Genomic DNA, 121,896 nt, shown 5'->3' with positions numbered 1-121,896 from the left:
TATATAAAATATATTATGATTAATGATTATATATAATAATTATATTTTAAATTTTTTTTGTCAATAAAAAATAATTTAATTAATAAGTCTTCATCTTTTAAAGTGTATAAATAAAGAAATATTATTTAAAATGTGAATTTTTTATTTAATTAAAATTTAATTTAATTGTAAATTAAAAAAATAATTTTTTATAATAAAAAATTATAATATATAATATTAATTATTATAATATTATTTATTAAAATAATATTTATATTTTATTTAAAATATAAAATAAAATAATTAAAAAATTAAATAAACAGTTACACGCTATTTATAATAACATTTAATTTTTTATTTAATTTTTTTTAATTATTTTATTATAATAATATTTTATATTTTAATTTTTTATTAATTAAAATTTAATTTAAAATAAAAAATAATTTTTTATAATAAAAATATTATAATATTTAATATTAATTATTATAATATTATTCATTCAAATAATATTTATATTTTATTTAAAATATAAAATATTAAAAAAATATAAATATTATCTAATTTTTTTTATTTTTAAAATTTAAATATTATTATAAATAATATTTAAAATTTAAAATACTATTATAATTAGCATATGATATTTATTTCTCTCTGCCACATCATAATCCACCATATTTTAATAATTAAATTAAAACTTGCCCTATATTTATTTTTATTGCACTCCTTTGATAAAAAAAAAAAAAGAAAAAAAAACCCTGTATTTTCGCAGCACCCGGTCGCCTAAAAGGCCAAAAAACAGAAGACTCTCTCTTTCTCCATTTCCTCGCACGCGAGGGGAGACTTATTTTCCACACACTAGTGGAACCAAAACCATCGTCATTTGCTGTCAACATTCTTTGGCTGTTGCTTCAAATTATTCCTTTTCTTTTACTTTTCAATTTTCTTTGCATATGAAGTTCTCACTTTACCTCCAGCAACTTTAATTTGTGCCTCTCTGGGTATTTGTATAGCCTTAGTTCGAAGCTTATTTGCTTGTTTAAAAGCCGCTTTTAGCTAGCTATATATCTACCTCTCTGCACTTACCTGTATCTGAAGCCAAATCTTGTTGAGAAAAGAAAGGGAAAAGAAGTAGGTAAACTTCTCAAGGTTATCTTTGTTTTTGAGAAGCAGCTGCTTAATTTTTTTTTTCAGCTATAGTGCTTTAAATGTTCGAGATTAACCGGCCGGCTGTTTGGTTTCTTTTTGTAATAAACTGGGTTTCTGACACTTGAGCAACTGGGTAAGATTATACTGATTATTCTCTTACTATTTTTTTTTGTCGAAATTCTCTTACTACTTCAACGTGCATCTTTTCTTTGCATAGTGACATAACAAGGCTTGACTTTTATGATATATTTATGTATGTATAAAATAGCATCATTTGTTGTCCGTGACTCCTTATACGTTATGTCATTAGTACTTGTGGCTATTCTATGTCCAGGACTAAGTCTTGGGCTTGGCTCTTACTCTGAATTTTCGTGCATAATTAACATTCTCAAATCAACTTGGCATCTTCAGAAACAGACGGTAGCTCAAGTAAGTTACTTCTTGATTTTTCTGGAAGTCTTTATTTTGTGGAAGAGTTACGTGATAAAAACACTGGAATTGGGTTGCTGTGTGGATGATGGTATGGTATAGGAATTAGTTATTGTTTTGTGGAAGAGTTACATGATAAAAACACTGGAATTAATTTTTGTGAAATGAGAAACAAATTGGGTTGCTGTGTGGATGATGGCATAGGGATTAGCTTATCTTGTTTCTTGAACGTTTTGTGGTGCTGGGATCTGTGATGGAGACACAGTCTGAGGTTTTTAATTATTTGTGGATTCTCACTGATCATGAGCTGCTAAATAGTTATAACTAAATTTCCTCACTTGTATGTTTCTTTAAAGGGGAACTCAAAGTATGTATGAATGTGTAGATTGAGGACTAGCAGGATGGGAAATGAGGGTGCTCATCACTCGGAACGTCCTTATTACTGTACTATTAAGGTAAAGTTATACAGCACATACACTGATATGAAAGTAATATATTTAGACTGGGCCATATGTAATTGATGAAGGATCTCAATCGATGTTGTAGATTTATTTGATTTTATGTCTTTTTATTGAATCATATTTAGTTTTTGTAACTGTAATTATATGTAGTCGTGCAACTCATAATTAAAAGGCCTCCCATGAAAAAAAAAATTATATCAAGATTTTTTTTAATGAAATTTTTCTTAAAGCTTTTAATAAAATATGATACTCCACAAAATACTGCATCCTTGAGAAGGCAATATTGAAATTTCTCTCCTTGCTAACCTAAAGGAAATCATTCATATACCTGACTCTAAGTAGTACTAGTTTATCGCTAAACTATTAAACTTCGATTGAGTTGGACAAAACTTGCTGTAAATCTTGTTGAATTTGCCTAGTTCCTTCACTATGCGATACTCTATTTTGTTGCCCCTAGTTCATCCTTAATTGTGACTGTATTTAGCAAATGCAGGTTCATACTTTGATGTGCTCGGAACTGAAGAACTTCATTGATAGAATATCACAGATATATTTGGCTATTGAATCTGCCAGACCACGATGCAGTACAGGGCTACAGACATTATGCTATTTGCATGCTGCTATGGATAAAGCAAGACTACTCATCCAGCACTGTTCCGAAAGTAGTAAACTCTACTTGGTACTTGAAACCATTTTTATATTTGATTCACTGGAGCTTAAAAAAAAAAAAAGAAGAAGAAGAAAGATGCAGAAGAAACTATTTTTGTCTATACGATTGCATGTAAATTATCAATTTACACTTACATTATTTTCCAGTACTAATATCCCATTTTAATATGTCTAGGCATTTCAATCAGATAGGATACTCTGGAGATGCGAAAACGTAAGAAAGGCTCTGGATTTATACTTAGGCCAAATTCAAAATATGGTTCCAACATTGCTGGCTGCCAAGGTTTGTTATTTTCATGCCCTTAAAGTATTTGTTGCTTTGTTATGTCAATTAATATATGCTGCTACAGATCCCAAGTGCTTGAGAATTGGGTTTTGCACCTTCTCTGTCCAATATAGTCATATTTCTGTTACTTTGTAGCTTGTGAGATCATTTCTTAGGAAACATCCAGTTTTAAACTATGCTTAGTTGTTTTTATTTTATGATCTCAAATAAATTAAAACATTCCAACTGTTGAGTCAATGTTTGCTCGTGCTGAGTCTCTTCTGAATGGAAAGCACTCATGTTGTTGTCCAAGTTTTCCAAAATCACTTTGGTAGTTCCTTAAATTTCATTTACATTCTTTTCCAGGTTTAGCTACTTGGTGAAAGCCTAATTAAACAATTGCTCAAGAAGGTCAAATTTTGAGCAAAATGTGTTGCATTTTCTTTTCAAATGATTCAAAATCTGTTTAATCCTATACATATGTGAAAGGACTCATTTAATTGATATCACAGCATGGTAGACTTGGTTCAAGTTGAAAATGACGTGGAGTTATCACAATTCCTTTCCTATCTGCTTGCCTATCTTAATTTGAAAACCTGAATCTTTTCTAGGCCTTCCTCACTCTGTTACATACTTAGACACTTCTCTTTTAAGTTCTTCCTAAGAATTCAGAAGAGAAATTCCATCTGCAGATATCTGGAATTGTGGAAGATCTTAGGGGTGCGAAGTTTCAGCTAGAATCTTCTGAAGTTGAGGCTGGAAAGGTTGTAAAAGATTTGCTTAGGCAGGACATGCCTGCATCAGATTCTATAAACAATGCAGAACTAGAGGCCCTTGAATTTGCAGCTGTGAGACTGAAAATTACATCCCCTTTGGCTGTTTTGATAGAAAAAAGATCCATCAAGAAACTACAAGAGAAAGTTCGTGATACGGACCCAAAAAAGAAAATCTTGGAGTTTTTCTTGTATCTTTTGAGGAAATATGGAAGACATATTGGGCAATGCCAAACCAATGGTGGCTTTCGTCAGCATGAGGAATGCAAGACTCGAACTACTGACAAACCTGCTCCACCAGACCCGCCACTCGAATTTAAGTGTCCAATCTCTATGAGACTAATGTATGACCCAGTAATCATTGATTCTGGGAAAACGTATGAACGAGTTTGGATTGAGAAATGGTTTGGTGAGGGGAATGATACATGTCCAGTAACAAATATAAAACTGGACAATTTATACCTGACTGCAAATGTTGTAATGAAGGGCCTCATTTCAAAGTGGTGTTCAGATCATGGGATCAATATTTCTGAACCATGTGCACAAACAATTCCAGCTTCAGTTTCCTCAAAGAAGCTTTTATCCCTTACATCCATTGCTAGCATTGGCAGTTCTGTGAATGATTTGCGCCTTCAAGTTAGCAATGTCTCACTTAGATCTACAGATACAAATTGTGGAGCAGATTTAGTAGATGATGATAACAATGCTAATTTCAGTGTTGGACTCCCTCAAATGAATGCAGGTGCTTGTGTAAGTCAGTCATCTATAAGTGCCCATAGCATAATTAGGATGGCATCGCTCTCCAAACTGGACTCACTTCCATGGGAATACCGGTGCAAGGCAGTGCAAGATATTAAAGAACAACTGAACAAAAATGAGCAGGAATGTGATTGGCTATTTAACAATAGTTATATGAAGCTACTGATTAAATTTTTGAAGGATGCGTATGACTCTTCTGATGAAAAAGCCCAGGATGATTTGGCAGAGGTGCTTTTGGCAATTTTAAGTAAAAGCAGGTAATGCATTACTGGAGGCTTGAATATTGTTTTCATCATAGTTATGTGTTTGCTTGATTATGCGACAGTAAATGTTTCTTACTGTTTCATGCAGATTTGGATTGCCTCCCTTTGACGAAGATGCAATGTACATGTTAGCATCATTTCTTGATTCTAAAATCACCAGCAAGGCTCTTGCTATCATGGAAGTGCTATCATGCCAACCATCGTATAATTCTGGAATTCTTGCATCTGGAGTTCTACCTTCCATCCTAAAAGTCCTTGATGTGCAAAGTAGGGAGTTCCATGAGGTTGCCATGAAGATACTCTGTAATTTGTCCTGCAAGAGTGACATAGCATACCACATTGTGTATTTGGATTGCATCCCAAAGTTGGTTCCTTTTCTATATGATCAGAGTCTTGCAGGATATTGCCTTAATATTATGAAGTCCTTGTGTGATATTGAGGAAGGTAAGAATGCAGTTGCTGAAACTAATTCTTGCGTTGCTTCAATTGTCACTCTTCTGGAAACTGGTAGCAAGCATGAGCAAGAAACTGCAATGGAAGTTCTACTGTCTCTATGCTATGAGCACATTGAACATTGTCAACAGATCATGGGAGAAGGTACTGTAAAATCTTTGATCAATATGTCTGTTAATGGGAATCCAAGAGTAAAGGTTATTGCCTCAGAATTGCTCCAGATTTTGGGGCATACAACAGAAGGTGATGTCTCAAATTGTTCTACATTTAGTGCTGGCTTGAGCATGGGCATCTCCAGTGACTCTGGCAGTGGTAATCATATTAAAGTGAAAAAATCACCTTCCAAGGGATTTGGATATCTGGGAAGAAAAATTGCGAGACTTTTTCACCACAGTCGTTAGTGAGAAATTGTCTACTGAGAGTTCATGTGGTGGGATTTTTTTTTTTTTAACAAAATAGCATAGAATGTAACCAAGAAGTAGCTGTCAAACACTTACATGAATATTGGATGAGCGATTACTTTCTGTTTGATGTAGAAAATTACCATGTTTCTGCATTTCTAGTGAGAAGCAATTTTGCTAATTTGATAATGTTTGGCTTTTTTTGAATTACCTATGACTCTACCTTTTGGATAAAGTTTTTTTTTTTTTTTTTTTCAATTTCAGATTCTTGAACTCTTGACTGAGCTTTGTCTCTAGTACCTTCTGGATAGTGCTTCTGATAGTGTTTTTTTTTTTTTTTTTTGTGTCTACTTGAGGCATGAATTTCAAGCAGTTAGTTAATTGTCAAAACTGTTAACCATGTATCTTCAATGGAAGATTGTTGTACATTTACCCATTTTATATTAACAGAGACTTCTCTACCATTCCGTGTTGGATGGCCCTTCCCTTCGTCTCTTCTACACATGATGATTCATACGCACATGCGCACTCACAAGCTTTAACACAGGCTTCATAATTTCCTTTATTGATCTTATGTTTTTCTGACAAGACTTACAAGCATAGGCTTGCATGAGCGTACCACGCACTTACGCTCATAATTTTGTACGCGGAACATTTGAGAAAACATGGTTCTAAGGTTTTTACAGAAACCAAGCTTCTCTCTTGCTTTTTTTTTTAAAAAAAATTTAATAGTATTCTCCTCTGATAAACTCATTTAGCCGCTTCAATTCTTTGTCCTGCTGCTCCACTACTGCTCGTACGACATCTACAATGGAAACCATGCCGACTATCTTTCCATCTATAACAGGAACATGCCGAATGTGATTGTCTGTGAAATGAAAAACCATCAATTCAACTTTGCCGCTAAACTATCAAATGCAATAAAAAAAAAGGAACATATTCCATGCAATTGCACATTGCGAACGAGAATAATTAACAAGTAGAGTACCTGTCATAAGTTGCATTGCCTGAAGAATATTTGTATCAGATGTCACTGTTATTAACTTCTTCTGTTAAGAATGAAAAATTAAAACATCTTTAAATAGGAGGACAATTGCTGTATGTCCCCAAGAGGACAAAAGTAGTTTGAGAAATAACCTCATCAGTCATGATTTCCCCAACTCTTGTGTACTTGGAGGATCTCCCTTGTGCAATTATTTTCCTCAGATAGTCTGCTTGGTCATCCATGTCACCATGAACACAATTAGCATTGATTTATATACTTATATTATGCTCTCTAATCCCAAAAATTCTATGTTTGTAATTCTTTTTGTTTTCTGTTTTTTATTTGGCAGTCTGTATGAAGCCATTGCGCATCAGATTGAGGATTAATAATTTCACTGTGGAATACAACCAATGTAACATAGATTTATGGAAATAAGTTTACCTCTTTCTGTGATGATTCCTGCAATATGTTGTTCTTCAGGCTTTAGCACTACTAGTGACCCAATATTATTTTTTGCCATCTGCAATTTTTTATGTCAGCATTTTTTTTGTACTACACATATAAATTGAATTTAATAGCAAAATTGCTTCAATTTTATTTTTGAAACATTGTAGAAAACCTACATTGTTGACAGCATCATAGACAGTGTCATTGGTGCGGCACCACAGCCAAGAACCAGTTTTTTCCTCTCCCTTTGTCATCAGCACATCTGCCACTGTTAAATTCTCCAATCCCTTCTCTGGCATGGGAGGAGATGAGATGACACATTCAAAACGGGAAAAAATATTTTGTCTTTCTACTATGTCTTTCCAATGAAAATGCTTTGGAATTCCAACTGTGAGAATTTCTTGGCAAGATCTTACCCCTCGGATGAGTCCCTGCATTCTGTCCTGTTTACAGAAAATTATAATGAATCACAACAATGATCAAACTGAATGTTTTATCCAACCTTTTATTCCAGATTGTTCAATTCTTTTCCATTCAGTTTATTTAAAAACATGGGATTATGAAGGAGACGATTAATTTGCTGTTAGTGCAAGAATGTGATTGCCAGGAAATGCTATTGCCTAAAGGTACAAAGGTAAGGAATAAAATTTGTATACATTAATCGAGTGGAGAATGAACATACCTTAGAGGAAGATTAGAGTGCTTGAAATAACTAGGAGCTCTTGTGAAGATGAAGATATGAATTTAGCTTGCTAAATCGCATTTTTGAAGGAGAAGACACAAGAATATCTCGTCTGGCAACTCTTTGCTTTTTGTGATTGTGTTCATTTGGAGTTCTTTTCTTGGATCGCTAGACAAAGGAAAGGGAATATCTGTTAGATTTTTTTCTTCTCATGCACTTTGCTTCTCTTTGGGACATATTTGGAGTACAAGAAAACTAGCAAGAGGGAGACTATGGGCCATTAATTGTTTTTACCCCTTATAATTGCCTTAGCATTCAAACTGTAGCAAAAGCCGGGGCAATCTGATTTCTATTTGGTTTCTTCTTTTTTCCTCAGTAATTGCCTTGGCTCAAAGAATGGTGTTTCTATGGCTCATCTCTCTCTTCGATATTAATTTTTGAGTTGTTCTTGAGCGCCTGTTATGTGGTATAGAACAAGACAGAAATTGAAAAAGCTGAAAATGACAAAAAAAAAAAAAAAAAAGATGCCAGACCTCACAGAAAAGGAAAATCTGTCTAAAGAATCCTATTTTTCTCCCAAGTAAAGGCTAGTCCGTTAGAGAGGCAAACAAGTAAAAGTGATGGTGAATTTGAAGAAAGCAATAATAAAGTTCCGAAAGCTTCCCAAGGTATCAAATGGGAACTTATTAATACCATATCTCCCAATGAGAATTAAGCAACAACTAAACCACCCACATCCCATCTCTTAATTATACTTTGATTTATCTTTTCCCTCGTCATCCATGGCAGCAGACCAGAGGCCATTTGCTCGCTTTCGACTTCCTTGGCTAACAGCACCCATTGCTCGCCCTGCTGCTGAACCCCAACCCACTCGTCCTCCAGTTGAAATAATTCAAGCCCCTACCCAGCCAACCACCACCGTACCTGCTCAGCGTCCACCATTTCGACCTGCAGGGATAGCCCCAGTACAGTCTCCTCCACCCCAGACTCAGACACCGCAAAGAACCGAACCTCAGCATGCAGCCATTGAATCTCAACTGCCAGCTTCACCATCTCGTGCAAGAACTCAAGTGCGGGCTGCATCTGTGCCTCCATCACCATCTCGTACCACCTCGCAGCCAGTATCACCATCTCGTGCAATAACTGAAGCTCGTGCTCCCTCTCTAACCCGATCACCATCTCGTACAGCTCCACAGCCAAGAGCTGCATCTGTGCCACCATCTCCAACTCGAACCTCTTCTCAGTCCCAACCAACTGTACAAACAGTTCCACAACCATTTCTTTTGGACTCTCGACTTGCAAGCCAAACATCCTCACAACCATCCTCTCAATCTACAACGGCTACTCAAATTCAACAGATAGTTTCTCAAGAGACCTCGCAGCCTCCAGTCATCTCTGCTAAACCTCCACCATCTGCCTCTCAACAACAAGAACCAAAGCCTACAGTGTCTTTGCCACTGTCACAAGCAACTCAACGGAAAATAGAATCTAAGCCTCTTCCAGAACCGATGGAGAATGCAAGGGAAACTGAAAAAGGCAAAGAAGTTGTGGAAAAGCTTAAAAGAGAGGGAAAGACAAATGGTCCAGCTAAAGAGGAAACATTGAAGAGCGCAATCTCGGAACTTCTTACTGCATCTGAGACAGGAGCACAAGCTAAAGAGCTACTGAGTGCAGCATTTCATCCTGAAAAGAAGCAACAAGAGAATGAAGATAAGAAGATAACAAGCATCAGCCCCAGTGGTGAACATATCAAAACTGTAAGCTCAACTCAAACAAAGGCCAGGAATAAATTTACTGAATCTCATCAAAAGCCTAGCATGGCCAGTGGAGAACAAGTTTCATTTCACAAAGAAATTAGGGATGACATTTTCAAGTTCGTTCATAAGCTGGGAGTAGGACAGCTAAGGTATCCCATGGATGATAAGCCAGTTAGCATTGTGACAATAGCTGGTGAAAACAGAGGAGCATCTATGCATGTGGGTTCAGAACCAGCAAGGAAGGATGGTTCTTTACACATTCACCGGGGTTATAAACTCAACCCAGATGAAGGTGCTGGAGCTACAACCGATGGAGAAGGAAGCACGTATGAAAGGTCAACAAATCCAACAAGAGAAGATCGAGCAAGAATGGCATTTGTCAACAGTAATACACAGGGTATCAATGACTCCATGTTATTTGAAAGTTCAGTGAATGAGAGAAATCCTGGTGTTCAGCTGGTTCTGTCTCATAACCTAACAGAACCCACCGAGCCAAGTTCTAAACCAGAGGCTATGTAGACACATAAGGCTGAACTTAATGTCACCCCTGGTCAGAAGCTTACTTATGAGCCTACAATAATACGACGATGCCTAAGAGGGCTTTTCTTGGAACCAAGTGACTCAGACCCTGATAATCCTGAAATACCTCGGAAACATGGTTGCCGCTACAATTATGAAGAGAAGAGCAAAGACAAAGATAGAGGTATTCTTTGAGCTAGCGAATAAAAATCTCATAGCATCCATCCACCTGCAGAAACACGGTTCTTGTGTGCATGTTAATAACAACGAACTGAAAATTTGATCATAAGGATGTAATGTACATCCAGAAAGTAATGCTTTAACGTCTTCTTTTTTTTTTTTTTTGGCAGGGAGGGTTACAATGATGCTTTTACATAATGCCTCAGCACGTTATGATAATTAGTTTTGTGCGCTGTACATCACAACTTGACTTCAAGGTTTAGTAGTACATAGAATTATAATGTACATCTAAGATATAAGTAAAATTCTCTCAAATGAAGAAATTACTCAAAGGCGGGCCGGGAGGGCCCCGGTGGGGGTGGTGTGTGGGAGGGAGGGTTAACTTTGTGCATGTGACATGCATGCACTACCTGAAAAGATGACGAAGGCAACTTCTAAAATGCTTCCTTCAAAGAAAATATATACAACAAAATTTCAGCGAAGACTAATGGCAATTTAACCCAAGATGGTAAATTAGTATGGTCATTCACAAGCTGGTTTAGTGTCAAAGCTACTCAAGCAGATTGCAAAGGCTTGGAATGCAGACAGTGGGTAGCGATAGTCCATGGTGAAGATGTCCTTCCCAATCTTCCCAAATTGTAGAATTACTTTTTCCTGTTCTTCTGCTGGCACATTTTGGCCAGGCTCTACAGCTGCCACCAGCTGGAAATTTTTCACAGAGGCCACTGTGACACGTCCTTTGAAATTTAGACACCAGCACTGAAGCTGCTCATGCCATCTTGGGGATTTATTTTTCAAAATCAAGGGATCTTTTCTGCTGCAAATAGATTCGTTTGATTCAGCAAGGCTAGTTGCGCTGAATTCAATGAGTGACTCCTTTGATTTTGAAATGGACGACGATGATGGAGTAGATTGCTCGCCGTTAGAACTTATGAATTCTGTTGGAGTAGGGGCAGTTCCCCCTACTTCAATTGAAGAGAAGGGAATTGAATGCATGGTGCACTGCATTCTCCTTGGGCCTCTGGTTCGGAGGACATTGAGCTCATAAGAAATGGTGGCCACATTGTAGTTTCTAGCACGTACCAGTGGAGAAACCTGAACTGAATGGATTTTTCTGCCTGCCTTACAGTTGGATTGCATCATCGGGTGTGGAGGCTGACTATCATAAACGGTGAATTTGGTTCCCAGGAAATTAGACCTGTTCAGAGTTTCACACGCAGTTGCATGTAAGAAGAATGCAGCTATATAGATATAGGAATGCCAAATAGTTAAAACATACTTCAGTTTTCCAGCATAGTTATTGCTTGTTTGACAGAAATCACTTCCAACGAAAGATATTCGAAAATCAGTACTTGCTGCCCATCTAAACTTCTTTGCTGCTAATAACAATTTAGTTGTATCACCAGAGAGAGCTGCAATTTAATAACATCATATTAGCATCTGAAGTATAGTTTGTTGGAGTCCAAAAGAGAGAGAGAAATTCGGAATAAACATATGGAAGTCCAAAATCAGATTAATGGAGTTCCAATAATTGCTATAGGCACTAATTTAGAATTTCATTTAAAATCCTTGTAAAAGTTGAAAGGCTTTTTCCTAGTTTGAGTTTTCAATTGGTTGAAGTACTAGAATTGAAGGGATTAACACTGTAAATAATATGAATATTATAGTAAAACCTAATTAGGTTTAACCAATATGTGGAGAAAGAACAATAACAAAAAATTTAGAGTCCAAGAGAAAAATACTCTTATCCATCGTTAAGGAGGCTATTGTCCGCGTAGTGAAAACATATTTCGCGGTGTATTGTGATGTTAAAATAGTAGATAATTTAGTTGTCTAGAGTAGCAGTAGATGATTTAATTATGTCTACATGAGAATGAAAGGAATAGATTATTCTATTTACTATGATGTATGATTGAGTGGGATATCTCTTAGGTATAACAGTAGATGATTTAATTATGTCTACATGAGAATGAAAGGAATAGATTAGTCTATTTACCATGATGTATGATTGAGTGGGATATTTGAAATAGTAGATAGTGATAAAACTTCGAGCTTATTTATGTATTAGTAATATTTGATTGACAATGAAAGATGGCACATGCATAGATATAGTTTTAGTGAAAGGATGAACCATATAAATAATGTGTTTTCTTTATTTAATTTGTATTTTTGGGGTTACACGTTTCTGCTCCACAAGGTGGGTTTTTGCGCTAACAGGATATGATTAAGAAAAATGTTAAATTCATATGTAGTGCTATAAACAAACTAATGCTATTTCAAATACCACGCATAAGTCAAGCTGCCACTAAAGTCAGCTTTGCAGAGTAGTTCACAGATTAGAAGTGGCAATAAAAAAGAAACATTAAAAGTTCCATCTTGAACAAATTCATAATGATTTAACCGACTTAAAAATAGTCAGTGAGAAAAACGAGTAAGACATATTTACCAGGACTCAAACCAAGATACAAGAGATACGTCGAAGTTGCCCTATCGCGGCGAATAAAGCATTGAATGGGAGCATCTCTTGGCCCAGGCTGAAACAGAACGAGAAGAAAAGACGTATATATATTAGCAGCTAAGCAAAGCAAGGGGAATGCCATCCAGATATTACTTTAAAGGACAAGCTAAAAAGAAAAACCTGCTTTAGCGAGATGGGGAAAGTAAGACAGCCACATTGCTCAGGGGTCTTAACAATGTCTTTTGTGATCTCCCTCCACGACTTGCAGACGGAGGCACAAGCAACAACATCCCTCCGCGCAGGCCACGAGGTCTCACTGGCCTCAACACGCTTAATTATGTCATGGAGCAATTCAGGGGGCAAGTCTGCCCATGGGCTCTGATCAATCACTTCACACGGCAACTCAGACCCACCTTCCGGAGCAATGTGCGCTCGCACACGGCGACGCATTCCCATTGCATGTAATTTTCCAATGGATATGGTACTAATATCATCTCGTATCTCCCTAAGCTCGCGTACAAAGCTCTTCAACGACATCTCAATCAACTAATAATGATTTGACTGCAGAGAAAAGAGAAAAAATGAACTAACTAGATTATAACTTGCACTGAAATTCACAATGTTCAAGCAATTTTTTCTGAATGTTTCAAATACCAAGTATAGAAACTGTTACAGTGTACAGTATATAGAAGAAATTTTTTTCCTTCCAATTTTTCGCTCTTCTCCTCTTTTTTTCCCCCAAAATAGCTTAGAGATTTGAATGACCCGGGGACTTGTATGAAAATTCTAATACTCTTGTTTTCCTTAATTTCCACCCAAAAAAACAACGCGGCCCTACGAAATCGAAGCCCTTTTTATGTCGATTATACAGAAATCAGATAAAATTCAGGGCATAAAAAATGTTACTGCGTAAAGTTTCAGAGGGCAACAATCGTTCATCATCAAACTAACTAACGGCTCTTGTTTTTTGAACATGAATATAAAATGAATCGCCTGCGAGCCTGTGGGCCACAAAGCCCATGAAAATCGCCGTCCTACCAGAGCCCATATGAACAACCGGCCACAGATAAGCTAACTGCTTAGACATATATCCCTTATCCGAAACCTGACGTCTAAATAAAGATATGACAGCTCGTTGCCTATGCTATACTGAATGATGAATCGCCTCTATGTACAGAATCAATGGATCGAAACAAAAAATCAATGATCTTAAACTGACTTCACATGCATGAGAACGCAAAATAAAAACATTATAATGAGGAGGAGGAGGAGGAGAAGAAGAGGAGTGGAGAAATACGGGATACCTGGAAAAAGGGCTCGAAAGTTAGAAAATCTCCAGATCCAGTAATAGGCGAGCAGCAATATGTGCGAGCAGATTAAAAGAAGCTAAAAAAGTAGAGGCAGATTCATGCATGCATCAGTTGCGAGACAAACTCTTTGGAAACGGCGAAATTCTCCGGAGAAGTTCGAAGAAATCGGGGGTCGGGAAGTGGAATTTCAGGTTCAAGGGGCACCACTGTCTCGGGAGCTACAAAAAGCTCTCCGTATGCGAGTAAGCGAGAGAGAGAGAGAAAGAGATGAAATAGAAGACGGTGATAATATCCTTACGTATTAGGTGCACCGCGACAGTGGAAGAGGAGGTGGTGGTGGGTGGGTGGTGAGGGACCTTTCTCCTTCTCACTCACCTTCTTCGCCTACGCCACCAGTTTCGGATTTCCCCTCCTCTGCGCACTGCCGTAGCCATACAATGCCTTTTCTAGGATCCCAAATTCTAATCTTTCCCTCTTATTAACTGCCTTTGCTTTTTTGTCCGTTAATTTTGTGGGGTGCTCTTGTGTGCTTCTTGCTCGGATGGAAATTTTCACATTGTTCACAACACGTGTAGACATCTCATTCGATGTTGAACAATAATCTTCCTTGAATGGAATTTTCACGAATGAGATGAACTGGCAAAACAAATAATTAACATTTAACACCACCACTCATACGAGAGATTTTAGAAATTCAAACAATTTTACCCTCAATTAATTATAATTAATTATTAAATAACATTAATTAATTAATATTATAGTCCATATATAATATTCTCTGATTTAAAACTATTCCTCGTGATTCCGTAAACACTTGTGAGCTTAATAATATTAAAAGTTAAAGAATATTATCGTCTTCTTGAATTTGCCATCTTCATCTTTAGCATCTCACCGTAAAATTTTTCTTGGAATCGCTAGGATTGTCTTATACCATTGAGAGGATCCTATGATATAATTACCTTCCCTGTTGTCTAATCTAATCTCAGTCTTTAATTTGAAAGTCAAATTAACATTGTTCCTTTCACTTTTGCCTAAATCAATCTTTAATTAAAGGCGCATGCTTGATAGATTCTGCTTTCTCAGTTCTGCAATAATATTTGCGTAGGAAAAAGGCACCACATTTTGCATAACTCTGCATACTCGATCCAATTAAATTAATATCAATTAATTTTTATTTAATGGTATTAAAATAATTTTTAAATTTGAATTAAAAAAATATCTAATATGAATCCTAATACGTTGGACCCATATGTTTGTTATTAGAGGCGAGCATTTGGCAGGTGTAGTTAGATAAGCGTTACATCGGCAACCTTATCTAAAAAATCAGGCACCTTCGCAATCTACACATGGCAAGTACAGAAAATTAATGTTAATTAGACCATATAAATAAATCATGTTTTAAATGGAAATAAAAACTGAAACTTTTCCTTTGCGGAAAGGCAAAAAAATCATTCTCACCTAAACCACTAAACTCTTATCCCCAAATGCTGGGCCACGAAGGCCAGCTATTCAATAGCAGGAACATCTGCTACAAGACCACCAACCAGCCAAATGTTTCAAGACATTATTTAGCCCATTCGAGATATTATAAAATAGTGTAAAGAAAAGTAAATATTATTGCTTGAATTATACTTTCTTTTAAAAAAAAATTACGTTTAATTGAGTATGTTGAATTATATATTTATTGTATATTGAGTTGCCCAGTGGATGAGTTGCATAATTTAAAATATATAATAAATTAATACGTGGCATATATTTAAAAATTTTACTGAAATTTCAGATTTGCTTTTGAAGTTGTACGGATGGGAGTTTTATCATTGTTATAAAACTCGGATCTAACACGATAGATTGATTTGTTAAATCAATTGTTTAGTGATTTAATTGTTTTAACAATTTTTTCATGGGTAGAGATAGAAAAAGGAGAGAGAAAGAGTAAGGACATAAAATGTACTTGAATAATAAGAAATAAGAAAAGAAAATGAAATAAAGAGAAATAAAATGGAGAGATGATGAGAGGTAGGGGTGTATATGAAATTGTTTAAATCGATGAAATCTCACTAATTTGATTTAATTTTTATGGTCTTCATATGAGTTATATTGATTACGGATTAGAAATTATATAAATTGATATATTTTAATTTGATTTCACTTTTAAAAATTATTAAATCGATGCAACCTAAATCGATTCTCGGTAAAAACAGTGAAAAAAGGAGATTATAAACACTGATGTTATAAATAAATATTTTATGTAGTATATAAAAAAATTTATAAAAATTTATTATCAATAAATCTAATTTTAATTGTTTGCGTTAAATTATAGTTTTTCAAATAATAAATGACAATAATTTTAATTATTTAATTTAATATATATACAATAAAAATTGAGTTATGAAAATATTAAAAAGTGTTATATAGATTTAAAATTTTTTTAAAAATAGCACAATTCAAATTATTAAATTGAATTCAACTCAAGTCTAACAAATTTTATTATAAAATTGAAAATATATATTTTGAAATTTATTTTATTGATTTCAACTCTAACACTTTTCATACCGATCAAGTTGATTGATTTGAGTAAATACATTCAATCAATACCCCTAATGATAGGAGAGGGAGCACACAGAAAATAGAAAAACAAAAATTATCTAATAAAGGTACATTTTAATTAATGAAAATTTAATGTAGCGTTCCCACATCATTAATTGATTAAAAATAGATTTAGTTAAAATGATTTTTACTCGCATAAAATTAAAATTGAAAGGATTTTTAAATAAATAAAAAAAAATAAAATCGAGGGAGAGTCATCTTACACTGGAAGAATGTAATTTAAATTCATTATTATTTTCGACAAAAATATTAGATTTAAACAATTAACGAAAAAAAGACAGTAATTTTCACATAAGAATATTGAATTAATTAGGGTTTGTTTAGTATTATTATTAAAAAATTATTTTTTAAATATATTAATTAAAAAATATTAAAAAATAATTAAAAATTAAATTTAATTAATTTTAATTATAAAATTATTAAAATAATAAAATAAATTTTTTAAATTATTTTTTTAATTATATTTAAAATAATATTTTTATTAAAAAAATAATTTTAAACACTAAAATTCAATGTCAAACCTTAATCAGTAGAGCATGTGAGACGCGGAGCCCACAAATTGTAAACAGCAGCGTCCTTGTCAGAGAGGTTTCAGCAAGAGTCACGCACACGTGCAACCCACTCTACTTTAATCATTTCTCTTTATCAAGACTTGAAAAAGCCCAGTATTCTAACACTCAGCGCATGGCACCAAGTGGGATGACGATCACTCTCTACAGCTAAAGTACTAAATTTTGGATCCAAATTAAAGATTTATTTATATTTAATTTTCTTTTAAATTTTTTTTACTATAGTATTTTTAATAAAAATTTTATTATAGCGTAAATTTAATGTGTTATATTAAAAGATTTAAATTAAAAATGATAATGTCTGATGTATAGTTTTAAGTTAAATAAAGTATCAATTAAAATATAATATCTTTTTATAATTAATATAAGGTAAAACAATTACATATAATATACATCTATTTTAATTAAAAATATATTAAAAAATATACTCTTATTACTTTTTTCTATGAATAAAATCAGATAAAAAAAAAATTTATTCTTTCACTCTTCTCTTTCTCTCTGGTACTTTTTGAAGTATTTCATCTCTACTGTAAAATTACCATTGCTCTAACCTGAGTATCAAATGATTCTTGTTGAAATCTCTCAATAAACCTTTGACCTATTTGTCATTTGTTTTGCAACTCTTTTACATTGAAACGAAGAAAATAGAATCATACTATGACTTCATCAATAATTTAATAAAAAAAAAAAATTGTGTAGAGGGTCCTACTTTTGAATTTTGATAGCTTGATCTGATCGAGAGGTGAATTATTGTTATTATCATGAATGATCACGATGGCTGGAGCCTGGACTCTTTGCAAGGCTTTCGAAACTGTGCCACCTAAACCAGAGGGTCCACACCCACCAACTGGTGCACCTAGAGAAGAGACATTGGGTGGAGTATTATCCAAACTTCCAAGGACATGGGATTCATTTTATTTATTTAATTGTACAGGAAAATTAATTAAGGTGCTAGATTTGCTTTCAAGGGAAGGAAGAAGAAAACCCAGCTGTTCAGAGATTTGAGAATGTGATTTATAATCGATTGGTGGTGTCACGCATCCTCCAAAATGATATATATTCTGCAGGAATCTCTGTTTGTGAAATTATTCCACACACACCAAACCTTTTTTTAAGTTATTTCCTGTAATGCAATAATATACCCAAGTGGGTTCTATATATATGTACGTCTGTAACCATGATTAAAGTTAGGGAGCTTCCATGGACATTGTCGTGAGAGGGAGGGAATATTTTCGTTAAAATAAAGTAATTAGTTGCTTATATATGTTATATATTAAATAAAACAGAATAATACTTCCAAATCTTTACAATAATCCCAAAAAGATGCAACAACAGAATTTGTGCAGGGCCCTTCCAAAGGCCCCATATTCTCAATAAAATACATGTACAGGGAACTGAAACTGAAACCTACTGGGATATAAATCACGCAAGGTTGCATCAAGCTGTTCCATAGTTGGAAGCTTTAGACTTTAGTAAATGGGTATAAGTTTAAAGTGGAAAAGGACAGGAGGAGCTGCCGCCACGGAATCAATGGGATTAGCAGATTCCTTCATGTATAAGATTGTGCATCCATTCTATGAAAGCTTTCCTCTCAATTTGATTGATTGATGAATTTGATACCGCCATTGCCAGGCGCCAGCTATAATTGACTCGCGTCAAGCTCCATTCCCTTGTCCCTACCCACCAAATAATACTTCATTTTTACATCAGCTTATCAGTGTGCGTATACGTAGACGTACATCAGTATTCGACTCTATATACTTAAAATTATATTTTTTTATTTCTAAACCAGATTTAATGTTAACTCTATATATTTATATTCTTTTATAATAAACTGAATATAAATAAATTTTTTAAATTAATTTTTTAATAAATAAATTGAAAAAATGAAAACTTAAATTTAAATTGCCAAGCAATATGAGACATTATATCCCATCATTCAACACAAATCCCTCATTTATGAATTCCAAGTAAGCCCAATTTCAATTATTATCAGCTTCGAGAGCTCAATTCCTTGCCCAAACGAATAAATGAATGATTCATCCCTGATTGTCCCTTAGTTGAGCCAAGCCTCTTCACTGTTCGAATCAGCCCAGCTCATTATATAAAGTCATTTCAAAAATTATTATTATCATAATTCAATGAGAAGATGAATCGTAAATGCCTCGATAATGGATCTGATATTTAAAAAAAAAAAATTGGATAATGGACAAGACACGAGCCACGCTCTCCTAGACTGGGCACATATGTAGCATGAATAGAACAGGCTTGACCCAATCCAATTATAAAAGTGTGGCCCATGGACGATTCCCAGATAACTATCCAAATGCGAATATTAAACAGACAAGATATCAATATATTTTTTTAGTATTTATATAAATAAAATAAAAATAAATTTCATAGCTGGATGCACCAACCTTAACGATAGCATTAAAAAATGATTGACATTAGATGTTACCACCACATTGGAGACCCATCACGTAGACTTTGCATATTAAATATCTTCCCAAATGGGACCATTCTCGTGAATCTGTGGGCTGCTAGCATATTCAGGAAAAAAAGTTGGTGGAGTTTATCGCAATCATGGACCCCATTTTTAGCGCAGGAGCCTGTTACAAATGGAAAAATAATTGATCCCTCTCTGTCTGTATTGAGGATAAGAGCAAAAAAAAGGATAAGGCCAGCCAACATCATCAATAAGATAAAAACATCACACTACGATCTCCCCATTTACAGCAAGTCATAATTTTGTGTTTGCCAATTGAGAGAGGTTTTAAGCATATGCTTCATGGGGTCTTTAATGGCTGGTTGGGACTCTCCTGTCCTGGATCATAAATCAGGTAAATTACTAATCAATTATCAAGCTTTTTTCATTTTAATTATCTTATAGGTTGGTGGTTTCTAATTGCGTCGTTGACAGTGAAATACAAGAGAAATTGGTCATTTACGAAAGAAGAGATTGACGCTTACTGGAAATTAAAGAAGAAAACAGAGGAGGAACATCTCAAAGCAATTTCTACTCCTTCAGAAAGCATTAATCAGGTTTAATTTCTTTTTTTTAACATTTTTCACAAGTTTGAAATTTGTTTAGTTAGTATATATTATGAAATATTGGATGTGTATGTGATAGGATGGTACATATGATGACTATGGAGTAAAGCTTCAGAGATCAAGCTCCTTGCCTGAGGCCAAGAGAAAGGAGAGCCTCATGGGCATGGAAACTGATAAAAGCTTGGAGGAAGTCATAAAGAAAAATGGCTGGTAAGCTAATACCAACACATGTATTGGAAACTCAAGCAGAACTTTCCAGCCACTAACATAATGTTAATGTTGTGCAGGTGGAAAAGGAGCAACTGGGCATTTCTGAACGAACCTCCTGTGCTGGAACGCTCTTCCAACACCTACGCTGCGCAGTTCCACATTGCCAATCTTGCCGACTCGAAACACAATAATACTGGAATTAGTGCTTAATATTAGCTTTGCTTTCTACCCTATCTGTACATGTGTTTGATCTAAGTTATCACTATAAGAACATGTATAGATTATAGTAATTAAGATCTGTAAATATGAGTATGTGTGAGGGTTGGGATTTTCATGTGCAGAGTTTGGCTATGCTCTAGCACCGGTGAATGTGACTGTCCGTAGAATTGCAGAAATTATATTAGTACTGTGATTGTGAACTTTATCTAATCTGCAGATTGAGAAGATTTTCTTTTCCTTTTAAATAAAAAATTATAAAAAATCTTACTTTACCTCTTTCTAAATATATTATCAACAAAAATGATTGTGGAGTTCATTTTTGTTTGGTGCAACACTCTTATTGTAAGTAAATTAGGTATCTTTTTCATTTTGGGATGATGGATTGTGTAAGACTGGGCCATGTAAATCTTTCGATCCAAATAATTATTTGTGCTTCAATAAATTTAACGGTAGATTAAAGCAATTCTGATTTTTCATGAAATGTAATTATATATTGTAATTTTTTAATTATACACCTTCATTATTATTATTATTATTATTATTTCTGATATTTTTAATTAAATTATATTTCAAAGCCATTAATATTCAGTTGAGCTATTCAATCAATCCATTCTCTTCCCCTCCCCGCAGTCTGCGAGGAATGTTTGTGGGCTTGCGGGCTTTGTAACGCAGTGGCCATGCGCACTGGAATTTTGTTTATTTGGTCCTTCTTTGACAGCGGCTATTCCTCGAGTTGTGTTGTTTATCATGCTGCTATTGCGGGGGCAAGAAGATCTTCAGTATAAGAATTTTTTTTTTTAATATGCATGGAATTTAATTGAATTTTATAAAAATAAATTTAAATTTATAAAATAATATTTATACAAAGTTTGGATTAAATTCAAATATTATTAAGCACTATTAATTGAATTTGTTTGTATTAAAAAAATAAATAAATATAAAATATATTTTATAATAATATTTATAATTTTTGAATATTATATTAAGATTATTGAAATTTTAAAATGTAAATTATGAATATATATAATTAAATAGATTCAAATAATGATGATCAAATTTAAAATGAATATAAAAAAATTTAAAATATTTTCAATTTAATTCAAAAAAAATTTAAATATTAAAATTATTAATTAATTTTTGCAAAAACCTTACCATTAATATATTTATTTAACAAGCAAATTATAATTAAAACGTAATTATGCTTGCTTTAGCTTTAATCTGCAATCACAGCCATTTTATATTCTAATAATAATAATAATAATAATTCACGCCTGGTGTCTGACGCCTTATTCCTAAAGGGGATTTCACTTTTCATTTATTCGGTAGAGAGGGGTAAAGAAAAAGAAAAGAAAAACAAGTGGACAACACAACCACCACATAGACTTGGCTCAACCTCAACCCCCACTACACCAGGGGGCTGGAACACGAACGTTCTTCCCAAATCAGTCCATGTTCGCCATCATGTAATCAAGGTTCTGCAATTCAAATGCTGTCAACTTTTTCAACTACTTACTGAGCATTGTAAGGCCACTTTCTTCAAACAGAGTGGAGATGTACTCCTTACCGAATTAATCCAATCTTCCCATGCAAATTATGAATTTTGAAATATGATCGAAAATTTAACTCATATTGAAAATATTTTTTCCTTTTTTTTCATACCATTAGTTTCAATTTAATTGAAAAAAACTCTAATATTATTAAAAGAAAAATGATAAGTTTTAGTAATTTTGATATGGTAAAATATTCGATTTAGCTTTTTGTACTTATTGACAAAATTTAAATTTATTTTATTTTTAATTTTTATTCAATTTAACTTAAAAATTTTAATTTAAGATCAATTTGGTATAAAATTTAAAATTTATGAGCTAAATTTTTTAATTTTTTAATTTCAATAAAAAATTAAGAAGTTTAATTTTTAAAATTTAAAATTAAATTTTTTATTTTTTTAATTTTTAAGTTAAAAATTTTAAATTAAATTAAATAAAAAAATTAAAAATAAGGTAAATTGAACTCTACTGTGGCGGAATTTAGCTTTAATCCGTTTTAATATCCCTTCCAGGTCTTTTGTCTATAAATAGTTGATGGATCCGTAAGAAGGTTCTCTGCTTTCAATTTTCTATATATACACTGTTGTCTGTTAACACTTGGTGGTTTCCAAAAGAAGAGTTCAATGGCTAACAAAAGCAAGATCTTGATCATTGGAGGGACTGGTTATTTCGGGAAGTTCGTGGTGGAAGCAAGTGCGAAAGCTGGTCACCCAACGTTTGCATTGGTTAGGGAGAGCACAGTCTCTGATCCAGCTAAAGGAGAGCTTATTGAGAATTTCAAGAACTTAGGTGTCACCATACTTCATGTAAGGGCATAAATTAATTCTCTGCTGATGCTTCACTTGATCTTTCTTTTATAAATATGTGATTTTTGCTCTATATGTATGGATTTGTGAGCATCCATGCAGGGAGATATTTACGATCATCAGAGTTTGGTGAAGGCCATTAAGCAGGTGGATGTGGTGGTATCAACAGTTGGTGCCCTGCAACTAGCTGATCAGACCAATATTATTTCCGCCATTAAAGAAGATGGTAATGTCAAGGTTGTACTCTCTTTCTCTATCTCATATCCATTTTCAGATTTCAGTTCTGCATAGTCTAATTGAATAGGAACAAGGACTAGGTTCCTGGATATAATATAATAGTTAGAATTAAAATGGGTATTTAAATTTGACTTTATTTAAAATAATATTTATTCAAATATTCGATCTTTAAGCCTATATGGCAAGGGAAGACTTTTTTTTTTCTTTGAAGCAAATTTATTAGAAAGAATCCAGGAAAAACTGAATAAAAGAGAAAAGTACAAACTGGGTTCTACACAAGTTTATCAACATACAAAACAAGTGTCATCCCTGCTAAGAGGAAGGCCCACTTCACTAGGCCATATGCACATGCCTACATCTGCAAGATGTTTGGTGGTAACAAATAATGATTTTATATATGTGAAACTTAAGCTTGATGTTTTTGTTCTGAATGGATCTTGCTGGAGAATGGAATTTAATATGATAACCTTGGAATTGTTCAGAGGTTCTTCCCTTCGGAGTTTGGGAATGATGTAGATCATGTTCATGCTGTTGAGCCAGCAAAATCTGTATTTGAGACAAAGGCTAAAATTCGCCGTGCTACTGAAGCTGCAGGGATCCCCTACACTTATGTGCCCTGCAACTTCTTTGCCAGCTTCATCCTCCCCATATTGCTAAAATCAGGAGGCAGTAAAGTCACTATCCTAGGAGATGGCAATGTCAAAGGTACGTAGCTGCTGAAAATTATTATTATTTTGGTTCATTTAGCTTCGACTACTCAATTAGTCATGTAGATGATTTCAGTTCCATTTCATAAAGCCCAATGGCAGTGGCTGAAAATCATTCAATACATATGACAGATTGTGTCTGGCATTTCTCACTGTTTGGATATATGTTTGTTTTACAGCAATTTTTAACAAGGAAGATGACATTGCAACCTATACTATAAAAGCTGTGGATGATCCAAGAACCTTGAACAAGACCCTCCTCATAATGCCTCCTAACAATATTTACACTTCCAATGAGCTTGTTGCTCTGTGGGAGAAGAAGGTGGGCAAGGCCCTGGAGAAAAGTTATGTTCCAGAAGAGCAGCTTCTTAAGGATATCCAAGGTACTTTGACATAAGAGAATTTCTTTTCTTATAGAAACAAGTGCACTTCAACATATATTGGAAAGATTCCTTGCAGTTGCTAAATTTTATGTTTGTTTTTTTTTAATCCATTCTTGCAGCTGCTCCAGTTCCTTTTAATGTTGGTCTTGCAATCAATCACTCTGCCTTTATTAAGGGTGATCAGACGAACTTTGAGATTGATCCCTCATGGGGGGTTGAGGCTTCTGAGTTATATCCAGATGTCAAGTACAGCACTGTGGATGAAATGCTTGATCAGTTGGTTTGAGGAATTTAAACTTTCCGCTTTGATACTTTACTGGCGAAATAACCATTCAAATGGTTGCAAGTGGATGTTTCTGCAAAAGTGTTTATGGTTCTAATTATCACTTCTCCAGCCATACTAAATTGTTCTGGTTTTTATATCTATGGCAGTGATCAGTATGGATTTAAAGCAAAGTTCTGAGTTTAATTGTCAACTTCTGATGAATAAAACTGCAGAGTGTTCTGATGATGATCATCTCTTGCATTTTCCTGCTCACAATTTTTTAACTGATTTTAACACATCCCCCTTTTTATTTATTTATTTATTTATTTTTTTATGGCTCAAATCAAATTGGTTTATATATATATCAGAACTGGGCAAACAGAGGCTTTCCGGTAAATATGCACAATTGGTTTCAATTTGGTACAATTCCTTGGAAACATACTGAAATTCCATCAATCAGAGTTAATTTTAGTAGCAATTAAAATGGATGAAAAAAAAAGGAGTGGAGGAGAGCCTGTCATTAGAACAATAACATCAGGACAAAACCAGCTTTGATATAAGAGCCTATACAACGTTGACTAGTTCTTCCCCATTATAAAAATTTTTAAGGTAAGACAGTTCTGTTCTGTAGAGAAGCTGTTGACGACCAAATGCAAATTACTCGTGTGTGCGTTTAGTGCCACGCTCCATATGTACAAATACATCTACAGCTCTGTCTTCCACTTCCATTGACTACTAGAATATATCAAAAGGGCTGTTTAAATCATGAAAGAATCTGAAAGAAGAAAAAACCTGCATAGCCCTGATATGCAGCCTCGAATAGCAAGTATCAGTCTCATTTCTTCTTAAAAATCCTTCTCAAATTGTACCATCTAGTCCCCCAGACCAGTTCTGGGCTCGGAGCAGGTGTTGGTGCCTCCATTGGTGCCGAAGGTGTAAGTTTTTTTCCCGGTTGCTTCTCTGCGTGTACCATCGTTCTCCTGGTATTCAGCAGTCCGCTTTTATCAACTGCAAGCAAAATAACGTATCCAAAAATTTTATGAGTACGCCGAGCTGAAAAAGACAAGTAATAGTTGTTCCTCCTCTACTCACCATTGGAATACAAGTCAGGTTTTGATGACTCTGACAGGAGAATAAGCGTAGGGGTGAGGATTGTGAGGACAGCCCAGAAGAAGAATATCACTACAAAAGTTCTCTCACTCATTTGTTGGAGGAAAGTGACACAATTTGGCAGTGTTTGAGAGGTTTAATAAACGTGGATCTCTCGGTGTCTGAGAGGGAGGGATAGAAAAGTAGTAGGAGGAGGAGGAGGAAAGCTTGCAGGCATTAGCTGGCCATGTTTAAGAAACGCTATGATTATAAAATCCCTTAAGCAGTACTCAACTTGTTTTATTTTTTTCTTTCTAGAATGAAGTCAAGTTCTAAAAAAATAAATATAAGATGTTGGTTGTTCAGTTGTTGGATAGTTGGTATTCCAGTTGGTATATGATAAGACATGTCCATCTGGCACGCCATTCCCCATTGCCCAAGTCAATATGTGCCGAGCCTGCCTTCGTTCCCAGTCATCTTTTCTATCTTCATTCTATTGCAGGCCGAGTTGAGCTTTACTTGAGAATGACTCTGACTTCAATATTCAATCACAGACTCGCTTTTTCATGGAGAACTTTTCTACATGGTGGCTTCTAGGTGATACATTTTGGTCTTTAGTATGATGGGCCTAGCCACCCCATATGATTATTCGAGGTCAGCTTCCACGACCCGCGGAGTAAACTATAAGCAAACATCTGGATTTTACCATAAAATGAAGCTAAGCTAATCTGCTGCAGTCATCTTATCTTCAAGCATGTTGATAATGCTATGGAAGAGAATTCGATAAGCCAAATTGGCTGAATTTAAATTTAACTATTCTCTACAGAAACGAATTTACATCAACTATTCTATCATCCCTTGAAAATCTCAGTTATTTTCTTTTCGCCAGAAACAGATCAGCCTGGAGAAGCAAAAGAATAAATTGAAAATTTTATTAAGGTGTGGACCCTTACATTGTTTCTCAAATCATACAAAAGAATTTCTTTCAATTTACACAAACTGACAGCTCAAACAACCTCAAACACCAAACAGAATGTGGTGGCTGATCATATACAAGATTTGATTCCTTTAAAAATAATAGAATAGTGAAAGGAAGAAAAAGAAGTGTGTACAAAGAAATATAACGAGTCAATTAAAAAATGTGTGAAATCTGCTAATAAATACAAAACAAAAGTGAATCCTCAACTTGCACAAATTTTGCAAGTGTTTTACATGAGGACGTGTAATTTATCCAAAACCTACAAACTAAAGATTTGAAAAGGTTGCACTGGATCTAAATGTAACAAAAGTTCAGTCCCTTGTTAAGCTGCTGCTACTTGCAGCAGACATCTTCCTAGAATGCCTCTGTCAATAACCAAGGAGGCATGTCATTATGTTTAACTGAAGAAAGAATAAGGAAAACTGAGAGTTAACTAGCTGCCAATTCACGCCAAATTGTTTAAAAGATTGAGAATAGATACAAGAATAGAGACAAAAGGGACAGTAATGGCTCAAACTTTCCAAAGCTCTCACCTGCTTTCCAACACAAAATGGAACATATTTATACTTAACCATGTGCACGTTTTGGCGTTTCATTGTGAGGACAACAGAACAATCCAACAGCAGAGTAATATGGGCCAGAAGACAGAGACATCAAACATGGAAAAAAAGTTCATTAGAAAGGCCACACAGAAAGCCTTGGTGATGGAATACCTGAAACCATAACCAAAAGAACAATTCATTTTGAGTCCAGAATTCACTGAAGGAAAAATAAAAACAGCGACAGACAGATCATAAAAGCATACACGAGCCTTGAACTACTGTCACGACTCACAATTTTGAACCGTGACTGGCGCATAATTTAAGTATTCTTAAATCATGCAAGCCTTATAAGAGTATCTTAAATGAATATATTATTACTTATTAATCCCAAAAATAGACAAAATCCAAATAAACAAAATGCTGAATAAACATCATAAATATCCCATAAGTAAACTGCGGAGTTTCTACAGATTTCAAATAAAAACTTAAACTGTTCAATAAACTAAACTAATTATTAGCCCGAGAAAACATGAATTCGGGCATACCATGAGAACAAATCAAAGTTATCCCTCTCCAGAAAATGGACTGAATATTTGGATTAGCTGTAGAATTCTACTGATCTGAAACAGATAACAGACAGAGAAAACGTGGTTTGAGCTAGATGCTAAGTGAATGATAATTATAGCACACAACGGAATAGGAACAGGCAGACGCTTGATTAATTTTACAATAAATTTTCTATTCAATAAAATCATACTCATGCTATCAAAATCATTAATAAAATAACTTCATAAAACATATATATAAAAGAAATTTATTTAATAAAAATTTTATGTTACAGTGCACCAGAGTAATAATACCCCACATCACCAAAGGCCATATGGTAAGTGCGCTACTAGATATTAGATACCTTCATTCTCCTTCACATATATCAATGCATATGATATTAATGCAAACCATAAATTGCAATGATGCATGACTCGATAATACAGCCTAATACCGTGATAGTCCACACGACGGGGCCAGATAACAGAAACAGATACTGGGCACAGGTACCAATTCAAAATAGAAAATCAATTTGTACAAATCAATCAAAATCAATACAAAAATTTTAAATAGCAAATAATAATTGATAGTGCAATTCCAATAGTGTATTTCAATAGTTTCAGAGAGTCAATAAAATCAAATCAATCTCAAATCAATTCAGTAACACATCGGTAAATTTTATAGTCAAATATCAATCAATATAAATACATTAAAGGCCTGTTCCTGGAATCCTAATGAGTCTAATGCAGAGATAGTTGACAAAATCAATTATTTAATCAAAATCGAAATAAAATTCAATAATAAAATAAAACTCTAGAAAATCACATATAAAATAATTGTTAAAATATTGATTTAAAATTTCATTTAATAACAAACTTAATGCTAAAAAATTTTAAAAGGGACTAAAACGGTGGCATGTACTATAATTACCACTCACCTGGAACCTCCAAGACAATAGTTATTTCAATGGAAGAGAGACAATTTTAATTGACTGATTGAATATTCAAATCTCTTACACACCCAAAATATTAAAGAGAAAATATCAAATAATAATAAAATATAATAACTTTTATATATATATATATATATAATGAACAGGGACGGGACGCTTCAATTGCTGCCCAAGAAGAACAGGGACGCTTCTAATTGCTTCCAATATATATATATATAATCTAAATTTAAAGATATTGTCTCACAGTAATTATGATCAACCCAATTCAGTACCAATAGTCAAAGAGAAGAAAAATAAATTTATAGAGTAGTTGTAACGGTTTAAGGAGAGAAAATAAAATCAAATTCACCCATTATTGAACAAAAAAATGAGAATTTTTACTTTGAAAACATAATCAAAGGTAATGAATTGAGAAATAAAAATTTAAGAATTATCTACGCACTTCAGATTATAAATAGTAAATTTTTATATTTATATATATATATATATATGTACATATATAACAATAATTTAAAAGATAATGAAAATACCTGTTGAGAGTATTTCATAGAAAAAGGAAGTGACAAACAGGTTTTGAGAGCAAAGTTTAGCAGAAGAGATGATTATGGTATATATATATTTCAAGAGTTCTATTAGGTGTAGAATGGGATAAGAGTTATTATTGAACTAGGTTATTCAGATTGCAGATATATATTTAATTTAAAAAATAATATATACATATATATCTAAAAATAAATAAGCAGACCATCTTATAAAATATATATATTTTTTATAAATATATTAAATTATTGTTAGCTAATTAAAATAAAATAATAATAAATAATAATATATATGGGTTTCCACATACTTCCCCCCTTAAAAAAATTCAGTTCCCGAATTTGAATAGACAAAATTCTAACCTGAAGAATCAAATAAGTGAGGATATTTGGCTCGCATTTCAGATTCTGCCTCCCATGTGGCCTCACTACTTGAGTGATTATGCCACAAGACTTTGATCAAAGCCACTTCCTTAGACTAGAGTTTCCTAATTTGTCGATCTAAAATCTTTACTGGTTGCTCCTTATATGACATATCATCCCTAAATTGCATGGTTTGAGGTTGTAAAACATGAGATGGATCTGGTACATACTTCCTAAGCATAGAAATATGGAAAACTGGATGTACATGTGCAAAACCAGGTGGAAGGGCTAAGCAGTAAGCAACTGCTCCAATTCTCTCCAAAATTTCAAATGGACCAACAAAATGAGGGCTAAGCTTCTCTTTCTTCCCAAACCTCATGATTCCTTTCAAAAGGGAAACTCTTAGAAATACATGATCACCAATAATAAATTCTACATCTTTACGCTTAGGGGCGGCATAACTTCTTTGTCGACTTTGAGCAGTCAAAAGTCAATCACGAATTAATCGAACCTTCTCTGAAGTTAATTGTATCAACTCTGGTCTAGTAAGCCTTCTTTCTCCAACTTCATCCCAACAAACCGGTGACCTACACTTTCAACCATATAATGCCTCCTATGGAGCCATCTCTATACTTGCTTGATAACTGTTATTATAAGAAAACTCCACTAAAGGCAAATGATGATCCCAACAGCCACCAAAATCCATAACGCATGCACGAAGCATGTCCTCTAATGTCTGTATGGTCCTTTCTGACTGTCCATCCGTCTGAGGGTGAAAAGCAGTACTAAAGTCTACTCGTGTTCCTAAAGCTTCTTGGAATTTCTTCCAAAATCGAGAAGTAAACTGAGTACCACGATCAGAGACAATGGAAACTGGAACTCCATGAAGACTAACAATCTTGTTTATATACAACTGTGCAAGTTTAGCAAAGTCATATGTAGTCTTCACAGGAAGGAAATGAGCAGATTTTGTCAATCTGTCCACTATCACCCAGATTGCATTGTAACCACCTCGTGTACTAGGTAAACCCATAACAAAGTCCATGGCAATATGCTCCCACTTCCACTCAGGGATAGGCAACGGCTGAAGTAACCCAGATGGTCTCTGATGTTCTGCCTTAACCTGCTGACAAGTCAAACATTTAGCAACAAAGTCTGCAATATCCCTCTTCATGCCACCCCACCAATAATGCTCCCTTAAATCACGGTACATCTTAGTTGAACCTAGTTGTACTGTGTAAGCAGAATTGTGTGCCTCCTCCATGATTTCTCTTCTCAACTCATCAACATTGGGGACACAAAGTCTAGTGCTATAACGAAGAACTCCATCATCATTCAACATGAACCCTTGAGCTTGGCCTTGATGAATACTATCTATAATCACACACAGCTGAGAATCCCTCTTCTGAGCAGCCTTAATTCGATCAATCAAGATAAACCTAACTCGAAAATGTGCTAAGAATGATCTAGCTATGATTTCAAACTCTACTCCCTGATTTAGCAACCCATGTAATTCACCAATCAGAGGCCTCATCTTGGTAGATATATGGGCTAAACTACCAGAAGACTTCCTGCTTATAGCATCAGCCACCACATTAGCCTTTACAGGGTGATACTGTATGGTGCAATCATAATCCTTCAGCAATTCTACCCATCTCCTTTGCCTAAGATTAAGATCACATTGGTAAAAAATGTATTTGAGACTTTTTTGGTCAGTGAAGATTTCACAAGTCTCACCATACAGATAGTGCCTCCAGATTTTTAAAGCAAAAATTACTGCAGCCATTTCCAAATCATGAGTTGGATAATTCTGCTCGTGCCTTTTCAACTGACGAGAAGCATATGCAATAACCCATCCATGTTGCATCAAAACACATCCTAAACCAATCCTAGAAGCATCACAATATACTACATAACCCCCTGATCCGGATGGAAGGGCTAACACTGGTGCTGTAGTTAAACGAGTCTTAAGCTCCTGAAAACTTTTTTCACAAGCCTCAGACCACTGAAATTTCACATTCTTCTGTGTCAACTTAGTTAAAGGTGCTGCAATACGAGAGAAGTCTTGAACAAACCATCTATAATACCCTGCTAAACCCAAGAAACTATGAATCTCTGACACAGTTATGGGTCTAGGCCAATCAAGCACTGCCTCAACTTTCTTCTTATCAACGCACACCCCATCCTTAGATACTGTATGACCTAGGAAAGCCACACTATCTAACCAGAATTCACATTTTGAGAACTTGGCATATAGCTTGTGTTCTCGTAAGGTCTGAAGGACAATTCTCAAATGCTGCTCATGCTCCTCCTTACTCTTTGAGTACACTAGAATGTCATCGATGAACACTATAACAAATTGATCTAAGAAAGGCTTGAAAAATCTATTCATGAGATCCATAAAAGTAGCCGGAGCAGTGGTAAGACCAAAAGACATTACAAGAAATTCATAGTGTCCATACCTAGTCCTAAAGGCCGTATTGAGTATGTCTTCTTTCTTGACCCTCAATTGATGATATCCAGATCGAAGATCAATCTTGGAAAAATACTTTGCACCTTGAAGTTGGTCAAACAGGTCATCTATGCGTGGAAAAGGGTACTTATTACGCACAGTTATCTTATTCAATTGCCTATAATCAATGCACATTCTCAAAGACCCATCATTCTTCCGTACAAATAACACAGGAGCACCCCTTGGAGAAACACTAGGGCGAATAAACCCCTTATCTAGTAGGTCCTGTAGTTGCTTCTTCAACTCCTTAAGTTCTGCAGGAGCCATACGATAAGGTGGCATAGATATGGGCTCAGTTCCAGGAACTAAGTCCATACCAAACTCTACCTCTCGCTCCGGGGGTAAACCTGATAAATCTTCTGGAAACACATCAGGAAACTCCTTAACCACTGCAACATTCTCCAAGCCTGCACCTTCTACTTGAACATCTCTAACATAAGCTAGATACCCTTTACACCTCTTTTGCAATAATTGTCTAGCACTCACTACGGAGATAAGATTACTAGAGGCTATACTGCGATCTCCCTGAAATTGAAATTCTGCCTCCCCAGGAATTTTAAAGAGTACAACTTTATTATGACAATCCAATGAAACGTGATAAGTGGCTAACCAATCCATGCCTAAAATCACATCAAACTCAAACATATCCAAAGAAACAAGATCTGCAGCTAATTCCCTATCTCCAATGTGAACTATACATCCCCTATACACCATATCAGTGTCTATTGCATCCCCCATAGGTGTTGATACAGATAAAGGATACTCTAACAAAGTAGGTGGTATACTAAATCTCATGGAAAAGTATGGAGAAATAAAGAAATGACTGGAACCAGGATCAAACAGTACTCTAGCATCAAATGAGCAAATAGGAAGTGTACCTGTCACTACTGCATTGGACGCTTGAGCATCCTGCTGAGTCAAAGCAAAAACCCTAGCTTGTCCTCTACCACCAGATGCCTGTCCCTGAGTTTGAGCAAATCCTCCACCACCAGAACCTCTACCACCCTGACCGCGACCACCAAAACCCTGACTTCTACCACTATACTATGAAACTGGTTAAACCTGAGAGGGAGTAGAATGTGTTGCTTGACCAGCACCCTGAGTCGTCTCACTAGTAGGATAGTCCTGTCTACGGTGTCCCAGCTGTCCACAACCAAAGCATGCTCCAATGACCCAATGATAAGTGCCCTTATGTGGCTTACCAAAATGCTGACAAGGAGTGGTAATAGGCTCAGTGCTAATCTGGTTATACCGAGCATTCCCTGCATGTGTCCTCTGCTCACGTCCCTAACCAACTCCAGATTGATGTGCCCTATTGCCAACTGTAGACTGAGAACCCTGCTTATTATCCTGATAAGAACCCTGATGACTCTGTCCTCTGTTAAATTGATTAACTTGACTATCTTTCTTAAATCGCTTGCGCTGCTCACGAGCCCAATGTTCATCATCATACATCTCCATTTGTCTAGCTCGATCAATCACCTCCTCATATTTAGGTAGTCGTAAAGGAGCCACACGATCAATTAGCCTGTCTCGTAAGCCCCTTTCAAACCTGCGAGCCTTCTTCTCCTCATTTGGAATCAAGTGTTTACCAAAACAAGATAATTTGGTAAACTTCATCTCATACTCTGTAACTGTCATTTTACCTTGCTTCAAGGTTTCAAACTCCAAAGCCTTAGCCTCTTGAACACTAGGAGAGAGAAATCGCTCCAAGAAGAGAGAGTGAAACTCAGGCCAGAGGATAGAACCTTCAGGTCGCCCATTCTTCTTAGAGATATACCACTCACGAGCAACTCCCTTAAGCTGATTTCCTACCAACGTCACCATCCTAGCACTACTGCAACCCATAGTGTCATAACACCTCTCCATGTCATCTAGAAAATCTAAGGGATCAGCTAATGCATCCTCTCCAGTGAACTCCTTTGGTTTTAGCTTGAAAAAGTCTGTAGAGTCAAGGAATCGAGCCCTATCCTGAGCTAGTGCTGAAATAAAGCCAACCACTGGTTGCTGTGGTTGAGTTGTAAGGTACTCAGCTATAGTATTAACAACACGATTCACTACATGCAATCCCACTGCCAGATCTGCCACAGTAACTTGACCAGCCCTAGGTGCTTGAGCTGCAGTAGCTAATTGGAATGGTTGTGCCCCAGTCTTAGCCATAGGCATCTGTTCAGATGTCTGATTAATAGTTTGAGGTGGTACCTCCCCTGTTGGATCAAGGTTTGCACCATTAAGACCCTTGGCCCTAGTTTTCCTCTTACATCTATCAAACCCAGGCACCTATTCATTTTAATAAACAAGCATTAAATTTGAAAATGTGATCCAAATTAAGACAGGTGAAAAGGTACGAAGGACGCAGACATTTAAAGCAATGATAAACTGAAAAGACGTTAAGGATCCTATGCTCCGTAAGTTTACTAGACCTCAACCTAGTGCTCTGATACCAACTTTATCACGACCCAAAATTCTGAACCGTAACCAGTGCATAATTTAAGTATTCTTAAATTATGCAAGCCTTATCAGAGTATCTTGAATGAATATATTGTCACTTACTGATCCCAAAAATAGACAAAATCCAAATAAATAAAATGCTGAATAAACATCATAAATATCCCATAAGTAAACTGCGGAGTCTCTACAGATTTCAAATAAAAACTTAAACTGTTCAGTAAACTAAACTAATTATTAGCCCGAGAAAACATGAAGGGCATACCATGAGAACAAATCAAAGTTGTCCCTCTCCAGAAAATGGACTGAATATTTGGATCAGCTGCAGAATTCTACTGATCTAAAATAGATAACAGACAGAGAAAATGTGGTTTGAGCTAGATGCTCAGTGAATGATAATTATAGCACAAAACGGAATAGGAACAGACAGACGCTTGATTAATTTCACAATAAATTTTCTATTCAATAAAATCATGCTCATGCTGTCAAAATCATTAATAAAATAACTTCATAAAACATATATATAAAAGAAATTCATTCAATAAAAATTTTATAGTACAGTGCACCAGGGTGATGATACCCCACATCACCAAAGGCCAGATGGTAAGCGCGCTACCAGATATTAGATACCTTCCTCCTCCTTCACAGATATCAATACATATGATACTAATGCAAACCATAAACTACAATGATGCATGACTCGATAATGTAACCTAATACCGTGATAGTCCACACAGCGGAGCCAGATAACAAAAACAGATACTGGGCACAGGTACCAATTCAAAATAGAAAATCAATTTGTACAAATCAATCAAAGTCAATAAAAAAATTTCAAATAGAAAGTAATAACTAATAGTGCAATTCCAATAGTGTATTTCAATAGTTTCAGAGAGTCAATAAAATCAAATCAATCTCAAATCAATTCAGTAACACATCGATAAATTTTATAGTCAAATATCAATCAATATAAATACATTAAAGGCCTGTTCCCGGAATCCTAATGGGTCTAATGCAGAGATAGTTGACAAAATCAATTATTTAATCAAAATCGAAATAAAATTCAATAATAAAATAAAACTCTAGAAAATCACATATAAAATAATTGTTAAAATATTGACTTAAAATTTCATTTAATAACAAACTTAATGCTAAGAAATTTTAAAAGGGACTAAAACGGTGGCATGTACTATAATTACCACTCACCTGGAACCTCCAAGACAATAGTTATTTTAATGGAAGAGAGACAATTTCAACTGACTGATTGAATATTCAAATCTCCTACACACCCAAAATATTAAAGAAAAATATCAAATAATAATAAAATATAATAACTTATATATATATATATATATATATATATATATATATATATATATATATATATATATAGATGAAAGGAAGAAGAGCAATGACGCTTCTAATTGCTTCCAATATATATATATATATATATATATATATATATATATATATATATATATATATATATATAATCTAAATTTAAAGATATTGTCTCACAGTAATTATGATCAACTCAATTCAGTACCAATAGTCAAAGAGAAGAAAAATAAATTTATAGAGTAGTTGTAACTGTTTAAGGAGAGAAAATAAAATCAAATTCATCCATCATTGAACAAAAAAATGAGAATTTTTACTTTGAAAACATAATCAAAGGTAATGAATTGAGAAATAAAAATTTAAGAATTATCTGCATACTTCAGATTATAAATAGTAAATTTTTATATTTATATATATATATATATATATATATGTACATATATAACAATAATTTAAAAGATAATGAAAATACCTGTTGAGAGTATTTGATAGAAAAAGGAGATGACAAACAGGTTTTGAGAGCAAAGTTTAGCAGAAGAGATGATTAGGGTATATATATATTTCAAGAGTTCTATTAGGTGTAAAATGAGATAAGAGTTATTATTGAACTGGGTTGTTCAGATTGCAGATATATATTTAATTTCAAAAATAATATATATATATCTAAAAATAAATAAGTAGACTATCCAATAAAATATATATTTTTTATAAATATATTAAATTATTATTAATTAATTAAAATAAAATAATAATAAATAATAAATATATATGGATTTCCACAACTACGATATAAATTCCACTAGGGCCATGGCTTACCAGGCAAACTACTGAAACTTACAGCAGTATCTTTTGTTACATAATCTATCATCATGCCATACATGAATTCAATAGGCAATTCTTAGTCCTAAGGTTCAAGAGTCAGGATAGGCAAATGATGTGCTCAAACACAAAACAAACAAACCTTATTAAAGCAAAATTTTCCAGAAATGAAGCCGAATGACAAACAAATAGAGTTCCTTTGGAATAAATCATTTGCAAGAAAAGAATTCAAAAAAATTCTCACACAATTATGCATGAATTCTTTTTCTTTTAATTTATTTATCTTTTTAAATTAAAATAATTAAATTTTTTTCATTCCAAACATGAGTATTGATAAAAAAGAAATCAATTAAATTGAATTCTTGCATAATTATAGTTTCCAAACATGGGGATAACGATAAGAGTTGGATAAATGCTCTGTAAGTTTCACAAAATGAAAAATAACTCAAGACTACAAATTACAGTTTCTTCACTGCTTTTAACAAGAGATAGAGTAGGACTGGAGCCCCATAAAGTACGACCAATTAGAAGGTCAACTTTATAACCTACTTAAGGGCAATGCTCAAAGACAACTCAATGAAGCAAAATGATTCATCAAGCTAAGAGCTGCCTGAGGAATTCATCAATTACCAGAACTTAAACTCAGGAAGGCGGCGAATGAAAGGCTTGAACTCATCCGATTCTTTTGTTGGCAAAGAAGCTCCATCCAAAACTTCAAGTTAAGGATCAACCTTTGGCTATAGAAACCCAATCAACAAATTCAAGACATAAATTCCAAGGCCATATGATACAATGTAAAAACCTTGAACATAGTAAACTCGCAACGTATAAATTGCTGCAGTTGCAAGAGTTCCCAACCACCTTTGCATCGGATGAGGTGTTGATCGATCTAGATAGTACTGGAATGCCCTTGATAAATCATTTCTCAACTTGGCAAGAGGTGTCATAGTGGAGGCAGCATCACCCTCAGCTCCTTCCATAAATCATCACCTTATACTTCTCCAATACATCCAAAAAGGAACCAAATTCATATAAGAAACCAAGGGAAGCCACACAAAAAAAAAATGATTTTACATTGTCCATATTTCACTGCCCATTATCTTCTCCAAGAAAAAAAGATCTCATGTGAAAAAAAAAAAGATCTCATGTTGAGCTCAAGGTTTAACAATGGCTTCATTTCATGGATAAATTACACTGGATAATCCAAATTTCTAGCATCTCATCGTTTCATTTATTTTCTTCTTCAATATTTTCTAAGAAACCAAACAAAACATTAACAAGCCCACTTTTACTCTACCCAGCATAAAAATTAAAAATAACATGACATCAAATGCATCAAAAAGCATGATCAGCAAATGAACAAGGCTAAGCTAGAAAATAAATACCAACCTTTAAGAAACGCAGCAGTCAGGGAAGGTCCCAGCAAAGCACAGATCCAATAAAGGTACATAAATGGTGAAGAAATCAAAGAAAATCCAAGCGATCTCGTTTTGCCTTCTGGATTTCTTTGCTCAAAACAAGAAATTTTGCAGGTTATTGGTATGTCATCATCAGTGGATTTTTTATTTTTTCCCTGCCTCTGCCGAAGCGTGAATCATGATGTGTTTCCCTTATACCCGCCAAAACTCAAAACGCCAATCAGGCAATTAGGGACTCTTTGGTAATTCAGTGTGCACAAAAACCCCATTTTACCCTCAACTTCTTCAAACTTCTACTATTTTCTCCTGCTTCATTCCCATTACAGTGTGGTAATTCTGAAACCTCACAGCACTAAACCGATTAAAGAGTAAGATGGGGACCCTTGGCAGAGCCGTATACTCCGTCGGATTCTGGATTCGCGAGACGGGCCAGGCCCTCGATCGTCTCGGCTGCCGCCTCCAGGGCAACTATTACTTCCAAGAACAATGTAAGCTTCTAATTTATAAAAACCCTAGATCCCATCCAAATTACCTATGTGATTCATGTTCCTCAGGTGTGCTTTACCTATACTAATATCTGTGGTCGCTTGTGATGCTAATGTTTTTGGTGGTGTTGCATGATTTGGATTTCTTATCATAATTGAACTTCTTGTCTTTTTGAGATTTCAGAGTGTAATTTAGGTTAGATTTCTCTAGTTTGCGTCCAATTATTTACTAATTCTTTAATTTCGTCCCTGTTTTAGTGTCTAGACATCGAACTCTAATGAACGTATTTGATAAAGCTCCCGTGGTTGATAAGGATGCATTTTTGGCTCCCAGTGCCTCTATCATTGGGGATGTTCAAATCGGAAGAGGATCATCTATTTGGTATGGATGTGTTTTGAGAGGTAAAATTTGGACGACATGTTTTTTGCATACACTCTGTGATTCATTTAACTGTTTGTTTATTGGTGGAACACAAAATATTGTTTATAATTTCCATCCCTTGAATTGTTTTCAGTATTTGAAATTTTTCCCGTAAAGATTTTCAACATAACCACTCTTATCCAAAATCGAGTATATCAAGTATATCAATACTGGTCTCTTGCCTGCATTAAAGGTCTCTTCTTTGCTTTGATAGTAACAAAAATAAAGTGTTGCATTAAACTGACCAAAGTGGTCTACTAGATTAGGATTGAAGTTTAGTTAAGTTGAATTAAGTTGATGAAAACAAAAATATCATAACCAATCTTGCATACATTGGGGCTATGTTTCCTTTTACTTTTATTGGAGTCATGGTTTTCTTTGATTGTCAAAACTAGAATGTCACTAATTCTGCCTTTGGATCATTTTTATTGCCTAATTTCATTGATGAATTCATTACATTACTAGTATTTTTGATATAAAATGGCAATAAAAACTGTTGCGCATGCATAACAGAGTTCTAATTCTTAGTTCAAGTGGTTCCTATTAGTAATTTTTTAACTGCCTTCGCCTCATCTGTTCAAATATGTCTTAATATTTGCCCCCATGGTTTGACCAATCAATGTTCTTGATTAAGATGACAAAAATCTGAATAAGTCATAGAAGATTCTAAATCATATTACTGCTCAGCATTTCATTTTGAGTCTTTGGTTTTATATTAGGGTTGTCCTTTGCTAAGGTAAAAGGTATAACCCTCTATGTGTAGCATGAGATAAAAATTTCCTTGTAATAAGTTCTGTGTGTTCAACATGATGTGAATCTTGAGTCAAAGAGTCAAACTTATCTGGTCTTTGATGTTGTTTACTGTGGTCTAAATTTTCTTGTTGGATAGGTGATGTGAACAGCATTAGCATTGGATGTGGAACTAATATACAAGATAACTCCCTTGTGCATGTGGCAAAATCTAATTTAAGTGGAAAGGTGCTACCAACTATAGTTGGGGACAATGTTACTGTAGGTGAGCAATATGGCTTTGGTCATTTATTGGATGTTAACCAAACTGATGTAGGCTTCAACTATCCTATGTGTTATGATTTAAAGTTTGAACTGGGCAGGCCATAGTGCTGTTCTACATGGCTGCACTGTTGAGGATGAGGCTTTTGTTGGCATGGGAGCTACACTTCTTGATGGTGTTGTTGTACAGAAACATGCCATGGTTGCTGCTGGAGCTCTTGTAAGACAGAACACAAAGATCCCTGCTGGAGAGGTAAATATTTTCGCTCACACAGTCTCCTTGATAGAAGATATTAACAGACATTTCTTTTAATATTTATTTTCCAGTTGTTTGGTAACTTCTATACTTGGCTACCAAGTCTTAAAATTTTTGTGCCTGAAGCATGGTTCTGGGATAAGTGTCATTGATCACACCTGATCCTGATCCACTCTACTAATTCAGATGAACTATCCTTGGAGTTTCATCCACATTATGAAATTGCTTGAATTTCTAAGGGTTCTGAATTGTCTTAATTTGGCAGAAGCATATGATAGAATCTTGCCACTTTTCCTTATTTTGTCCTTTTCTTCTTTTTTTTTTTTTTCCTGTGACCACTTTTTTGTTCTTGCACAATTTAAATGATTTTGGTTATATTACTTCTGTAGTGTTTCTAATTTTTCAATTAATTTTTTTCTGATAAAAAGGGGAGAAGCTACTACATTTTTGTTCCTGAGTTAGATTGTTTATACTTCACACACACACACACACACACACACACACACATACACACACACACACAAGAGGCATTGTTCCTTGGCTCACTTAAATACTATCCTTGAGACATTATGCTTAAAAAACCAGCTTAAATTGTTTGTACTATATGCAGGTCTGGGGGGGCAATCCAGCAAAGTTTCTTAGGAAGCTAACTGATGAAGAGATAGCCTTTATTGCGCAATCAGCAACCAATTATTCCAATCTTGCACAAGTTCATGCTTCTGAGAATGCTAAGCCTTTTGATGAGATTGAATTTGAGAAACTTCTTCGCAAGAAGTTTGCTCGTCGGGATGAAGAGTATGATTCAATGCTGGGTGTTGTTCGTGAAACTCCCCCTGAACTTACTCTTCCAGATAATATCATACCAGACAGAGCACCCAAGGCAATTTAAGGTTTTTCATGAGGTATTGTTTCTTAAAGTTCAAATATTGAGAGTTTACTTTCAAGAAATATTATTGTTTTGTGCTAATACATAAAGGGACTACATTCTTTCCACAATGATACCAAACACATTTATGGCAGAATAATGGCCCCTTTTTAGCTCTTGGCTATGCACAACTTTTGGTCATTTGGACTATATTTTCTTCCATGGGAGAAGTTAATGCCATAAAGGAGGATTTATTTTAATTGTTCATCTGATCCTTGTACCAAGATCTTTGTTTCTTGACATGAATTTGATGATCTGTATTTCTGATATCAAGACATTTCAGAGATGACATGATTAAATTAGCTTATTCCAACAGTACACTTTATGCATCTATTATCCTTATTCTGAACTTCTGGAAACTTTTTTTTTTTAATGTAATTAAACCAGAAATCTTGGGCGTATAACAAAGCGGGGCAATTTTTCTTGTTTGAATAGAATGGCATGATGCCTGTTAAATTGCTGACAGGATCTGTGAAGAGGCTGCATAATTTGTATGTGTATGCATGCAAGGCCATAATTTTGCTGCAGATGAGTGGTTGCTTCTGTGAGAAAAACTTCTGAAACTTTAAATCCATGTATCAATGGGTGCTTATGAGAGTGTTTGGTTTCACTATTTACTTTTAATTTTTGACTTAAAATATATTTTGTAACTTATGAGCCAAATTAAGAGTAAGCTGTTAAATTGTTTGGTAAAAATACTAAAAAGTAGTTTAAATGTTTAGTTAAAAGGTGTTTAAAAATAATTTAATTTATTAAATTTACCAAAAGAGATATTACCAAAAAAGATATATAATTAAGTGTTGTAGTTGTTAAAATGAGAATAATATTAATATTTTTAAAAATATTAGGATAATATAGTTTTTTTACTTAGTTAAAGAGTAGTTTTAAAATGAGTAAATAAGTTATAAGTAAGGTATCTTTACTTATGGCTTCTGAATTATTTTAAGTAGTTTTAACTTATAATTGAAGTCAAATACTAATCTATTTAGCTGTAAAAAAGATTAGTCAAAAGAGAAATTTTGTGGTGTTATTTTACCATTTTTAGTGGCATGGTATCAAGTATGAGTTGATAATGCAATTTGGCTGAGGGATCAGATGCAAGCAACACTAACTCAACTTTCCCTGCATTACTTCCCTAGTTGTACTTTCTCCCTCCTTGTCCTCTGGCCATCTCTTCTTTTTTCCTCCTTTGTCTATCTTTTCCCTTTTTTTTTTATCCCTAATTCTGTACCTGTGATTATATGTGTTTATTTAACAATGTTATTTATGGCATGAGTGATTAGATCAAGAGGCACCTTTTTCTTGGGCAAACTAACTCGAGCATGCAGCCATGGTAATAGATAGCCTGCTTGAGCTAGTATTTTTCTCTTCCACAAAGTGTAGGTTGCATGTGTCTTACTCTAGACAATTTGACAACTTGATGATTTTCCAATTTGAATTTCAATTTTCGAAAGTAATCTTGTGGGAATGAAAATGCAGGCTTTGATGCGTAAATTAAGAAAATAGAAATATTCAGCCTATGGGATGCTATATTGCTACTCCATGTGCCTAAACCCTGGATGATGAATGCTAACCCTATAAAATGGGAGAGATGCAAGTATTTTAATGTTATATTACTTATGATTAGATTCTTTTAGCAATTATTACAGGTTGCTTGGAATCTGAAAAAGTAGAAGATGCAATTTCCCGTGATTTAAGCTAATGTGTCTTCTAATCAAATCTCAATCTCCCATATGATTTATTAATCCCATTTGTTGTTTGGTGTTTCTACTAGTCCTAGTTACCCTTTCTGATTCACTTTTTGTGCTGTTCTTTTCTACTGTTTTGTCCTTCGTCTATTGTTTGATGAAGCAGCGAGGGATGCTCGGAAGGAACTTCTATGATTTTCTTTTTTTTTTTTTTAAAAAAAAGAGAAACTTTAAAGCAGATTTGAAGGAAGTCATGACCCCATTTATAGTTAATCATGATTACGTGTGTATTTACTAATTTGATTTAAATGTAATTTTTCATTCATTATAAATCACGGGGTCACGTTACTTTTCTTTTCTTTTTGGTATTATAAACGATGAACAATGCAGGTAGTGGTTGAATCTTTACAATTGCAGTTGTGGCTAATAGGGTAGGTAGCTTATACTTTTCTTTTTATTAAAATTATTTGGATAACCTACAACTTTCATCTGTTATACTGAAAATTGGAAAAAAAAAAAAGTTACCGTCACGAAGAGGCGTATAGGGGAGCTGATGATGAGCCTTGTAGCTATGAGAATTATTAGCAGGAGGGGCCATAAAAAGTGCAAAGGGCTGGGAAGGCACTGTGATAAAAAACACACACTCATGCACTGCGCAGGATACAAGTCTTGAGAGTTTTTAGATGGAAAAGAATTGTGATTGGAAAGCAAAAGCAAGTTAAAAGTAAACCTAACTTGTGTGGATAATGTCCTTTTTTGCTTTGTTTTGTCTGCTTTTCTTTGTAGAGTATGCGGCTATGCTGAGTAGGAGCCTACGTTTCTTGTTTCCGTTTGAGATTACTTTAAAAGTTGAAGTCGTTTATGATTTTAGTTTATTTTTTTTAATATTTTAATTTGATTTAATTTAATTTAAATTTTAATTTTAAAATAATTTATATAATTATTATTTTGAAGAATTATACTTATATTACCATTTAGATTTTAAAATTATTTATTGATACCTAATATATACAAAATAATTTAATATATTTATAATTGATTAGAATTATATATATATATATATATATATATATATATATATATATATATATATATATATATAAAATTAAATTTTCAATTTAAATTATAGTGAAGAATTATATCTGAATCAAAATAGTAAAATAAATTTAATTTGATAATATTTTAATTTGTTATTGTAAAATAAAACCGTACATACTTCTAATTTTTAATTACCAACAAGGTCCAATAATTTAAAAATTACAAAAATAATAAAATAAAAAAGGTAGTTGATATTTGTAAAGAAATCCAAGCCAATGTGAACGAAATTTGCCATGCCAAAGAAAAGGGAAATTAATGAGGATTCAAGTTTTGTTTTTTCAAAAGAAAAGTTGGTCTTAATGATTCAGCTGCAGATTTTTCTTGTTCAATGTATTTGGAGAAGATCACCTGAAGTGATGGAGCTCTGCTAATAAATAAATGGGTATCCATTAGAAAAATAAAGACCATTCTTAAAAAACTATTATATTGCTTTCTAATTCTGGAGTCTCTCATTGTAATTTCTGGGTAAAGATTATTTCAAGAATCTCAGGACGCGTTGAATGTTCCTTGTTTTCTTTTATATATATATACACAAGAAGAATAAGGAGGTATCGATGCATATTCAACATTGTTAGACCAATGTGGTGATTAGTGATTGGTAATGGGCATTTAGGCCTCCCCAAAATCCAAAAGCTGCCCCAATCCTTTTCGAGTTGGAATGCTATTTGAAAACAACTTCATTACTTCATCAAATTACATTAATTTATTCTCTCTTACTTTATCATTATTTTACTAGAAGAATGAGAATTTTAAATCATTTGGTTAAATGGGTAAAGATGTATTGTTCGTTTTGTAGATATGTTAAACTGCAAATTTTTATTCTCTTCATTTTCTCAAAGAGAAAGAGAAAGATAAATTAAATAAAATAATTAAAAAAATATAACATAACATGTCAATAATTTAACTTTAAAAAGTTAAAATCTCTAATTTAATTTTTAAATTTTAAATAAAAAGTTTTCAATTTCAAAAATTATAATTAAATTACCTAAAATTAAAAAATTTAAATATATTCAGTCAATACGTATTAAAATAAGAATTTAGAGTAGGTGGTATTATTATAATATTTCCCAAGTTAGTGGCCATTTTGGTACAAAAGGGTATGGAATGGCACACCGAACTGAACTCGGCTCCTGGCGGGACATTGAGGGGGGTGGCTTCTTTCTATAAGATACAAAGCGGGGAGGTTGAAGAGGCATCGGAGAAAGCCTAAGAACTAACAAGAAGATAAAGAAAAACCATACCCTTTCAACATGGGAGTAGAAGCCTTGCCCAGGAACGGTGATATTGCTTCTGTTGCTGCTTGTCCTCATCCTCTTATACTGGGTCTCCAGCCTGCCGCTCTCATAGACCACGTTGCCCGTGTCGATTGGTCCTTGCTGGATCAAATACCCGGTGACCGCGGTGGCTCCATACCCGTAATTAACTCTTGTTAAAACACCTATCTTGATTCAATTTCGTTACGTTTTGCTTGATTTCAGCTTGTTTTTGCTTAATTTTCATGTTTATGCAGAGATTTCTTCTTTTAAAAATGTGTGATGCATTTCATCATTATGTCGCTTTTCTCAGCTATGTATATTCTTGATGGCCTTTTCATATATTTTGGTTGCAAGTTTGTGCCTTTTGCCATTTTTTTTAATCAATGTGGCTCGAATATCCGAGCTTTAATGAGGGAATGTAGCGTTCTTGCTCAGTTTATACAAGTAACTAAGGTGTCCCCAAGTCTTAGTTACATTTAACTATTAGTGTCTCCTTGTGGTTTCACCGAGTTTTATTCAAATCCCCATGTCATCTGGACTTCAAATTTCCAGTTCTTTGGGTTGTCTTTTTCTTCATTATAATATTTTAATGGTTGTTTTTTACAATATATGCAAAATGGTCTTTGTTCTTGATTTTCCCTATACAAAGAGATGGCTTTTATTCTTGATTTTACATATCACTACTATATTTGTGTGTTAAAAAAAAAAACTAAGCAAATTTTTTGGGGTCGTGTAGGTTGCAATTCAAGAACTTCAGCATATTTTAGGAGAGGTAAAAACTCATTTACTTGCTTCCCCTGATGATACATCTCCTGTGCGGACAATTGCTGGGGACAGTGTAGCCAGTGCCATTCGTGGTCTTAGTGCAAACTTTGGAGTCTCTTGTGGGATTATTGTGGCTTATGGGGATGATAAGGAAGGCAGGTTGTTTGTTAGTAATATGGGCTCTAGTGGGGTGAACCTCTCGAGATTGAGGACGAAGAAGGGACCCACTGGTCAGGTGACTTTCGTTTGCAAACTCTGTAAAATTGGAACAACTCTGTAAATTGGAACAGTCTTGGATGTTTTATTATTGAGTTTCAGTTCTCAAAATCTGCTGGTTTCTTTCAGTGTGTTTGTTTGGTTGATGCATTGGGCAATCGTACAATGCTACCTTGCCTCTCAAGTGCTGTGAAAGTTCAGGTGCTTGTTTCTTTATTTATTTTTGCTTATGTACTTTTTATCTATTATACACTGCGGAAACGTGTAAACTGCAAAAAAATAAAACAAACATACAAAACATCAATATTTAATATTTACGTGGTTCACCATCTCAACATAGGGTTACATCCACGGGCATACTATATTCCACTATCATCTATAAATAAATCGTCATTACAAGTTCATAGCTATACTATCCAATTAATCCAATTACATTAGTCCCTCTCAGTCTCCTCTAGACATAACCCAATATATTTACTATTATAACATTACAGGGTGTCTTCAAGAGCCCTCTCACTAATGGACAAGAATACCTTTCTCTTGAATTCTATTGAATTCTATATCCTTGCTCCACTTTAGGCCGAAGCCTCTCTCCACTGCAGTGGGCAAGTATACCTCATCAATGGGCATAGTCAAATCCTCAGCAATTGGCAAAGTCCCTCTCTACAATGTGTGACAACCTCACTCCATGGGCTGAAAGTCATTCTCTTCAATGGGCAAAAACCAAATAACATTTTTCATCATTCTCCTATTTATAGTATTAATTCCCTCAATCCTTATCTAATTAGGAGTCCTACTCAATTTAGAAATAATACTGAAATAAGAGTTTTACTCATTATAGGAAATATTCCTCCATCCTATTGAGTAATATTTCTCCCACTCAAATTAGGAAAAGATTTATCTCCAAATCCCATTAGGATTTTGAGTTATAATTCTAGCATTATCTTTACCAACGTTAAGGATTTTGTTGTAGCCTTCTTATCTAGATGAGTCATTTCAAACTTATCTATTAACTTTTGTTCTTTTCAGGCTGATGAATTGACCAAGGAAGATTTTAGGGGATCTAAGGTTAGGCGGCTTTCACTAGGATTAAATTTTTGGATCGACTCTATTCATTTCTTTTGCTTTTATTTGTTTCTTTGTTTGTTCTAATCGTATATCCTGCCTTTTGGTGGTTATGTTTTGTTTTCTTGAGGTTAGTCCCACAAACTACGAACTAGTTAGGTTAAAATGAAATTCCATTGTAAAATGCAAAAATATTCCCTAATGTGAAGATATATTTTCAAATGAAAATTGCATCTCACATGAATGATTATGGCATCAACTTGCTCTATTAGTAGACTAGTAACGTTAGCAGTTACTAATAGTTTTTTTGTTACAGTGGCTGGTAATGAGATATGGAATATTCAACATAGAAGTTATTCAAGCAGCAATTCAGATTGCGAAGTAAGAGGGTGTTTATGTCTCATTGGATTTGGCCAGTTTTGAGGTACAATTTATCAATCTTATGCATGCCTTTTAGCTCAGATGAAATGGGTGGCCCATCTTCATTATCAAACATCATATAATTTTGAACACTCAAGTCATAAATGGCCACTTTAGTCATTGCCAAAAATTGTTATGGAAATAACTTTTTTTTATATTGTTGAATTCCAGAATATTTTTGTGGTTGCAATGTATCTTATATGTTAGTGAGGACTATGTCATTTTAATAAGGACTAATGATTAATTTATTCTTTCCTCTGCAGTGTTCAAAGCCCCAAGTTTCCTTTATCAATATATATTAACTTACATGCTTGAACTTTGGCCAGATGATTCGAAACTTTAGATCACCTCTCCTTCAATTACTAGAGTCAAGGGACATAGACCTCTGCTTTGCTAATGAGGATGAAGCAATGGAACTTCTAAGGTAATTATCATTTTGGCTATGCTCTTGATTTAACATGCTGAGACGGGTTATTCTAGAGTTTCAAATTTCACTTAATAGTTTTTTCTTAGATGGATTCTAGTAGTGGTTGTTAATTTCTCTTGAAATGTTTATAGAGGTGAACAAAATACTGATCCTGAGGCTGCGCTAGAATTCTTGGCCAAACATTGCAATTGGGCTGTAGTGACTTTAGGTCCTAATGGGTGCATTGCAAAGCATGGAAAAGAGGTTAGTATCTCTTTGTAGTGCATATTTACAGATATGCTCAATGAAAGTGTTCTCGATTGCTCAAAATTTCTCATTGTGGCAAGTTGCCTTCCCTTAAAATTGTTTAACTCTGATCTTTTACCGCTAGAAATTTATGAATAGGGTATTATTTTCATCTATACTTCCCTCAAATGTCTGCCTTCCTTTAGTCTTATTACTATGTCCAGGACAGTAACAAAATTTTATTTATGCTGTTCTCAGTTTCCAATGTAAAACACTTGTCTTTGTTGCCCATTTTATGCCATTTTATTTTCATATGATTATCTGGTCTTTACTATTGGATTATATTTAAATTTCCCAACTTATCAGACTGTCCGGGTTCCAGCCATTGGGGAAGCAAAGGCAACCGATGCCACCGGAGCAGGAGACCTATTTGCCAGTGGCTTTTTGTATGGACTGGTAAAGGGATTATCTTTGGAGGAATGCTGCAAAGTCGGTACATGTAGTGGAGGATCCGTTGTTCGCTCCCTTGGGGGTGAGGTGACCCCAGAGAACCGGCAATGGATGTACAAACAGATGCAGATCAATGGTCTTCCTGTACATCCGCAGTTGATGCCACAACTTGCATATAAGTGATATTTTTTTTACATTCAATTGCTACGATTTAGCATTTCCTATAAGAAAAGAGGCAGCTGTAGTTGCATTCTGGGGCAAATTTTATGCATATAAGACAACTATTTCTCAACTGAAATGCGTTAACACAGTAATTGTTGGCTCACCAAGAAGGCTTATTGTTGTAACACCGGACTAACGTGTATGGTGATGATCTATTGATCTAAGGTGTTGTATAAACTACTGAGAAACAGAATACATATTGACATATCATTTTTCATCATTAACAATATAATAAAACATCGATTACAAATTAGAAGCTAGTATCCATTAATTCAATATATTTACTATACCACCACCACCAAAAATTCTTCCTCTTGAAATGTTATAGAAAGGCGCTTGAATTTAGTATGTATTGTCGCAAGCAAGTCGTACAAACAAACCATTTCGTAAGCATTGTGAACATGAAAGGAATTTTATTATTATTTTTTTCCTGGAGAATTTTCATCGCACAATTCCGAGTGCAGTGCTATTCAAGGTAGTGAGTCAAGAGCCGCAACGCTTATGCTTCTGCATGCTAAGTGTCAAATGAAAGACGATTCAAAGAAAGACTATTCTATGTTTTATGATCTCATCAATTTCATTGACTAGACCATGTCAAAATGCAACTCAAGGAATATTCTGATCTTGCGTGTTTTCCGAGGATAAGTAGAATTTGCTTATGCAGCAAACTTCAGAAACATAAAAATGCAAATTTAGCTCGGTATTATTATTTCGATAATTTGCCTATGCTGCCAGTTCCCAAGTCCTGATCAATGTCAAACTAATTCCATGGCACTAAACAGAAGCTAACAGCATCATATTGGTAAATCATCTAGTTCAGTGATTGTCTATATGGGTATTACTGTAAATTGCAAATATATGTTCACCAGAAGCTAACAAATGTTTGCACCAAAGAAACAAGGCAAAGATAAATTGCATAAATTAATCCAAGAAAATTATGTCTTCCAAGGTGCCATTCATTTTCAACTAAATTCTCCAAATGTGTTTGAAAACATCAACTAAAACTAGGACAGAGAAGCAGCTGTCATTTCTTGCATCCTCATATGTCCATTGGAGCCACACCCTGGTCAGGTGCAGCACCTTGATCAGCAGTTGTACCTTCCTCAGCAGCAGCATCAGGTTCAGGTTCAGGTTCAGGTTCAGGTTCAGCAGCAGGACCTTCTGGTTCTCCAACAATCTCAAATGCATCAATTAACTGCTGTACGGTATCCTGATCCAGTACATGGAATGCCTCCCCAACTCCTACTACAGCAACCGTGCAGATGGAACTCTTGAGTGTTTCTCCTTGTAAGGTTTCTCTAACTGCAATGAGAGCATCTTTAATCAGATCATCCCGTGAAGAGTCTGCAAAGTTCGCAAACCTGCGCTCTAAGTATGTCTTGGCAGCTTGAGAGCGAGATCCAATAGCAAATGCCTGATATTCAAAGTAGTTCCCACTAGGGCAATTGTAATAGAGGTGAGCTCCAGATTCATCCAAGCCAGCCACCAGCAGTCCAACACCATAAGGTCGTTTCCAAGAGCGTTGAGTGCATACCTGCCACTCAAATAAGTATCACACCTACATCAACTCCTGATGGATGTTCACCTGTATAAAACTAAAATATGACTAAAAACCTTAACTCAGTCCAAACATGACACTAACAAACTAACAAGTGTGTCACAGATTCAACAGTAACTTGATGCTATCGGACACACACTAGACAGAACATCATCTATTTAGTATCATTTAGAAAGAGCAACATATGCAAATGGATTTAATCTTACTACCATTTTGAAGATGAACTTCCACAAGGATGATCCCAATAAGGCATTTTTTAAAAAAAAAACTTTAAAACTTAAAACTTAAAATTTCTGACTATATGTCAAGATTTGGATGTTCCAAAAACTTGTGCAAAAGTGAAGGCGTAAATCTGTTCTGAGAATTGATATAATAGAGAATGAAGAAATAGAAGAGGGGGCGGCACAGGGATGATTAATTAGGCTGAACGTACGGCATGCTGAGATGCAACAGAAGATACTATATGAAGATGCTTGTTTTAGTGTACTTATCACCAAAATAAGCGCCTTTTTGAGAGAGAGATTTCCACTAGAAAAACATTGCACGGTTAGAGACCAATGCTAGAAGCACATAGGCATTTCAATGCAAAAGTGGTAGTAAATCATTATTATGGTTATTCATTTTATTTTGTAGCACAAAACAGACCTTACAGCCATATAAGAACAAGTTCATCATTGAAATAACTAACATGGCCAAGCCAACACTAAAAATGAATAAAAGAAAGATGTAATAAAGATAAATATTTTAAATAAAGAGCTTCCAAAAACAAGCCTCAGTTTGCAGTTAAGAGTAATTGCCTATAAGAGTGGCTTGAGAAAGTAAATTTCCCATGTTTGGTTTGAATGGGAATATAGATCCCAGGAAAACTACATTAACAGATATGCAAATCCCATCATCACATTCTCATGTACATAGGAATATATTTTCTCATCCTATAGGGTAAAAATGTTACATTCCATTGAAATGAAAGTTATGAAAAATAATTTAATGAGACATTATTTCCTTTATTGTGATTTTATTTGTGACAATATTAGGAATCTTTTATTCCTACGCAAATAAGAAGATGAAAATTTCCTGTAAAAACTTGCTTGGGAACTCGCAAGGAAGTGATTCGAAATGAAAATTTTACATTCTGGCAACCAAATGCTTCCTAGATGGAATGTGGCATTATCAGTTAAACAATGTGTGTCGATTATAGCAAGCAACTAATTCCACGCAATAATTCTCCTAAATCACCTTGTTTATAAGTGATAATGATATCTCCCAGGTTTATTTCACACAGACCTTTATGGAATTAATTTTTACAGTTGCATCATACCATTTAAATCAACTCTGAATATGTCTGTATTGAAACCTAACATGTTATAAATAAATAACCTATTGAATTTGTTGATAGAAACTAAATGGACTTAGCGCCCATACCCATGTTGTCCAAAAAAACTGATTACATTGTCAAAACCCATCATAAGGGTCATCACTCATCACTATGCTCATGAATGCTATATAAATACAACAGTTGCCTTTTTTAGCACTAGTCTTATGCATCCTAAAAGCTCAAATGCACCAAAAATATTTAAAATAAACAAGATATCAAGCAAACATCCGTGAATAGCAGCTCAAGTGAATTAGAGGGCAAAATACACTTCACCAAAGCCCTACATTTAACAAAATAGCAGCTGAAAGACCAAATGAAGAGGGAAACACAGGCATCAACGTAAAAAGATGTCTATTGCCTTTAACTATCAGACAGCAAAAATAGCCAACAGCAACCCTAAATCCTAAAATTAAAATCACAACCCTCAATTTCCATGAATCGAATAAATTATTCACAAAAACATTAACCAAAATGTAAAAGCAAAAGAGAAATTCAGTAAATTAAGGAAGTAATGGTTCGGGGAAAAAAAAAAAAAAAACCAAACCTGGGCCTTATCAGCGAGTTGAACGACGAGTCGACCAACCGGAAGTGGGGACTCGTACGTGAAACTGTAGTTAATGCATTCGGATCGCATGTACCGTGAAAGAACGCGACCATCGGCGGTGAGGCCGGCGATGGCGACGCCGATGTGGTCATCGACCTTGAAGATCTTCTTTTGGTGAGATGAGAGCTCGGAATTAGCCTTGTTGACACAAGCGAGAACCACGTGGGTCTTAGATCGGAGCCCGATTGCCGCAGAACCCTGCTTGACGGCCTCCATGGCATACTCTACCTGGAAGAGCCTTCCGGCGGGGCTCCAAGTAGTGACGTCGGTGTCGTACTGGTTCCTAAACATTTTTTGCGCTGCGTATGTCTCTTCTTCAGATACTACGATGTCGTTTCACACTCCACCAATGTGCCTATCCCTCTGCTAATCAATGCTACAGAGGAAGAGAGTGCGGGCGTTTAGAAAAAGCATTTGCAGGGTTTCTTTTCTTTCTGCTCAAGTTAGGAATACAGTGGCTTGCTGCGCGAGATACATACTAGACATTACTGCTTAGAAATGGGTCAGCAATTCCTTTGATTTTCAAGGCTTGGGTTCTATCGGCCCATTAACTAAAATGGGCTTTTAACCAAGATGAACCCTTCCTTAGCTCTACATCTTGGGCTCTAACATTCTGCTTGCATTTTGTCTATAAAACGAAGAGTTTTAATGGGTATTCGATCTCGAGAGCTTTAGGTGAGTGATACTATAGTCGATTTTAATAATGTGGGATCTCGAATTCGAGCTTAATTAATTAAAGTATGTACAAATAATAGGAAAAAAAAAGGATAATTTAAAAGGGAAAAAAATTATGAGGAGCTGAATTGGTAGTCACCCAGTTAAAGCAGCAACTAGAGGGAAGAAAAAAAGGCAGATGGATATAAGCTTTCTTTATGATGCTTCGGATCCAGAGTTGTTTTTGCTATCATTGCTTGAGATGCTCCTGAGATTTCCACCAAAAGGTAGTCTTCTTAGATCCTATTGGAAATCTTAGTTGGTTTGCCTAAGGTCGAGCGTCATTTTACCGTTAATAGGTGAAAAAGTTGAAGGTACTAATTGACTTGCTTGCCCATTGGTTGCATCTCTGCATGTGTAGTTTCATAATCGCTTAATCAAAATTATAAAATTAAGCGAGTATTTTTAATTTTATCCTTAAATTTTAATTTATTAAAATAAATTATTTAATTTAATTTTTAATAAATTAAAATTTAAAGATAAAATTAAAAATATTTATAATTTTAAGAATGGTTAGTGAAATTAAATTAAGCTCAAAATAATATAATGAATGTTCTCAAGTCATAAGTGCAGTAATAACTTTTAATTAACTTGACTTGTCCTTTTCCTCAACCTAAAGGATGTCATGTAATAATTGCCTTTTATGCGAACCACGAATTAAGGTAGCAGCTACTAGACGACAATTGATCAAATGACAAAAATATCAATATCAATATCCTTCTACTGCATATGTAGGTTTTGTTCGAAATGAGGAGGGGCCACAACCCACAAGTTTTCACTTTTTGGTAGGCATAAGAAAGCTTCAGCAAGGACCAAAGAGTTTTAGTTGCCAGAGTGGCTTCTAACATGGTGAGATCTCGAGTTCGAGACTCACATGCTTCAAAAGATATTTTGTTTTCAGAATTCACAGAATTGTAAACTGCAGTTTTCTTCAGGCTCAAGAAGAAGAAGAAGAAGAAGAAGACAAGCCCCCCATCACCATGCATGTAGGGTATCAAATGTTTAGTAATTAAACATAAAAGTTTAGTAACAGAATCTGAGCTAGCTCAGCATCATCGCAAGAGATCCATAAAAACCAGACAATTTTACCGTTCTTTTGAGGGAATCTTTTATAATACTATTTTGTTTGATTAATTCCAAGTATTAAAAAGCAAAGATGGAGCCTAGGTGGCTAGATAGCTAAGTAAACTAAGAATCCATCATTTTGTGGGTCACCGTAAACAGATGCTGGTTCGTCTAGCCATCATTCTTGTTTTTAAATAAGGACATGAAATAGGGAAAAGCTATTCATAATTGGATGCTTTACTAGTTGAATGATAAAGAAAAGTCAGCTTAATTTCTCACAATGCTGATAAGTAAAATGAAGGGAAGTAAAAAATTTTCATACGGATTCACATGGCCAGGCCAACTAATTAATGGGAAGCAGCTGTTGATGCTTAGCAGCTAACATCTCTTATTGACCAAAATTCCAAAGATCCAAGATTATTCTGGTTCAGAATTGTTAGGATTGGACCACAAAGAAGATACATGTGAGTGGGTTTGCATTTGCAAGGCCAGTACTGAGGTGGGGTCCCAGCTGCTGAGTTGAAGATTGGTATTGCTGCTGTCCCATGTGAAGGATTGGGTTGGTAATGATTGGGAGTTTTCAGGACACGGACAGTGATGTAATTTCTAGGCCATCTGCAACATTTACAAACTCCAAGTCCTCGAACCATCAATACTCATTCAGTAATTATGTGATTAATGCATTTTCTGGAATTTCAAACTAGTGTGAAGAGTAATTCTTGCAGATTGATTTATCATAATTTTAAATATGTTAAAATTTATATATAAAATAAATAAAATTTATATTTTAAATTTATTATAAATTAGATGTGGTATTTTGAAAAATTAAATCTTTTGAAACTAAGCAATTTCAAGTTTTTTATTAATAATTTTACAACTAAATATTTTGTTCTAAAAATGATGTCATTAATATTTTTTAATATATATTATTTAATTCATTTATGCTTTATTAAAAATTCTATATTAAAAATAAGATAATCATGTAATTTCTCAAATTATAAATTCTTAAAAAGGCAATTATTTTCTATTTAAATTAATTTATAAACTTTCTCCTAAAAAAATTAATTAAATGACATTTTCATTAGGCAAAAATTCAAAAAAAAAAGGTGAAAGTGCAAACAAATTGATAAGAATTTCCCAAATCAAATCAAAACATTTAAATATTCTTGAACATAATTTTTTATTATTTTATTTTCACTTTATATTTTTTATTATAAAGTATGGCTCGTCTTTTTTTTTTAAAGTATGGCTATCTCAATCATATAAAAATAATAATTAATAAAATAAAATTATTATAAACAATTTCAACATTTAAAATGATTAAATTCGAATTTTTGAAAGGCATATGGTCGGTCCACTCCAATGGATTAAGATAAATGCTGCCGCTGCAGCGGCACGTACCAGGCAGCTCCAATCTTTTCTTTTCTTTTCTTACTTCCCGGAAACCTCTATCCTATTTTGCATAATGCCGAAACTACCCCTATGTTGGTGTCGCTGATTGCTGACAGCTTGACGCTAATCAGCAAGCCAATTACTATCTTCGATTTTCGATTTTGTCACTCCCAATCGCAGCCAACGGCCGATCTTTTTGCCTCCATTGATCGTCAACTTAAAAATCGCTGATTCAACACTAGTCTCTGGCTGCACTGGCATTTTTAATTTCAATTTCTCGTCTTCCATTTTCTCGGTATTATTTTGTCCGTGTTTCTCTTCTTTCTTTCTCTCTATCGTGTCTGACTCTGCAATTTTTTTTTTCCTACGCAGAGAAAAACCAGACATAGGGAAGGAGAAAGAAGAGAAGGAAAAACCAATCGCGTAAACCCTAAATAATCTCTCTTTGTTCCCTCCTTAATGGAGTATCACCAAGCTTCCTCTGCTACAGCTTTCTCCAATAAGCTCCCTAACGGTGGAGTCTTAGCTGGAAAGCACGTGTACGACGGCATTTTTGGTGGTGTATCCAAGCCTGGGTCTCGAATGGAGGATTACAGAGAGATATTTGGTGGCTCTAGTGCTTGTTCCATTCCGGTTCTCGATTTCCCGGAGCTGAAGGACAGAAAGGCTTCTGTGGACGCGCGGAGTTCGAAGCCAGACTACTCGAAGATTTTTGGTGGTTTTGCAGAGACAGATTTTGCTGTGCCCTATGAGCAATTGTTTTCAAAACCAAAGAAAGTGAAGAATTCGTCTCAGGAAGCTCGGTATGGAATAGCTAGTTAGTTGTAGATGTTTAACATTTTTTTTTTTCTGGTTAGTTGAGGAAAACTGCATTTTAAAATGTTAGGAAAGAAGAGAAATTAAAATTTGAGGTTTAGCAGCCAAAGCAGGATCTTTGATAATGACAGGGAGGTCGATTAATGTATTTAAACGCTCAATGTTTAGGCGTGTTACACTAGTTAACCAACCACCACATTTTCTTTTTCACCTTTGAGTGAACTAAAAATGGTAAAACTGAGCTTTGTTGTTGATATTTTTTCTAAAGGCCCTGTTATGGGTTTCCCTTAAGAAGGACAAAGCAATTTTGATAACAAGTGCAGCTTCTCTGCTAAACTAGCGGATCAATTAATTTTTATCACTACTGTAAATTAATGTGAGCTTGAGAAAGATCTTTGATTTCTTTTTATCTCCCCCTTCCTTAGTTTGACAATAGAATAGAATAAATAAGATACTTTAAAGTGAAAAAAATGTCATGGCTTTATTTGTGCTGTTTAATCAACATAATTTCTTTCCCTGCCTGCTTCCCTTCTCCCTCCTTCTTTGAACTATAATTTTCTTTTGTCATATATATATATATATATTTATGTCAAGAAGCATCAGTTGGCTTTAGTATGCTATATCAATTGTAGAGATAGAAAACTGACCATGAGAAGGTTTGTCTATGCGTAGGGCTGCAGCTAAAGCAAAGTTCTGCCCAGCAGGACCAGAGCATTTTAATGTTTCAGAACAGAAAAAAGCTCCATCAGCTGAAGTATCTTTCCAATCACTTGATGGTGGGAAACAAATCAACATTTCATATGATAAAAGTAACCCAGAAAGCAAAACTGGGACAAATAGAATGACACATATTGCTCAGCTCAACACCATTCCTGGTTATACTTGTTTGATAGATGAAATCACTCCCTCGCAGATGACTGAAGGTGCCAAGCCAGTACACACAGAATTAAATGATCGTCAGCTGAATGTTAATGTCAATGAGGGGACAAAGCAAAGCAAACCACTCCGAAAAGCTGTGTCAGGTCCACAACCCAGAGAATCTGCTAAAAACAATTCTAGAAATCACGCCAACTTTCAGGCAAAATCCAGCAGGAATAGATCCTTTTCAAATGATATATCATTTGATGCATTTGAAATTGGCTTTGGCATGCAGCCATCAACAGTGTCACCTCTAAGCTCAATACCTAACTTAGGTAATAATAGGGATGGGCCCATGAGGTCAATGAATCCAAAGCTTGGGGTTTTTAGTAATGATGCTTCTGAAGGTGCTACTGGTAGTTATTCACCACCTTTATTGGATGAGGAAATAGATGCTAATTCAGCTGCAGCTGCCTCTGCAGCTGCTGTGAGGAAGGCAATAGAGGAGGCTCAAGCAAAGATTAAAATAGCCAAAGAACTGATGGAAAGAAAGAAGGAAGGTCTTCAAAATCGTGTGAGACCAAAATTTAGTGATCAGTTGAAAGATGAGAGAATGGAGGTTAAAGTTGCAGAAAAAGCAAATAGATCCAAAGAGGAGGAGGCCAAGGAAATACGTCAGAAATTTTATACTCCAAAGCAAGATTTCACCAGCTTACCGGATCACAATGCAACAAAACCAAGCCATGTAACCCTAGAATTTGGAAATGCAAAGAAATCATCTTCTATGAAAAATGCTGTTGGAGAAACAAACAGCACAGAATCCAAATTGGCTCAAGTGTATAATAGGGTGGAAGGAGAAAGCAGGAAAGGAACAGATGGGCTTTCTGAACCTGGTGATAACAGTGAACACAGGGCAATGATATTGGAGGTTAAGCAAGAAAACAATGCTGAGATAATGAAACTATTTGCCAATGAGAACAAATGCAAGGAGAAGATGACAGGAGAGGAAAGCATCAAGAAGCCAGTGGAGTGTGATAATAATGAGAAGGCCCCTAAGCAGGAGAAGATAAAGAGGGAACTACATTCAGTGGAAGCAGCATATGAATGGAATGTGTACAGAAACAATATCAAGTCAACTGAAGAGCTTGATCATCACATAGAAAATGAAGAGAAAATCAGGGTTGTTTATGAGCATGAAGAAGCTGATCTAACTCCTAGTCCTAGAGTGCCCTGTGAACAAGAAGAAATTGAGAGCACAGTGAAAAAGCTGCATGAACCAGAAGAAAATCCAGAATTTGAAATCCAAGATTTGGATGAGAATAAAGATATGAAGGAACTAAAAGAGGCTCAGAATTGGATGAAAATTGAGAAGAAACAAAGAGAGGCACACAATCAAGAGGAAATGGAGAGCAGATCAAATGAAGTTCCGGTGAGACAGGAGAATGAGAGTAGAGTAGATGAAATTCATAGCTATAGAGAAAATGAGAAGGGACAGGAAGAAGATTTGGAGAGGGTAAGAAGTGAAATGAAACAACAAGAGGCTCCATTTTGGGAAGATAATGAGAAGAAACTAGGTGTTGCCAAGACAGAGGATGCTGAGAAGTTTGTTCAAGTTTGTGACAAGGATGGAAGTGAGAAGATGCTTGGAGAGGATTGTGGAACAACAGGCACTGAGAACCTGGAAGAGACCAAACAGGATGAGGAGATGCTCAAAGAGGATTCTCTGATGAACGAATCAGCTAAAGAAAGGACTTGTGAAGTGTTTGAAACTGAGAGCATACAGCCACAGATTCATCGGAGCGCAGAAGATGAGAGCAATTTAGAAGCAACTCAACAGGCTTTTAGATACCAGGAGAACAATCTTGAAGCAAATAATGATGTGTACGAGCTAGATGAAAATGAGAATGCAGGCAAAGCTGATGAAGCCAATGACCATGGGGATCAAGAAAGATTTGAACATGTGAAAGTAACTGCAGAGATATTTGCACTTGAAAAGAATAGGAAGATGATGGACATGAGTGAAGATTCCTTTCCTAAGGAGACCGGAAAAGGTTCAGAAGCAGCTGAAGAGGCAAATGACCTGGTGGAAGAAGAGAACTTTGAAACTGGTGATCCAGAGCAAGGTCTCACTGGTTTTGATGTGATTATTAAGCAAACGACAGATGTGTATTTAGGTGAAACTGATGTGAACCTTGATCACAAGCTAAATGAATTTCCTGTGGCAGAGTATGAGAGAATCTGTGAACTGGAAAAGAATACTGAAGAAGTAACTTTTCAATTGGATGAAAATGATAAGGATGACAGTGAGTCTGAAATTGGCCCCATTTATGAAGAAAATGAGAGTAATTTTGTATCTTCTCATGAGGAAAGATGGTCAGTTAATGGGATAGATTCCAAGCCAGACTCAGTAAAGCATTTCAAAGAAGCAGACCGTGAATTGGGAGAAAATAACAAGGATGTGAAGAAATCTGAAGTTCCTAAAGAAGACGAGACTTATTTTGAATCTTCTTCCGAGGAAAAATGGATAAATAATCGGATTGATGTGCAAGCAAGTTGGCAGCCACATACTTTTGAGGGGGAAGGAATGAACATGGGAATATCTCAAGAGGAGAGAACAAACCAAAGCACTGATAAAAAGGAGGAGAAGTATCTTGAAAATATGACAGTTGAAAAGAGGAAAGCTGAAGGTAATTTGCAAGAGGAAATGGAATCGGAAAAGAGACATCATGGAAGAAAGGAAGAAGCAAAAGTTAGGGGAATGGAAAAGGAAAGAATAGTTGTGGAAAGAGCAATCCGAGAAGCTCGTGAAAGGGCTTTTGCTGAAGCTCGAGAAAGGGCAGAAAAGGCTGCTGCAGAAAGAGCGGCTACAGGAGCTCACCAAAGAGTAATGGCAGAGGCCCGAGAAAGGTTAGAGAAGGCTTGTGCAGAGGGTAATGGTAAGTCAGCAGCAGAGAAAGCATCTATGGAAGCCAAACTAAAGGCAGAGAGGGCTGCAGTTGAGAGAGCAACTGCAGAGGCCAGGGAACGTGCCCTGGAAAGGGCATTGTCTGAGAAAGCTTCTTTTAAGGCGAGAAATCAAGCTGAGAAGTTCTCTGCTGCTTCAAGAGATGCTGGAATAAAATCCCATGTGAGTTGTTTTTTTTTTTTTTTTTTTTTTTTTTTTTTCCTTGATCTTTCTTCTTATCTTTGTGTTTCAGTGGTGTGGAAAAATTAAGACTTTAAAGATTTTCTTGCAGGATCAACAATATAAAGGTTCAGGTCCTTCCAACAGTTCCAAATATCCAAGCCCTTCAATTCATGATGGTATGCAATACATAAACTACCCCATCTTATGTATTAAAAAAAAAAAAAAAAAAAAGCTTCATCATTTTTCAGGGATATTAGAATCTGCTTAAGGTGATGCCTGCTTCTGAACAATACATATTTTGCTTTATACCTGTTAACAGGGAGATATAGCGGTGGTAATGGTGAATCAGTTGAAAGATGTAAAGCCACATTAGAAAGGAATCAAAGGACAGCAGAACGTGCAGTATGCTATGCTTCTTGCTTCTGATTAAAAAAAAATTGAGACCTAAATTTTCTAAGTTTTAATTGGCATTCTTCTTCTGGGGTCACTTTCAGGCAAAAGCTCTTGCTGAGAAGAATATGCGTGATCTTCTTGCTCAGAAAGAACAAGCTGAGAGAAATGTAATGATTTGTTAGTTAATAATACAATACTCTTGCAATTATGACAAGGTGTGGATGTTTAATACTGTCATGCATTGAATTTTAATTGCAGAGATTAGCTGAAACTTTGGATGCTGATGTCAAACGTTGGTCAGGTGGGAAGGAGAGGAATTTGCGTGCCCTGCTTTCAACACTACAATATGTATGTTGAAATTTTTTCATAAATTTATCTCTGCACAAAACTGCTTCTACAATGCTAGACATGTTCTGGATAGCATACCATGTATTGACCCAGGGTTCTGTGCAATTTGTATCCAATTGTGCACTTTATAACGGACAAAATCTTCTTCTTACCGGAGTATGTCTTTTAGTTTGAAATTCCCTTGAATGTGTGATAATCCTGTTGGAAGGAATGGTAAACATTTCCAACTTGGGATATTTGTCTTTTTTTTACTAGGTAACTGTTAGCCCGTCTATTCTAATTGGTTTTATTATTCTATCTAGTTTTCTAATGCATCATGTCATTTTGTTTATAATACTTGCAGATCCTGGGCCCTGATAGTGGATGGCAGCCAATTCCTCTCACAGATCTTATATCTACTGCTGCTGTGAAGAAAGCTTACCGCAAAGCCACTCTTTTTGTTCATCCTGATAAATTGCAGCAAAGGGGTGCAAGCATACAACAGAAATACACTTGTGAGAAAGTTTTTGATCTTCTAAAGGTGTGTTTTTCTCTATTTTCTTAAAAAACAACTGCATCACAACCAGATTATTTATTTATTTATTTATTTTTGAAGTTCCTGGGAATGTTAGATTAGATTGGGGGGAGGTAAGATTAAAATATGATTTTTTAAAGTTTTTCAAAGGATTTTCATGGTTTCGAGGTCTTTATAATTTTTTAGTGTTTAGAGGAAAGAGTTCTTTAAGGTATTTGAGATTTTAAAGAAAATTCTTCTTAATTCACCAATTTGGGTCCAAATACCTTAGTTTAAAAAATCACATATTTTCCCAAATACAAGTTCAAAGTTTTTAAACCCTTGAAAACCTCCTCTTACTTTAAAAAACCTTCTCACAAAGAAAGGGCAGGAGTTTTATTTTCTTCCTAATCTGGGTAATTTCACTAACCCATATGTTGCCCCCAGGATGCTTGGAACAAATTCAGTGCAGAAGAATGGTAGACTATCAATTCATCTTCTCGAAGTAACATTTATCGTGAGCAAACATGTAATTGCAGCAAAACACAATCCCCCAATTGAAGTCTCTGATGCACAAATAGGAAAATTATTTAGACATTCATTTCTCTCATTTATGCAGCTTCAAAAGGACGGCTGGGATTCGGGTGGTTGGGGGACCATTTTAATCATGTATTAGTGTGTTGCTGAAATTCAATGAAACAGAATATTGAGCTTGAATACACCCAAAATTGAAATACAAAACTACGAACATTGCAACTGATAATTCTTAGCAATGCTCGAGTTGAAACCACATCATTACGGTTTCTAAGTTGCAACTACAAGAATTGAATCGAGCGGGTTGAAACCGCAAAATTCTACATCTAGACCAACAGAAATTAAAATTTGTAAAAGAACAATTTCGAAATAGCCAAAGACTTAAACAGCCTCGGTGCTTGCCCATCATCAGGAGTGGTTGGTACGAGTTCAAAGACCAAGCATATGAAGCATTATAGCATTCTGGGCATGCATGCGGTTCTCAGCTCGCGGTAAGACAATTGAGTTCGGAGCTTCAATGACACCATCTGTCATCTCCACACCCCTCTCAGCACGCAAACAATGCATAAAATAAGCTTTTGGACCGGCTAATTTCATAATATCTTCATCCACCTGCAATTTATTTTAAATAAAATATCAAAATATGAGCCACATTTATAGGAAACTAAACAGCTCATTGTTTACTTTGAGCATAATGACAGTCGACCATCTTGGTTTTCTTTAACACAAAATAATTTATAATCCAATATTATAATCAAGGCACAAAAAACTAAACTAAATATAAAATACGTCTATTTTATTAACATATATGGGCCTCAAAAAATGCTTTTCAAGGGATCAATTAGTATACCTGAAATCCTTTAAACATTTTACGACGGTGTGCAGCTTCCTCTTTTTGGCCCATGCTTGCCCACACATCTGAGTATACAACATCCGCTCCTCTAACAGCTTCCTTTGGATCGTTTGTAATCTCAATCTTGCTGATTCCAGCCTTTTGTGCTGTCTCAACTGTTTTTGCATCTGGTTCAAAACCTTTAGAGCAGGCACAAACAAAGTGGAAAGGAATTACAGATGCCATCAACAACCAAGAGTGCACAATGTTATTCCCATCCCCAACATATACAAGCTGAAAATTTTTTAGCAGTGTACGGAATCAAATTAGAACCAAACTGTAGACCTGATTATTGGATACGAGACATGCAATTGCAAAGACAAGGTAAAACTACAATGAAAGACGGCACAGTGAACTTACCTCGGTCCCCTCCAACTGACCAACGTGTTCAATTATTGTGAAGGCATCAGCTATTATTTGGCAAGGATGGTTGTAGTCAGTCAGGCCATTAATAACCGGTACGGTTGCATACTTTGCCAGATCAAGAATATCCTGCAAAAGTACTGGTAAGCAACTGCATCTGTAAATACCCATATGCAAAAGAACTTCTATTAAGCAAACTTAAAAACTCAAGGTTAATGAGACATTAGAAAGTAAAACTAACTGAAACATTGCAGTGTTGCAAGACATAAAATCTTTACCAACCTTCAGCAATTCAGTAACACAAGTCATTTGCATCCAACCCATTTCTGCATAAAATGACATAAGTTTGCACAAATATATGCATGCTCATGTACACATGCATAGACACATAAAGAAAAGGAATTAACCATGATTCAATCATCAGAAAAATTACCATAAACACAAGAAACTCACCAGCATACCTGATGAGCAAAAACGCGTGCCATGATTACATCATTATAGCAAGACAAAACACGAGCAACATCACGAGTCTCCTCCCGTTTGCCCATCTGGAATCATCAGGTCCTAAATATATAGCCTGGCCTCCAAGCAAGAAGAAACCAGTCTCAAACGAAACCCTTGTCCTCATAGAAGGCTTTGCAAAGATCATAGCCATTGTCTTTCCTTTAAATGGGAGGAATGTCCTGTCTCCAGATTTTAACAATGCCTTGACTTCTGCAGCCCGATCCAAGATCTTCATAATAGTGGCTTTGTCAAAATCATTAATGTGTAGAAAATCCTTCAGCTCTGCTTTTGCTGCAAAATAAGGTACCCAAAGCCAGAGAGAGAGAGAGACAAAAAAAAAAAAAAAAAACAGAAGTGGACAGATAACAGAACCATTAGCACAGCAAAGAAGTAGTACTAGCAGAAAAAATCTTACCAGCTACAATTTCTCATCCACTTCTCGTAGAACTCAACAATCAAACCCGTCAACTTCATTGCATGGAAATGAAATTACAACTAAAAATCGAAAATTGCCTCAAGGAATTATCCTTTAGCGGTCACTTAAAAACAACAACAACAAAATGACGAAGTATTTTTAATACCTACATTGCTCAATAAGGTCAACATTTCTTCAACTATTGAGCATTTCTAAAAACAACCTAGTTTCAAAAATAACACACAAAAGTTCGATCTAAATACCACCATATCCGCATTATCCAAATCAAACAATCCCTAAAACCCTAATTCCACTCCAGGCGATTCAAACAGCGAAGAATTTCGACAAATAATCATGAAGAAAAAAATATAGCATTCGCTTAAACAAGGTCAAACGGAAAAATCCACTGAGTTTAAATACGTAGACAGACCATTCCCACTAACGGAAGAGGAAGGCGATGAAGTAGCAGAGGAGGTATGACACGAGATTCTACCACGAATCGCCCGAGAAGACACCGATATACTGGAGAATTGGACAGAGTGGGAAAGAAGATTACTGGAGAAAGCAGAGGAAGAAGAAGCGAAAGAGACTTTGTTTGATGGAAGTGCAGAGTGACAAGAAATCGCCGCCATTTTTTTTTTGCTCTCTTTGATTTGGAACTTGAAACAGTGACAGTTCAGTAACGCTGAGACCACCGAGTCGCGGACCAGTTAGAATTGCGGTTTTATAGCGGTCGGGATTACGTAAATGCCCTCGAACGTGGTCGAAGGTAGAAAATAAACGACGTCCAGTTCGGTTTTTTCCTTAAACGATAGATTGGCAATTTGGCAAGGCTCTTCAAAAGTGTGTGTGTGTGTGTGTATATACATATATATACACATACACACACGAAAATGACATTTGAAAAAAACAAAAAACAAGCATAGGGCCAATACACAGAAGGAATCCAACTAAGATTAAGGATACAGAAAGGCCTAGGCCAGCTCTCTAAAATACCCAACTTAAACTGACAAATTTATCACATAAAATCCAAAGCTACCGATCAAGGCCTGAGGAAAAAGAAAAGGGTCCTCAAGATGGCCCCAAACCAGGCCAGGGGAAGTGGCCAAAGGCTGAAAGGATCCCTAGCTTGGAACAAGCCTGTTGCTCCACATTGACATGAAATAAAATATTTGTACTATGTATAAGATTAAAAAATTATTTAAAATTTTAAGTTTTAAAAAAATAATTTATATTATAAAAATTTAGTAATGATAATAATAATATAGTTAAAAGAGAAAGAAAAGTGAATTAAATAAAGAATATATGTGATAATACTATATAATATCAAAGCATACCATTCTTTAATATTAAACTATTTATAAATATATTTGCTTATAAATCACATGCCAAATATTCATACCTTGGCTGTCTTATATTAGCTTGGGATAAGGTTTGGGCAAACCTCCTCCCTTTAACTAACTTTTGTAGTGAAGTTAGATCAGTCTATTTTTTTATTACAATCACGACATAAGTTTGTACCAGAGGAGGTGGAGTGCCACTAACATCTTAAAACCAACATGCATGACCGATTGCTAGGGAAGATGATAAGGGAAGATCATCAAGAACCAAGCACAGCACTACTTGCAGGCAAGAGGCTCCTCTAAAACAAAAACTCCCGAAATGATAGGTAAATCAAAAGGACCCAAGAGTAACGAATAGAATGTGGTGAGCATAAACTTGCAGAGTCGCACTGGTCGCCAAAGGAGTGAAAAGTGAATGACTTTTCAGCAACCCTTTCATGCCTTTCACCTCCATAACCAACGATCCTTCCCTTAACAATCAAAAGCAAACTTCAATATGCATATCAATATAAACCCTCTTCAATAACCATAGATCTGCAGTAAAAGAGCATAAAATGCCATTATTTATACACAAACCACGCTATCTGTTGACAGGGAGGGAGACCCACTTTTGGAATAAGGGACGAAGACCCTCTATCCCATAGCAGGAGCAGAGGCCGATGACCTCAGAAACAAAGGACATACTTGAGAAAAAGTTTCTTATTCTTAGATATTAATATATATTTCAAAAATAAGAAAGCCTTAATTCCAAATTAATTGGGTCACATAAAGAGACAAAATAAAAATAAAAATGGGGAAGGCCATAAGTTTTCATCTTAATAGCATGCCACTTTAAGCCAAAAAGTAACCATCTAGTGGTTATAGTTTTTTAGACACATTCTGTATATATGTTTATTTATTATTGGTCTATCATTTCATATAAGTTTTTCATATAAGTTATCTTAGATAGATAATAGTTATATAATATAATTTTTCATGATTAAATGATTAATTATAAATTTACCTTAAAACTTATTAATTATTGGTTAACAATAAATTGACGGGCATATATGCAGCCAGTAATAGCATCTTTTCTTTCAAGAATCGTAATTAATAATTTAATATATTTTTGTGGTGTAATTATTGAAAAAATTTCTCTCCATCATATTGATATTTTTAATAAATAATCACACAATCATCTATATATATAATATAAAATGGAGACAGTTAATGATGTGTGGGGTGGAGTTTCTTTATGTAGAAATTCTCAGCTACTACAGTTCTATTCACACATGATCAACTGCTGGTCAAGCCGAACTATATTTAAAATTTAGCCTATGTACTTGCATGCTTTATTTGCCCTTTTACTTTCTCCAGAGTTCATCTGTCGAACAATACGTAACCCTAGAAATCCCTCCTCAGCTCATCCCCAGATGGAGACAAGAAGGGTTTTCTCATCTTCACTTTGGAGCTGTTCGACTTATCCTCAGTCTACATGGACAACGAGGACTTCCAGTAACAGTGAGAGTATCACTCCTCGATACAAGGTTTTTACAGTATGAACATGCAGTGATAGGGACATGTCTTACCACTTTGCATGCAGGAATTTTGGTATTGACGTTTTTCCCTAACTACAATCTTTCCCTTAGAGATCAACATCTCAGCACTGCTTTAAAAGTCCAAATCCAACTCACAGGTGCAGCCCAAGTCACATCTTCCATGATGGCTACGTTACACCACCAGATTATCTACAGGCTGCAAGATCATGCAGTAGATCTATCTCAGCCATCTGTATCAAATGATGCTCTGCTTGTGCTAGCAGACACTGAAACCACTCCAACAATTGTTCAGATACCTAGGCAACTGCCTAGAAATGAACTTGAACAGCTCATCCCAAAGGATTGGTTAACCAACTACAAAAAGGCTCCATTCAACATCTCAACCAATCCAGATCACAGAATCTTCTTTCAGAAGGAATCCTGACGGAACAGTATAGACTTCCTTCCAGCCACCACGGCATTCTACAGGATCCTTGCCTGTATTCCAGACCATGATGGTCCAGCCATTAGAAAAGGAGCAAGACGACTATCCCATTGGAGCAGTAACACCAAATAATCATTATATCTATCCTCAGAAAATAGATGGTCACTGCCCCTGGGATTTCCCAGGTTCTGGAGCATGCGACGAAGATTGTGACTGTCGTGACAATTACTGGGAAAATGAATATGATCATCCACTGTCTGACAAAAATTGGAGGAAGCTCACCAAAAAAACAAGAAGAGCCTCTTGCAAATCACAACAAGTTCTCAGAAGAGACTATCCAGATAGTAGCCCATGGATCGGTATCCATGAGGAAACCAAGCAGAAGAAGCCTCTTCCCATCTATGAGCTTGCCCTTGAGATCATCAGAAAGGAAGGAAAGAAACTACCCTCTCTCAAGCCAGTTTCTTCCCCTCCTCCGGCACTTCCTCCGTACAACCCCGCATGATGTTCTCACCTGCCTCTTATGAAGCAGATTTTCCTCCATAAGCACAAATGCATGCACTGGACCAAAATCTCCATAAGACCTTTCATTCACTCAACTAAGGTTGATAGTGAAGGTCAGACAACCCCGATCACTCAAGCTGAAAAAGTTTTGAACTGGCAAACCAAGAATGCTACTGTCCAGAATAAGGCACTACAACGTATTGATTCAAAGATTGACCAGGTCCTCACTAGGACTTAGCATGTTGATCAAAAGATTGACTCCTTCACTGCTTTTGCCCAAAACATGTACAAAGACCTACAAAGCAGAATTACCCAGCTTGATAGAGATCTGAAGGCTTTGATCCAACAACGGAGATTTGGTGCAGAATTCAACCAAAAGGAACAGGAGATACGAAGGCTAAAGAAACAGTTGGCCCAAGTTGAGGCAGACTTGCATAAGCCCACAGAAGCTCCGGTTTCTTACAGCCCATTCAGCCCTTTCTCTGCTCAAACAACTCCTAATCCTTTTCTTCCTACTTCTGAACCTGCTTACTCCCCTTTTGGACCTTTCAACTATTCATATGAACCACCTCAAACATACCACCCATCTCCTTTGTTCAAACCTACTCAAACACCTGCCAGACATGAGCCAAAGAGTCCATCTCCCTCTGAAGAATCTCATCCTCCGAAAAGAAAAATTGATAAAGGGAAGGACAAAATATATCCTGATCCTCCTCCTCAGCATATGGTGTCCATACCCTCTGAGCCAGAGCTAGAAGAAGATTCTTCTGATGACTCGTCTGATGATAGTGAGGACGGACGAATGGATATCACGACACTGCTCATGGCTGATCCTCAGCCAACTGCCTCCCATACAGGTCCTTCACCAACCACAGATTCTACCAGTGGTACTACAGGCCCTACAGGGCCTCCTCAAGACCCCCATGTTGAGATCCCTGATGATGAACCAATTCTAGATTTTGGACTACCAGATGCTCCACAACAGGCCAGGCCCAGTTCAGGCCCATGGTTCACCTTAGATGATGTTCCCCCATCAAAATGGAGAGATCGCATTGCAGAATTTAAAGCTTGGCTTGATATCCAAATGCTCCGGGAAGGTGCTGACTCCCACTCTATACTCAGAGAATTCATCTCTCGAACTGTTGGTACATTGCAAGATTGGTTTTCCTCCATTGGAGAATATTAAAAAGCTCAATTTTGCCACCTGACTCCCTTACAAGCAGTCAATGCTCTCTTTGCTGAGTTTCTCGGAGATGCATCCTTATACAGCAAGCAGTTAAGACAAGAGTTCTTTGATATGCGTTGCTGTTCTTTAAAAAGATCAGACATTGAAAGACACTACCAGCGCATGACTCAACGCAATTATCTGCTTAATGGTTACAATGATGTCAACCTCAGGCATACCTATATTGCCTCTTTACCAGAAGCATTACAACCAGAACTCCACAGAAGTATTGCTGCTACCAGAAGAGCAATGAATGCTATAACTATAGAGGAAATCCATCAAATGACTCTGGCCTGTCTAGACAAAATGTGCGAACAACAGAAATTGTTCAAAGATATCATCGACAACAGCAAAGCTTTGAAGAATGTATGCCAGAAGTCTCACCTTGCCATTAAATGCAAGGAAAAGAACTGTGAATGCAAGCCAAAGAAGAAAGCACATTACAAGAAGCATCCCTCTGGGTTCAAACCCCCTTTCAAGCAAAAGAAAGGAAGAAGGTCAGTCAGATACTTTCGAAGGAAAAGAACGGGTACCAAAAAGTCGCACAGGAGCGATGTCTGTGGCAATCGGGGTCATTATGCCAAGAACTGCCCAAAAAACCCCAATAAGGCGGTTAAGCTATTACAACACATACAGCAGGCTTCTCACATCTCCCTGGAGCATGATGATGTTGAATCCCTGTTCTCTGAACAGGATGAGCCTGATGAAGATATAGTTTTTGCCCTTGGGATAGGCGCTGGATCAGAAGAAGACTACTCATTCACTTCAGAAGAATCCAGTTCAGATACTGAAGCCCATTACCCGTCTTATCTGGCCCAACATATCCAATCCACCTATGGCTTTCTAAAACTCTTCTCTTTCTCTCCGAAAACCTTTGAACGTGTATCATACTCTTATAATCAGAGATACGTATGCTCTACACTTGCCTCTTTAAGAGGATCCTGTGTATCAGAAATATCTTTGTTTTGACATTAAGGTGCGACGGTCCCGTTATCACATGTATAATGAACAAAAGGGCATAGCCAGAGAGTACCTATGGAGAGGGAAGAGGCATAGCATGAGTTCATTATATGTGTGGTAAGGGCTCCCGGCTTATCTTGGTATCAGAGCCTGGTTATGTTTGTATTATACATACTTCACTGGTGTAGGAGAGAAATCTTCAAACTCTGGTATTTCTCTTAATTTCTGAATCACTGTTTTCTGCCATCTTCTCTGATCTTGGTATATCGGCTGGAAACTAGTAACTGCTTGATTCCTTCCTAGAAGGTAGAGCGATCTCTAGTCACAACGCCACGTACCAAACATGGCTTGTCAAACACCTAACCCTGTTTCTGAAACTCATCTTCAGACCCCTTCCCCCTCTGAGATTGTTAATCTCACCTCTTCTCTTTCTTTCTCTTCACCACTTCGCAGAACACTATCCTCCAGAATTGATAATCTTGTAGAAATATCTACTCTACCTGAAGATGCTCAGGTTGGAGAGTCACTCTTACCTCTTCTCAGTCCTTATAATATCTACAGACGATCTGGATCTCTTACTAGATCTATCAGATCCTTGATTTCTTCCAGAAGATCTTTGTCAAAAGAATATGTTCAGGCCTCCAGGATGGATCAATGCTCTCTCCAGAGTTCATCTGCCGAACAATACATAACCCTAGAAATCCCTCCTCAGCTCATCTCCAGATGGAGACAAGAAGGGTTTTCTCATCTTCACTTTGGAGCTGTTCGACTTATCCTCAGTCTACATGGACGACGAGGACTTCCAGTAACAGCGAGAGTATCACTCCTCAATACAAGGTTTTTACAGTATGAACATGCAGTGATAGGGACATGTCTTACCACTTTGCATGCAGGAAGTGTGGTATTGACGTTTTTCCCTAACTACAATCTTTCCCTTAGAGATCCACATCTCAGCACTGCTTTAAAAGTCCAAATCCAACTCACAGGTGCAGCCCAAGTCACATCTTCCATGATGGCTACGTTACACCACCAGATTATCTACAGGCTGCAAGATCATGCAGTAGATCTATCTCACCATCTCAGATCAAATGATGCTCGCTTGTGCTAGCGCATAATCAAACCACTCCAACAATTGTTCAGATACCTAGGCAACTGCCTAAAAATGAGCTTGAACAGCTCATCCCAAAGGATTGGTTAACCAACTACGAAAGGCTCCATTCAACATCTCAACCAATCCAGATCACAGAATCTTCTTTCAGAAGGAATCCTGACGGAACAGTACAGACTTCCTTCCAGCCACCACGGCATTCTACAGGATCCTTGCCTGTATTCCAGACCATGATGGCCCAGACACTATTCCAATTCCATTAGTCCCGAGTCATATTCTTCCCAGCAAGTATGAATGGCCCATTAGTGTCATTGGCTTCCTGGATACCGGGGCTCACAAAAGCATGATGAACCCAGCCATCTTACCCTCAGAATACTGGGTCCCTCATGAAGAATACTTTAAGGCTGCAGATGGAAATGTTTTCAAAACTAGCCTCATCACTAAGCATCCAATTGGAATCCAGTTCTTCCCCACTTGTATCCTCTGGACTAGGGTCATCGGGTCGGATCTTCCTGACAAGGATCTGCTGATAGGCTTTGACTTGTATCAACAGGCGAAGCATTTGAAGATCCTCCCCACAGGATTGAAATATAAGAGAAATTTTCAGCCATTTACTTCTGTCCCAAGGTTATATTCTCTGGCTGATGCCTCAGCTGAATTCCAAGAGCACAAGGAGCTCCTCTTAAGGTCCTGTGTTGATTCCCATGCACACTTTCACCATCACCACCCCCTATGGAAAAACCCGAAATTCTTTGTCAGTCTTCCATTCAAACTCAATGAAGATATCAACCCGACAAAGGCATCACACCCGGGAATGAATCCTACAGACTTGGCTCTAGCCCAAGAAGAGTGCAGACAGCTTCTCTAACAAGGCCTCATAGAACCCACTTCCTCCCAATGGGCCTGCCAGGCCTTTTATGTTGAAAAAAGATCGGAACGGCTAAGAGGGAAGAAAAGACTTGTCATAGATTATAAGCCTCTGAATCATTTCCTCCAAGATGACAAGTTCCCATTACCAAAGCCTGAAGCCTTGTTCACTCAACTACACGAAGCCCATGTCTTCTCCAAGTTTGATCTTAAGGCTGGTTTTTGGCAACTGGGAATTAACCCCTCTGATAGGCCCAAGATCGCTACGCATTCCTACGCCCAAGACCAATGGATGCCTCCTTCCATTCGGCCTTAAGACGGCCCCATCAGTCTTCCAAAAGGCCATGACAAGGATATTCGAGCCCATACTACATAGTGCTCTTATTTATATAGACGACACCCACTGGGGTGCAGTACTCATAGAAGAGATTCAAGGGGAAAAACATATCTGTGGACATGCTAGTGGAGAGTTCCCAGAGCCTCAGAAACATTATCATTCAGTCTACAAAGAGATATTAGCTATAAAAAATGGAATAAAGAAATTCGAATTTCATTTAATTGGCCATCATTTCACTGTGGTCATGGACAGCTCATCTTTCCCAAAGGTTCTAGACTTCAGAAACAAGTCTCTTCCTGAACCACAATTACTGAGGCTTAAGGACTGGTTCGCCAAGTATAAATTCACAGTCCAGCATATCAAAGGGAAGCACAATTTGGTTCCTGACCTCCTATCCAGGCCAAAAACCCTCCACCTGATCCAATCTTTCTCTACACTCCCCTTGATCCTCATGGCATCATCTTCATCCTCTCCACATACTCCTTCTCTAATGCACAATTTCCTAGTTCCTACTCCAGACAGTTTTCCCCTCGGATGCTCACCAAACCAGCCTATCACAAAAATGGCTAAGTTTGTAAGGGATCATCTGTTTCACTACCTGAGTGCAATAAACACCCTAAGAGGATTACTCCCCTCCTCGACTGTCTTTATCCCAGACAACCCTTTCCTCACCTATTTCAAGATCCACTGCGCAGAACTCATCTGGAAGAACTATGGCTCCTCCGTGCATGGTTACTCTCATTTCTGAGAATAGAATTCACTCATGGCTCTGTATCAATATGTTATGAACAACACCAACGAACTCTTCTATCAGTTCTCGAATGGTTCAAGCCCATATCGACATGGCGCTCTGATCAAGCGCATCATAGACACCCATGGAATAGAAGAAAGGCCCATCGCTACTCGACTTAGAACCATGTTCATTTTCACGTGCCTTTCTCTAGAAGGCCCGATGGACTCCTCTGGACCTGCATCACGAGTGGAGAACTTTAGGGATCAATTATTGACAAGGAAGCCATGGGACCCTTGAGAAAACAACTATTGAATATCTTTGTGAAATCAACAGCTATTATTGTCTGGTACCTCCCCATGTGAATTGTACATCACTTGGTCCCATCCAGTCTCTCACTGATGAGCCTATTGACTGGACCCAGCCAGTCTCTCACTGATGAGCCTATTGACTGGACCCAGCCAGTCTCTCACTGATGAGCCTATTGACTGGATGGGACCAAGTGATGTACAATTCACATGGGGAGGTACCAGACAATAATAGCTGTTGATTTCACAAAGATATTCAGCTAGTTGTTTTCTCAAGGGTCCCATGGCTTCCTTGTCAATAATTGATCCCTCGTAAGTTCTCCACTCATATTCAGTATTCTGGGTCCAGAGGAGTCCATCGGGTCTTCTAGAGAAAGGCCTATGAAAAATGAACATGGTTCTAATGTTGGGCTGAGTAGCGATGGGCCTTTCTTCTATTCTATGGGTGTCTATGATGCGCTTCAGACTGTAGCGCCATGCTGATATGGGCTTGAACCATTCCAGGAATCTGGATAGAAGAGTTCTGTTGGTGTTGTTCATAACATATTGATACAGGGCCATGAGTGGGAATTCTATTCCTGTAGAATAGAGAGTAACCATGCACCAGAGGAGCCATAGTTCTTCCAGGATGAGTTCTCCGCTGTGGTGGATAGTGAAACAGTGAGGAAAGGGTTGTCGTGATAAAGACAATGAGGAGGGAGTAATCCCCTTAGGGTTTTTCTTGCACTCAGTAGTGAAACAGATGATCCTTGCGAACTTAGCCATTTTTGTGATAGGTCGTTTGGTGAGCATCCGGGGAAAACTGTCTGGAGTAGGAACTAGGAAATTGTGCATTGGAGAAGGAGTATGTGGAGAGGATGAAGATGATGCCATGAGGATCAAGGGGAGTGTAGAGAAAGATTGGATCAGGTGGAGGGTTTTTGGCCTGGATAGGTGATGCGTCCCTACCACAAGTGCACGGGTCGTACAAGTAGTATAGAAAAGATATCGATCCCACGAGGAGTTGTGTTAATGATTGAATTTTTGATATAAAAGTTGACTAAATCGAAGTATTTATGACATTAAAGTAATGAATTGATGGGTAATGGAGCTTGAAATCTATATGTGCAAAATCAATATTCTATTCAACAATGTATCGCATTAAACTAAAATTGCGTCAAATTGGAATAAGCAAGTTCAAATATGGCAATATTGAAAATGGCAAACAATTAAATTCAATTGAAAATTAACAATGGTAAAAAGGCGATTCCGGAGTTCGAGATTTCATATTCGAGCTATTTGGGATTTAAATCGGTTATCCAATTTTATGAAACTTATGGGTTTTAAGGAGATTAATTCTTAAATCCTTTGAATTCCCTTTCGAGTGAGACAAAGAGTGCCTTAATCAAACTAATCCTACTTTCGTGGAGTTAGAATTAATTAAGACCCATTAAGTTCTTTAATTAATCTGTGAATCCTCTTAATCCTTAGCCTATTTCTAGGTCTAAGTTAATTAAGTCCAATTTCTTGATTATCTATCACAAGATCTTCTCCTTTCGGTGCTTCAACCATGGATTAAGAACATCACTTAATGGGATCCTACACTAAGCATGTCATTAAGCATACAAGAAATGAATAAAACTCATTAAGACCACAAAATATGGATTACCCAATCAAAATCCACAAAATATCTCAAATATTACAACCCTTACTCCAGAATCAAAAGTAAACTACTCACTATCCATAATGCTTACAAGATATGATGAGTTTAAATGGAAATAAAGCTTTAATCTAAGCTAAGAAGTAAGAAATTAAACACTAGAAATGTAGAAAAATGTAAGGGAAGAAAGAAATCTGCAAATCTTGGTTGGAAATGGTGTGGAAGGTGAAAGTGACTCCTCAAATTCTGTCTCTTCTCCTCTTCTTCTTTGCTCCTTGTCCCCTCTAAAATGGGAAAATGGGACTATTTATAGCATTTTTCTGACATGGAGCCCTAAAATAGTATGTTCTAGGAGGAATTGATTGAGGGAATCTTCTCACTCATTAATGAACTCTTTATGGATCAGATAAGTGGATCGCATAAGTTATGCACCCTTATGCGCTGCTGGTTCTCGAGTCACTTATGCGAAATCGCATGACTTGGTGCATAGGTTATGCACAATTCCGTGAAGGTGCATAAGGGAGGCGAGAATGTGCATAAGCTATCCGTCTCCTTATGCACATTTCGCCGGTTCTGAACAGTGATCTTTCTCCTTATGCAGACTGCATAGCTTATGCGCAAGTTATGCACAATTTGGTCAATGCATATTTCAGCTTGAAAACTTGTTTTTGACATCTTTGGTGTAGAAGACACTCCTCAATGGCAAAATTCTCTTCATCCTTCAAAACACCATTTTTCCTACAAAACAAAGTAAAAATTACAAATTAATCCAAAATCGACAATTATGAAAAACTAACTAATTTACTAATGAAGTTAGCTAAAGATAACTAATAATAGAATAAAATGGCTATAAAATTAGACCTAAATGACTATGCAAAATGTATGCATCAAATACCCCCAAACTCAAGCTTTTGCTTGTCCTCAAGCAAACTTTAAAATGTGGTGCAAAGTTTTTAGGGGTGCCTTATCCAAAGAGTTATGAAAATTACCAATTGAAGTAACTTAACACACCTTCAGCCATACCAGCAATCCATATACCCATCCTTCAAAATGCAAAGAATTTAATGCTTATCCAAGTTTTCACCGCTTAGCCATCAAGTCAATTATCATTCAAAATCTCCAAACCAACCAATCAAAAGAGAGGGTCATGCTCAAAAGGAATTCTAGAACAATCAATAGTCAAAGTGTCTCTATATGGAATGATGGAATTGAATGAATGAATGAATAGTTCTCCAATCCCATAGGCAAATTCCCCACTCCTATCTCCACTAATGTAGCAAGTACTTTCAAGAGATCAAAGGTCTTTTTATGGATGTAATGGGGCCATGGGATTCAAAAAGAGGCTAAGAAGAAAAATGGGTAAAAAGTATTCAAAGCATGAGAATATGTTGCAATTTTGAAACATAAGGTACACTTTATTATATCTTTTTCTCTTTTCTTTATATGTATATATATAGGAGAGAGAAATACATAATGAGGATTGTCAAGTGCTAGCATATTTTACAAGACACATAAAATGGAGGGACATTTTGATACTTTAGACTTGTATTTTGCATTTTCTTTTGATGATTGTCCCTAAAGATGCCACCCCCAAACTCATTTCTTTTAATACTTTGGGTGGATTTCTTTCATTTTGAATGACAATGGTGAAAAGCACATATACTAGCACTTTTACAAGGTGACAAGTATTTCTTCTCCCTTTTATTGTATATTTTTTTCTTTTTTCTTTTTTTAATTTTTATTTTTATTTTTTTAGAAAGTGTACCTAACATTCAATATTATTCTCATGAAAAGGGTTGGAGTGTTTGGTTAATTGGCTAGGTGGCAATAAGGATTTCAAGTAAAATTAGGGATAAAAAGGTTCAAAGGGGTTTGCAAGGGTAAATTTTAATTGGGAAAAAGGGCCAAAGGTTTAAAATGAGAAGGTTTTAAATCAAAGAATGCCTAATCATCTCTCTCTTCAAGTACAAGCTGGTATTTCGCCTTGAAAGGTTTAGAAAATTTGTTCTAGGATTGGTGAGACATCATTTGACTATCTTATATCCAATAACTCCCTCTAAACACTTCCTTCTCCAAATGGCTAGTTGGGTGGCTTTTTGGCTAAGAAGATATAGACAAGAGATAGACACTTCAAAACTTTGCACCTCTTAGGAAACTTTCAATCCACAAACCCAACTAAAGGGTGAGTCAAATCATTCTCATAGGCACATTTTCAATACTCAAGGGATTTGGCAAAAGATTTTAATGCATGATGCATGATTCCTAAAATGAGTAATGCATTAACTAAATGGAGGGAGTCTATTTGTATTCAATGTGTACAATTTCTAAGTGATGTATAATGTGTGTGTAAATGTGTTATGTATATGTATGTGTGGAAATATATGTAAAATATTTACAATATATGTAAATGAAATGGGATGAGATGTTCCTATACTCAAAATGTGAAAAATAAAGCTAAAAATCAAAATGTGCACCCCCAAACTCAAAATTGGACATTGTCCTCAATGTCTCAAGCAGCAGATAACCAAAACTCAAAGCAAATAATATTGACCAGGAATTGTAAAAATTAAGAGCAAAAAGAAAGAGTTACCTGGGATGAGAATTCAAGATAAAGGGAGGCATAAGAAGCTGCACAGGTTGTGCAGAGTTAAGAGCTGTCCAGAGCATGTGCATAGGTAAGGTGCATAAGCCATGCGGTGCTGCATAAGAGGCAATATATGTTGCATAGGCTATGCAGGACAGTTGCATAAGGGGAATACAACCTGTGCAGTGCTGCATAAGTAGCAGAAAGGGTTGCACAGGCTATGCAAAACAGTTGCATAAGGGGAATACAACCTGTGCAGTGTATACAAAAGCTGCTGCATGGGAATTGGCAAGGGGAATGTACAACCAGCAGTAGAAGTATTGAAATATATACATAGTATGGGCAAATATGTATAAAAGGGCAATAAGTGCAATGAAAATCAAAGAAGACTAATGTAATAGCTATCTAATAAAACTTCAAGAAAAACAGAATTTAAAACAAACTAATTCAGAACTAACAAACATAATCCAAAACAAACTATAAATGTTTGAACATATTTACAAAGGAAAAGTCCTACAAGTTGGAACAAAAGTAAAACAAACACTAATCTAGTTCTATTGTCTTGCCCTTGTCCAAGGATGTTGCTATAATGGTGGTCACGCTACCGCCGAAAAGATGGTGCTGGAGGAGGTGATGGAGGTGGGGGTGGCATGCCCAAAAAGATCATGAGTTGCTTCACCATCTCCTTCAGTTCTTTCTGTTTGTCCCTGGTTTCCATGACAAGGTCAAATAGTTGATCATGACGATCCTTGAGTGTATCAAGACCAGTGTCAAGCTTCCTATCCACAAAGAATATATCATCACTAAGCCTTTCAAGATAGGTGAATAAGGCTTTAGTGTTGAATGCAGGAGGTGCTGTGGATGAGGAAGGTTCAGCTGTAGGAGGTATGGGCTGAGCAGAGGTAGCTGGAATGTCCTGAGCAGGCTGAGGGGGTGGGGTAGGTGTAGTAGGGTGCTGTGGGACGGATGGGAAAGCTTGGGTTTCTGGTTGTGCAAGGGGCTCAGTTTCTGCTGCAGGGCGGGCAGTATCAAAATATGACAAATTGAACCCTGTTTTGGTTAAGTGTGCAGTATCAAAATATGAAGTGTCCTCAAGTGCTGGTATTGAGTGCTCTGCAGGATTAAAACCAAAATGCTTGGCTATGACAGTGATAAGCCCACCCAAAACAATGTCACCTATGGATTTGGTGGCAATATGCAGCACATGCTCACAAAAGAAATAACCGGGAGAAACCTTAACTTTGTGAAATGCACACCATAACATAAAGAGTTCAGATTTTCCTACAAAGACTAACTAGTCCTCTGCCCAATATGGTGCTAGCCATCAGCCTATGAATAAACCTAAGTGCAGGGTCAAGTATTTGGGATGTTTTTGATCTTCCAGCAGAGAAAGTTTGAGGTTGGTTTGTGATGATTCTCCAAAATTGGGCAGCATTCCAAATGCCCTTGTTGGCTACCTCTACTCCAAAGATGTGGTACTTTAAATAACCCATCAATAGCAAAACCACAAATGCTATGAAATTGGTCTAATGACGCTTCTATTTTGCCCCAAGCATCTAAATTTCATAATTGGCTTATGGTCTACATCATGCAAGTTGAGGGTAGCAGAGAATGAAGAAATAAACTCCAAAACTAGAATTGGATAAACTATCTCTTGCTTATGCACAAATTCTGTCCAACCCATACCATCAAGATATGCAACTACATTGTCAAATAAACCAAGAGATTGTAAAGCATCAGCAGATATATACCTAGTGGGTTGTACCTTCCTATGCTTAAGTCACTTAAAAGTCGCTTTTGAATCAGATCGTGAGAGGCCAGGGTAGCTTTGATACAAATGAGGTTGCCGAAATTGTCTTTTTGCTGGAAGAGGGTGTAGAGGCTGGAGCTTTTGGCTTTTTGGGAGGTGGTTCCGATAATGGGGTGGGTGGGTCTTTGCGTTTGGACAGAGGAGGGGCAGAGGACATGGGTCGCACAGATTTTGACCGGATTTTGCGTTTGTATGTGGTTGGGCGAGGTGGTGGGGGTGTCGCTTGTGGAGGAGAATTGGGATTAGGGGGTATCGATGACAATGGAGAGACTTCAAGAGGAGAAGGTGGACGGGAATGGGGAGGGGACTCCATTGCCGATGGAGAAGATGGATGAGATAAGGGGGAAATGAAAATGTAGGGGGAAATTTAGGGTTTACGTGATGAAAGTGCTAGTGGTGTAACACCCCCGTTGTATAGCCTGGTATATTTCACTGTTCCGGTGACCGGTGTCGGTCCGGACAATTAATGGGATTAGGGCCACACTTAAGACAATTTGAGAAGCCATAAACACAAATAATTAGTAATGTTTAATTAGTTAACTATAAATAAGAAAAACAGAACATAAGAGGTTAAACGAGCCGAGAGTCACAAATGATGAGTGACCTCCTCGAATGATCGCAAGTCATTCTAAACTCAAATTTCGAACCGTAAAAGTGACGCCATGTCCTTAGGACCCTTATGAACACAGTGGAAAAGAGAAAACCACGAAAAAGAACTGTTAAGCCAGTCAAATAATTAGGTCAGGGAGCCGGAAGAAATATTGGATTATTTGCAAACCGGGATGAACCGGCGAGGGGCAATTTGGTCAATTGACCCCGAGAGCTAATTCCTGACCTAACTGTCAAATAAAATCGGAGAAAAGAAAATTTCAGAATCGAGAATAAAATTAAAGAACTAATAGAGAAATAAATAGAAAAAAAAAAGAGAAAAGGAAAGAGGTTGGAAAAGTCAAAAGTTATGACATCATGCATGATGTCATAACTAAATTAATAAATTGAATTAATTAATTTGGATTTAGGGGTCTTCCATAAGCAAAAAACGTGTAAAAGGAAAACAAAGGGAAAAAATTAGGATTTTCTTCTTCTTCACCTCTCTCTTTGCCACCCCATTTTCCCCAAAATCCTCTATGAATGGTTCTTCATTTAAGCTTACATTTAAGCTAAATTTTCTTCACTTAACCTTCTTAAATTCCTTAAATACCTCACTAGAACCTTTAATCTCAACTTAAGCATAAGAAAGAAAGAGGAAAGAAAGAGAACAATTGAAGGCTTGGCATTTAAATTGAGGTTAGTATGCTAAACTCTTTATTTATCCATTCAAATGCATGTTTAGGTAATTAAGTGAGCTTAGAACTTGATTTAAATGAAACAAATATGGGGGAAGAATTAAACTGAATTTTTGGGCAGCTTGAGAGGAGTATGGTTTGCATGAATATGATGCAATTAAATGAGTTTAGAAAACTTACTTAGTTAAATGATTAACATTAAAATCATTAGAAGTAGTTAAATGCAAGAGTTAGTGAAATTAGGGTTTCAATGCTAGGGTTTATGAACCAAAAATTGTAGAAATGCATAAATGGCATGTTTAACCTATTGTGAAATGAAATAATGGTCAATTATGACCAAATAAGTTGTGTGGGAATGGTAGGAAATTAAGCCAAATTCGTAGGTCAATGGTCATGTCACCGCAAGATGACCAAACCTACTTTGAAGGACCAAAACTCAAATTTTATAAGCCTAATGGATATGCCACCAATTGGAGATGAAAATAGACATAAAAGAGCAAAATTTTCATTAAGGGACCATGGCCAAAAACTGACCAAAACTTGGTGAAACAATTGACCAAAGTGAATGGATAGCAGGCTGCCATCAGATTAAATCGACCAAATGAACAGTAACTGTTCATTTGGTCATAACTCGAGTTAGACAGGTCAAATTGACCTGAAATTTGGCCAGAGGTTAGACGGCATATAGATCTAAAACTTTCATGAAGAACATCATCCCAAATTATGCCATTAACCCATCCAGATTATTGAGCAAAGTTAGGCTACCAAACCTGCAACTCTGCAGAGTTTTCATTGAGCAGCAATGTTTGGATGGCTATAACTCCCTCTAGAAAACTCGGATTTAGGCGATTCTTGAACCGATGGAAACCTAAGACATAGTAGAACATTTCATATGAAGAAAGTGAGACCAAATTATGAACTTAACTTGATTAAATTATTGACCAAATTTGGACCAGAATCTGCCAGAACCCAAAAATGCAGTATGAACAGTACATGTGAACAGTAAACTTATTTTGGCCATAACTTGAGCTAAAAAACTCCGATTGGGGTGATCCAAAAATGAGAATACACTTAAGACAATAAGGAACATTTTCTATGAAGGAAGTTTTATCAAATTCCAACAGTAGATCGACCAATGGAACAGTACAACTTCGGAGAACCAAAACCGAAAATTGGCAATTTTGCCAAAATGACCTAAGCTTTAAACAAATGACCAAAACCAATAAGTTTGGTGATCAAAATGTGGTATGTGGGTGAAGTTGGAGTTCCCATACCCATTAAGCCTTAGAAAGTCAATAATTTGACTTGAATAGTGCAGTGAATAGTAACCCGAAACACAAAATTTAGAGAACGTTGAATTTAACACGTTAGAGCTAGGTAAATGTGAAGTTAAGTTTATTTTGGATTTATTTTAAGTTTTAGTACTGAAACATGGGAAAATTTCGTGTTTCAGTGGAAAAGAATACCGGGACGGAACCCGAGGAGTCGAGTCAAGGCCAACAGGCGACTCGTTTGAGGTTTGTGCACAACATATACTTTTATAATCATCTTTTACATATCGTTTTGAATAATATGAAATGTTGGATTATTGCATTCTTATGATGTTTGATCTAAATTGTTGAAAGTTATTATGTATATTTGAAAAGACAATGTTTAGCAAATTGTTAAGATAAGTTTTGAAACCACAGTGTCATGACCACATATTTGAACACCTCACTAGCACGACTAGTGGGGGTAATTAGTTTCGAATTTTGATTCCTTCTCTGGAGAAGTGTTGAGGTGTGCCAGTAGAAGAGGATGTGAATGGATATCCATATATTTGAGCTAGCTAGCCTTGTGATATGATTTCTCTTTAGCCTCTGGCTATTGAGATTCATGTGATTTCTCTTTAGCCTCTGGCTATTGAGATTCTATTTGTTTCGAATGGCGTGATCTAACTGTGGGTTTTATGAAATGTGTTTTGATACTTTGAAATGAACTTGGTTTACATGTAAAATCTCACAATGCATGATTGTATTTAATTTTCATGTTTAGCCAAATTTTTGAATGAATGTGCTTTAAGTTTTGCATAAAGATTATTTTAGTATATTGTGCACCACTGAGTCCTAGTACTCGTGATAGCTTTATCATTGCCGCAGATACAGAGACTAGAGGAGCAGCATCGAGTCACGAGGTGTGTGAAGTCATCACTTGAAGCCTTCGGTATAATTTATACCCTAACTCAGAATACTTCTTTTGATGTATATATTGCACATAAATGTATGGACATGTAAAACTGGGTCTTGAGCAGCTTGTACACAAATTTGTATGAAGTTTGTAATAAAGTTTAGTTTGTGTTTCTTTTGATATAAATTTGTAAGGTTGTGTACAAATTGTTTTGTTTTTAATGAAATATGAATGATATTGATTGACAGTATTTTGAGAATTATTGAACTTGTGAATCTTGAGAAATTGATTGAGTTTGATTGTGAAACTGAAGTAGTGGTTGAGAAAAACTTTTAGAAGTGCTTTTTACAGGTATTCGAAGAACGGTTTTATCAAAATACAGAGGAAACTTTGTCAAAATTTTTATAAAATTTGCGGAAAACTAAAATGGCCAAAAATATTAATTAGTTTTAATTTCAACTAAATGTTTTAAACACTTATTAGAAATGCTCACCACTTATCAAAAATAGGAAAATTGTTTTAAAATCCCTTGTAGGGTACTTAATGAGTTATCGGTAGGTGAAGTGCGGTAGTTCATTAGGTATTCTACGGGATCATGTGATGCCTTACAGAGGGGTAAGGTGTGACAAGTGGAGAAGACGGGATAGAGACGGTGAGAATGCCCGAAGGAATGGAGGTTGAAGGACGGTCGTGGGGTGAAGAGGCGGGAAGTGGAGGTGGGGATTTTTGTTTGCCGAAAATGAATTTGAATCGGGTTTGTAAGAGACTGCATAAGGGGAAAATGATTTATGCATAACCTGTGCACTCTTTTATACATGTTTCAGAATGATTTAAACTTCAGAGAAATGGCTTATGCACAAGTGCATAAGTCATGCACTATCCTTATGCATGTTTCGGCAGGTATTGAAATCTTGGGTTGGTGGTCATGCAGTTGTGCATAAGTCATGCACCTTCCTTATGCAAGTTTCGGTGACCCTTGAAATTTTGAGGAGCGAAGTCATGCGGGAGTGCATAAGTTATGCACTCTCCTTATGCATCTCTCGGCAGAAGTGGTTTTTCAGAAAATCGGGTCATGCGTATGCATAGGTTATGCACTCGCTCATGCAATCGCTCGCAATTTTTTGAATTTTGGTTGGTGGTCATGCAGATGTGCATAAGCTATGCACTCTGCTTATGCACTCTTCGATGGGTTTTGAAATTCAGAATCTTTGGTTATGCAGAGGTGCATAAGCTATGCACATTGCTTATGCAGGTCTCGGCAACTTTTGGAATTTTTCGATTTACGGTCATGCGTATGCATAGGTCATGCACTCTGCTTATGCACCCCTCGGCAAATTTGAATTTTTGGAGTTATTGGTTATGCGGAAGTGCATAACTTATGCATCTTCATTATGCGCCCCTCGGCAAGTTTGATTTTTCTTGTTTCGTCATGCGTAAGTGCATAGGTTATGCACTCGCTTATGCACCCTCGCACTGGAAATTCAGAGTTTTTGGTTATGCGTATGCATAGGTTATGCACTCGCTTATGCAAACTTTGGCAGAGAGAGAAAATGAAGAATTTGAGGTTATGCAAATGTGCATAGGTCATGCACTCTGCTTATGCAAGTTTCTGGAGATGTGAAATTTGACAAAATTAGGCTATGCAGAGTTGCATAAGCTATGCACTCTCCTTATGCACTTGTAATAAAGGTGAAAAATGGCAAGAATTGTGGTTATGCAGGATTGCATAAGCTATGCAGTTGCTTATGCACAATTTAACAAGATCAAGAATGCAATAGAACATGGATTGCAAGTGTGAAAAATTCCCTAGAATGAGGAAATATAATTCCATGAAGCATAAACCATGAGAATTTTTCACCAAAAACACATCAATATATACAAAGTATATCAAAAAGGCATCACACAGGCATGTAGACATTGATCCTACATAAAAGACCTTTGAGAGCTATGCTATCTTGACTCAAATTCTGCAAATCAACATTTAGCACATAAAACTCCATAAAATCTGCATAAAGTTGCATCTAACCACAAATGAGAAATGAACTCTCCAAGATTTGCCAAGAAAATGCAGCATTTCTACCTTGTATCCTATAACCCAAAGAAGCTCAAAACTGCAAAAATGACTCACTTACCACCATATTAACATTATAAGCACAAGTATTAAAAAAAATACACACCCAACCTCACCAAAAATTTAAGTGATCTGCTGCAGATTCTATTTTTCTGCTCTGCATAAACCAGATAGCAACTTCAGCAGTTCACCAACCTTCCTCCATTGATATACATCCAACCTCACCAAAAATACAAGCCATTTGCTGCAGACACCCTTTTTGCTGCAGATTTCATTTTTCCTCTGCATGAACTAGATTGCAGCTCCTGCACAGATTATGCAAAGAAAACTTATCATTCTTTTGAAGGACAAAATTTTTCAAGTTAAGAATTACTTCCCAACAAGTTCTGACCTTTCTTCATTGAATTACATCTACAAGGGACAATATTTAACAATGTCAAAAATTGAATTTGGGGAGATTTAAGATAAAACAAAATTAATGAAAATGAAAGTAAATTAGCAAAAGCAAAATAAAAGGACTTGGGATGCCTCCCAAGAGGGCTAATTTATAGTCCTTAGCTGGACTCTTCATGAATTTCACTGAAAAGAGGTGAGGGATTGGAGAGCTTGTAACAGCTTGCTCCTATTATTGGGTCTCCAGTTATGTAATGTTTCAATCTATGCCCATTGACCTTAAAATTCCCAGATTTTTCACTCCAAATTTCAATTGCTCCATAAGGGAAAACCTTAGAAATTCTATATGGACCAGTCCACCTTGACTTGAGTTTTCCAGGGAACAATTTCAATCTTGAGTTGAACAACAAAACTAAATCACCTTCTTTGAATTCTTTTTTTCTCAGATGCTTATCATGCCAAACTTTAGTTCTTTCTTTGTAAATACGGGCACTTTCATAAGCATCCATCCTCAATTCCTCAAGCTCATTAAGTTGTAACAACATTTTTTCACCAGCTTGCTTAAGATCAAAATTCAAGGTCTGAATGGCCCAATATGCTCTATGTTCTAGCTCCACAGGTAAATGACAAGACTTACCATACACCAACCTAAAGGGAGTAGTTCCTATAGGGGTTTTGTAGGCAGTCCTATATGCCCATAAAGCATCATCTAGTTTGATAGACCAATCTTTCCGAGAATTGTTCACTGTTTTCTCCAAAATATGCTTGAGCTCTGTTAGAATTTTCAACTTGTCCTGAAGTTTGAGTATGGTATGGGTTAGCTATCTTGTGCACTACAAAATACTTACTCATTAAGCTCTCAAATTGCTTATTACAAAAATAGGAACCCCCATCACTAATTATAGCCATAGGAGCTCCAAATCGCTCAAGACAAATTTCTTCAAAAATTTCACTACCACTCTAGCATCATTAGTTGGAGTTGCAATAGCTTCCACCCACTTTGACACATAGTCAAGTCCAACTAAGATGTTTCTTTTACCATATTAAGGAGGGAATGGCCCCATAAAATCTAGTCCCAAACATCAAATAATTCCACTTCAAGAATATTATTTAGGGCATTTGATCTCTTTTGACAAATTTCCACTCCTTTGACATTTATCACAATTCGACACAAATTTCCTCACATCCTTAAAAAGATTTGGCCAAAAAACCAGCTTGCAAAATTTTACTAGCTGTCTTAGAGATTCCAAAATGACCTCCATAATCGTAAGCATGGCAATGATGCATAATACTCTGTACCTCCTCTTCAGAATACATCTTCTAATCACCATCACAACATCTCCTAAAGAGTAAAGGGTCATCCCATCTATAAAACTTCACCTCATGCAAAAACTTTTTCTTTTGTTGCCATGTCATACCTAGAGGTAAAACTCCACAAGATAGATAATTCACAAAGTCTGATACCAAGGTAGTTTAGCAACAAGAGAGAAAAGTTGTTCATCCAAGAAAAACTCATCAATAGGATTTCATCCAATTCTTCACCATCCAATTTCAACCTACTAAGATTATCAAGAACTACATTTTTAGCTCCTTTCTTATCTCTAATCTCCAAATCAAACTCTTGTAGCATCGAATCCACCTAATGAGCCTAGGTTTGGCCTCCTTTTACTGAGCAAATACGATGGTGCATGATTTGAAAATATAACCACCTTTGAGTCAATAATGTAAGGTCTGAACTTTTCCAATGCAAAGACAATTGCCAAAAATTCCTTTTCGGTTGTTGCATAATTTGTTTGAGCCTCATCCAGTTGTTCTACTAGCATAATAAATAGCATAAGCCTTTTGTCCTTTCTTTGACCAGAAACACCCCAATTGCATAGTTGCTAGCATCACACAATTTCAAAAGGTAGGCTCCAATCAGGTGGTTGCATGATTGGTGCAGTGATAAGAGCTTGCTTCAACCTGCAAAAGGCATCCAAACACTCTTGGTCAAATACAAATGGTGTGTCATTACTTAACAAATTAGACAAAGGTTTAGCTATTTTAGAAAAATCCTTGATAAAGCGTCAGAGAACCCGGCGTGTCCTAGGAAACTTCGAATTCCCTTGACATTGGTAGGAGGAGCCATCTTCTCTATCACTTCAACTTTGGCTTTATCAATCTCTATTCCTCTGTTAGACACCAAATGTCCAAGCACTATCCCTTCCTGAACCATGAAATGACACTTTTCCCGATTTAACACAAGGTCAAGATTCGCACATCGCAAAACTCTAGAAAGGTTAGCCAAGCATATATCAAATGAAGATCCATAAATGAAAAATCATCCATAAAAACCTCCATTATGTCTTCAATGAAATCTGAGAAGATTGCCATCATGCACCTTTGAAAAGTGGCTGGTGCATTACATAACCCAAATGGCATCCTTCTATAAGCAAAGGTTCCATATGGACAAGTAAAAGTGGTTTTCTCTTGATCATTTGGATGGATAGGGATTTGAAAAAAACCTGAATATCCATCTAAATAGCAAAAGTAAGAATGCCTAGCTAGTCTTTCCAACATCTGATCAATGAAGGGAAGTGGAAAATGATCTTTTCTAGTGGCAACATTTAATTTTCTGTAATCTATGCACATTCGCCAACTAGTCACCGTTCTAGTGGGAATTAATTCATTATTTTCATTTTTGACCACTGTCATTCCACCCTTTTTTGGAACAACATGTACTGGGCTCACCCAAGTACTATCTGAGATAGGGTAAATGATCCCTGCATCAAGCAACTTCAAAATTTCCTTTTTAACAACTTCTTTCATATTTGGGTTCAACCTCCTCTGATGTTCAATAGATGGCTTACAATTTTCTTCCAAAATGATTCTATGCATACAAAAGTGTGGGCTTATTCCCTTAATGTCATCTATGGTGTATCCTAAGACTTTCCTAAATTGTCTTAACACTCTTAACAACTTATCAGCCTCTAATGTACTCAAATTTGCATTTATAATTACTGGATAAGTGTTATTGGTGCCAAGAAATTCATACCTGAGCTGAGAAGGAAGTTGCTTAAGTTCTACCTTAGGTGCATCTTCTTCCTTGAATGATGGTTGCTTAGATTCGACTTTTTCCTTTTGTGTGAGTTGAAAAACTGGAGCAGAAATGAATGGTGGACTTCCCTCTAAGTGTTGAGCATATGCAGCTACATGAGGGTTGTCATAGTCTATGCCTCCTCCATGAACCAGACAATTTTCAAGTGGATCTTCTGGATATTTCTTTCTGAAGTGTTCTTCAACCAGCTCATCAATGATATCAACTCTCAAGCAAGTATCAGCTTCAGAATGATGCTTTTTCATAGTGTTATTAATATTGAAAACCAATTGCTCTTCACCAACCCTAAGAGTTAATTTTTCTCCCTTGACATCAATCAATGCTCCTGTGAGCTAAAAGGCCTTCCCAAGATAATTGGAATATTAAAATCTTCCTCCATGTCCAAGATGACAAAGTCAACAGTATGTAGAACTTCCCAACCTTCAGAGGCACATTCTCCAAAATCCCTTCAGATACTTAATTGACTCACAACCAATCAAGAGAAATGTGGGTTGGTTTAAGATCTCCCATGTTGAGTTTCTCATAAATGGAAAGGGGCATAAGGCTAACACTAGCCCCTAAATCACATAAAGCTTTTGTAGAACATGATTCTCCAATGTGGCATGGAATTGAAAAACTCCCTGGATCCTTGAGCTTTGGAGGAAGTTTCCTTTGGAGGATAGCACTACATTCTTACACAAAGCTACAGTTTCATCATCTTCAAGTTTCCTCTTGTTTGAGAGAATTTCTTTCAAGAATTTTTCATAAAAGGGCATTTGTGAAAGAGCATCAACAAAAGGCACATTTATGTAAAGTTTCTTCAAAACCTCTAAGAACTTCCCAAATTGCCTATCAAGCTTGGCTTTGTGAAATCTTTGTGGAAAGGGAAGTTGTGGCTTGTAGGGTTTAGGAGGTATATATTTCTCTTCCTTCTCTTCAATTTTCTCTTTACAATTTTCTGCACTCTCTTGTTTTTCACTCTCATCAGTATTTTTCTCATTTTCTCTCTTCTCACTGTTTTCACTCTTCTCATCATTTATAACTTTTCCACTTCTTAAAGTAATAGCTTGACACTGCTCTCTTGGATTTTCTGGTTGACTTGGAAGCTTTCCAAAAGACTTAGCACTTGAGGAGGATGCTTGTTGTGCAATCTGGTTTTCCAGCATTCTGTTGTGTGTTTGCATCTGTTCCAGCCTTGCTTTCACCTCTCTCATCTCCTCATCATGCTTATTTTGGTTAGCAAGTATCTGTTGCAATAAAGCTTCAGTGGTGGAATTTCGTTCTTGCTGTTTTGGTGGAGGGTTCATATTTTTCTGCTGAAAATTAGGCAATGGTTGCCTATTTTGCTGATATGGAACTTGACTTTGCTGTTGTGGTTGAAAATTCTGATTTGGAACTTGACTTTGCTGATTTCCCCATGAAAAGTTGGGATGATTCCTCCAATTTGGATTGTAAGTTTGAGAATAAAAATTCCCCATTTGTTTGTTTCCATAATTACCAACATATGCTGCTTGTTCTCCATAGTCTACTCCACAGCTGGTAGTTTCCTCTGCATAAGCCACTTGTTGTGAACTTCCAGCTGATGATGATGAACTAACCAACATACTCAAATCTTCCATCTTCTTAGCAAGGACATTTGTAAGTGCATCAAATTTTGCATTAATCATGTTGAATGGATCAAGATCATACATTCCAGCAGCTTGCCTTTTCTGAGTTGGAGCTGGTCCTCTTGGACTACTCCAAAGATGAGTATTCTTTGCAATTTTCTCCAATAGCTCATAAGCTTCATCTTCATGCTTTATAATAAATTCTCCTCCTGTTTGAGCATCAATAATTCCTCTAATTGCAGGAGTGACATTTGTGTAGAAATTCTGATTTATCATCCATTTTGGAATGGCATGATGTGGGCATAATCTCTCTAATTCCTTCCATCTCATCCATGACTCATAAAGAGTTTCATCTTCTCTTGGTCTGAAAGCTGTCATTTGATTCCTCAACTCTTGAGTTTTTCCAGGTGGAAAATATTGTGCAAGAAATGCATCAGTGAGTTGCACCCAATTTGTAATGGAGTTGTGAGGTAAAGAATCAAGCCAATCCAATGCTCTATCTTTCAAAGAGAATGGGAATAGCTTCAATCTTGCTGCATCATCAGACACTCCAGGTTGTTTTTGCATGTCGCAAATCATAGCAAACTTCTTCAGGTGTGTGTGTGGATTTTCAGAAGGATGTCCTCCAAATTGAGAATTTTGAATCATTTGAAGAACTCCAAAATCCATCTTGTAACTATTTGCATCAATCCTTGGTCTTGCTATGCTCTCTTTCAAATCATCAAAACGTGGAAAAGCATGGTCCATCATACTTCCCCTAGGCACGTTTGCATTAACAACTTCTTCTCCGTGGGCTTCATTTTCATTGTTTTGACCATTTCCAGCATTACCAACACCAATTCTAATTCTTTCATCCGCCATGTCTGCTTCAATTTCAATCTCTCTCAAAGCTTCCTTCCTTTTTCTGGTCTCTTTCTTGTTGGCTTTACAAAATTTCTCAATTTCAGGATTGAACAGTAAGGTTGTGTCACTTGAGCTTCTAGCTCTTCTCATAAAAGATTAAAAGTACCTGAAAAAGAACAAACAAACACAAAATGAAAAGATAACAAAGATAAAACTAAAAACAACTAAAATAATCAAGAATTCAATCTTAAACAAACAACTCCCCGACAACGGCGCCAAAAACTTGATGCGTCCCTACCGCAAGTGCACGGGTCGTACAAGTAGTATAGAAAAGATATCGATCCCACGAGGAGTTGTGTTAATGATTGAATTTTTGATATAAAAGTTGACTAAATCGAAGTATTTATGAAATTAAAGTAATGAATTGATGGGTAATGGAGCGTGAAATCTATATGTGCAAAATCAATATTCTATTCAACAATGTATCGCATTAAACTAAAATTGCGTCAAATTGGAATAAGCAAGTTCAAATATGGCAATATTGAAAATGGCAAACAATTAAATTTAATTGAAAATTAACAATGGTAAAAAGGCGATTCCGGAGTTTGGGATTTCATATTCTAGCTATTTGGGATTTAAATCGGTTATCCAATTTTATGAAACTTATGGGTTTTAAGGAGATTAATTCTTAAATCCTTTGAATTCCCTTTCGAGTGAGACAAAGAGTGCCTTAATCAAACTAATCCTACTTTCGTGGAGTTAGAATTAATTAAGACCCATTAAGTTCTTTAATTAATCTGTGAATCCTCTTAATCCTTAGCCTATTTCTAGGTCTAAGTTAATTAAGTCCAATTTCTTGATTATCTATCACAAGATCTTCTCCTTTCGGTGCTTTAACCATGGATTAAGAACATCACTTAATGGGATCCTACACTAAGCATGTCATTAAGCATACAAGAAATGAATAAAACTCATTAAGACCACAAAATATGGATTACCCAATCAAAATCCACAAAATATCTCAAATATTACAACCCTTACTCCAGAATCAAAAGTAAACTACTCACTATCCATAATGCTTACAAGATATGATGAGTTTAAATGGAAATAAAGCTTTAATCTAAGCTAAGAAGTAAGAAATTAAACACTAGAAATGTAGAAAAATGTAAGGGAAGAAAGAAATCTGCAAATCTTGGTTGGAAATGGTGTGGAAGGTGAAAGTGACTCCTCAAATTCTGTCTCTCTTCTCCTCTTCTTCTTTGCTCCTTGTCCCCCTCTAAAATGGGAAAATAGGACTATTTATAGCATTTTTCTGACATGGAGCCCTAAAATAGTATGTTCTAGGAGGAATTGATTGAGGGAATCTTCTGCCAGCTCATTAATGAACTCTTTATGGGATCAGATAAGTGGATCGCATAAGTTATATGCATCCCTTATGCGATTTTAAATTCTGAGTCACTTATGCGAAACTGCATGACTTGGTGCATAGGTTATGCACAATTCCGTGAAGATGCATAAGGGAGACGAGAATGTGCATAAGCTATGCTGTCTCCTTATGCACATTTCGGCTGGTTCTGGAACAGTGATCTTTCTCCTTATGCAGATTTGCATAGCTTATGCGGCAAGTTATGCACAATTTGGTCAATGCATATTTCAGCTTGAAAACTTGTTTTTGACATCTTTGGCTGTAGAAGACACTCCTCAATGGCAAAATTCTCTTCAGTCCTTCAAAAACACCATTTTTCCTACAAAACAAAGTAAAAATTACAAATTAATCCAAATCGACAATTATGAAAAACTAAATAATTTAATAATGAAGTTAGCTAAAGATAACTAATAATAGAATAAAATGGCTATAAAATTAGACCTAAATGACTATGCAAAATGTATGCATCAATAGGAGGTCAGGAACCAAATTGTGCTTCCCTTTGATATGCTGGACTGTGAATTTATACTTGGCGAACCAGTCCTTAAGCCTCAGTAATTGTGGTTCAGGAAGAGACTTATTTCTGAAGTCTAGAACCTTTGGGAAAGATGAGCTGTCCATGACCACAGTGAAATGATGGCCAATTAAATGAAATTCGAATTTCTTTATTCCATTTTTGACAGCTAATATCTCTTTGTAGACTGAATGATAATGTTTCTGAGTCTCTGGGAACTCTCCACTAGCATGTCCGCAGATATGTTTTTCCCCTTGAATCTCTTCTATGAGTACTGCACCCCAGTGGGTGTCACTAGCATCAGTCTAAAGGATGCGGTGTCCAATGCTAGGAATCTTTAGTGGTGGCGGGTTTAAAGCCACTTCTTTTAATTTTTTGACTGCACATGTCTGTTCTTCCCTCCATGGTGGGGTATCCTTTTTAAGCATCTTTGACAGCTGGCAAGCGTGGGCAGCCACATGCGGGATAAACTTCCTGATATAATTGATAATACCAAGGAACTGTTGTATCTGTTTTACTGTCAAGTCCCTATCAGGAAACTTCAGTAATTCTTCTGCAATATGAGGTCCCGGTTGGTATTTTCCATCTTTGAATTTCATTCCAAGGAAGTCGATATCAGTTTGGGCCAGTGAGCTCTTTTTTTCTGATAGCATAATTCCATAGGAATCCACCAATTGTTGAAATGTGGAGAGGAGTGTCCTATGGGCCGCAACATCTTTGGAGAAGAGAAGGATATCGTCTATATAAATAAGAGCACTATGTAGTATGGGCTCGAATATCCTTGTCATGGCCTTTTGGAAGACTGATGGGGTCGTCTTAAGGCCGAATGGAAGGACTGTCCATTGGTACTGGGCCGTAGGAATGTAGAAAGCAGTCTTGGGCCTATCAGAGGGGTTAATTCCCAGTTGCCAAAAACCAGCCTTAAGATCAAACTTGGAGAAGACATGGGCTTCGTGTAGTTGAGTGAACAAGGCTTCAGGCTTTGGTAATGGGAACTTGTCATCTTGGAGGAAATGATTCAGAGGCTTATAATCTATGACAAGTCTTTTCTTCCCTCTTAGCCGTTCCGATCTTTTTTCAACATAAAAGGCCTGGCAGGCCCATTGGGAGGAAGTGGGTTCTATGAGGCCTTATTGGAGAAGCTGTCTGCACTCTTCTTGGGCTAGAGCCAAGTCTGTAGGATTCATTCCCGGGTGTGATGCCTTTGTCGGGTTGATATCTTCATTGAATTTGAATGGAAGACTGACAAAGAATTCCGGGTTTTTCCATAGGGGGTGGTGATGGTGAAAGTGTGCATGGGAATCAGCACAGGACCTTAAGAAGAGCTCCTTGTGCTCTTGGAATTCAGCTGAGGCATCAGCCAGAGAATATAACCTTGGGACAGAAGTAAATGGCTGAAAATTCCTCTTATATTTCAATCCTGTGGGGAGGATCTTCAAATGCTTCGCCTATTGATACAAGTCAAAGCCTATCAGCAGATCCTTGTCAGGAAGATCCGACCCGATGACCCTAGTCCAGAGGATACAAATGGGGAAGAACTGGATTCCAATTGGATGCTTAGTGATGAGGCTAGTTTTGAAAACATTTCCATCTGCAGCCTTAAAGTATTCTTCATGAGGGACCCAGTATTCTGAGGGTAAGATGGCTGGGTTCACCATGCTTTTGTGAGCCCCGGTATCTAGGAAGCCAATGACACTAATGGGTCGTTCATACTTGCTGGGAAGAATATGAATCGGGACTAATGGAATTGGAGTAGTGTCTGGGCCATAGGTGGATTGGATATGTTGGGCCAGATAAGACGGGTAATGGGCTTCAGTATCTGAACTGGATTCTTCTGAAGTGAATGAGTAGTCTTCTTCTGATCCAGCGCCTATCCCAAGGGCAAAAACTGTATCTTCATCAGGCTCATCCTGTTCAGAGAATAGGGATTCAACATCATCATGATCCAGGGAGATGTGAGAAGCCTGCTGTATGTGTTGTAATAGCTTAACCGCCTTATTAGGGTTTTTTGGGCAGTTCTTGGCATAATGACCCTGATTGCCACTGCATATAGCACCCGCCGACTTTTTGTACCCGTTCTTTTCCTTGAAAGTATCCGATCGACCTTCTTCCTTTCTTTTGCTTGAAAGGGGGTTTGAACCCAGAGGGATGCTTCTTGTAATGTGCTTTCTTCTTTGGCTTGCATTCACAGTTCTTTTCCTTGCATTTAATGGCAAGGTGAGACTTCTGGCATACATTCTTCAAAGCTTTGCTGTTGTCGATGATATCTTTGAACAATTTCTGTTGTTCGCACATTTTGTCTAGACAGGCCAGAGTCATTTGATGGATTTCCCCTATAGTTATAGCATTCATTGCTTTTCTGGTAGCAGCAATACTTCTGTGGAGTTCTGGTTGTAATGCTTCTGGTAAAGAGGCAATATAGGTATGCCTGAGGTTGACATCATTGTAACCATTAAGCAGATAATAGCGTTGAGTCATGCACTGGTAGTGTCTTTCAATGTCTGATCTTTTTAAAGAACAGCAACGCATATCAAAGAACTCTTGTCTTAACTGCTTGCTGTATAAGGATGCATCTCCGAGAAACTCAGCAAAGAGAGCATTGACTGCTTGTAAGGGAGTCAGGTGGCAAAATTGAGCTTTTTGATATTCTCCAATGGAGGAAAACCAATCTTGCAATGTACCAACAGTTCGAGAGATGAATTCTCTGAGTATAGAGTGGGAGTCAGCACCTTCCCGGAGCATTTGGACATCAAGCCAAGCTTTAAATTCTGCAAGGCGATCTCTCCATTTTGATGGGGGAACATCATCTAAGGTGAACCATGGGCCTGAACTGGGCCTGGCCTGTTGTGGAGCGCCTGGTAGTCCAAAATTTAGAATTGGTTCATCATCAGGGATCTCAACATGGGGGTCTTGAGGAGGCCCTGTAGGGCCTGTAGTACCACTGGTAGAATCTGTGGTTGGTGAAGGACCTGTATGGGAGGCAGTTGGCTGAGGATCAGCCATGAGCAGTGTCGTGATATCCATTCGTCCGTCCTCACTATCATCAGACGAGTCATCAGAAGAATCTTCTTCTAGCTCTGGCTCAGAGGGTATGGACACCATATGCTGAGGAGGAGGATCAGGATATATTTTGTCCTTCCCTTTATCAATTTTTCTTTTCGGAGGATGAGATTCTTCAGAGGAAGATGGACTCTTTGGCTCATGTCTGGCAGGTGTTTGAGTAGGTTTGAACAAAGGAGATGGGTGGTATGTTTGAGGTGGTTCATATGAATAGTTGAAAGGTCCAAAAGGGGAGTAAGCAGGTTCAGAAGTAGGAAGAAAAGGATTAGGAGTTGTTTGAGCAGAGAAAGGGCTGAATGGGCTGTAAGAAACCGGAGCTTCTGTGGGCTTATGCAAGTCTGCCTCAACTTGGGCCAACTGTTTCTTTAGCCTTCGTATCTCCTGTTCCTTTTGGTTGAATTCTGCACCAAATCTCCGTTGTTGGATCAAAGCCTTCAGATCTCTATCAAGCTGGGTAATTCTGCTTTGTAGGTCTTTGTACATGTTTTGGGCAAAAGCAGTGAAGGAGTCAATCTTTTGATCAACATGCTGAGTCCTGGTGAGGACCTGGTCAATCTTTGAATCAATACGTTGTAGTGCCTTATTCTGGACAGCAACATTCTTGGTTTGCCAGTTCAAAACTTCTTCAGCTTGAGTAATTGGGGTTGTCTGACCTTCACTATCAACCTTAGTTGAGTGAATGAAAGGTCAGGTGGAGATTTTGGTCTGTTGGTCTGTCTGTTGTGCTAATGGAGGAAAATCTGCTTCATAAGAGGCAGGTGAGAACATCATGCAGGGTTGTACCAGAGGAAGTGCAGGAGGAGGGGAAGAAACTGGCTTGAGAGAGGGTAGTTTCTTTCCTTCCTTTCTGATGATCTCAAGGGCAAGCTCATAGATGGGAAGAGGCTTCTTCTGCTTGGTTTCCTCATGGATACCGATCCATGGGCTACTATCTGGATAGTCTCTTCTGAGAACTTGTTGTGATTTGCAAGAGGCTCTTCTTGTTTTTTTGGTGAGCTTCCTCCAATTTTTGTCGATGCTGGATGATCATATTCATTTTCCCAGTAATTGTCACGACAGTCACAATCTTCGTCGCATGCTCCAGAACCTGGGAAATCCCAGGGGCAGTGACCATCTATTTTCTGAGGATAGATGTAATGATTATCTGGTGTTACTGCTCCAATGGGATAGTCGTCTTGCTCCTTTTCTAATGGCTGGACCATCATGGTCTGGAATACAGGCAAGGATCCTGTAGAATGCCGTGGTGGCTGGAAGGAAGTCTGTACTGTTCCGTCAGGATTCCTTCTGAAAGAAGATTCTGTGATCTGGATTGGTTGAGATGTTGAATGGAGCCTTTCGTAGTTGGTTAACCAATCCTTTGGGATGAGCTGTTCAAGCTCATTTCTAGGCAGTTGCCTAGGTATCTGAACAATTGTTGGAGTGGTTTCAGTGTCTGCTAGCACAAGCAGAGCATCATTTGATACAGATGGCTGAGATAGATCTACTGCATGATCTTGCAGCCTGTAGATAATCTGGTGGTGTAACGTAGCCATCATGGAAGATGTGACTTGGGCTGCACCTGTGAGTTGGATTTGGACTTTTAAAGCAGTGCTGAGATGTGGATCTCTAAGGGAAAGATTGTAGTTAGGGAAAAACGTCAATACCACACTTCCTGCATGCAAAGTGGTAAGACATGTCCCTATCACTGCATGTTCATACTGTAAAAACCTTGTATCGAGGAGTGATACTCTCGCTGTTACTGGAAGTCCTCGTCGTCCATGTAGACTGAGGATAAGTCGAACAGCTCCAGAGTGAAGATGAGAAAACCCTTCTTGTCTCCATCTGGGGATGAGCTGAGGAGGGATTTCTAGGGTTACGTATTGTTCGGCAGATGAACTCTGGAGAGAGCATTGATCCATCCTGGAGGCCTGAGCATATTCTTTTGACAAAGATCTGCTGGAAGAAATCAAGGATCTGATAGATCTAGTAAGAGATCCAGATCGTCTGTAGATATTATAAGGACTGAGAAGAGGTAAGAGTGACTCTCCAACCTGAGCATCTTCAGGTAGAGTAGATATTTCTACAAGATTATTAATTCTGGAGGATAGTGTTATGCGAAGTGGTGAAGAGAAAGAAAGAGAAGAGGTGAGATTAACAATCTCAGAGGGGGAAGGGGTCTGAAGATGAGTTTCAGAAACAGGGTTAGGTGTTTGACAAGCCATGTTTGGTATGTGGCGTTGTGATTAGAGATCGCTCTACCTTCTAGGAAGGAATCAAGCAGTTACTAGTTTCCAGCCGATATACCAAGATCAGAGAAGATGGCAGAAAACAGTGATTCAGAAATTAAGAGAAATACCAGAGTTTGAAGATTTCTCTCCTACACTAGTGAAGTATGTATAATACAAACATAACTAGGCTCTGATACCAAGATAAGCCGGGAGCCGTTATCACATGTATAATGAACAAAAGGGCACAGCCAGAGAGTACCTATGGAGAGGGAAGAGGCATAGCATGAGTTCATTATATGTGTGGTAAGGGCTCCCAGCTTATATAAAATTTGTTAATATTTAAAATTTAGGGATTTGTGTTTGGTATGACGTGTGACTTTTTAAAATAAAATTTTTAAAAATAAATAATCTTACCTTTTAACTTATTAAAATTAAAGTGTATTAAGATTTTACATTAATTATAAAATATACATGTGTATCACTTATATGAAATAAAAAGTCTTAATAAAATTAAATTAAAATGTCGAGTCTTATTTTTGTTTTAAAAAAAAAAGAGATCTTATTGGGTGAGCTGAATGTGTATTTCGATGTGACTTCGATTGAGGTTCATGAGTGAGTTTAGCGTATTCAGTGATTGGTTTTTTTGAGATCTCACATCGATTATAAAGTGTGTGTACGCAGTGCTTATATGAGATGAGAAATCTTGATAAAATTATCATGATTGTAGTATGTGCGCATTTTATCTTTCTGTCTCGACCTAACCTATGGGCCGGACCGGCACTAGGACCTGGGCCAGCCTAAAGCCCCTGAGGCCCGTAGTAAGCCCAACTATTCACTTAACCCGACTCTAAGGCCCATTTGGGCCCAATTTCAAGAAATCAACCGGACAGAGTCCAGCCATAAAATGGACCTACCAACGGGGAGTTTTGACTCACTCGACCTGTAAACACAATAAATACTCAATTGGGGAGCTTAGCTCACCCTCCATATACTCATCAGCATAAAAACATATGGGAGCTCAGCTCCCTCATCCAGTCCATCAAACATACATATCATTATATGTTTACAGGTCCAACATGATAATAATATTACATACCAAAATCAAATAAATACTTCTACCACATGCAGAAATTCTAGGAGTTAATAAAATTACACAAACATTGATAAACAACCTGCGAGGAAAGGAAGCAGGTTAACCTCAAAAATATCCTCCTGTGGCCTGGAAAAATATTAAACAGGAGTGAGCGTTCGACTCAGAGAGTAAAATATCAATTTTAACCATAATCTCTATAACTATCTAAAACTAATGCACCCTGTAGAGTGAAATGCAACATCAACAACATTTTCACATCATAACATCAAAAAGGTAATTTGGAGCACTCACACACCCTGTAGTATCAATCATAATATATGGGAGCTAATCCCCTATACAGCTCTCTTAAATCCAACCTGGTGCCAGCGAAGAACTCAAGCCGGACTTTCGCTTAATAAACCAAATCGAAGGTCCCAGCGAAGAACTCAAGCCGTGACTACCCCTCGAAGGATCGGGTCCCAGCGAAGAACTCAAGCCGTGACTACCCGTCCTATCCATAGTCCACAGCACACACACGCCAACGCACGCACACTGCTCCAAATTACCACAACAACATCCATGGCACTTTAACAGTTATCAATGCAACATAAATCGTGCCTAGAGTTTAACTACATAAATATATGCATATAAGTGATGCATGGGCATGTTTGAACATATAATAATAGTGAAATTATAATTAAAATTAATATTTTACTCACAAAGTTGACGGTGGTCACTGAGGCAGCTGGGCGGAGGAAGAAGGCTGTCCCGGCTCACCTGACAATTACATTACAATTTTTAATATAAATGACTCGATACAGTCAAGAAAAGACCAAATACGTCCTAAGTCGTGTCGAAAATCCGGCAGAGTCTCCCCTATACGTAGGACCTACCCAACCTGCAAAAGGGCTCAAAACACACTTCTATATTCACAATCCATATATCCACAACTCAATCACATCACACAGCCCCTCCTGGGCCCATCAAATCAGTCATCCATCACAATATGTAAAATTTCAATTTAGTCCTTATAATTAATTATTTTTGCAAAAACTGCCCAAACAAGCTCTAAAAATTCTAAAACATTGCCCCGCGGTCCTTAGCAATATTACTAGGCTATTGCAAAAGGAATCATAATTTTCTGAGCTACCACGAATATTTTATGAATTTTTAATCCTATTTAAGCACTAGAAAATTACGAAAAAGTAAGGTTCGGGTTTACCTTCGCCGATTCCAACTTCGGGGACGCGCTCGGGATGTCTGACAATGGGGGGGTAGCCAAAACCTTGGTCCAATTCGGAGACTTTTCCGGTAACGGGTCTGTCTGGCCCGAAATTTGCATACCCGGTCAACTGTCGAATTTCCGTGAATTGAGGATACCTACACGAAGCCCACAACACGGGGGTTAGTATATAAATTTTTCAAAATTTTCTAAGCTCATTTAATGCTCGAAAAGACACTGCGAAGTTCCGTGGGACCCATCAAAAAACGGTGTCGGAAGAATTTGAAATTTATGTCACCGCGAAGCTCTCGACGAGTGGAGCGCTCTGGTACTCTCAGTTTTCTCGTGGGATTCACGGTTTGTGAGAAATCTAGCCCGCAAGTCTCGATGGATTTCGGTGTTCTTGGTGTCTATGGAAAGCTCTCGTCGAGTAGATGATTTTAGACACAAGACCCGGTCCAATTGGTGGCCGGATCGGCCGGATTTTGGCCGGGGAAGTCGAAGAGTCGCGCGCGCAGGGGAGGGCGTTTGCGTGCATTTTCTGGCCGTTCGGGGCGGTGGCCGGTGGGCCGATGGTCGTGGTGGTCGCCACGGTGAGCTGGGGTGGCAGGGGGAGGTGGCTGGCCGGCGGCAGGGGCAGGAGGAGAGAGAAAAGAAAGAAAAAAGGGGAGGAGGTCGGGACGCGCGGAAGAAAAGGGAAGAAGAAAAAGGGAGCCGGTCCGATTCGACCGGTCCGATTCGGTCCGGTTCGATTCGGCCGGTCCGATTCAGGATACAAAATTTTAAATTTTTACTCTGCCTCAGGACCGAAAACGAGGTCCAAAAATTTCGAAAAAATTCCAGAAAACTCAGAAAAATACGTAGATTTCAAATATATTTTTAGTTTTGCCACGTGGTCTTTAAATTAATTTTTAAAAATCATCAAAGTTTATATTTTCAGAAAATCGAACCCGATTTTTAAAATTCGAAAAATCTCAAAAAAATTCTTAAAATTTAAATAAAATTAAAATACCAAAAATGCTCATAAAATAATAAAATTTAAAAATCTTGGGGTGTTACATTCTTCTCCCCTTACAGAAAATTCGTCCTCGAATTTTACACAAGGCAGAATAAAGCACATGATTATACATTGAACAGATAAGGGTACTTGCTACGCATGTCCCGTTCTGACTCCCAAGTGCACTCTTCCACTGACTGGCTCCTCCACAAAACCTTAACCATAGAGATCTGTTTTGATCTTAGCTGTCTCACTTGATAGTCCACTATGGCTACAGGTTGCTTCTCAAATGTCAAATTCTCTTTTAGCTCTATTACATCTGGCTGTAGTACATGAGAAGGATCTTGAATGTATTTCCTGAGCATGGAGATGTGAAATACGGGATGAACGTGAGAAAGGTTGGTGGTAGCTCCAACCGGTAGGCAACTGCTCCAACTCTATCCGTAATCTCAAAAGGTCCGATATACCAAGGTGCCAACTTGCCCTTCTTTCCAAATCTCATGACTCCCTTCATTGGAGAAACCTTCAGGAATACATAGTCGCCTACTGCAAACTCCACATCCCTCCGTCTGGGGTCTGCATAACTCTTCTGCCTACTGAAAGCTGTTTTCAATCGTTCCCTGATTAAGGGAACCATCTCTGATGTGTGCTGCACTAGGTCTACATCATGCACCTTCGCTTCCCCCATTTCTGTCCAACACAGAGGAGACCTACACTTTCTTCCATATAGTGCCTCATAGGGTGCCATCCCTATGCTGGAATGGTAACTGTTGTTGTAGGCAAACTCCACCAAAGCTAGCTGATCATCCCATTGACCTCCAAAATCCAAAACACTCATGCGAAGCATGTCTTCTAGTGTTTGGATTGTCCTTTCGGACTGTCCGTCTGTCTGAGGGTGGAAGGCCGTACTGAAGTTCAACTGTGTGCCAAATGCCTCCTGCAACTTTCTCTAAAATCGAGAAGTGAACTGGGGCCCTCTGTCAGATATTATGGAAGCTGGAACTCCATGCAATTTGACTATTTCTCGAATGTAGAGTCGGGCATACTGTGCCACAGAATATGTAGTCTTCACAGGCAAGAAGTGAGCTGATTTGGTTAGGCGGTCTACAATTACCCATATCGAATCATATCCTCGTGTGGTACGAGGCAACCCAGTCACAAAATCCATAGTGATCATTTCCCACTTCCATTCTGGGATAGGGAGCTCTTGCAGCTTCCCTGACGGTCTCTGATGTTCAAACTTCACCTTCTGACAAGTCAAGCACTTGGACACAAAGTCTGCTATGTCTCTCTTCATGCCATTCCACCAATAGCTATTCTTCACGTAATGGTACATCTTGGTGGAGCCTGGGTGGACATTGTATAGTGTATAGTGTGCCTCATGCATGATTTCATTTCTGAGATTGTCCACATCGGGCACACATATCCTAGAACCTTGCATAAGGGCGCCATCGTTGGCAAACCCGAACTCACCACCTTCACTTTGCTGTACTCTTTCTATGATCTTCATCAATTGTTGGTCTCTGTGCTGGGAAACTCTAACTCTGTCCCGCAAGTCTGGCCTTACTGAAAAATGAGCCAACAATACCCCCTCATCTGAAAGATCTAGGATTAAACCTTGATCCATCAACTCATGTACCTCCTGAATCAATGGTCTCTTCTCTGCTGAAATGTGCGCTAAACTGCCAAAAGATTTTCTGCTCAAAGCATCTGCTACTACATTGGCCTTCCCAGGGTGGTACTGGATAGTGCAATCATAGTCCTTCAGAAGCTCCATCCATCTCCTCTGTCTCAAGTTTAAATCCCTCTGTTGGAAGATGTACTTCAAACTCTTGTGGTCGGTGTATATCTCGCACACTTCACCATACAGGTAGTGTCTCCAGATTTTTAGTGCAAAGACTACAGCCGCCATTTCCAAATCATGGGTGGGGTAGTTTTGCTCATGCCTCTTCAGCTGTCTTGAAGCATAAGCCACTACTTTTCCATTCTGCATCAAAACACACCCTAGTCCAACTCTGGAGGCGTCACAGTACACGGTGTATCCTTCACCACTCATAGGTAGTGTCAACACAGGGGCGGTGGTTAAACACTCCTTAAGCTTCTGGAAACTCTCCTCACAGTCATCTGTCAAAATGAATGGAACATTCTTCCGGGTTAACTTAGTTAGGGGAGCTGCTATCCTGGAAAAATCCTGTACAAAACGCCTATAGTAGCCAGCTAGACCTAGAAAACTTCGCACCTCAGTGACTGTTGTAGGCCTAAGCCAATCAGTTACAGCTTCAATTTTCTTGGGATCCACTTGAATACCTTCTCTTGAAACCACGTGTCCTAAGAATGAGATGCTTTCTAGCCAAAATTCACATTTCGAAAATTTGACATATAGCTGGTGCTCCCTCAAAGTCTGCAACACCATCCTCAAGTGCCACACGTGTTCTTCCTCGGTCTGAGAGTATACCAAAATGTCATCTATGAATACGATGACAAAACGGTCCAAAAATGGCTTGAACACCCGGTTCATCAAGTCCATGAAGGTTGCTGGTGTATTAGTGAGTCCAAAAGACATCACCAAGAACTCATAATGACCATACCTTGTCCTGAATGCCGTTTTGGACACATCCTCACTCCTGATTCTCAACTGATGGTAGCCTGATCACAGGTCTATCTTGAAAAAGAATCTAGCTCCTTGGAGCTGACCAAACAGATCATCGATCCGAGGAAGTGGATACTTGTTCTTCACAGTCACCTTGTTCAGCTGTCTGTAGTCAATACACAACCTCAATGACCCATCTTTCTTTCTTACAAATAGCACAGGAGCGCCCCAGGGTGAAGTGCTCGGGCGTATGAAACCCTTGTCCAAAAGCTCCTGTAGTTGCTCCTTCAGCTCTTTCAATTCTGCTGGGGCCATCCTGTAAGGTGGCATTGATATGGGGTTTGTACCCGGAACAACATCAATGCAGAACTCTATTCCCCTTTCTGGTGGCAACCCTGGAAGCTCTTCAGGGAAGACATCCATAAATTCTCTGACAACAGGAACATTTTCCATGCTGACACCTTCTACAGATGTATCTCTCACCAATGCCAAATACCCTTGGCATCCACGCCTCAACATTTTTCTAGCACTAATTGTTGACACTAAGTTATATGGAGCCACGCTCCTGTCACCATCAAAGCTAAACTCTTCCACACCGGGTATGTGGAAATACACCTTTTTGTTCCTGCAGTCTAAGGTGGCATAATGAGTTGCCAACCAGTCCATCCCCAAAATTACATCAAAATCAATCACTGGTAGAGGAACCAAGTCTGCTGGGAGGATCTTTCCATCCACCACTACTGGGCTACCCGGAAAAACCATATCTACATCTATATTGTCACTAAGTGGGGTAGCTACCGACAAAGGGCATTCTAGGGTTGTAGGGTTTCTACCCAACCTTATGGCAAACATAGGGGAGACAAATGAGTGCGTAGCACCCGGATCTATCAAAACACGAGCCTCATAGGAAAAGACCAGAAGAATACCTGCCACAACTGCATTTGAAGCTTGAGCATCCTGGTGGGTCAGGGTGAAAACCCGAGCTTGACCCCTACCCTGAGTGGCGTAACCACGATCTCGACTTCTACCTCCGACCGCTTCCAAATCCACGCCCCTTGTCCTCGGCCTGTTGGCCGAATCGATCGCCATGCCGAAGCACCCGGATACAACTGACGAGGAACATTCGCAATAGAACCCTGTGACCCCATTTGTGGCTCGCTGAACACGGGGCATTCCCTAGCAAAGTGACCTGGTTGGCCACACCTGAAGTATACTCCTGAACCCATCAAACAAGGTCCTGAATGTCCTCTTCCACACTGTGCACAAGGTGCTAAGAAAGATCCTGAACCAGACCCAGAACTGCTGTACCCTGAACTGTGACCACTGCTGGATCCGTATCCAGGTCTAAACCCTCGAGATTTGTGTCTAAAACCACTCTTCTTGTTCCTACTTTTTCCTCTGTAATTACTCTGGCCACCACTGTCTGGAGCACCCATATGGGGAACACCTGAAGAACCCTCTGCTCTGTTTTTCTTTGCTCTTCCACTGTCATCCGCAGCATAGCTAATCTCTATCTGTCTGGCTCGATCCACTACCACATCAAATGACTGATCAGACATCATGGCCAGGTTTGCATACCTTCTGTCAAGCCCCTTTAGGAATCTCTTCACCTTCATAGTCTTTGTAGCTACTGCTGTAGGGGCATATCTGCTCAATTCCAGAAATTCTGTAGCATATTCATCTACAGACCTGCCATTCTGTCTTAAGGCCTCAAAGGCCCACTGCTTTTGATCCTCAAGCTTTACGCACAAACCGATTGATGAACAGTTCCACAAACTGAGTCCACAACAAACCCTCCATCCGAGGTAATATGTAGTCATTCATCCACTGTCTAGGCATAGGCCCCATGACATGCTGCATACACTCTATGAGTCTTCTCGATCAATCGCACTTACATTTCTGCACATGCGAGAATCCAAAAACCGATATGCATCATCTGACACATCATAAGTACTAGGCACCAACTTCTTAAAATTGATTATCTGTTTGTAAGGTTCCCCTCTTAGTGCGGTGGACTGCTGCTGCTGTGGAGGGTGGACCATATACTGCGCCATCATGTCGATGGTTCTCTGCAAACCAGCTAGAGTAGCTGCCATGGGGTCCATGGGACCCTGTGCCATGAAAGACTGTTCCTGAACTGTGGGCAGCTGCTCTTCTACTTGAGCAGCTCTAGGCCTCCTACCCCACCTCCTCAGGCGGTGCCTCATCCCTGTCGACCCTCGTCAGCACATCGGTTGCAGTGCGATGGCGGCTCTCACCTTCTACGCATTTTCCTGAAATTCAGCAGCATTAGCCCACAAAATTCAAAACAACATGTTACACAGCTCTATGGACTCATATTTATACATAATTATTTGAAGCAGAAACTAGAAGCAAAGATGACAATGCAAGACGAATGTGGACCCTATATTTCCGCATGTGACTCCTAGTAGACTCTTCCCAACACTTTAGACAACATTCCCTAAGAATCTGGAGCCTAAGCTCTGACACCACATTTGTCACGACCCAACCTATGGGCCGGACCGGCACTAGGACCTGGGCCAGCCTAAAGCCCCCGAGGCCCGTAGTAAGCCCAACTATTCACTTAACCCGACTCTAAGGCCCATTTGGGCCCAATTTCAAGAAATCAACCGGACAGAGTCCGGCCATAAAATGGACCTACCAACGGGGAGTTTTGACTCACCCGACCTGTAAACACAATAAATACTCAATTGGGGAGCTTAGCTCACCCTCTATATACTCATCAGCATAAAAACATATGGGAGCTCAGCTCCCTCATCCAGTCCATCAAACATACATATCATTATATGTTTACAGGTCCAACATGATAATAATATTACATACCAAAATCAAATAAATACTTCTACCACATGCGGAAATTCTAGGAGTTAATAAAATTACACAAACATTGATAAACAACCTGCGAGGAAAGGAAGCAGGTTAACCTCAAAAATATCCTCCTGTGGCCTGGAAAAATATTGAACAGGAGTGAGCGTTCGACTCAGAGAGTAAAATATCAATTTTAACCATAATCTCTATAACTATCTAAAACTAATGCACCCTGTAGAGTGAAATGCAACATCAACAACATTTTCACATCATAACATCAAAAAGGTAAATTTGGAGCACTCACACACCCTGTAGTATCAATCATAATATATGGGAGCTGATCCCCTATACAGCTCTCTTAAATCCAACCTGGTGCCAGCGAAGAACTCAAGCCGGACTTTCGCTTAATAAACCAAATCGAGGGTCCCAGCGAAGAACTCAAGCCGTGACTACCCCTCGAAGGATCGGGTCCCAGCGAAGAACTCAAGCCGTGACTACCCGTCCTATCCATAGTCCACACCACATCACACGCACGCCAACGCACGCACACTGCTCCAAATTACCACAACAACATCCATGGCACTTTAACAGTTATCAATGCAACATAAATCGTGCCTAGAGTTTAACTACATAAATATATGCATATAAGTGATGCATGGGCATGCTTGAACATATAATAATAGTGAAATTACAATTAAAATTAATATTTTACTCACAAACTTGACGGTGGTCACTGAGGCGGCTGGGCGGAGGAAGAAGGCTGTCCCGGCTCACCTGACAATTACATTACAATTTTTAATATAAATGACTCGATATAGTCAAGAAAAGACTAAATACGTCCTAAGTTGTGCCGAAAATCCGGCAGAGTCTCCCCTATACCTAGGACCTACCCAACCTGCAAAAGGGCTCAAAACACACTTCTATATTCACAATCCATATATCTACAACTCAATCACATCACACAGCCCCTCCTGAGCCCATCAAATCAGTCATCCATCACAATATGTAAAATTTCAATTTAGTCCTTATAATTAATCATTTTTGCAAAAACTGCCCAAACAAGCTCTAAAAATTCTAAAACTTTACCCCGCCGTCCTTAGCAATATTACTAGGCTATTGCAAAAAGAATCATAATTTTCTGAGCTACCACGAATATTTTATGAATTTTTAATCCTATTTAAGCACTAGAAAATTACGAAAAAGCAAGGTTCGGGTTTACCTTTGCCGATTCCGACTTCGGGGACGTGCTCGGGACGTCTGATAATGGGGGGGTAGCCAAAACTTTGATCCAATTCGGAGACTTTTCCGGTAACGGGTCTGTCTGGCCCGAAATTTGCAGACCCGGTCAACTGTCGAATTTCTGAGAATTTAGGATACCTACACGAAGCCCACAACACGGGGGTTAGTACATAAATTTTTCAGAATTTTCTAAGCTCATTTAATGCTCCAAAAGACACTGCAAAGTTCCGTGGGACCCACCGAAAAACGGTGTCGGAAAAATTTGAAATTTATGTCGCCGCGAAGCTCTCGACGAGTGGAGCACTCTGGTACTCTCGGTTTTCTCGTGGGATTCACGGTTTGTGAGAAATCTATCCCGAAAGTCAAAATGGGCTAAAACTTCCCGGGCAAAAATTGGACAAACCGCTCGATGGATTTCGATGTTCTTGGTGTCTATGGAAAGCTCTCGTCGAGTAGATGATTTTAGATACAAGACCCCGGTCCAATTGGTGGCCGGATCGGCCGGATTTTGGCCGGGGAAGTAGAAGAGTCGCGCGCGCAGGGGAGGGCTTTTGCGCGGGTTTTCCGGCCCGTTGAGCGGCAAGTGGTGGGATGGTGGTGGTCGGCCGGTGAGTCAGGGTGGCGAGGGGGTGGTGGCGGCGAGGCGGAGGAGAGAGAAAAGAAAGAAAAAAGGGGAGGAGGTCGGGACGCGCGGAAGAAAAGGGAAGAAGAAAAAGGGAGTCGGTCCGATTCGATCCGGTTCGATTGGGCCGGTCCGATTCAGGATACAAAATTTTAAATTTTTACTCTGTCTCGGGACCGAAAACGAGGTCCAAAAATTCCGAAAAAATTTCAGAAAACTCAGAAAAATACGTAGATTCCAAATATATTTTTAGTTTTGCCACGTGGTCTTTAAATTAATTTTTAAAAATCATCAAAGTTTATATTTTCGGAAAATCGAACCCGATTTTTAAAATCCGAAAAATCTCAAAAAAATTCCTAAAATTTAAATAAAATTAAAATATCAAAATGCTCATAAAATAATAAAATTTAAAAATCTTGGGGTGTTACACTTTCAAAAAAAAAACATTAAATTAATGAGGTGAAAAAATGATGACTTTTTAAAATTTTTAAATATCTGTTTTTCTTGATTACAACCAATCCATTCTGAATATTGTTAGAAAAAATTGATATGTCCCTAATATGATCATATTAGATAAGTATATTAATTTATAGTTAACTCTGTATTATTAGTTCATATTTAATTATATATTGCTCGTAAATTAAATATAAAATTAAAATTTATAATCTAAATGTACCTAAATTACAGATAGATCTCAAAAAAATATAAAGAATAAAGTATCTGTTGAAAAATACCAATACAAAACTATAAAGAAAGGATCATTTTTCTTTTTTTTGTGTAGCCAAAATTATGCTAAAAAATCCAGATTTTTTTTTTATCTCTTTTTGTTTAGTTTAATATATGGCTTTATTCTACTATTTAGTGTTAACCATATTGTAATGCTTCATGCAATAGGAAATCTACTCATATTGTACTCTTATTAGCTTTACATTTTGAGCTTACTTAAATAGAGTCCATCATGAGTGTTCATCTTTTAAATATAAAAATAATATATTAAATATCTTACTTACAACTAGTCTACTATGAATATAAGAAACAATTTATTAAACATACGTCCTATATATTCATGTTTTGCATTTATAATGGACCGAAGTTAAAATAAAATTTGACATATTCATGTACTTTGTGGAACAGATAAAATAAAATAGAATAATCGCGAGAGACCAAGGTATTATTAGCATTACATTATATAGATATTGAATAACAATGCAACACTCTTTTACAATCTTATTTATGTAAGTACACCCGTGCACATAATTCTAGTTTTCCAATTGATGCAAATCGACTCTTCTCTCTGTTTCATTGAGACAAATCTAGTTAGGCACAGGAACCTCAGTAGTAGTAATCATTTCCTTCCCTTCAACCTTCTCTTCTAAATCTTTACCATTAGAGACAGCAACAGAAGGCTCATCAGCAGGAGGAAGCAATCCCTTTGCTCGGCAGGTTTCCACAGCTCCTACGAACATATCTTCCAAGCTGTACTGGAACTGAAAACCCAGGTCTGTAAGCTTCTTGGAAGAGAAAATGGGAGTCTTTATATCCTCCTCCATGCCTTTAAGCCTAATTAACAACGCTTAATTAATTAGTCAAGGGATAAAATTTAATCATAATTTCGAATGCTAATCAATGGCACAAGGCTTACTTGATAGGAATATTATACTCTGGGTATTTTTGTCTAAGCAATTCTGCAAGCTCATGAATGGTGGCATCGTGCGAGTTGCAGATGTACCTCCCCTCAGCTTTTGGATGCTCAAACAGAAAAATGTGAGAAATGCAGAGATCATCCAAGTGTACGTAATGGCCTTGTTTTATAATCGAATAATGGGCTTCATTTCCTGAAGCAAATGGGTCAATTGGAAATTGTACAGGAAAGTAGATTTCAGAATTGTATCAAGAATTAATGCAAGATTATTTACCAGTGATAAGCGAAAGTGCAGTTATAAGGCTAGGCGGCATTGATGGCATTATAAATGGGCCAACAACTAGAGTTGGGATAATACTGATAAAATCAAGGTTGTTCTCTTCAGCGAACTTCCATGCAGCTTTCTCTGCCAGGGTCTTTGAGACGAAATACATCTGCATACAAAAATCCAGCAATAATTTAGCTCTGGAAATGAATTATGGATAATACAGGCTTTTTAATGAATGGTAACAAAATGGGGGAATTTTTTGCTTATACAAACCCATCCAGTCATCTTTGTTGCTTGAACGAATTCCAAATCACTCCAGCAATTTTCGTCATACACTTGTTTTCTGTGCTCCTCAACGTCCACAGTTCCTGCAGATGAAGTGAATACTATCCTTCGAACAGTTTTTGCCTTTGCACATGCCTTCATGATGTCCAAAACCCCATTGATCGTTGGTTTTATAACTTCATTCTAGCATTGAAAAAATATATATTATTTATATACAACTGAGAGAACTAAACAGAGCAATTATCATCCTCTGCAACTGCAAGAAATGAATTTAATGGAAGTGATACCTCAGGGTCCTTGGACTCGAAATCCATGGGTGTAGCAACATGGAAAACACCAGAGCACCCTTGAATGGCCTCATCAAAACTTCCCTCTATAGAGAGGTCAGCTTTCCACAAGCTCAAGTGGGTCTTAGCCTTAGGCAACTCTAACAAATGTTGAACTTTTTTCACATTATCTATGAACGACAAACAAGAAAAAAACACAGGAAAGATTACCATCTAAATTGATACAAAAATGAATAAATGATTCAAAGTGAAGGCAGTGGAAACCAGGGCCCAACCAGGGTCTCGCACAGTGGCTCGAACCGTATAGCCACGCTCGAGGAGTCTCATGATCAGCCATGAGCCGATGAACCCAGAAGCACCAGTCACACAAACGGTTTGGCTTTTTGTTCCCATGAGATTAATTTTTTAAAAACCTAATCTGAAATCCGAATGATTATACTATAATAAAACGGTAACAACCGATAAACAACAATGGATGGTTCCGGCAGTTAAGCTTTGTCTTGGCTCAATTTATAGACCAAGAACAAGAAGAACTCTCTTCATCTAAATTTTTAGCTCAACTTTATCGTAACGTGATCATCCACCGATTCTTCCTTCTTGACCGGTGGATGATGCTTCCTCTTCCTCACCTGCCCTCCAATTTGTCTAGTGTGTAAAAAACGCAAGTCAAAGACCGAGAAGAAGATAGAGTCGGTTAGAGAAGGAATTAAATTATATACTCTTTTCCAAGCCATCCATTTATGGAATAAATCGTGTGATTAAATATAATTAAATCAAATTTTATTAATAATGAATCAAATTAAAATATTTTGTTTTATGAGTTTGAAATTTGAAATAAATTCTAAAATGACATAAGTAGAAGTGCATATGGTGAAAATTTAAAATTAAATAAGAGTATCATAATGAATTATTGAATCAAATTAGCTTAAAAATATAGTATTTATGAGTACTACATAATTATTATAGTTGTAGTTCCAAGTAAAAATATGTTTATTGATTATAAATTTAGACATAAAATTAATTATAATTTGAATTATATAAGATATAAAAATAAAAAATATAATAATATAATTATTTTAAAAAATATGTACTTAATAATAACCATTAGCACAATTTTATTAAAAAATTAATATTAAAATGGAATAAAATATTTTAATTTTTTATATTTACATATTTTTTATAAGAACATTATATCTTATGATTCGTGTGCACGAGCGTGTGCGTGTGTGTGTCTATATATATATATATATATATATATAGTAGCTAAGGATAGAAATACTATTTTATAAAAAGAGAAAGCTAACAAATTCCATGATAGGTCATTAATAGGACGTTTAGGATGATTGATCTTATTTTTCCCATATTATGATTGTGATATAAAAAAGACAAAAAGAATTTAATAGGACGTTTAGGATGATTAATCTTATTTTTCCCATATTATGATTGTGATATAAAAAAGACAAAAAGAATTTACGTGAGAAGAGAAAACGTTTACTTAAAATTTCAATCAATTTTTCATACACGATTTTTTTTTTTCGTGGAGATAGATATTTTACTGAGTTAAAAAAGCTTGAGTCCATTATAGAAAAATTCTAAAAACAAGGAGATTCAAATAAGCCCACCAGGGACAAGCCTAAAATTAGAACTAAATCCTAACTATAACGGGCCAATAATCCGAACCCATGACCCCGATTAAAAATAAGAAGTAGCAGCCAGCAACGAACGCCACCTAGCCAACTGACTTCCGACGATAACCGAAGAAGACATGCAAACCAAGGAAGGCAAAGAACACAGAAGATCTTCCATCTATAGTTGATAGAACATGGCTAGAAAACTAACCGAAGATCAAAGGAGCCTTCTCCAACACTATCATCGTCCGGATCTTCATGGAATCAAGCTATTGACTAACCCCAGGCCAGAGGAAATACAAGAACCCTCAAGCATTGTAGATGCAACTTGTCGACACTATATTTTGGTTGATCACCAAAGTCAAGGGACTTTAAAGCCGCTCTTAGCCGATGTCCTTCGATCATAAATGATTTTTCCGAACTCACTGATTGCTCGACCATGAAATAAACCGATCCCATTCTTAGTTAATAGTTTTCCGATCTCTTCTTACAAATATTGTGGAACTTCATTTGGCTAATGTCAGGATTGGGTTCTAACTTGAATGCCCCAGGTATTAAAGTGAAGTTACGGTCTCTATCCGGTCTAATGACGATCCTGATCTTTAGAATTCAAATCAATGTCCAAACTTTCCAATTCCAATGTTTTAAAGTTTTATCCGGTGCTTGGTCATGGCTTAGTCAGATCTCAAACTTATGTATAATGTTTTTCCGATCTTTTATACTTAGGTTGTAACACCCCTATTTGTATAGCCTGGTATATTTCACAGTTCCGGTGACCGGTGTCGGTCCGGACAATTAAGGGGATTAGAACCATACTTAAGACAACTAGAGAAACCATAAACACAAATAATTAGTAATGTTGTATTAGTTAAGTATAAATAAGAAAAACAGAACATAAGAGGTTAAACGAGCCGAGAGTCACAGCGATGGGTGACCTCCTCGAGAACGACTGCGAAGTCGATTTAAACTCAAATTTCGAACCAAAAAATGTGACGCTGCGGTCCTTAGGACCCTTATGAACACAGTGGAAAAGAGAAAATCACGAAAAAGAACTGTTAAGCCAGTCAAATAATTAGGTCAGGGAGCCGGAAGAAATATGGAATTATTTGCAAACCCGGATGAACCGGCGAGGGGCAATTTGGTCAATTAACCCCGAGAGCTGACTCCTGACCTAACTGTCAAATAAAATCGGAGAAAAGAAAATTTCGGAATCGAGAATTAAATTAAAGAACGAATAAAAAAATAGAAAAATGAAAAAGTAAAAAAGGGTGATGACATCATGCATGATGCCATAAAAGGTATAATTAATAAATTAATTAATTAAGTTTTTGTGGTCTTCCATAAGCCAAAATGCATAAAGAAAAGAAAAGAAAAAAAAAATTAACTAGTTATCTTCTTCTTCTCCCAATTGCCGCCCCATCTTCCTCCATAAACTCCCATGAAAATCCTTCATCTAAGCTTAAATTCCTTCACCCAATTTACATAACTCCCCTAAAAACATCACTAGACCTTGCAATCTCAACTTAAGAACAAGAAAGAAAGAAGAAAGAAAGAGAACAATTGAAGATTTGGTGTTTAAGTTGAGGTTAGTTTGTTAACTTGTCATTTTTCCATTTTAAATGCATATGTGATGGTTGAAATGAGCTTAGAATTAATGAAATGAAATGAAAATATGGGGGAAGGACCATTATTGAATTTTTAGCCAGCTTGAAGGGGGCCATGATTTGCATGAATTTAATGGGTTTGAATGAGTTATGGACCTCCTTTAGTTGAATGATTATAGTTGGGAACTTTGAAATTACTAATGGTAGTTAAGTAGTGAGGCCTAGGGTTTTGAGGCAAATTTTGGAGAAATGCATAAATGATGACTTTGACCTATTGTGAAGTGAAAAATGGTCAATAATGACCAAAGGAGATGTGTGGGAATTGTTAGAATGAAAGTCAAATTCGTAGGGTAAATGGTCATGCTGCTGGCAGCATGACCAAGCCAACTTTGAAGGACCAAAACGGAAATTTTACAAGTCCAATTGATATTCCACCAATAGGAGATGAAAATAGACATAAAATGACACAATTTTTGTTAAGGAACCATGCCCAAAAACTGACCAAAACCTAGTGAACCAATTAACCAAAGTTGGTTAAAAGCAGTCTGCCACTGCACAAACTGACCAAATGAACAGTAATTGTTCATTTGGTCATAACTCGAGCTAGGAAGGTCAAAATGACCTGAAATTTTACCAGTAATTAGATAAGATATAGATCTAAAACTTTTATGAAGAACACCAACCCAAATTATACCATTAACCTAATCAAATTATTGAGCAAAGTTGAGTTACTGAACCTGCAAAACTGCAGAATTGCCATTTGAACAGTAAAGTTTCAATGGCTATAACTCTCTCTAGAAAACTCCGATTTAGGTGAATCTTGAACCGATGGAAACCTAAGACATAGTAGAACATTTTGTATGAAGGAAATTAGACCAAATTATGGACTTAACTTGATCAAATTATTGAACGAAGTTGGATTAAAAATCTGCCAGAACCAAAATTGCAGCATGAGCGATTGCGTGAGCGAATCTGTATTTTGGCTATAACTTGAGCTACAAAACTCCAATTGGGGTGATTCGAAAAGGAGAATAAACTTAAGACAATGGGGAACATTTTCTATGAAGAAAGTTTTGCCAAAATCCAACAATAAAGTGACCAATGGAACAGTGCAACTTAGGACTCCAAAACTGAAATTTACCAAATTTGCCTAAAAGACTTAGGATTTGAGTAAACAAACAAAACCAACAAGTTTAGTGACCAAAATGTGGTATGTGGGTGAAGTTGGAGTTCCCATACCTATTAAGCCTTAGAAAGTCAATTATTTGACTTGAATAGTGTAGTGAATAGTAACTCAAAACACAAAAATTTCGAGAACGTCGAATTTAACACGTTAGAACTAGGTAAATGTGAAGCTAAATTTATTTTGGAATTGATGTTAAGTTCTAGTACTGAAACATTATAAAATTGTGTGTTTCAGTTGAAAAGAATGCCGGAAAAAAACCCGAGGAACCGAGTCAAGGCCCAGAGGCGACTCGCTTGAGGTTTGTGCACAATGTATACTTTTTATAATCATCTTTTGCATACTGTTTGAATAATGTGAAATATTGAATTATGGCATTCTTATGATGTTTTGATTTAAATTGTTGAAATTTATTATGTATATTGAAATGACAATGTTTAGCAAATTGTTAAGATAAGTTTTGAAACCACAGTGTCATGACCATATATTTGAACACCTCACTAGCACGACTAGTGAAGGTAATTAGTTTTGAATTTTGATTCCTTCTCTGGAGAAGTGTTGAGGTGTGCCAGTAGAAGAGGATGTGAATGGATATCCATATGTTTGAGCTAGCTAGCCTTGTGATGTAATTTCTCTTTAACCTCTCGCTATTGAGATTCTATTTGTTTCGAATGGCATGATCTAACTGTGGGTTTTATGAAATGTATTTTGATACTTCGAAATGAACTTGGTTTGCATTAAAATTTCATAATTCATGTTTTGTGTTTAATGCTTATGTTTAGTCAAATTTTTGAATAAATGTGATTATATTCTGCATAAAGATTATTTTAGTATGTTGTGCACTGCGAGTCCTAGTACTCAGTGATGGCTTATTCTTTATCGCAGATACAGAGACTAGAAGAAGCGAGTGAGTCTTTGAGGTGTGAGGAGCTATCAGCTTAAAGTCTTCGGGTATAATTTATACCCTAATTGTAAATATTTCTTTTCATGTATGTATTGCATATAAATGTATGGACGTGCAAATGGGTCTTGAGCAGCTTGTACAAAAATTTGTATGAAGTTTGTAATAAAGTTTAGTTTGTATTTCTTTTGATGTAAATTTTGTAAGAATGTACATAAATTGTGTTGTCTCTAATGAAATATGAGTACAACTATTTTATTTAATTTAAATGAAATGTATTGCTAGTATGCTGAGGATTATTGAATTTTGAACTTGAGAAATTTATTGAAATGATTGTGAAATTGATTGAGTTTGATTGTGAAATCGAAGTAGTGGTTGAGAAAAACTTTTAGAAGTGCTTTTTACAGGTATTTGAAGAACTGGTTTCTCAAAATACAGACAGAACTCTGTCAAAATTTTTATAAAATTTGCGGAAAACTAAAATGGACCAAAAATATTAATTAGATTTACTTTTAATCATATGTTTTAAATACCTATTAGAAAATGCTCACCACTTGTCAAAAGTAAGAAAATTGTTTAAAATCCCTTGTGGGGTACTTAATGAGTTATCGGTAGGTGAAGTTCGGTAGTTCATTACGTATTGTACGGGATCATGTTATGCCTTACAGAGGGGTAAGGTGTGACATAGGTTAATAGTTGCTTTTAAGTTTACTGTCCAACACGTTCAAAGTAATTAAGTACTCATACAATTTGAACATTTTCCGATCTCATCAAGAAATTGAACAAAAAAGACTTCATTGCATTTCAAAATAAAATTTACAAGTCATTCGGCTGGAGGGTCTCCCCCAGCCTGTTCTCTAGGTACATCATCATTTCTCTCATTCTCTCTCTTTCCCTCTGGCTCCTCGTCGCTCTCGTCTTTGGCCTCTGGGGCGAGCTCATTCATCCAGGAGAAGTCCTCTTCAGGATACCGCTTCCTCAGCTCGGCCAGAAGGTCATTATGGGCGTTCACATAAGCCTCGGCCTCCTTTGTGGTGCTCCTCTTCCTTAGCTTGGAGTTCCTCATCCTTGGCTCGGAGTTCTTCCTCCTTCACTCGATGGTCTTCAGCATAACGAGCGAGATCGGCAGACCGACTAGCTCGGGAGTCTTCAAGTTCTCGCTCCATCTCCGCCATCCTCTCCTCATAATGCCTCATCCGATCTTCCATTCTGGCGATGTAGTCGTTAGCAGAGGAAAGCTGAGCTTGTGCAGCTGAGGCGTCTTGGACCGCCTTAAGGATCTCCTTCTTTAAAGCGTGGGCTTTCTCTCTGAGTACGTGCTGATTTGCAATAGCCTCTAAGCCTAAGCTCATTGTCTGAGCTAAGATATCGTCCACGCTCTCTTCTGCCAACCGGTTCCGATCTTCTTGGAAGCAGATGGAAGCTCCCATGACTTTGGCTAGGCCGGGATTCCCCCTTGTAGAGCGGTTCCTTTCCAGCGATTGGATCAGAAGTTGAGCACCTCTGGAAAGTGTCCTAACCGCAAGACTCGAAGATTCCCCTTCCACATTGAAAGAGATCGAAGGAGGTGGGGGAGGCGAAAGGTCGATTTGCTGTGGAGCAGGAGCGACGACCTCTGCCTCAGGGATCGATTGCTCCTGAGATCGGGGAGGAGAGCTTGGCACCTCTAATAATTCACGATGAGGGATCTGAGCATCAGTAATGGTGGCCCCCTTCATCACCCTCTCTTTTCTAGAGACCTCCCTCTTTCACTTGCGGCTCTACTTGGAAGCATCGCTGCCCGCCATACCTGCACAAAGAAGAAGTCAGTGAGTTTACTAAGATTCAGAGACCAGAGATATGGGTAGTACCAGGGCAGAGGTCAGAGAGCTGAAGCTCGTATTCTTCGTCAGTGATCAGCCGCATCATCCAATACTTCAATTCGGCCATCACCTCGTCTAAGCAAGAGAATTTCTGGGTGGACGCCTGAGATTTTAACTCTTTCACCACGGTGTCTTCGTCCTTATTTAAGGTGAACTTTTTTGGGATCGGAGTGACCAGGTGTTGCCAACTCCGTGGGATACCCTTAAAAGCCGTTCCGAATCTTGCTCATCAAAATAAAGAAATGGGTTCTTCCAATTCTTCAACGAAGAAGGAAGATCGGTAAAGAGGGAGCAGTTAGGCTTAGCCTGAAAGAACCAGAACTCATCATCCTTCCTTCGGGCGAGCCTATGTAGTTCGGCAAAGACTTGAGCCATGGGTTCCAGTCCCTTAGCTCGACAGAGGCCCCAGAAAGCTATTAGAGTCCGCCAGGAGTTCAGATGCACTTGAGCTACCGAGACGTGGTGGAATTTTAGGACGGCCTTGTAAAATTCGTCCAAAGAAAATGGAGCCCGGCCTTTAGTTGCTCTTCATACACCATTGTAACACCCCTATTTGCATAGCCTGGTATATGTTACTATTCTGGTGACTGGTATCGGTCTGAATAATTAAGGGGATTAGAATCACATCTAAGACAACTAGATAAGCCCTAAACACAAATAATTAGTAATTGTCAATTAGTTAAGTATAAATAAGAAAAACAGAACATAAGATGTTAAATGAGCTGATAGTCACAGCGATGGGTGACCTTCTCGGGAAGGACTGTGAAGTCGATTTAAACTCAAATTTAGAACCGTAAAATGTGACGATGCGGTCCTTAGGACTATTGCGAACACAGTGAAAAAGAGAAAATCACAAAAAAGAAATATTAAGCCAGTCAAATAATTAGGTCAGAGATTCGAAAGAAATATTGAATTATTTCCAAACCGGGTCGAACCGGCGAGGGGCAATTTGGTCAATTGATTCCTAGAGGTGACTCCTGACCTAACCGTCCAATAAAATCCGAGAAATGAAAATTTAGGAAAATAAAATTAAATTAAAGAAGAATAGAAAAATAGAAGAAATAGAAAAAAAAAAAAAGAAAATTTGAATTGATTACATCATCAATATTACATATGCATGATGCAATAAAGGAAAATTTTAATTAATTAAATTTGACTAAGTCAAAAAGCCAAATTAATACATAAAAATTAAAAGAAAAAAAAAGTGGTCTCCTCTCTTATGCCGTCCCTCACTTCTCTCTCTCTCACTTTGTTTTTCTTTTCCACCATGAAAGCTCCCTTCAAGCATCCATAAACCCTTATTCTAGCCATAAATCTCATAGTCCCCTTAATTAAACCTTGTCTTTGAGTCTTGAAAAGAAGATTGGAGCAAGAAAGAAAAGGAAAAATTAAAGAAATAAAGAATTGGAAAATCCAACAAAAAGGTTAGTGATGAATTTTCCAATTTCCTCTTTATATTCATGCTTAGGCAATTAAACTAAGTTAGAAAGTGTTGAAAATTGAAACAAATTGACAAGGTAAGGAACCATAGAAATTTGGTCAGCTATGAGTGGTTAGGGTTTGGTGTGCTTTGACCTAATTGAATATGAATTCTAAGGTTATTGAAGTTATATGTATGTTTAGAGTATTGAAATTGCATGAAATGTAACAAATTGGTGAATTAGGGTTTGGATCTAGGGTTTTGGAAGAGAAAAATTGGAGAATTGGTCAAATGGTGTGTTTGACCTAGTTTGAGCTGAAATATGGTCATTTGTGACCAATTGAGGTATGTTGGAAGTGTTAGAATTAGGTTTAAATTCGGATTGATTAGGGACATGCTGCAGGCAGCATGACCAAGGTCCCTTTCAGGGATTAAAACTGAAAATTTACAAGCCCAATTGGTGTGAGGCCAATTGGGAATGAAACTAGACACAAAATGACACATTTTTCATTTAGGAATCATGCCCAAAAAGTTACTAAAACCTAGTGAACAAATTGACCAAATCCGGATTATGCAATCTGACTTATACAAAAATGACCAAATGAATAGTGTTTGTTTATTTGGCCATAACTTGGGCTAGGCAGGTCTAAATAACCTGAAATTTTACCAGTGAAAAGCTGAGATATAGACCTAAAACGTTCATGAAAAACATAAATCCAAATTATGCCCTTAACCAAGTTATTTAGCCACCCAAATTTGGTGACCTAAAACTGCTAGAACCAATTTGGTGCCCAGAAAATCTGGGTAAGTTCAATCCGGTAGCCATGATTCAAATGGCTATAACTTGAGCTACAAAACTCCAATTGGAGTGATTCAAAAAGGAGAATAAATTTAAGACAATAAGGAACAATTTCTATGAAGAAAACTTAGTCAAATTCTAACATCAACATGACCAATGGAACAGTGCAACATAGGACACTAAAACTAAAAATTTGTAAATTTTGCTTAAAAGACTTAAGTTTTGAGAAAACAACCAAAACCAATAAAATTGGTGACCAAAATGTGGTATGTGGGTAAAATTGGAATTTTCATACCTATTAAGCCATAGAAAGTCAACAAATTGACTTGAATAGTATAGTGAATAGTAACCCTGAAACCCCAAATTTAAAGAATGCCAAGTTTAGCATATTAAAGCTAGGTATAAGTGAATTTGAATTTTTTTTTTTGGATTTATGAAGAGTTATGATACTGAAATACTGTGAAACTATGTGTTTCAGTTGAAAAGAATATCGGGAAAGAACCTGAGGGATCGAGTCAAGGCCAAGAGGCGACTCACTTAAGGTTTGTGCACAACATCAATATGCTTTAAAATTCATTTACAAAGTGCATGAAATGTATATTATGCTTTTGCTTTGAATTGTTGAAGTTTATTTGTGTATGTTTGAAATGGCAATAAATGTTTAGTAAATTGTTAAGATAAGTTTTAAAACCACAGTGTCATGACCATATATTTGAACACCTCACTAGCACGACTAGTGGGGGAAATCAGTTTCGAATTTTGATTCCTTCTCTGGCTGAAGTGTTGAGGTGTGTGCCAGTAGAAGAAGAAAAAAAAATGGGTTCCCATATATTTGAGCTAGCTAGCCTTGTGATGTGACTTCTCCTTAGCCTTTGGCTATTGAGATGATATTTGTTTCGAATGGCGTGATATAACTGTGTATTTTTATGAAATTTACTTTGAGACTTTTACAATGAAATTGTT

The 121,896-nt window shown here is 37.0% G+C and overlaps 11 protein-coding genes, 1 non-coding gene and 1 pseudogene across 25 annotated transcripts; 7 read left to right on the top strand and 6 right to left on the bottom strand.

Moving 5' to 3' along the window:
- The first annotated feature begins 786 nt into the window (after positions 1-786).
- LOC110655334 (U-box domain-containing protein 5) lies at positions 787-5,808 on the top strand. Of its 10 annotated transcripts, none has more exons than XM_021811646.2 (7): positions 787-1,258; positions 1,460-1,554; positions 1,940-2,009; positions 2,500-2,694; positions 2,860-2,967; positions 3,642-4,738; positions 4,833-5,808. In XM_021811646.2, exons 3-7 carry the CDS (start codon positions 1,956-1,958, stop codon positions 5,596-5,598), a joined length of 2,220 nt encoding a protein of 739 aa, XP_021667338.1. In that variant the 5' UTR covers positions 787-1,258; positions 1,460-1,554; positions 1,940-1,955; the 3' UTR covers positions 5,599-5,808. The 10 variants fall into 10 exon arrangements, with proteins under 10 accessions (XP_021667338.1, XP_021667307.1, XP_021667346.1 ...); XM_021811615.2 differs by having other exon boundaries at positions 1,911-2,009; XM_021811654.2 differs by lacking the exon at positions 1,460-1,554.
- A 327-nt stretch (positions 5,809-6,135) lies between these two features.
- LOC110655389 (CBS domain-containing protein CBSX3, mitochondrial) lies at positions 6,136-8,156 on the bottom strand. Its single transcript, XM_021811686.2, has 7 exons — positions 8,007-8,156; positions 7,713-7,880; positions 7,207-7,473; positions 7,025-7,103; positions 6,736-6,809; positions 6,587-6,647; positions 6,136-6,466 (listed from the first exon to the last, which is right to left on the bottom strand). Exons 3-7 carry the CDS (start codon positions 7,465-7,467, stop codon positions 6,324-6,326), a joined length of 618 nt encoding a protein of 205 aa, XP_021667378.1. The 5' UTR covers positions 7,468-7,473; positions 7,713-7,880; positions 8,007-8,156; the 3' UTR covers positions 6,136-6,323.
- Positions 8,157-10,600: 2,444 nt separating this feature from the next.
- Positions 10,601-14,493, bottom strand: LOC110655330 (tubby-like F-box protein 5). The gene is made up of 5 exons (XM_021811601.2): positions 13,931-14,493; positions 12,807-13,187; positions 12,615-12,702; positions 11,448-11,580; positions 10,601-11,366 (listed from the first exon to the last, which is right to left on the bottom strand). The coding sequence occupies exons 2-5, from the start codon at positions 13,161-13,163 to the stop codon at positions 10,691-10,693; spliced, it is 1,254 nt and encodes a 417-aa protein (XP_021667293.1). The 5' UTR covers positions 13,164-13,187; positions 13,931-14,493; the 3' UTR covers positions 10,601-10,690.
- A 5,181-nt stretch (positions 14,494-19,674) lies between these two features.
- On the top strand, positions 19,675-20,912 carry LOC110655321 (uncharacterized). Its single transcript, XM_021811588.2, has 4 exons — positions 19,675-19,952; positions 20,033-20,154; positions 20,243-20,373; positions 20,451-20,912. The coding sequence occupies exons 1-4, from the start codon at positions 19,901-19,903 to the stop codon at positions 20,581-20,583; spliced, it is 438 nt and encodes a 145-aa protein (XP_021667280.1). The 5' UTR covers positions 19,675-19,900; the 3' UTR covers positions 20,584-20,912.
- Positions 20,913-22,671: 1,759 nt separating this feature from the next.
- Positions 22,672-24,783, top strand: LOC110655312 (phenylcoumaran benzylic ether reductase Betv6). The gene is made up of 5 exons (XM_021811576.2): positions 22,672-22,945; positions 23,048-23,182; positions 23,665-23,887; positions 24,069-24,272; positions 24,392-24,783. Exons 1-5 carry the CDS (start codon positions 22,763-22,765, stop codon positions 24,556-24,558), a joined length of 912 nt encoding a protein of 303 aa, XP_021667268.2. The 5' UTR covers positions 22,672-22,762; the 3' UTR covers positions 24,559-24,783.
- A 1,892-nt stretch (positions 24,784-26,675) lies between these two features.
- On the bottom strand, positions 26,676-38,186 carry LOC110655294 (protein RER1B). Its single transcript, XM_058130829.1, is given in 5 exon segments — positions 26,676-26,970; positions 27,139-27,212; positions 27,215-27,318; positions 37,289-37,654; positions 38,048-38,186. Coding segments are annotated over 4 exon segments (582 nt in total). The 5' UTR covers positions 37,639-37,654; positions 38,048-38,186; the 3' UTR covers positions 26,676-26,916.
- A 145-nt stretch (positions 38,187-38,331) lies between these two features.
- LOC110655273 (gamma carbonic anhydrase 1, mitochondrial) lies at positions 38,332-43,737 on the top strand. Of its 4 annotated transcripts, none has more exons than XR_009141868.1 (7): positions 38,332-38,564; positions 38,820-38,963; positions 39,872-39,997; positions 40,095-40,246; positions 40,860-41,151; positions 43,029-43,065; positions 43,431-43,737. XR_009141868.1 is itself a non-coding variant. In XM_021811534.2 (6 exons), exons 1-5 carry the CDS (start codon positions 38,450-38,452, stop codon positions 41,136-41,138), a joined length of 816 nt encoding a protein of 271 aa, XP_021667226.2. In that variant the 5' UTR covers positions 38,332-38,449; the 3' UTR covers positions 41,139-41,151; positions 41,270-41,523. The 4 variants fall into 4 exon arrangements, 2 of the variants coding, with proteins under 2 accessions (XP_021667226.2, XP_021667216.2); XR_009141869.1 differs by having other exon boundaries at positions 43,026-43,065; XM_021811534.2 differs by lacking the exons at positions 43,029-43,065; positions 43,431-43,737 and adding an exon at positions 41,270-41,523.
- A 1,306-nt stretch (positions 43,738-45,043) lies between these two features.
- LOC110655266 (uncharacterized) lies at positions 45,044-49,259 on the top strand. Its single transcript, XM_021811514.2, is given in 8 exon segments — positions 45,044-45,375; positions 45,953-46,216; positions 46,327-46,398; positions 47,227-47,265; positions 47,579-47,686; positions 48,009-48,106; positions 48,241-48,352; positions 48,701-49,259. Coding segments are annotated over 8 exon segments (1,125 nt in total). The 5' UTR covers positions 45,044-45,210; the 3' UTR covers positions 48,968-49,259.
- Positions 49,260-49,901: 642 nt separating this feature from the next.
- On the bottom strand, positions 49,902-53,016 carry LOC110655259 (proteasome subunit alpha type-1-B). Its single transcript, XM_021811503.2, has 2 exons — positions 52,484-53,016; positions 49,902-50,540 (listed from the first exon to the last, which is right to left on the bottom strand). Exons 1-2 carry the CDS (start codon positions 52,832-52,834, stop codon positions 50,046-50,048), a joined length of 846 nt encoding a protein of 281 aa, XP_021667195.2. The 5' UTR covers positions 52,835-53,016; the 3' UTR covers positions 49,902-50,045.
- Positions 53,017-55,729: 2,713 nt separating this feature from the next.
- LOC110655239 (auxilin-like protein 1) lies at positions 55,730-62,512 on the top strand. Of its 2 annotated transcripts, XM_021811483.2 has the most exons (9): positions 55,882-56,009; positions 56,087-56,517; positions 57,203-60,515; positions 60,625-60,691; positions 60,835-60,917; positions 61,010-61,075; positions 61,167-61,256; positions 61,600-61,776; positions 62,197-62,512. In XM_021811483.2, exons 2-9 carry the CDS (start codon positions 56,174-56,176, stop codon positions 62,230-62,232), a joined length of 4,176 nt encoding a protein of 1,391 aa, XP_021667175.2. In that variant the 5' UTR covers positions 55,882-56,009; positions 56,087-56,173; the 3' UTR covers positions 62,233-62,512. The 2 variants fall into 2 exon arrangements, with proteins under 2 accessions (XP_021667166.2, XP_021667175.2); XM_021811474.2 differs by having other exon boundaries at positions 55,730-56,517.
- Positions 62,478-65,288, bottom strand: LOC110655249 (ornithine carbamoyltransferase, chloroplastic-like; annotated as a pseudogene).
- A 25,431-nt stretch (positions 65,289-90,719) lies between these two features.
- On the top strand, positions 90,720-90,827 carry LOC131171557 (small nucleolar RNA R71). The gene has a single exon (XR_009142217.1). It is a non-coding gene; the product is annotated as a small nucleolar RNA R71 (small nucleolar RNA).
- Positions 90,828-110,194: 19,367 nt separating this feature from the next.
- On the bottom strand, positions 110,195-112,219 carry LOC110655234 (dihydroflavonol 4-reductase). Its single transcript, XM_021811460.2, has 6 exons — positions 111,812-112,219; positions 111,537-111,706; positions 111,238-111,432; positions 110,971-111,130; positions 110,697-110,889; positions 110,195-110,614 (listed from the first exon to the last, which is right to left on the bottom strand). The coding sequence occupies exons 1-6, from the start codon at positions 111,927-111,929 to the stop codon at positions 110,368-110,370; spliced, it is 1,083 nt and encodes a 360-aa protein (XP_021667152.1). The 5' UTR covers positions 111,930-112,219; the 3' UTR covers positions 110,195-110,367.
- Positions 112,220-121,896: the final 9,677 nt, after the last annotated feature.

This window comes from Hevea brasiliensis, chromosome 12 (assembly GCF_030052815.1).
Source record: "Hevea brasiliensis isolate MT/VB/25A 57/8 chromosome 12, ASM3005281v1, whole genome shotgun sequence".
In the NCBI taxonomy this organism is placed as follows: domain Eukaryota; kingdom Viridiplantae; phylum Streptophyta; class Magnoliopsida; order Malpighiales; family Euphorbiaceae; genus Hevea; species Hevea brasiliensis.
This window is presented reverse-complemented; position numbering and strand designations above follow the sequence as displayed.

Bases quoted from the DNA above. Each gene is read 5' to 3' on its own strand.
- LOC110655334 (XM_021811623.2), top strand. From the start codon at position 1,932: ATGTGTAGATTGAGGACTAGCAGGATGGGAAATGAGGGTGCTCATCAC. The intron at 2,968-3,641 runs GTTTGTTATTTT...TTCCATCTGCAG, and splicing joins CAACATTGCTGGCTGCCAAG to ATATCTGGAATTGTGGAAGA. The intron at 4,739-4,832 runs GTAATGCATTAC...TGTTTCATGCAG, and splicing joins GCAATTTTAAGTAAAAGCAG to ATTTGGATTGCCTCCCTTTG.
- LOC110655389 (XM_021811686.2), bottom strand. From the start codon at position 7,467: ATGCAGGGACTCATCCGAGGGGTAAGATCTTGCCAAGAAATTCTCACA. The intron at 7,104-7,206 runs GTAGGTTTTCTA...AAAAAATTGCAG, and splicing joins TCTATGATGCTGTCAACAAT to ATGGCAAAAAATAATATTGG. The intron at 6,810-7,024 runs GTAAACTTATTT...ATGACCAAGCAG, and splicing joins AGGAATCATCACAGAAAGAG to ACTATCTGAGGAAAATAATT.
- LOC110655330 (XM_021811601.2), bottom strand. From the start codon at position 13,163: ATGTCGTTGAAGAGCTTTGTACGCGAGCTTAGGGAGATACGAGATGAT. The intron at 12,703-12,806 runs GTTTTTCTTTTT...GTTCTGTTTCAG, and splicing joins TCCCCATCTCGCTAAAGCAG to CCTGGGCCAAGAGATGCTCC. The intron at 11,367-11,447 runs GTATGTTTTAAC...AACTCTGAACAG, and splicing joins AACTATGCTGGAAAACTGAA to GTCTAATTTCCTGGGAACCA.
- LOC110655321 (XM_021811588.2), top strand. From the start codon at position 19,901: ATGGGGTCTTTAATGGCTGGTTGGGACTCTCCTGTCCTGGATCATAAA. The intron at 19,953-20,032 runs GTAAATTACTAA...CGTCGTTGACAG, and splicing joins TGTCCTGGATCATAAATCAG to TGAAATACAAGAGAAATTGG. The intron at 20,374-20,450 runs GTAAGCTAATAC...AATGTTGTGCAG, and splicing joins GTCATAAAGAAAAATGGCTG to GTGGAAAAGGAGCAACTGGG.
- LOC110655312 (XM_021811576.2), top strand. From the start codon at position 22,763: ATGGCTAACAAAAGCAAGATCTTGATCATTGGAGGGACTGGTTATTTC. The intron at 22,946-23,047 runs GTAAGGGCATAA...GCATCCATGCAG, and splicing joins TAGGTGTCACCATACTTCAT to GGAGATATTTACGATCATCA. The intron at 23,183-23,664 runs GTTGTACTCTCT...GGAATTGTTCAG, and splicing joins AAGAAGATGGTAATGTCAAG to AGGTTCTTCCCTTCGGAGTT.
- LOC110655273 (XM_021811534.2), top strand. From the start codon at position 38,450: ATGGGGACCCTTGGCAGAGCCGTATACTCCGTCGGATTCTGGATTCGC. The intron at 39,998-40,094 runs GTGAGCAATATG...TGAACTGGGCAG, and splicing joins TGGGGACAATGTTACTGTAG to GCCATAGTGCTGTTCTACAT. The intron at 40,247-40,859 runs GTAAATATTTTC...TACTATATGCAG, and splicing joins CAAAGATCCCTGCTGGAGAG to GTCTGGGGGGGCAATCCAGC.
- LOC110655259 (XM_021811503.2), bottom strand. From the start codon at position 52,834: ATGTTTAGGAACCAGTACGACACCGACGTCACTACTTGGAGCCCCGCC. The intron at 50,541-52,483 runs GTTTGGTTTTTT...TTTGAGTGGCAG, and splicing joins AACTCGCTGATAAGGCCCAG to GTATGCACTCAACGCTCTTG.
- LOC110655239 (XM_021811474.2), top strand. From the start codon at position 56,174: ATGGAGTATCACCAAGCTTCCTCTGCTACAGCTTTCTCCAATAAGCTC. The intron at 60,692-60,834 runs GTATGCAATACA...ACCTGTTAACAG, and splicing joins AAGCCCTTCAATTCATGATG to GGAGATATAGCGGTGGTAAT. The intron at 60,918-61,009 runs GTATGCTATGCT...GGTCACTTTCAG, and splicing joins AAAGGACAGCAGAACGTGCA to GCAAAAGCTCTTGCTGAGAA.
- LOC110655234 (XM_021811460.2), bottom strand. From the start codon at position 111,929: ATGGGAACAAAAAGCCAAACCGTTTGTGTGACTGGTGCTTCTGGGTTC. The intron at 110,890-110,970 runs GTAAATAATCTT...CATTTGCTTCAG, and splicing joins TGCACTTTCGCTTATCACTG to GAAATGAAGCCCATTATTCG. The intron at 110,615-110,696 runs GTAAGCCTTGTG...GTTGTTAATTAG, and splicing joins GAGTATAATATTCCTATCAA to GCTTAAAGGCATGGAGGAGG.